This window comes from Dermochelys coriacea, chromosome 6 (assembly GCF_009764565.3).
Source record: "Dermochelys coriacea isolate rDerCor1 chromosome 6, rDerCor1.pri.v4, whole genome shotgun sequence".
Classification (NCBI taxonomy): Eukaryota; Metazoa; Chordata; order Testudines; family Dermochelyidae; genus Dermochelys; species Dermochelys coriacea.
In genome coordinates, this window is record NC_050073.1 from 2416634 (window position 1) to 2546846 (window position 130213).

Sequence of the window (130213 nt, forward strand, 5' to 3'; positions counted from 1 at the left end):
CAGGAAAACATCCAAGCTTGATTTTTAAAATTGCCAGTAATGGAGAATCCATCACGACCCTTGGGAAGTCATTCCAGTGGTTAATTCCTCTCAATGTTAAAAATTTGCCCCGGGTTTCCAGTCTGAATTTGTCTAGCTTCAACCACCAGCCATTGGACGGTGTTAGATTTGTCTGATAGCTTGAAAAGCCCGTGATCAAATATTTGTTCCCCTTGTAGGTACTTAATAGACTGGGATCAAGTCACCCCCCTTTACCCTTCTCTTTAAGCTAAATAGATGGAGCTCCTTGCGTCTGTCACTCATATTGGGTTCGGGAAATGGGCGGGGGAAGGTTGGATGTTTTGCTAGAAGCTCTGCTCTAGGAATTATTTTGGGGCAGTTCTCTGGCCTGTGTTATATGGGGGGAGAGGGGGTATCAGACGAGATGATCCCAAAGATCCTTTCTGGCCTTGGAATCCATGACGTGTGAAAAGCCCGAGGACACGGATACAGGGCGTTGCGGGAATGGCAGTGGAGTTCAACATGTGAGTGTGGATGATGATGGGGGACATGGGGAAAAAAAGGGTGGGATGACACACAGTGACCCTGCCGTGCAGCTCTGCTCTCGGCCTCTCTGTGGGAAGGAGCTCTTCTGGTTGCTTGAGGGTGTAGCGGAAAGGAAATGATCTGGTGAGAAATTTGCCCTTTTTCTGCCACCGGTGAAGGCAAGAAACTTCCTCTTTTAAACAAGAAACAAAAGTTGAGGTTCTCCTCTGTTCACATGACATCTTTTGGATCCGGGGCCTATTCTCTCCTGCTGGAATATCCAAAAGCCGGGGGGTGGGAGGGGGCTGTTCCTATTTCCCCCATCAGATATTCTATCAGGGGAGGGTCCTCCAGGAGTGTTTTTTTTCTGTCTCCCTCCCACTCTTCTTGTAGCAGCTGGAAGTATAATGTTTGTGTGTGTCCATCCGTCCCAGTTATGTGCTTATACCTCCATCCCCTTTCTACTCTCTCTGAGTTCACACTGTCATGGGTCACGTCTCCTGCCCCCACGCAGCTCTGGGTGTAATTTTGCAATTCCCCTTCTCTTATATCGATGATCTGTGACAACATCCCATCTATGCCAGCTGCTTATTACTGGGCAGAGCCACCTGGACCCTGCATCTCTTCCCTTTGGGAGTCTGTGACCAATGCCATCCAGGGATCAAACAGCCTTCTGGAAACAAATAGATTTATTAGCCCATGGAACAAAACAGTTGAAGAAAAAATGGTTTCAAAATAACCAACCAACAGGTGTGTCTGGCTTCATCCAATCTTATGATGAGACTTGGATGAATTTTTTTAATAATTTCAACAGATAATCCCGATGTTTATTTTTAAGCATTTTAAAATTTTTTTTATCAATTTAAATTTTCACAGTTGTGCAACATTGTGGAGAGTCAGACAATAATTTAATGACAGTAGAGGTTGCGATTCAAAAAGTTCAAGCTTTACAACCGTTCAAACACAAACTGGCAACATCCCGAGTCAAAGTACGTTAGCGAGACAAGGTGGATGAGGTAATATTTTTCATTGGACCAATTTCCGTTGGTGAGGTAGCCAAGCTCTCCGGCTACACGGAGCTCTTCTGCAGGTGTGGGAAAGGTACTCCGAGTCACTGCTAAATAGAAGATCAAACAGATAGTACAGTGTAAATAGTTAGCTCATACTCTTAGCCTCAGGGACCATTCAAGGTGGAACAGCCTGTTCACGCTCCTTTAGTCAATGGACAGAAAAACATGGTTAGCAGGTTACAGATTGTTGGAATAAGCCACAAATCCAGTGTCTCTGTTCAGTCCATGATTTTGTATCTAGCAAAGTTATGAATTTAGGCTCCCAGGCTCATCTTTTGAAAGTGTGGCTCAGGTTTCCTTTGAGGATGGGGACTGACAGGTCAGATAGAGAGTGATCGCTTTGTGAAATGTTTCAGAGTAGCAGCCGTGTTAGTCTGTATTCACAAAAAGAAAAGAAGTACTTGTGGCACCTTAGAGACTAACAAATTAGTCTCTAAGGTGCCACAAGTACTCCTTTCCTTGTTGTGAAATGTGTTCACCCACAGGTGACAGGTGTTTTTGTGTTTTACCATTTCCTCTTGTGAGTTCATCTGAGAGTATAGTGATTGTCTGGTTTCACCCAACTGTTGTTGTTGGAGCATTTAGTGCACTGGATGAGGTACACCACATGTTGTGATAGGCATGGGTAGGACCCATGGATCTTGAAAGGTGTTTTGTGGAGGGTGTTGATCATTGTAGCAGATGTCTGCAGGTTTTGCATCTCTTGTTCTGGCAGGGTCTGGTGCCACTTGAGTTGGTGTGTCCTCATCTGTGGGGAGCTTGCTTCTGATGATGAGCTTGGAGAGGTTGTTTGAGGGCCAGAAGAGGGGGTTCAGGAAAGATTTATTTCAGGATGGGGTCCCCATTGAGAATGAGTTGTAATTGTTTGATACCCTGTATGGATTCCAGTGTGGGTGGTCGGTGACAACTAGAAGCGTGTGGTCGGAGGGGGTTTTATTTCTGCATTGAAGCTGGTTCTCTCGGGGTATTTGGGTGGCCCGTTCCATGATGTGATCTACTTCTCTGGTGGAGCATCCTTGTCTGGTGAAGGCGGTTTTGAGTGTGTTAAGCTGTACATATCGGACTTTCTCCTCAGAGTATCTGAGTGCCTGGCTGTTGATAACAGATGTCTTGGTGCATTTGGGGTGGTTACTAGATGTATGAAGGCAGGTGTGGTGATCCGTGGGTTTCTTATATATGGCTGTCTGTCGTGTTCCATTGTTGAAGCTGATTGTGGCGTCCAGGAAGTTGATGCTAATGTGAGACTGTTCCAGAACGAGTTTAATGGACGGATGGTGGTTGTTGAAGTTGTGGTGGAAATCGATGAGGGAGTTGAAGTTGTCTGTTCAGAAGATGAAAATATCATCACTATATCTCAGGTGTATCATTGTGTATTAATGGGCTACTTCACCTTGAATGGTCCCTTAGAATATGTGCTAACTACTTATGCTAAATTATCTGTTCGATCTTGTATTTAGCTGTTACACTCGGAGTACCTTTCCCAGACCTGAAGAAGAGCTCTTTGTAGCTCAAAAGCTTCTCTCCCTCTCCCAACGGAAGTTGGTCCAATGAAAGATATTACTTCACTCACCTTGTCTCTCAAATATCCTGGGACCGATATGACTACACCAACACTGCATAAGTCAAAGTGTACACAGCTAAGAGCCTTAAATCAAACCTTCACACATTCTCAGGTAGCATTTTTCTTAGTTTGCTGTAAATTTTGATTATTACTGATGGAAATATTTTTGCATTGGTTCGTGTGTGTACGGTGAAACCAACGTTTATCAACATTTACCAATAAAAATCTACTCCTGGCAAACCACCTTAGCTTGTAGTGAAGCAGAAGTTAGGTAAGCTACACTTTTCAGTTACAGGAGCAGACCCATTTACATTGTTTTAGTAAGCCCAGAAGCCTGCTCCCAGTTAACTCCAGATAAGGAAAGCATTTCAGTGCTTGTCTATATGGGAACATTAACCTCAATAGCTATTCCTCAATCGCTCCCCATGTAGATTTACAGCTTGTCTACACATGGAGTTATTCCTGATTAACTGTTCCGGATTCGCTCCATGTGGGAGTACTCTTATTCTGGAACAAGGGTATCTTATTCCAGATTAAGTGTGTCCACACATGGAGTTAATAAGGAATAGCTATTCTGCTTTTAAATTTACACCTACCTTAATCTGAATTATTTTCCCCATGTCAACAAGTCCTTAGATAATGCACCTCTGATGGCTGTGCCATTGTTTCAGTTAGATCCGTTCAGCCTTGTTGGCTTTCCACCCCAGCTCTTCTGACAATGGAGAAATGCGATGAAATTGTCTTCTCCAACATACTGCCTTGGAAATCCCACATGGAGGGGGCCAAACACCAGGGAGGGAGAAGAGCTAATGAAGCTAAAGGACAATGTTGGCCCAAGAACAAATGGGGATAAACTGGCCAGGAATAAACTGAGGCAGGAGATCAGAAGAAGGTTTGTACCCATCAGAGGAGGGAGGTTACATAAGAAACATAAGAGCTGCCTTAGTGGGTCAGACCAAAGGTCCATCTAGCCCAGTATCTTGTCTCTGACAGTGGCCAGTAACAGAGCTTCATGGAGAGTACAGAACAAGGCAATTATGGAGTGATCCACCTCTGTCTTCCACTCCTGGCTTCTTGCAGTCACAGGTTTAGGGTGGTTCCAAGCATGGGGTTGTGTCCCTGACCATTTTGGCTAATAGCCATTGATGGACCTATCATCTATGAAGTTACCCAGTTGTTTTTTGAAATTGTTATACTTTTGGCCATCACAACATCCTGTGGCAATGAGTTCCACTGGTTAATTGTGTGTTGCATGGGAAAAGTACTGGCTCTTGTTTGTATTAAACCTGCTGCCTGTTAATTTCCTTGGGTGACCCCTGGTTCTTGTGTTGTGGGAAAGGGTAAATAACACTTCTCTGTTCCCTTTTCCCACTCTGTTCCTTATTTTATAGACCTCCATCATATCCCCCTTTAGTTGTCACTTCTTGCAAGCTGAACAGCTCTAATCTTTTTAGTCTCTCCTCGTATGGAAGCTGTTCCATACCCTTGATCATCTTGGTTGCTCTTTTCTGAACCCATGGATTTGTGTAGTGGCATGATGATATTTTTCTATCTCTTTCCTAATAATTCGTGACACATGGTTAACCTTTTTGACTGCCACTGTGCATTGAGCAGTTCTGGAGCTCGTCCTCGACCCCTCCATAGGAGCAGTGAGTGCAAATAATCAAACTGGTTTGAAGACGCAACCCCACCTCCAACAGAGTGTGTGCGAGGGGTGAGGTCAATAGGTCTGGAGTTATTCACTATATTTATTACAGGCTGAGAATAATGGGATGAAGAGGGAGATGGGGAAATTGGCCAGTGTCACCCAATTCTTTTGGGTGGGTCGGATGGTGAATGGCTTCAGATGGGGCTAATAAAATGGGTATTTGGGCCACATGACAGTTGGTGTCATCCAGTGAAGAATGTGCAAGGGGGCTGCATCTAGGGAGTGATGGTAAAATATAAAGAAGCAGCCAGAAGAAAAGAAGAATGAGGCCCTGGAGAGGAAAGATTCACCACCGTTGGACAAGCGAGGGAACCACCGCAGAATGCATCTGAGCTTCCCAGCTCTGCATGAGAAGGGACCTAGGCAGAGGGTGGATATGACAGCAGATATCACAGGGAGAGAAACAGCTATTAATTGGTAGGTCTTATGCCAGCTGGCAATTTAACCAAGATCTTGAAGTCAATCTGGGAACCAACTGGCAGCTATTATGGGTCGGAGAACACAGGTTTGGCTCGTGAAATGACATCCTGCTTAGCTGCAGAATTCTGTGCCATGTCCGACCGGATCTAATAGCGAGGTGACAAAGGCTTGGATGCCAGTTGCAAGAGCCACAGCTAGAGAAACGGTTGTGGCCTCCCACCTGTCCTGCCAGCGCCCTGAAATTCCTTACCATTCGCACTGGATGGGATTCGTGGTTCACATGGGTGCATTTGAATTCTCCCTCCCAGCAGGGAAATACCAGGAAATCTCGACCAGCCCATCTGCAGTTTCCCAAGGGACGTTCTCAGACACCATGTCCTGATGGATGACGAAATCGTGGTGCTGCTATGATCATGCACAGCGCTACAAAGTGATCCCCCTTCTAGTTAACAATGCAGTCCTGGCAACAGTGAGGGAATTGCTCTTCTCCATCGGTGGGCTCTTGGAGTGAATTAATGGTTTTAAGCAGAAACTCTAAGGGCAGCCCATGGCAGTCCAAAGTGGACTCTACGGATATAGAATGAATCACCTATGAGGACACATCTTTTGAGAGATTTTTTTTTTTTCCACCAGGGTCTAGGTCTCACTGAGTATCCGATTCCTGCTCTGAATTTGAACTTTCTGGCTCAGGGTCTGGTTCCGTCTCTAATTCTTGCTCTGGACTTGAACCATCTTCCTCCTCGGGCTCTTGATCTTGCTGAGTCTCTGATTTCTGCTCCAAATCTGAATCACCTATCTCCAGGTCTGGCTCAATGTCTGATTCCTTCTCTGGATTTGAACCGTCTTCCTCCTCCAGCTGTGGATCGGGCTCTAGATTTAAACCATCTTTCTTCTCTGGCTCAGGGTCTTGCTGAGTCTCTGGTTCCTGCTTTGGACTGAAATCATCTTCTTCCTCCAGCTCTGTATGGTGTTCTGGATTGAAAAAATCTCTCTCCCTTGGTTCTGGGTCTCGCACAGTGCGTGAATCTCGCTCCGGATTGAAAAAATCTACCAAGAAAAACAGAGGAGGAATAAATGAATGGTATTCAATTGCTAATTGTCTTTGTTTGCTTCATTTATCTCCATACACTCATATAACTTGCTTAATGAATGGTGCAGCACACAGCTCTAGGAAATTCCCAGACAAAAGTTACGTTAAGTTTGAGAGTACTTACATAGATGTGATTCTAAGAGCCCCATTCTGCCAACTGGCGAAGGGTGCATCCAACCCGATATTGTCAAAATATTTAGCCAACCAGTGTCTTGTAAAGTATCGTATAAAAAATGGTGAGACGCCAGTGAGAGTCAGGATGTACGGGTTGTATATAGAGATGTATGCATAATCTTAATATACGTTGTGAAGGCCAGAGACGGATTAAGGTTTCATAGGGCCCTGGGCCAGAGCAAGTGGGGGGGGCCTCTCCCCACCCTTTCTGCCTGTGGCCCCGCCCACAACCCTACCCCATTCTGCCCCTTTCCCCCATGACCACGCCCCTGTTCCACCCATAGTCTCACCCATTTCCACCCCACTCTGCAGCCTCGCAACCCATTTGCTCCTTTCTGCCCCCTGCAGACTGGAGAAGCTCTGTCCCCCCCGAGCCACGGCCCTGGGGCCGCAGCAGGGAGCGAGAACTCCTCAAGTCCCAGGGCCACAGCCGGGGTTCGGGTGCCTGGCGCTTCTGCACAGGAGTGGAGTTGGGGTGCGGGGGCTTCCCCCGCCCTGCCCTCCCGGCATTGTTACAGGCGTCTGGGCACTGGGGCTTCCCCCACCCCGCCCGCCAGTCCAGTGCTCCTGAAGCTCCAGGCTTCTGCCACTTGATGGCGGATTTTTTCTGGGGCCTCTGGGCACGAGCTCCATTGGCCCAGTGGCTAATCTGCCACTGGTGAAGGCATCTGAGAAATAAACCTGTCCTTGAGAAAGGAATGTGGATTAACTGATGTGGATCAAGAAAAATGGCATGGCTGGATTACAAGCACAGGGCAATAGAAGGACATTGGCATCTAAGATAAACCAAGTGATCAAGGCAATGGAGAAAGCCAGTGGACCTGATGCTGAAGAAGGGGAGTGGTGCCTGCACCTGGAAAAAGCAGCAGCAGCCGGGGAGAGGAACTTTATCTGGGTTTCCTTTTCACAGAATTCATCTCCAAGGCATTCTGGGCTGTGAAAGGGAAGAACGGCTCTCCATCGCTTGGGACAAAGGGATCAATGCCCGCTGATTCTGTGACCACCGGATCCTGAGGGGCTGGTGATGCTGGTAGCTCGAGGCAAGTGAGAAAGCTGCTTAAGCGGAGATTGGAACTTGCTAAACTTAAGTCTGAGTCACTAGAAAGCGTGTTACTTTTGTGTGTAACTTTTGCTCTTGTTTCGTATCTCTTCAATCTCTGCTTTTCATTAAGGACCTCCTGCTTAGTTTTACTATGAACCATCTCAGCGCTGGGTATGAAAGTAAACCGGGAGTCCTCTGCCAAACCGGTCCGTGTCCCGCTTTGTGGGCGTGCTCTCTCTCCCACCTTTGGAGACGGCAGACTTCATAATTTCTGGGAGTGTCCAGTGAGGGGGACCGGATGCCGCTGAGAGAAATCTCTCGGGCACTCGGGAATTGGGATTCATTGAATGTCACCTGCAAGGCAAGGTTAAGACTGGCTGAGTTTTGAGCAGTTTGCTGGTGGGGCAGATAGGCCGGTGCGGCAGGGAACTGGCACATATAGGCGCCGACTTCCCCTCTACCTGGTGGGTGCGCGACCCCCCCCTCGGCCCCGCCCCTGTCCTGCCTCTTCCCACCCCTGCACTGCCCTTGCTGTGCTCCCATTCCACCCCTCCCCCAAAGTCCCCACCCCCTTCCCATCCCCATTACACTCCCTTCCCCCAAGTCCCCACCCCTTCTCTGCCTCCTTCCTTAAGCGTGCCGCGTCCCCGCTCCTCCCCATCCCTCTGGGAAAGGCGTAAATGCCGCCAAACAGCTGTTAGGCGGCGGCCGGGAGGGAAGCGCCGGGAGGGAGGGGGAGGAGCGGGGACGTGGCGTGCTTGGGAGTGGGGGAGGAGGCAAGGCAGAGGCTGGGATGTGGGGAGCTTGGCTGCCAGTGGGAGCCGAGCACCTGCTAATTTTTCCCCGTGGGTGCTCCAGCCCTGGAGCACCCACGGAGCTGGCACCTGTGAGTTTAAGTGCCAGCGAAACTGAGGCAGAGAAGAGACACTGTGGCTTACGGTTCAGGGCACCTGAGGATGGCGTGACAAGGGACTGTGAACTCTGTGGGGCTGGCTTTTTGTGCGGTGTGTGTGCAGCACCTTCCCATTGCATCGGATGTCGTTTAGGGCCCTGGGGGGTGGGGGCAGAGTCCCCTCAAGTCCCCTGCGGACCCCGCTTCAGGTCCTGGTACTGTCTCTTTCTCCCCCACCCTGGCAGATGGCCAAGGGGTTCTGGGAGCAAACAAACAAAAAAGGAAAGTCGTCTCCCCTCTCTCTTCGCTCATGGGAGAGGGGAGTCTGTGGGGAATGGGAAAGAAGCCCGGGTGACCTGGAGCTCAGGCAGGCTGCTGGGGCCAGCCCTTTGGGTTTAGTCTACACCCTTGGGTTTAGTCTGCACCTTCAGCCCTTCCTTGGGGGGCATGCGGCTCCCAGGCTGGGGTGTGCTGCTGGCACAGTGAGGCCGGTTGCTGTCTCCCTCTCGGCTCTCTGAGGCAGGGCAGCCTTCTCCCAGTTCACCGCCCCTTCCTGCGGCAGGTTTTCCCCTTTGAAGCTCCCCCCACCCCTCCAGGTGGGCCTCGTTGGCATTGAACAGGTGTTTGTTAGTCCCCTCTCTGTCGCTGTGAGGGCTTCGCCACCCCAGTCTGGTCTGGGCCATTCCTGCATCCATGAGCGGCGGGTGAACCCCCTCTTCGGGGAGGCTAGCCTGCCCCCGCTTCTGCCCGAGGCCCTGTCCCCCCACCTGCTGGAGCCTCAAGTGGTCCCCCCGCACGGCCAAAGGAGCCACAGCCCGCCCACTGCAGCTGGCTCCCCCCATGAGTGCCAGGCTGGCCCCAGTGCTGGGCTGAGCTACCAGCCCCCCCTCAGGTCCGGGACGGCTCCAGGGCTGCCCCGAGCTTCTGGCCCTCTCCCTCCCCTCTGGCTGGCCCCAGCCCCACCCTGGGCCGCCCCAGGTTGCTGGCTTCCAGCTGGAGTGCCACTGGCTTCAGGTAGACAGGGAGGGAGGGAGGGGCCTTGGGGCGCAACATGGGCAGGGCTCCGGCCTGGGTCACGGGGGGTTTAGCCTGCCCTGGCCTAGGATATCTGCCACATGTGTCTGTCCTCTATGTTGTTAAGCCCCATATGGCTTAAGCCCCACTCCGAGCACCGTTTGGCGGAGGGATTCCTTTGATCATCCCCTTTGGCGCGTTCCTCCACCTGCCCAGTGGCGACGCTCTGGCTTCATTCACGGCACAGAAACGCAAGGTCGCCATTCCGGCAGATGACCACACTACAAATAATAAACAGTAAGAATGTACAGTGCCTGGCGCACTTGGATGCTGGCCCATGCTTGGAACACCTAGGCCCTCCAAAATTACAAATAAATACTAATAATGATTATATTAATACATATAAATAAATAATAATAAAATACATTACAAGGATGTAATTTATCCTCAAACCCACGTTATAAATCCAGGCTGCCCAGTGTTCAGGCTTCCCCTTGTGGCATGTCGTAGTTTAGATAGTTTAGTGTCCTTTTTCTTTTGTAGAGAAGCAAAGTGTGTGTTGTAAATGGCTTGTCTAGTTTTTGTAAAGTCCTGCCACGAGGAAGTTTGTGTGGAAGGCTGTTTTTTTATGAGAGTATCCAGTTTTGAGAGCTCATTCTTAATCTTTCCCTGTTTGCTGTAGAGGATGTTGATCAGGTGGTTCCGCAGTTTCTTTGAGAGTGTGTGGCACAAGCTGTCAGCATAGTCTGTGTGGTATGTAGATTGTAATGGATTTTTTACCTTCAGTCCTTTTGGTATGATGTCCATCTGTTTGCATTTGGAGAGGAAGATGATGTCTGTCTGTATCTGTACGAGTTTTTTCATGAAGTTGATAGATTTCCACTCCATATGGCTAAATTCAGTGCCTTGCATAATGACAGGTTTCAGAGTAGCAGCCGTGTTAGTCTGTATTTGCAAAAAGAAAAGGAGTACTTGTGGCACCTTAGAGACTAACAAATTTATTAGAGCATAAGCTTTCGTGAGCTACAGCTCACTTCATCGGATGCATTTGGTGGAAAATACAGAGGGGAGATTTATATACTCACACAGAGAACATGAAACAATGGGTGTTATCATACACACTGTAAGGAGAGTGATCACTTAAGACCAGCTATTACCAGCGGGGTGGGGGGGGGAGGAAGAAAACCTTTCGTAGTGATAATCAAGGTGGGCCATTTCCAGCAGTTGACAAGAATGTCTGAGGAACAGTGGGGGGTGGGGTAGGGGAGAGGAATAACATGGGGAAATAGTTTTACTTTGTGTAATGACCCATCCACTCCCAGTCTCTATTCAAACCTAAGTTAATTGAATCCAGTTTGCAAATTAATTCCAATTCAGCAGTCTCTCGTTGGAGTCTGTTTCTGAAGCTTTTTTTGTTGAAGGATAGCCACTCTTAGGTCTGTGATCGAGTGACCAGAGAGATTGAAGTGTTCTCCCACTGGTTTTTGAATGTTATAATTCTTGATGTCTGATTTGTGTCCATTTATTCTTTTTTGTAGAGACTGTCCAGTTTGACCCATGTACGATTCTGGGTGGACTCCTCCTGAAGGTCGAAACAACAGACTGGACTTCTTCGTAGAGTGCTTCCGCTGATGTGCACAGGCTGAAATTGTGGAAAAGCAGCATCACTTGCCCCACAACCTCAGCCGTGCAGAACACAATGCCATCCACAGCCTCAGAAACAACTCTGACATCATAATCAAAAAGGCTGACAAAGAAGGTGTTGTCGTCACCATGAATAGGTCGGAATATGAACAAGAGGCTACTAGGCAGCTCTCCAACACCACTTTCTACAAGCTATTACCCTCTGATCCCACTGAGGGTTACCAAAGGAAACTACAGCATTTGCTCAAGAAACTCCCTGAAAAAGCACAAGAACAAATCCGCACAGACACACCCCTAGAACCCCGACCTGGGGTATTCTATCTGCTGCCCAAGATCCATAAACCTGGAAATCCTGGATGCCCCATCATCTCAGGCATTGGTACTCTGACGGCAGGATTGTCTGGCTATGTAGACTCCCTCTTCAGACCCTATGCTACCAGCACTCCCAGCTATCTTCGAGACACCACTGACTTCCTGAGGAAACTACAATCCATCGGTGATCTTCCTGAAAACATCCTCCCGGCCACTATAGATATAGAAGCCCCCTACACCAGCGTTCCACACAAAGATGGACTACAAATAATCAGGAACAGTATCCCCGATAATGTCATGGCTAACCTGGTGGCTGAACTTTGTGACTTTGTCCTCACCCATAACTATTTCACATTTGGGGACAATGTATACCTTCAAATCAGCAGCACTGCGATGGGTACCCGCATGGCCCCACAGTATGCCAACATTTTCATGGCTGACTTAGAACAACGCTTCCTCAACTCTCGTCCCCTAATGCCCCTACTCTACTTATGGTACATTGATGACATCATCATCTGGACCCATGGAAAAGAAGCCCTTGAGGAATTCCACCAGGATTTCAACAATTTCCATCCCACCATCAACCTCAGCCTGGACCAGTCCACACAAGAGATCCACTTCCTGGACACTACAGTGCTAATAAGCGATGGTCACATAAACACCACCCTATACCGGAAACCTACTGACCACTATTCCTACCTACATGCCTCCAGCTTCCATCCAGATCACACCACACGATCCATTGTCTACAGCCAAGCTCTACTATATAACCACATTTGCTCCAACCCCTCAGACAGAGACAAACACCTACAAGATCTCTATCAAGCGTTCTTACAACTACAATACCCACCTGCTGAAGTGAAGAATCAGTTTGACAGAGCCAGAAGAGTATCCAGAAGTCACCTACTATAGGACAGGCCCAACAAAGAAAATAACAGAACGCCACTAGCCGTCACGTTCAACCCCCAACTAAAACCTCTCCAACGCATCATCAAGGATCTACAACCTATCCTGAAGGACAACCCATCACTCTCACAGATTTTGGGAGACAGGCCAGTCCTTGCTTACAGACAGCCCCCCAACCTGAAGCAAATACTCACCAGCAACCACACACCACACAACAGAACTACTAACCCAGGAACCTTCCTTGCAATAAAGCCCGTTGCCAACTCTGTCCACATATCTATTCAGGGGACACCATCATAGGGCCTAATCACATCAGCCACACTATCAGAGGCTCGTTCACCTGCGCATCTACCAATGCGATATATGCCATCATGTGCCAGCAATGCCCCCCTGCCATGTACATTGGTCAAACTGTACAGTCTCGACGTAAAAGAATAAATGAACACAAATCAGATGTCAAGAATTATAACATTCAAAAACCAGTCGGAGAACACTTCAGTCTCTCTGGTGACTCGATTACAGACCTGAGAGTGGCTATTCTTCAACAAAAAAACTTCAGAAACAGACTCCAACGAGAGACTGCTGAATTGGAATTAATTTGCAAACTGGATTCAATTAACTTAGGCTTGAATAGAGACTGGGAGTGGATGGGTCATTACACAAAGTAAAACTATTTCACCATGTTATTTCCTCCCCCTTCCTCCCCCTCACTTTTCCTCAGATGTTCTTGTCAACTGCTGGAAATGGCCTACCTTGATTATCACTACAAAAGGTTTTCTTCCTCCTCCCCCCCCCGCTGGTAATAGCGCGTCTTAAGTGATCACTCTCCTTACAGTGTGTATGGTAACACCCATTGTTTCATGTTCTCTGTGTATATAAATCATCTCCCCACTGTATTTTTCACTGAATGCATCCGATGAAGTGAGCTGTAGCTTACGAAAGCTTATGCTCAAATAAATGTTAGTCTCTAAGGTGCCACAAGTACTCCTTTTCTTTTTGTGAACACCCAAATGCGATTGTAATGAGATGTCTCTGGCTGGGTTGTTGGCAGCACGAGGGAAGTTGGGATTTATGCTGACTTGAGTTTAGGACAAGCTTCCTCCACTAGGGGATGTGTGCAACACACACTATAGGGTATGGCGCTTTGCCTCCCTCTGGTGACGTGGCCACACCTAGGTTGATGCATTTGTTAGAATTGGGTCTGTTGGCTCAGACAGTAGGTTCACACATGTGTGTGGTTTTCCAGGACCTCACAGGAAGAGAAGGATCTGTGGGATAGGTCAGAAAGTCTGGTCTGCTTGTTGCGGTGATGAATTTAGCAGGGCTGGTCAGAACTCAGGGTTTCCATACAGCGGGAAATGCCGCCTTTCAAAATATGTTTTGATTCTGAATCAGAATGAGATCCCGAAATTTCCAAATTTCTCATGAAACGAAATTTTTGAAAAAAAAAAATCAAGTCCAGTCAAAAAGCTGAGTTTTGATAATAGCAAAATATTTCATTCTGATGTTGACTATTAAAAAATTTATATGTTTTGACACAACGTTTCATTTCAAATAATATAAATATAATATAATATATAACAATGGTAGGACAAGAAGCAATGGGGTAATCTGCAGCCAGGGAGATTTTAGATAAATATTAGGAAAAATGATCGAATTATAAGGGTAGTTAAGCTCTGGAACAGCTTCTAAGCGAGGATGTGGAATCCCCATCACTGGAGATTTTTAAGAACAGGTGGGACAAACACCAGTCAGGGAGGTCTAGGTTTACTTAGTCCTGCCACAGCACAGGGGACTGGAATAGAGGACCTCTCAAGGTCCCTTCCTGCCCCACATTTCAATGATTCCATAATATAAAAAATGAAATGAAAATTCATTTCAAAATGAAAAATCAAAATGTTCCCTTCGGAGAAGGTAAAAACAGAACACACTTCCTTTCAAGTTTTTCTTTTTCAGAATAAAATGTTGTCAAAATTGACACATTCTTGCATAAAGTCTGATTTTGATGAAATGGCATTTTCTGCCAGAAAAATATTCCATTGGAAAATGTTTGGTCAGCTATAGAATAGAGGGAAGAAGATTCTGGAAAGTGACGGTTGCCGTGCATTGTCTGTGGCATTCGGTGTTTCCATTTTTCACTTCCTTGTGTCAGGGCTGTCGTGTGTAGATCAACATAACCGCAGCATTATGTTAGGTTGTAATGCATTAATAAAAACAAAGATTGCACAGAAGAGGGGAAAGATGGCCTTCAGCATGGTTTTTGTTTAGTAGGATTTTTTCCTGTCAGGGTGCCTATGTCAGGGTGGATAATATTTTTAATTAAAAATCAGATTATTTTAATTGAAATCTTTTTTTTTTTAAAGTCAATGTTTTTCTTAAAATAAATTTGTTTAAATCTAAATTTGAAGTTGACAATCTATGTTGCAACCTAAAATTAATATTTTCTGTTAAACTCATTTGATTTAGCATATCAGTTTTATTTATTTATGTCATCAGCCCCCGTCTCCTAAGGAGAAAAAACACAGCATCTTTAACTACTTTTTGAGGTCAGGTCAGGGACACCAGAACAGGGGAGACCAGGGAGCCATGTCCGCCCACACTGTTAAAAGGGGGAGGACTATGCCCTTCTACTTATTACCGGCTGGAAGGGCGAGCAATGGGAGGCAGGAGGTGGAGAGGAGCGAGCGGCGGGCAGGGTTTTTTGGGGGGAAGAGGTGGTGCGAGAAGGGATGGCACAAAGACGGAGGCTCATGGAGAAGGGGCGGTGTGAGGGCAGGGCCTCGCTGGGAATGGGTGGCGCCAGGGCGGGGGCTCAAGGAGAAGGGGCGGGGCTGGGGCTTTGGGTTACGCAGGAGGTCAGATTGGAGGTTCTAATCCTCCTGTCGGGCCTTACAGTCTATGAAAGTTTGCCAGGTGCCCAACTAGCAGGCGAGTTCTGCAGGGGTTGCTGTTGGTCCGTGTTGGGGTGCTACTCTCCTGTGGATGCCACAAAAACGTCTCGGGTGGCACAGGCCACAGTGTGGAGTGTGTTGGCAGACTGTGCTTTTGCAGTGCATTGGGGGAGAATGTCATAGATTCGTAGGCCAGAAGGGATCATCGTGATCACGTAGGCTGACCTCCTACACAACACGGGCCAGAGAACTGCCCCAAAATAATTCCTAGGCCAGCAAACTCCCTCCAGTATAATTCCTAGTGAGTGGAAATGGTATGAACCTGGCAAGTCGGTAATTTAAACGGGTTCTGCCATACTCCAGAATTCTGTCCCTCATTCCAACCCGGTGCAAGGCCTGTGTGGTGTCCAGTGATCACTTAGTGCTGAAGATGCTGGCAGATGATCCCAGAAGCTCAGCCCTTAAAGGCCCAGTTCCACAGCATGCCTGCATCTCGGAGCGAGGCCCTTCTGTACCAAATGTTGGCACCGATTCAGCTGTCAGAGTGGCAAGAAGAGGAAGAGACAGGGCATTTTAGCAGTGGCACAGCACCAGGGGAAAGCGGCGGGCGTGATTTCTTCAGGAGAGCGCTCAAGATGCATGCAGACGGCAAAGGCTGGGAGGCAGCAATGAAAACGACATCAGCTAGATGATTCCCACATGCTGACCCCTGTCCTGGACCAGGCTCACAAGCGCAGAGTGCTGGGACCCGGTCATCAGGCAGACCTGAGACAACCAGCAACGGGCCCAGAACTTCTGCAGGAGAGAGTCCACGTGACAGGGATGTACTTAGCTCTTCCAGAGTGGGAAGAGGCCCACGGAGCATAGCAGCAGCCAAGTAAAGGAAGCGGCACATGGCTGTTGTGTGTAGGGTCCCTGGCTTGGGACCCGGAGTAGCCTGCAGGCCCGGGTCCACCCACCCGCCAGTGCTGGAGTGGCCTAAGCCCCAGAAAGGGGGCACGGCTAGTTTAAAAGCCCAAGAAAAGGGGCTAGATTTAAAAGGGGACCAGAGACAGGGCTGAAGGTGGGGGGTAGACCGACTGGCCTGGTGGAGCTCTTTACTAAGCACCGAGAAGGGGGTAAGTTTCTGTTAGAAGCTCAGACAGGGGCCTGGATTTAAGGAAGTCCAAGAGGGGCTGAAGAGAGAAGGCCCCCTCAGCACAGTGGGGCTGAGTCCAGTCTGGGCCAGGGATTGGAAGACTTTGTTTGGTGTTTACTTTGGATTCGAATCCTCCGGAAGTGGTTCGTTCCTCCATTTTAGACTTGGCTGGGGGGCTGAGCCACGGATGACCCACCAAGTGAGGTCAACAACCTACAGGGGGGCGCAAAGAGTGGGGCAAAAGAGATTGCAGCATCACACCCATCTGACAGGAGGCACTCACAAGAGGAGTGTGTGTCCCCATCACAGACTGCCTTCCTGGAACTGTGTGAGAAATTCGCTCCGGCCCTTCTGTACCAGGACACGAGCCATAGCAGTGCACAAACAGGTTGCTATGGCCCACTGGAAGCTGGATAAACTGGAGTGTCACAGATCTGTGGCTAATCCGCTCGGTGTTTGCAAGTCAACGGTTGGATCTCTGATGGATGCTGGATATTAGGAAAAACTTTGAACTACACAGGGAGTTATGCTCTGGATTAGGGTTCTGAGGAAGGTTGTGGAATCCCCATCATTGGACAAACAACTGTTTACTTGTCCTGCCTCAGTGCAAGGAGTTGGACATGATGACCTCTTGAGGTCCCTTCCAGGCCTAACCCTTCATTTCTATGATTAAGAGTTAATCTGCCTCCACAAGGCATCACACAACATACAGTCAACCTGTGGAACTCCTTGCCAGAGGATGTTGTGAAGGCCAAGACTATAACAGGGTTCAACAAAGAACTAGATAAATTCATGGAGGATTAGCCAGGAAGGGCTGAGGTGTCCCTAGCCTCTGTTTTCCAGAAGCTGGTAATGGGAGCACATTGCCATTATGGGAGTTGTAGTTGGAGTCTCACCTGTGTATTAGGCTCCTTGTAGGACTACATCTCCCATAATGCAATGGGGCTATTTCCTCTGACAAAGATGCACAAGGGCACATGGCTGAGTGCATTATGAGAGATGTAGTACAGTGAGGAAGCCTAGTCCATAAGGAACCGTGCAGCTGCCAGGCTCCTGAATTACAGCTCCCACCAAGTAATGTGCCACTATGGGAAAACCAGTTAAATATTGAACTGACTCCAAACAAAGCATTTCAGTAAAACTGAAAAAAAAAATTTCCACAAAAGTCTCAATGTTTCATCCTAATTTGGGTTGCCAACAAATGTAGAAATATCAAAATTTCCTGCAGGATGGAAAATCTGAGTATCACTCTGCTTTCAATGAAATGGTAAAGATGTATCCGAAAGTTTCTCTACAGCAAAGAAGCCAGGTTATGAATCCCGTGGGAACTATAAGTCTGAATGTCCTTTGAAGCAAGGATTTTTTCATTGTGTTGACTTAATAGAGACTGTCTCATTAATTTTTTTTGCTTTCATTTTATCTCCTTCTTTATCTGCTCTGCTCCTTGCTCTCCCCACCTACTTCCCTGCAAATTCTTCTTTCCCCTTCTCCTCTTCTCCATGGCCTGACTGCCTTGTTCCCTGCTTCTAGGCATTTCTCTCCAGCTGGAGGCTGGCGGCTTCACTCCCATTGGTGACCCGAATCTCTGAGGCCAACCTCAACTGGTAGCAGCACCCCCAAGTAGATCCAGCAAGGCTGGGCCAACCCCTTTGTTTCCAGCTGCTTTGACAGACTTCCAAGCTCTCCTTTGCAAAGATGAGCCTAGACACCTGTAGGAAAGAAGGATGAACCAGTCACCTGCCTCTGGACAACCAGCCCATTCTGGGTGGCGCACATGTGTGGAACAGCTGCTTTAGTGCATTCCATCGCTCAGCCACAGAGTTGGCACTGATGTACCTATGGAATGCAACATGCCATACCAGCACTTGGTGTAATGGCTCTTCCGGTAGGAAACCAAATCAGAAAGAGATGCAACTCACCATATTCTGAAGGTTGCAAAAGCCGATTTGAGCCGGGGAATAAGATTTCTAAACACTCCAGAAAGTCTCGGCAGGTCGACTCCCCCCTCTTCTGTATGTAAATCAGCAATTTCCTTATTCTGGCCGCTTTGTCTTGTAGCTGGTTCAAGCTGTCGTACTCCTCCTCGGTGATGATGGACTGGGCTAGTAACTCATCCAAGACGCTCTCGGGGTCTCTCTGAATGATTCCTATCAGCTCTTTGCGTTTGGTGCGTATAGCTGTGTATTTGTCGCCAGTGGCCATTGCTACCGAATCACAGGATCTGGAATGATTTAATAAAAAAATGACATGAGATGCAAGAACTAGAGTTAGAGAAGGTGCTAGGGTTAGAATCACAGAAATGTCAGGCTGGAAGGGACTTTGAGAGGTCATCTAGTCCAGCCCCTTGTGCTGAGGCAGGACCAAGTAAACCTAGGACATAAGTGACAGGTTTTTGTCCAGCCTGTTCTTAGAAACCTCCAGCGATGGGAATTCTACAACCTCCCTTGGAAGCCTATTCCAGAGCTTCACTACTCTTACAGTTAGAAAGTGTTTCCTAATATTTAACCTAAATCTCCCTTGCTGCAGATTAAGCCCATTACTTTTTGTCCTATCGTCAGTGGACATGGAGAAAAACTGATCACTGTGCTCTTTGTAACAGCCTTGTAAATATTTGAAGACTGTTATCAGGTCCCTCCCTGGCTTTCTCTTCTCTAAACTAAACATGCCCAGGTCTTCCGACCTTTCCTCATAGGTTATGTTCTCTTATCATGTTTGTTGCTCTCCTTTGGACTCTCTCCAGTTTGGCCACATCTTTCTTAAAGTGCAGTGTCTAAAATTGGACCCAGTACTATAGATGAGGCGTCACCCATGTTAAACAATCTGTAAAATTAATCAGATTCCTCCATTTGTTCTTGTAAGCAGAATGGTTCTGCTATCAGAACTGGGCAAATAACAAATGTTTTGGTTCATTGGCAATGCAAAAAAAAGAAATTAAAAAATTGGATCAAATGAAATGTTTTGTTTGACCTGAAAAACAAGCACTGGTTCCATTTTCAGCATTTTTAAATGCTTTTGATGGTTATTTTTTAAAAAAACAAACACAAAATTAAAGGACTTTTTGAAAAAAAATCATTTCAAATTGATAAATTGAAATGTTTGGTATCAGAAATGTCAAAATTTAAATGTTTTTATTTTTATTTATTTTTGGAATTTGTTTTTAGACTTAATTTTTCCCAAACCAAAACAATTCAGTGAAATCAACATAAATTTATAAACTGTTTTGTTGTTGCTGAATTTGTGTTTTGTACCAGAATAAGTTTCAGATGACAAATTCTGCATAGTGCTGCCTGGAGTACCTACAGGAGGTATAAAGGTTCACAGTTTTGTCAGTTCACAGGTGTCTGGGCCAAGACTTCAGCTCTTAGTCAATCATTTTTTGTCATGGTCCAAATTTCTTGGTCAAGATATACTCAAGCTCTGGACTCCAGAGAAACATTTTTCACATTGCAAGTGCCCATGTTCAAGGAACATGTACAATGCTGTGAAATATACCCAGGGCCTATTGCTTATATTTTTAGTGCATTAAATGAAAAATAAAATCAAACCACTATATAACCTAAAAAAACCTCCAAGAAAGATGTAATAAATTGCATCTGAGACTTTGAGAAAGTACTTAGATAAAATGTCAAATAGATGCAAATATCAGAATTAAAACACTTTCAGTCAACGGTTTTAAGTTTTGAATGAGTATTGTCAAATACAGTTATTATGGGCATAGCTGTATATAGATAACATATTAAAAACTTTTTGGCCTTTTGTGGTTTCTTTAACCTAAGTATCCGAGTCTGAAAGAAAATAACACTTCGTACACATGAACTCTTCATCCTTTCACTACAGAGTCAGAAGCACCTGGAAACCTTCTCTTGCTTGGTGATTTCTCTGATCTGTGTTTGCAAACCCACACCCTCCTCGAGGCCACCCAACTTGCAGTGGATTCTCACCTAGACACTAACATGTCCACCCTGCAGTTCTATGCCCCACCCAGTGTTGGTGGGTGCTCCACCCACCCAGTGGCCTGGATGACCCTAAGGGGATGCTCCCCAGCACCTAATAGTCTTAGGGACCCATGGCTGCAGGTGCTTCCCCCTTAGATCCTCCCCAAGCAGTGGTGGCAGGTGCCCCTCCTGTCCAGTGGCCTCTGGTTCCACAAGAGAAGAATGCTTCTCCCCCTCTCATCTTTCCATCCTGCACTGGGAGGAATCTCACCTACCTGTTGGCTTCTGTGTCCTAGCTGTTGCTCTGCTTAATCCTTTGTAGCCTATGATCCAATGTCTTCATGGATGCTGGGTCATAGGCAGCCTTTGCTGACTGTGCTGGGGCTTTCTTGATCATGATGAGTGTACCTCAGTGGTTCAGGGGCTTCTCCCTGGTCAGAGTAATTTTCCATTCCTGTCAGTGCCAGCTATGGGCTATGTGCTGCCCCTGAAACTGCGACTGAGGGATGGGGAGAATAAGGAGGGAGGCAGCCAGCAATCTCATGTCTGTACGATTCTCTGGTGCAGAGTGAGCTCCTCTCAGTTCTCTGCAATCCCAAGTTCACACCGGGATCGGCAGTCCTGGCACACCCTGCGGTCTGCTGAAAAGTCTCTGGCGGTCCGGGTTTGGACCACAGGGGCTGCCTATGGATGACCCCATCTTAGCCCATACAAGGAAGGGGTCAGGGCTAGTTCAGATAATGCTGCCAAAATGTAACTGCAGCTCTGGGGCCTTTTATATTTCCAAGTTAGGTGCTGAGAAAATTGTCCCTCCCCCCGAAAACACCTTCAAAACTGCTCCTTTCTCTAGCCACCATCTCAGAGGAGAAAAGGAGAAGTTACTGCTTTTGCCAGATGGCTACCAGCTTGGCTAGCTAAGTCGGTCCTGGGTGCTTCTCTCCTATTTCTGACACTGGGGAGGTAAGATTTAGGGGCAAGAGCTGGAATAGCCATAGTCCTATTTCAGAGCAGAGTGAAATATCCTTGCGTGTTTCACCTTGGCATTTCCATGACAATCACTTGGCACAGCCTGCATTAAATTCCCTGGCCTGCTCTAGACAGGATGTCAGACTGGATGATCATAACGACCCCTTCTAACCTTAAACCAGAGGTGGGCAAACTGCGGCCCGCGGGCCAGATGCGGGACCGTCCTGCCCGGCTCTTGAGCTCCCCCCCGCTGTTCCTCCTTCCCTGCAGCCTTGGCTCACCGCGCTGCCAGTGCTCTGGGCAGCATGGCTGCCAGTCCGGGTAAGGGGGCGGGGAGTCCGAGGGGGGGGCGTTGGATAAGAGGCAGGAGGTCCCGGAGGCAGTCAGGAGACTGGGAACGGGGGGTGAGGTTGATAGGGGGTGGAATCTCGGGGGGAGGTTAGGGGCGAGGAGTCCCGGGGGGGGGTCAGGTGATGGGGAGCAGGGAGCAGTTGGATAGGTGTGGGAATCCCAGGGGGCCTGTCAGGGGGCAGGGGTGTGGATAGGGGTCGGGACAGTGAGCAGGGGGGTTGGATGGGGTGGGATCCTGGGGGGGCTGTTAGGGGCAGTGGGTCCTGGAAGGGGGCAGTCAGGGGACAAGGAGCGGGGGGGTTGGATGGGTCAGGGATTCTGAGGGGGGCAGTCAGGGGGCGGAAAGTGGGAGGGGGCAGATAGGGGGCAGGGGCCAGGCTGACTGGGAGGCCCAGCCTTCCCTACCCAGCCCTCCATACTGTTTTGGAACCCCGATGTGGCCCTCGGGCCAAAGAGTTTGCCCACCCCTGCCTTAAACTCTATGAATCTCCAAAAAAATAGATCATCATAGAAGCCGGTCTCCACATCCTGGCTCTGCTTCTGCTCGGCCAAACTCAGTCTGCAGAAGACGTGAGGACAAGCGCAGCGGGGTGCTCAGGATCTGGCTGAAGAAATGTTTACCCGGAAGGAGGCTCGAGCGTTTATTGAAAAGCAGTACCTACCTCCCAGGGTCTGCGAGAGTCGAGAGAGATCCCCCCTCCCAGCGGGCTGTCTGCTGTGCGTTATATGGCAGAAATGCAGAGTCACTCCAGGACAGAGATCCTGTCTTGCAGCGTGGTCTTGGCTCTGTTTCACACAGCAGAAAAGCAGAGTTGCTCTCTAGATCTTGTCTTCCAGGGAGGTATCTGCTCTGCTTTCTGTAGCAGAACAGCTGAGTCAAGCAGGTGTTGTGCGCAGGATATGGAGACAAGGGCATGACTGGCTTCTTTCTGGGCATCTGGGAAATCAGCACAAGAGAAGTCAAGCCAGAGACATTTTGCATCCTCCTCCTCTCACGTGATGCTTGGCACAGTCCCTGTTGCTATTTGTGTCTGGCCGGGGATGAGCCAAGATGAAATGGAGGTGGTGTGATCTCAGGTCATGGCATTCACTGCAGTGCCGGCTTTATCACACAGTGCCCTTTATCACACAGCATGGCTGGCAGGACAAGACCAGCTGCATGAAGTGGAGGGGAGAGGGCAGTTGGTTTCTGCTCCCTCCACCACACATGGGCTGTTTTAGATTGGCTCATTTGGGTGCTGCCACACTTAACTAGGGATCTGCATACCACACTGGCACTTCAACACCGTTCACTTTCAGGATCTTGCTCAAGGAGCCTATTGGCAACTTTAGGCACTTAAATATCTTTAGCATCTGGTCCTAAGTAACAAGTTCCCGGCAGACATATGGAGAAGTTAGATAAAAAACATCAAACACTCTTGGTGGATAGTTGCAACGTAACACAACTTTTATTCTCAGTGTAATGACCGAAGCCCCCAAATTATGAATGATCACTATTCTTAGTAAATAAACCAGAGTCCCGTCAACCTTTTTGTTTTTTGGAGGTGAACCAAAGTCCCAGCATGCCTTGCGTTTATAATTTGTTGTATTTCAGATGAGCCTAAGCTGAACTTTAGCTGACCTAGTCCAGATACCAAGAAAAGGGTCACTTGTAATTGGTATGCGGCAGGCGTTTCCTGTGGTTAATTAAAATAATCTATTGTAAGATGCATTTTGCTGATCAGGAATTGCCCTAACCAATGTTTCCTGTCTTAATGACTTGGTTACAGAGATCTTTTGCAGCTGATAAAATAACGGATGGTTGAACAGATGCCCTTAGCTTCTCAGTTGATAAGTTGGAGAGGGGTCAGAAAAGAGCCATGAGAATCATCAAAAGATTAGAAAACCTGCCTTACAGTGACCAACTCAAAGAGCTCAATTTATTTAGCTTAACAAAGAGAAGGTTAAGGGATGACTTGATCACAGTCTATACCTATCTACAGGGGGAAAAATACTTAATAATGGGCTCTTCATTCTAGCAGAGAAAGGTCTAACACAATCCAATGGCTGGAAGTTGAAGCTAGAAAAACTTGGACTGGAAATAAGGCGTAGATTTTTAACAGTGAGAGTAATTAACCATTGGAACAATTTCCCCAGGGTCGTGGTGGATTCTCCATCACTGATAATTTCTAAATCAAGACTGGATGTTTCTTCTAAAGATCTGCTCTAGGAATTATTTGGGGGCAATTCTCCAGCCTGTGTTACACAGGAAATCAGACGAGATGATCACAATGGTCCCTTTTGGCCTTGGAATGCATGAATCCATTATGTAAATCAGATACCATGAAAAGAGGTTCACAGTCCATAGGTCATTTCCTTTGTCTCTTTTCTGGAAAGCCGCATAGTCTATAAAGGGATGCCTGTTTCTATAGAAGTGCGTTGTAATAGACAAAATAGTGTAATTGATAAGGAATATACATAAATGTACTGTAATTGGTAAGATTAATAATGGACAAGGAACATCTGGTGTAGCAGATGTGTTCTGAAATCAATGTAACAGCTAACCAGTAATCTACTGATTAATGTCTAAGCCTTAAGAGCTAATTGTGATTGCAAATTTTCCCAGTGATAATTAAGTAATTACAGCTGTCATTGGCTTATTGATTCAAAATCAAATCAAATCATGAGAAAGGATTGTCTTTGTTCTACACCAGTATATAAGGGGACATAATTTTAGGAGCTAGCTGGAAGAATCCAATGCTGCTAAACTGTTGTCCAGACCAGTTTAGTATAGTTCTCTGAAAACATCTATTTAGAGTGCAGCGGCAGTCAAAAAAGCTAACAGAATGTTAGGAATCATTAGGGAAAGGATAGATAATAAAACTGAAAAGATCGTATTGCCTCTATATAAATCCATGGTACGCCCACACCTTGAATACTGCATGCAGTGCTAGTCGCCCCATCCCAAAACGTATATTAGAATGGGAAAAGGTCCAGAGAAGGAAAACAAGAATGATTATGGGTACGGAACAGCTTGCATTTGAGGAGAGATTAAAAAGATGGGGATCTTAGAAAAAAGAAGAGTAGGGGAATATGGTAGAGGTCTATAAAATCATGACTGGTGTGGAGAAAGTGAATAGCAAAGTGTTATTTATCCCTTCACGTAACACAAGTATTAGGGGTCACCCAATCAAATTAATAGGCACCAGGTTTAAAACAAACAAAAGGAAGTACTTCTTCACACAACACACAGTCAACCAGTGGAACTCCTTGCCAGAGGATGTTGTGAAGGCCAAAGTATAACTGGGCTAAAACAAATTAGATAAGTTCATGGAGGATAGGTCCATCAGTGGCTATTAGCCAAGATGATCAGGGATACAACCCCATGCTCTGGGTGTCCCTAAGCCTCCAACTGCCAGCAACTGGGACTGGACAACAGGGGATGAATTGCTTGAAATTGCCCTGTTCTGTTCGTTCCCTCTGAAGCATCTGGCACCGGCCAAGTCAGAAGACAGGATACTAGGCTAGCTGGATCATGGATCTGACCCAGTATGACCATTCTTATGTATACTTTTCCTTTCTGTATTCTGCTGTTTAATTTTTGACTAATAATCTCTGATTAAATAATCCCAATTGAGCCAATTATTTGACATCTTTTCTAGTTATTGTTATTTAAATTCAAACATGCAACACTGTTTGTTTAAGAATTCCTCAGCCATCAAGATCTTTTAGAAAAGGCAGGAAAGAGGCCTGAAAGAATTAAAAAAACCCCAAAAGTCTAATTGCGGGGTTTCTTAAGACTTTCTAAATAGCCCGAGGAAAGTCAGTATTTGCAGCCTTGCACCAGAATGTACCACTGGTGTAGATTGAAGAGACTTCCCTTTTTCCCTGTCTGTGAATGGGTGAATTGAAGTATAGATGTCAAATATTAAGATATTATACTATTTTCCCCGATACAGTAGAGGGAAAAATAGGGAACTCGATGGAATAAACTACTGTGATTAAATAAAGTTATATGGGGAAAAGGGAAGTCGACTGTAAGTAGGCTTGGCAGAATAGGAGTTTTTAAAAATAATTTTGAAGGATTTTTGGTGATTTTTATCAATTTGAGTTTTCACTATTGCGAGGGTTTTTTGGGGGAGGGTCAGACAACAGCGGGGGTCAGACAGTAATTATATAAAGACAGTAGATGCTAAGATGCAAAAAGTTAAAGCTTTTTAACTGTTAAAAGAGAAATGGTCAACATCATATGTCAAAATGTGCAAAGTCAATCGCCTTAAATCAGGTTTCAGAGTAGCAGCCGTGTTAGTCTGTATTCGCAAAAAGAAAAGGAGTACTTGTGGCACCTTAGAGACTAACAAATTTATTTGAGCATAAGCTTTCGTGAGCTACAGCTCACTTCATCGGATGCATTTGGTGGAAAATACAGAGGAGAGATTTATATACACACACACAGAGAACATGAAACAATGGGTTTATCATACACACTGTAAGGAGAGTGATCACTTAAGATAAGCCATCACCAGCAGCAGGGGGGGGGAAAGGAGGAAAACCTTTCATGGTGACAAGCAAGGTAGGCAATTTCCAGCAGTTAAAAAGAATATCTGAGGAACAGTGGGGGGTGGGGTGGAGGGGAGAAATACCATGGGGAAATAGTTTTACTTTGTGTAATGACTCATCCATTCCCAGTCTCTATTCAAGCCTAAATTAATTGTATCCAGTTTGCAAATTAATTCCAATTCAGCAGTCTCCCGTTGGAGTCTGTTTTTGAAGTTTTTTTGTTGAAGGATAGCCACTTTCAGGTCTGTAATCGTGTGACTGGAGAGATTGAAGTCTTCTCCGACTGGTTTTTGAATGTTATAATTCTTGACGTCTGATTTGTGTCCATTTATTCTTTTATGTCAAGACTGTCCAGTTTGACCAATGTACATGGCAGAGGGGCATTGCTGGCACATGATGGCATATATCACATTGGTAGATGCGCAGGTGAACGAGCCTCTGATAGTGTGGCTGATGTGATTAGGCCCTGTGATGGTGTCCCCTGAATAGATATGTGGACAGAGTTGGCAACGGGCTTTGTTGCAAGGATAGGTTCCTGGGTTAGTGGTTCTGTTGTGTGGTTGCTGGTGAGTATTTACTTCAGATTGGGGGGCTGTCTGTAAGCAAGGCCTGGCCTGTCTCCCAAGATCTGTGAGAGTGATGGGTCGTCCTTCAGGATAGGTTGTAGATCCTTGATGATGCGTTGGAGAGGTTTTAGTTGGGGGCTGAAGGTGATGGCTAGTGGCGTTCTGTTATTTTCTTTGTTGGGCCTGTCCTATAGTAGGTGACTTCTGGGTACTCTTCTGGCTCTGTCAATCTGTTTCTTCACTTCAGCAGGTGGGTATTGTAGTTGTAGGAATGCATGATAGAGATCTTGTAGGTGTTTGTCTCTGTCTGAGGGGTTGGAGCAAATGCGGTTATATCGTAGAGCTTGGCTGTAGACAATGGATCGTGTGGTGTGATCTGGATGAAAGCTGGAGGCATGTAGGTAGGAATAGCGGTCAGTAGGTTTCCGATATAGGGTGGTGTTTATGTGACCATCGCTTATTAGCACTGTAGTGTCCAGGAAGTAGATCTCTTGTGTGGACTGGTCCAGGCTGAGGTTGATGGTGGAATGGAAATTGTTGAAATCCTCGTGGAATTCCTCAAGGGCTCCTTTTCCATGGGTCCAGATGATGAAGATGTCATCAATGTAGTGCAAGTAGAGTAGGGGCATTAGGAGACGAGAGCTGAGGAAGCGTTGTTCTAAGTCAGCCATAAAAATGTTGGCATACTGTGGGGCCATGCGGGTACCCATCGCAGTGCCGCTGATTTGAAGGTATACATTGTCCCCAAATGTGAAATAGTTATGGGTGAGGACAAAGTCACAAAGTTCAGCCACCAGGTTAGCCGTGACATTATCGGGGATACTGTTCCTGACGGCTTGTAGTCCATCTTTGTGTGGAATGTTGGTGTAGAGGCTTCTACATCCATAGTGGCTAGGATGGTGTTTTTAGGAAGATCACCAATGGATTGTAGTTTCCTCAGGAAGTCAGTGGTGTCTCGAAGATAGCTGGGAGTGCTGGTAACGTAGGGCCTGAGGAGGGAGTCTACATAGCCAGACAATCCTGCTGTCAGGGTGCCAATGCCTGAGATGATGGGGCTTCCAGGATTTTCAGGTTTATGGATCTTAGGTAGCAGATAGAATACCCCAGGTCGGGGTTCTAGGGGTGTGTCTGTGCGGATTTGTTCTTGTGCTTTTTCAGGGAGTTTCTTGAGCAAATGCTGTAGTTTCTTTTGGTAACTCTCAGTGGAATCAGAGGGTAATGGCTTGTAGAAAGTGGTGTTGGAGAGCTGCCTAGTAGCCTCTTGTTCATATTCCGGCACTGCGATGGGTACCCACATGGTCCCACAGTATGCCAACATTTTTATGGCTGACTTAGAACAACGCTTCCTCAGCTCTCGTCTCCTAATGCCCCTACTCTACTTGCACTACATTGATGACATCTTCATCATCTGGACCCATGGAAAAGAAGCCCTTGAGGAATTCCACCAGGATTTCAACAATTTCCATCCCACCATCAACCTCAGCCTGGACCAGTCCACACAAGAGATCCACTTCCTGGAAACTACGGTGCTAATACGTGATGGTCACATAAACACCACCCTATATCGGAAACCTACTGACCACTATTCCTACCTACATGCCTTTAGCTTCCATCCAGACCACACCACACGATCCATTGTCTACAGCCAAGCTCTACGATATAACCGCATTTGCTCCAACCCCTCAGACAGAGACAAACACCTACAAGATCTCTATCAAGCATTCTTACAACTACAATACCCACCTGCTGAAGTGAAGAAACAGATTGACAGAGCCAGAAGAGTACCCAGAAGTCACCTACTACAGGACAGGCCCAACAAAGAAAATAACAGAATGTCACTCGCCATCACCTTCAGCCCACAACTAAAACCTCTCCAACGCATCATCAAGGATCTACAACCTATCCTGAAGGACGACCCATCACTCTCACAGATCTTGGGAGACAGGCCAGTCCTTGCTTACAGACAGCCCCCCAATCTGAAGTAAATACTCACCAGCAACCACACACCACACAACAGAACCACTAACCCAGGAACCTATCCTTGTAACAAAGCCCGTTGCCAACTCTGTCCACATATCTATTCAGGGGACACTATCATAGGGCCTAATCACATCAGCCACACTATCAGAGGCTCGTTCACCTGCGCATCAACCAATGTGATATATGCCATCATGTGCCAGCAATGCCCCTCTGCCATGTATATTAGTCAAACTGGACAGTCTCTACGTAAAAGAATAAATGGACACAAATCAGACGTCAAGAATTATAACATTCAAAAACCAGTTGGAGAACACTTCAATCTCTCTGGTCACTCGATTACAGACCTAAGAGTGGCTATCCTTCAACAAAAAAACTTCAAAAACAGACTCCAACGGGAGACTGCTGAATTGGAATTAATTTGCAAACTGGATACAATTAATTTAGGCTTGAATAGAGACTGGGAATGGATGAGTCATTACACAAAGTAAAACTATTTCCCCATGTTATTTCTCCCCCCCAGCCCACCCCTCACTGTTCCTCAGATATTCTTGTTAACTGCTGGAAATAGCCTACCTTGCTTGTCACCATGAAAGGTTTTCCTCCTTTCCCCCCCCTGCTGCTGGTGATGGCTTATCTTAAGTGATCACTCTCCTTACAGTGTGTATGATAAACCCATTGTTTCATGTTCTCTGTGTGTGTATATCAATCTCCCCTCTGTATTTTCTACCAAATGCATCCAATGAAGTGAGCTGTAGCTCACGAAATCTTATGCTCAAATAAATTTGTTAGTCTCTAAGGTGCCACAAGTACTCCTAGCCTTAAATCAAACTCTGATAAATTCTTGGGCAGGAATTTTCTTATTTTGCCTCTTTATAAATGTCGATGATTATGGATGGAAATACGTTTCCACCGGTTTGTGCGTGTAGGGTGAAATTGACGTTTACCCACATTTACTGATAATAATCTAGTACTTTCAAACCTATTTATATCCTGTCTCTGCTTTGGGTTGGGGAAGGGATGGCTGGATGGGGCAATGGCTCCCTCTTGTGTCTCGTAGATGGAGTCTCTCCTCAGTGCTCTAGCCAGGATTTTGGTTAGTTTGGCTTTCTGATATCGTCCTATCGTTCCGTTGAAACGGTTCCTTCTCCTGTGCAATCTCAGCCTTTCTGCACTGCATTTCATCTGCCGTCACGTTACCCACTTATCTGCATCTTTTAGCCTGGAGCCCTTCACAGTCCTCCCACACCAAAATAATTTGGTAGCGTCAGTAAATTTCCCCTCTCACGGTTCCCCCTGTAATCCTGGGCCATTAATAAAATATTGAACAGTCCTGATCCTATCTGTGATCACTGGGACCCCTGTTAGCCCCTTCCCAAACTCACCCCATGCTAACACACTTTGCTGAGACCACAAAACTGGTCAGCAGGGGAGAGTTTGTAGAGCTAAGGCCAGAAGGGACCATTAGATCTAGTCTAGATTAAACTGGAGAAATTCACCCAGTTCCCCCTGAACTGAGCCCAGTAACTTGTGGATGGCTAAAGCAACTTCCAGAAACCACTAAGCAGCTGCTTATTCTGGTGTTGGTCTCTGTCAGTCTTTCCTGTGGCAGCTGTTTCATAATTAAAAATTCATTGGGCCAGCTACAGAAAGAGCAATTGACTCCCTAGCTCAGTGGCCAGGGCACCTCCCAGGCTGGAGTCCCTGCTCTGTTGATTATTTCATTAGCCTGGTGATTAGGGGATGCAGGTGGGGTATCAGAGACCTGGGTTTAAGTCTCTGCTGTGACAAAGATTTGAAAACTGGTCTCCAGCCTCCTACATGCCCTAATTCCTTGGGTATGCAGAGATCACTCTTTCTAGCTGGTCTTCGGTGAGCAAGCGCTGACCTGGTTTGGGCACTTTAACTCCAGGAGAGGGATCAAAGCAGAGATAGAGCAACGGGAATTAGGTGCCTGAATAAAACCTTTGAGGTTTTGGCTCAGCCCTGCCCCTTTCCTCTGTATTTCACTCCTGGCTAGTTTAGGGGGCTCCCTGCCCAGCTTCCTGGTTTCTGTGCCCCTCCCTCTTTCACAGGTGCCCCGTTTTCCCCATGCATTGTAGGGGGAGCCTGGGGGCCGGACTCAGAGCTGAGGATTCCACTGGGCTGGTGTGTTAATGTGGACAGAAATTAACAGAAAGTCCAAGGTGTTAATGTGACCCTGTCACCATACAATACTAAACAGCTGACCTCGGTGATCTCATCCTGCTTCCACAACCACTATTAACAATCTTTATAACCTCTGATTAAGGATACAGAAAAAGTCTCCTAGTTAGGACGTGCACCTGGGTTGTGGCATACCAAGAGATGGCTCTGTATTACCATCTGTAATGCAGATGGTGCCTTTAAGGGCTGAGCTTCCCAGACAGAGTCCAGGACACAGAATAAAGCCAGGGCCAGGGCCAGGGCCAGGGCTAGGGCAAGGCAGGGCTACCCTAATACTGCTAATAGTGTGCAAGTAAAATGTGTTCCCCATCTGGGCTGGGCTACCATAATCCTACTAATAAAAGTGCATGTCCTAATAGAGCCCATTCTTGGGTGGGTCCCCTCCAGCTGCTTCCATAATACTGCAAATAATTTAATAACTCGCATGACATAATGGGTCCCCATCTCATTTGGCTACCATAATCCTACTAATAAATGTGCCTTTATCATGGGGGCCCAGTCTCAGTCAGGGTCCCCTCCTGCTGCTACCATAATACTGCTAATCATGTGCATGTCATAATGGGTCCCCTTCCTAATGGGGCTACCATAATCCTACTAATAGATGTGTACTTCATCATAGGGCCCAATCTCCTGCTGCTCCTATAATACTGCTAATAACATGCATACCATAATGAGGTCCCCATCTTGGGTAGGCTACCGTATTCCTAGTACTAAATGTGCACATCACCTTGGGGCCCAATTGCCAGCTGCTACCGTAGAACTGTTAATAATGTGTAACCCACGTGTTTTACACTACAACATTTGATGTTTAAGTCCAAAGAAAAGGGAGAGAAGTGAGATGGATTTTAGCTGGAATCCTCAGCAGACGTAGCTAGAAAGGCCCAGCAACATCCAGAACTAGGGTGTCGCTGCTTTTGGACATGCCCAGTCACTGGTTCTCAAGTTGGACAGGAAGTTTCCATTAAGGGCAAGCAGCCTTGCAGCCCTCTCCCTCTGAGAGCTGAGCCAATCAGAGTGCAGGGCCAGGGTGGGAGATTATAAACATAGCAGTTAAAGGCCACTCTGAAGAAGTGAAGAAACAGATTGACAGAGCCAGAAGAGTACCCAGAAGTCACCTACTATAGGACAGGCCCAACAAAGAAAATAACAGAACGCCACTAGCCATCATCTTCAGCCCCCAACTAAAACCTCTCCAACGCATCATCAAGGATCTACAACCTATCCTGAAGGACGACCCATCACTCTCACAGATCTTGGGAGACAGGCCAGTCCTTGCTTACAGACAGCCCCCCAATTTGAAGCAAATACTCACCAGCAACCACACACCACACAACAGAACCACTAACCCAGGAACCTATCCTTGCAACAAAGCCCGTTGCCAACTCTGTCCACATATCTATTCAGGGGACACCATCACAGGGCCTAATCACATCAGCCACACTATCAGAGGCTCGTTCACCTGCACATCTACCAATGTGATATATGCCATCATGTGCCAGCAATGCCCCTCTGCCATGTACATTGGCCAAACTGGACAGTCTCTACGTAAAAGAATGAATGGACACAAATCAGACGTCAAGAATTATAACATTCAAAAACCAGTTGGAGAACACTTCAATCTCTCTGGTCACTCGATTACAGACCTGAAAGTGGCTATCCTTCAACAAAAAAACTTCAAAAACAGACTCCAACGGGAGACTGCTGAATTGGAATTAATTTGCAAACTGGATACAATTAATTTAGGCTTGAATAGAGACTGGGAATGGATGAGTCATTACACAAAGTAAAACTATTTCCCCATGTTATTTCTCCCCCCCAGCCCACCCCTCACTGTTCCTCAGATATTCTTTTTAACTGCTGGAAATAGCCTACCTTGCTTGTCACCATGAAAGGTTTTCCTCCTTTCCCCCCCTGCTGCTGGTGATGGCTTATCTTAAGTGATCACTCTCCTTACAGTGTGTATGATAAACCCATTGTTTCATGTTCTCTGTGTGTGTATATCAATCTCCCCAGTGTATTTTCCACCAAATGCATCCGATGAAGTGAGCTGTAGCTCATGAAAGCTTATGCTCTAATAAATTTGTTAGTCTCTAAGGTGCCACAAGTACTCCTTTTCTTTTTGCGAATACAGACTAACACGGCTGCTACTCTGAAATCTGCAGATTCTGCAGCTGATTGATTCAAGAGCAATGGGGGTGTCTGCTGGGAGGACTGATCCCAGCACCTGGCCTGCTTTGGATCAAGGTAAATGCTATTCCAGCTTTACCTACTAGGGAATCCCTCCATTAAGATCATGTTTGATTCCCCATAGGGTGCTCTGTGGACACGGAGGGGGAGCTGGGAGGTGATGGATCTTGTGGAGTTTGCACTGAACTCTCAGCTCCCTGCTTCAAACTGGGATTCTGTCTCTGTTAGAGAGAGATCAGGGCAGAGCTGTGCGAGGGATTTGCAAATCCTCATTGGCCCCTGCTGGGAGTATGGGGGTGAAGACAGGGGCCTACAGAGCGACAGCTGTGTAGAAATGCAAGGAAGGGGCGTTTCCTATGCTGATTCCAGTGCCTGCACCACTCATGACCCATAAATTTCTTCTCTCCCCAGAAAGTCAGGTGCCCAATCAGTTGCCAACCCAGGGTCTGGAACCCAGCCCAGACTGACGTGGTTTGGAGCAGATCAGAGACGCTGTCAGTCTCCCCAAGCCTGGCAGAGCTGTGGGTGTGTGGGAGCCCTGGGCTGGGCTGGTAGGGGGCTGTGAGTTGGGAGTGAGGGGCACTGGCAGAGCTGGGGGCATGGGAGAGCCTAGGGGGCTATGAGTTGGGAGTGAGGGGCAGTGGCAGAGCGGCGGGGGGGGGGGGCTGGGATAGCAGGGGGATGAGTCAGGATTGTGTCCCATTCCTCTCCCCACTCCCAAAGTGAGACCCTCCACACACTTTCTCTTCCTCCCCAGGCAGACCTTCAGGGGCACCCGGGATTTCTGGTAAGTGGAGGGCAGGGCAGGGGAGCTCACCTATAGCTGTGACTTCACAGCAATTGTTCCCCCCCCCACCCCTCCCAAGCCTACAGCTGTGCCCCTGACAGCACCGAACTCCAGCGCTGACCTCCTGGGCAACCCTGCGCTCCCCACTGGCCATAGCTCCCCCTGCGTCAGTCAGCACTGCTGCAGCCTGCCTCCCTTGTGCAAGCCCCCCCTGCCATGCCGCCCCCTGCATGTCCGTGGTTCCTTGCCGCACAGCTCTCCATCGCCCCTGCCCCTCCCCCCATGCAGAGGGATCAGACCCCCCCCCCCACAGGGCTGCAACAGGCCCATGTTCAACCATCCAGTTTTCTAGGGGATCCTTTTAAAATTAACATCCCCTTCCCCCTGCTGGGGGGGGGGGGAACAACTAAATCCCTCTCCGTCCTGGGTGGTCTCAACCGTCAGAGCGCCCCGCAGACCACTCAGCTCTCCCAGGCCTGTGGCCCCAAACACCAGCTGCAGGATTTCAGCTCTACCCTTGCCCCCTGGAGGGGATCCAGCTGGAAACAGGCCCCCGGCTCAGACTCCAGCTCGCCAAAGACTTGCCCCTTCCCTCCTGCGGACAGACCGTTCCACTGAGGTTCGCGGCTGAGGGTTCGGCTGCCCTGAACCCCGCCCTCTGGGCGCCTTTGGGCCGGGCCTGTTGCTCTTCGGTCACACTGCGAGGGGGACCACGTTTCATCCCTCCCGACCGGCAAATGCGAAGTGAGTTTTAACCTGAACGTTTGCCCTGGTGCTGTGAGCGTCCCTCAGGAGGATGAGGGCAGCTGGTTCATTGAAGCGGGGCGGGTCGCAGCCAGTGTCTCCTGCTGTGACAGGTAATTTACTAGTCATAGAAGAAGTGACTTGACCTGGGGGCTCTGACACTGCAGGTCTGTGCTCTCACCAGTACGCTGCTGGCAACTCCGCATTGGCTCTGTCTCACTCCCTCCTGTTGGAGCTGTTCTGCTTTGTACAAATCATTAAATGTCCAAGGGACGGGGACCTGGTTCTGTCATATCCCAGGTGAATGTGCTACTCACAGGGCCATGGAGTCTTACTCCTTCTCCGCCCCAATGAATATTTCATAGCCTTATAGAATATCAGGGTTGGAAGAGATCTCAGAAGGTCATCTAGTCCCAGAGGTGAAAGTAAGCTGGTATGGCGTACGGGCAAGAGCCAGTGCACCATACCAGGGATGATCGGCTTCCCCAGGTGCAATTTAAAGGGTCTGCTGGAGCCGCCGGCCCTTTAAATTGCTGCCAGAGCCCTGCTGCCGGAGCTCTGGGGAAACGGCGGCAGGGCTCCGGGGATAATTTAAAGGGCCCAGGGCTCCAGCCGCCGCTACTGCCCAGGGCCCTTTAAACCGCTGCCAGAGCCCCCGGCTGCTGCTGTTACCCCGGGGAGGGGGAAGAAGGTCCCTTGCCGGAACAGGGTGACCCAGGCCTGGCTCTGACCTCCCCCAGCCCCACCCCTTCCGCCCGAGACCCTGCCCCTTCCAGAGGCCAGAGCCGGCCCCAGCCCAGCCCCGTATGGGTAAGTCCCTAGACTTACTTTCACCCCGGTCTAGTCCAATACCCTGCTCAAAGCAGGACCAACCCCAACTAAATCATCCCAGCCATTTACCTCATTATACAACATAGAACAGGTTCAACAGGGATGACCAAGACAACTCCAGCCCAGAAGAGCCATGGGGTTAGCCCAGTCACCTAGCATGTGGGAGCACCAGGTTCAATTCTCAGCTGTGCTTGATTTTCAGCAGGAATTCTAACCCTGATCTTCCGCACCTCAACTTGGAAGATCTGGATATATATATATATATATATATATTTTTTTTTTTAAAAAATAATTTTGACAATTAATATTGCTGTTTGTTTTTAAGCATTTTTTCCTATTTTTATCCAGTTAAATGTTCACATTTCTGGGGAATCATGGCGGGGTTGGACGGTAGGAGAGGGTCGAACAATAATTATTTAATGACAGTTGAGGTTAAGGTTCAAAGAGTTAAAACTTTATAACTCTTCAAACAAAATTATCAACATCCCATGTCAAAACGTACAAAGTAACCAGCCTTAAATCAAGCCCTAATAAGCTTTCATGCAACGTTTGTCTGTAAATTTTAATGAGCATCGATGGAAATATATTTTTGTCGGTTTGTGTGCGTATGGCGAAATCGCTATTTACTGACAGAAGTCTCATCCTTCCAAGCCTACTCATACCACAGGGGAGTGCCTTAACCCCTTGGACATTCGCACCATGTTCCAACCTGCTGTCCTTTCTCCTACGTGTGCGCAGGAAACTCCTGTGGGGCCACGCCGGTGAGGTAGGCAGGGGAATGCCTAGTTTGAGAATCCCCCTTCAGGGGCACAGGAGAGGGCTCCGAACTCTGGGTCAGCATCAGCAGCTGGGCGTTGATTTAGTTGGGGGTTGGTCCTGCTTTGAGCAGGGGGTTGGACTAGATGACCTCCTGAGGTCCCTTCCAACCTGCTCTTCTATGATTCTATGATCTTAGCCAAGGCATCAGCAAATCCAGCTCCTTTTCCTTAATTTTAGGGCCCCTGTCTAGGTTCTGTCCATGCACGGTGCCCCCTTTGCCATCCGAAGGGGCTGCATGTGTGTAGCTCAAGGGCGATGTACGGGCTTTAAGGAGGTACAGAGCAGAGGAAACACTGACCCGCACACACATGTATAATTAACCCTAAAACTATTCAGGCGGCTCGTCGGATCAGACAGGGAACTGTGACCCTGAGAGCTGCTTTTATGCCAACTGACTGAGGGTGCGCTCAACACCCTGCTGTCAGAATATTTACCCAAGCAGCGTCTTGCAAGGTGTCATATAAAAACTGACACACTGGGCACAAACATCCCTGTGTATGAAATATGTGTGCATTGGGTATAAAGAGTTTGGCATGTGTGCTGGAAAGCTGTTCTTAAAATACGTTGTGGAGGCAGGGGACAAACAATCTTGCCCTAGACAAAGGAATGTGGATTAAATGACATGGATCAAGAAAAATCAGCATGGCTGGATTTACAAGCACAGGACAATAGAAGGACATTGGCATCTAAGATAAACAAAGTGAGCAAGCCACTCGAGAAAGCCTATGGACCTGAGGCCGAAGAAGGGCCGTAGAGCCTGCACCCCGAAGAAGCAGCAGCCGGGGAGAGGAATTCCATCTTGGTTACTTTTCAGGGAATTCATGTCAAAGGCTTTCTGGAGTAGAGAAAGGGAAGAATGGGGGAATCCTCGGGTATCCATCACTTCAGGGACAAAAAAGGCCAGGGCTCTTGGAGTCTGAGGAAGGGGGATCCTGCAGCCAGGCGGGTTGGAGATGCTGCGAGCTGACTGCAGGTGAGAGATTGTCCGAGACCAGTATCCTAAGCTGGAAAGGTTTAGCTGTTAGAAAGCATGTTGTTTGTGTTTTATCTGTAACCATTTCTGTGACTATTGCTCCTACTTAGGCCAGGGCTACATCACAGACCTCTCTCAGTATAACTTTGTTGCTCAAGGGTGTGAAACCCCCCCAAGCAATGTAGTTACACAACCAATCCCCTGGGTAGACAACGTCATGTCTGTGGAAGAACTGTACCGATTGACATAGCTACCGTCTCTCAGGGATGTGGGCTAACTATGCCGATGGGAGAAGCGGTCATAGAATCATTGAATATCAGGGTTGGAAGGGACCTCAGGAGGTCATCTAGTCCAACCCCCTGCTCAAAGCAGGACCACTCTCCAATTTTTGCCCCAGATCCCTAAATGGCCCCCTCAAGGATTGAACTCACAACTCTGGGTTTAGTAGGCCAACGCTCAAACCACTGAGCTATCCCTCCCCCGGTGTAGTAGTGTTGTGCATGAAGACAAGCCCTTAGTATCACTTACATCTATGTTCTTGATTAAGAAAGTTATGCTTAGTTTTCCTCTTACTCATCTCAACGCTGAGCGGTAAAGTCAAGAGTGAGCCCTCAGCTGGGCTGGTGTGGGTGTACTGGCTCTTTGGGGAGAGCGGATTTAGTAATTGGTGTGTCCATGAGAGGGACTGACCGCTGCAGAGAAGCGTCTCTGGGGAACTGGATTCGCTGAATGGTGCCTGCCAGGTGAGGGTGAGACTTGCTGAGTTTGAAGAGGTTTGCTGGTGAGGCGGACGGACTGGTGCGGCTGGGAGCTGACACATGGTCTGAGCTCCAGGAAAGTTCTCTTTGGCTGAGGCAAAGGGTGTGACGCCTTTTCCAGGTGCCAGCTCATGCCAGCGCCCCAAGCCACTTCATTTGTGTGTTAGCCTAGATCAAAGTAATTGTTAAAGTATAAGTGTGTATTTGGTGTATAAACTTCATGAAAACCAGTGGGTTGTTACTTGCATTGTTCTCACTTATCTATATTCCGTTATAATGTAGTAGCAAACATTTACCTGGTGTATATCCCCGTAACTAAATAACCCATCAAGTGAGAAAGAAGCCTTGTGGAATGCAAAAGAACGTTAACAGAAAATTTCAAAGCAAGTGGTCTTTGTGTGTGGTGATCGGAGGTCAAAGACTCTACATGCATTTCTCATTCTCTGTCAGCAAAGGAAAAGCCCACATAGATAGTGACACTGTCAGCTTGTTTTCTGTTAGAAGAAGCTAGAAGTATGGATTCAAGGAAGAATCCTGGATCTCTGGACTGTTTGGACTCTTACAGGGAAGTGTACCCAATGCAAAGCTGAGATCCCCCGGGACAATCTAAGTACCCTGCAAAGACTTTTGGGGAAACTGGTGGTTTATTACATCATGGCCACCATTGGGAGTTACCCGCTTGAACCTCTCGGTAAGTCTCACTTTGTGCGGCTGGGAGCTGATACACAGTCTGAGCTCCAGCAAAGTTCTCTTGTGTGGAGGCAGAGGGTTGCGTCACGTCGGGGAAGTGCAGGCAAATCAACCTCAGGTGCCAAGTCAGTGCACAGAAAGCGCGTTAATCCCCCCGCCCTGCAAATGAAAAACCCACTTGACTGCTGAGTCAGAGCATGGGGGTGAGTGGGTGGGGGGGGAGGGGCAACACGCTTCTGTGAGTGTCCCTGTGTCAATGCCCTGTGAAGAGCGCGCCATGTGTGCATCTGGACATCAGGGCAGATTTCCAGGGCTCTGATGTATAGAGGGTGAGCGAGTGTCTCCCTTCGCTGCCTAGAGGTTTCCCCAGTGTCCAGGCTCAGCTTGTGCAAGTCCCAGCGAGGCGGCTGGGATTCGATCGCAGCAGGAGGGGATAGTGTGGGGACAGGGACAGGCAGGGGTGGACTGTTCTAAGTTTTCTAAGCTGGTGCGCCACTCCTATGACAATGGGTGTAGCTGCAGTGCCAGAGCTGAGGTTGCATTGCAGATTTCCTTTGGACAGGGGAGAGTGTGATGAATATCGTCCTTGAATGAACATAAAGAGAAACTAGACACTTACAAAGAAGGCCAGGTATGGAAGACAGCATGACCAGTGTTGTGAAAGTGGCAAGGAAATTGATTTCCCTGCTCTGTGTCAATGCTACCTCAGCCGTCACCAAACCAGGTGTTTGTGTCTAACTATATATCAGTGGAAGACTAGCATGATCAGCAAAGAGACCCCTTGTAGGAAATAATGGGCCAGCTGTCTGTTTAGCAGTCTGTTTGGCTTGTTGCATTGGGGAAGGTTGCATCATTTTCACTTGTGCAACTAGCTTGTTGGAGCTTAAATAAAACATGAGCAGTTAGGGTGACCAGATAGCAAGTGTAAAAAGATTGGGATGGGGGTGGAGGTAATAGGTGCCTATATAAGAAAAAAAACCCCAAATCGGTACTGTCCCTATAAAATTGGGACATCTGGTCACCCTATGAGCACTTGAAATAGTACCAAACATAGAATCATTGAAATGTAGGGCAGAAAGGGACCTTGAGAGGTCATCTAGTCCATCCCCCGTGCTCCGGCAGGGCCACATAAACCTGGACCAGCCCTGACAGCATGGGTGGCGGGTGAACTGCCGGCTGGGGGAGGCTAGCTCCTGGCCGTTCTCCCCGACCCCACCCCACGGCCCTGCCCCTCTTCCCCTGCCGGAGCCCAGAGCTCTCCCTGGGCAGCCAGGTGGCATGTGGCCCCCCTGACCCCAAGTGCAGGGCGGATGGGTGATGTGCTGTCCTCCTAGTGCCCCCCCTACCCCAGTGCCTCCAGCCTCCCCACCCCAAGTGCTGGGCGGCATGGCCCCAGCAGCCCCAGCCCCCCACAAGTCCCGGGGGGGGGGGAAGGGCAGGCAGGATGGGGCTTTGCGGAGGAGCATGGGTGGGGCCACGCGGGGCTGTTTGGGGAGGCACAGCCTTCCCCAGCCTATTGGACGTGCCACCCATGCCTGACAGGTGCTTGTCCAGCCTATTCTTAAAAACCTCCACTGACGGGGACTCTCTTGGAAACCTGGTCCAGAGCTTCACTCATAAGTTTTTCCTAATATCTAACCTACATTTTCTTGCAGCAGATTAAGCCAATTCCCTGCTGTCCTACTGTCCGTGGACATGCAGAACAACTAACTGATCACTGTCCTCTTGATAACCACCTATTTCATAGCTGCAGACAGTTATCCGGTCCCTCCGCAGCCTTCTCGTCTCTAGATTGAACATGCCCAGCTCTTTCAACCTTTCCTCATAGGTCCTGGTTTTCCAACCCTCGGATGGTGTTTGGGGCTCTCCTCTGCACTCTGACCAGTTTGTCCACATCTTTCCTAAAGCGTGGGGTCCAGGACTAGAACGAGCCCTCCAGCTGAACTCTCCCCAGAGCTGAACAGAGTGGGACAATTAGCTCTTGTGTCTTACATACACCATGCTGGGCAGTGGACTCCAGAATATTAGCCCTTTTCTGCAAATGCAGCATGTTGTTGGCTCAGATTCAATTTGTGATCTGCACCAACCCCAGGCTTTAGCATTCCCTTGGGAGGCGGGAATTGGCCTGCTAACCCCAGGGTTGTGAGTTCAATCCTTGAGGGGGCCATTTAGCAATCTGGGCAAAAATTGGGGATTGGCCCTGCTTTGAGCAGGGGGTTGGACCAGATGACCTCCCTGAGGTCCCTTCCAACCCTGAGATTCTATGATCCTTTTCTGTGATATTCAACATGTGTTTTTGCAACTGGTTTGACAGGATGTCCCTGGTATCTCTGACAGATCCGCAGCAGGAACTGAGTTCCTGAGTAGAAAACAATTAGTGGTGTGTGAAAAGGGGAAGGAGAGGGAGTTTCTGCTCTGTGGTTTGCCCCATAGATGAACCTTGTTCCTTAGAGGTCACTGAACTTTACTGTATCAGCTACCAAAAGGGAAGCTTTTTGCTCCTTCCTGACTGCGTTTGCAGCTGTTTTACAACTGCACTAGGAAATGCCCGTGTGCTGTCCCCAGCTGCTCTGGTCCCCAGCTGAACTGTCCTTTCAGAAGGGCTGTTTGTTTCCATGGCCAGAGTTGATTTCTTCTAAAATTACTTTTCCTGTTTGGTTGCAGCTATGAGTCACCCTGGCCAGGCGTCTTCAGCTGCGTGTCGAACTTCTTCCTGTCAGTGAGCGAAGAGGGGAATGGCAAAGTTAGAAATTCACTTTTCTTTGTTCTAAATCATGATCTATTCAAAAATGGAGCCTGCTACTCCTGATTTTAGCCCCTCTTATTGGCTGTGTAAAAGCGTCAGGGTACCCACAACGGTGACTGACGTCAGGCGATGGTACTGTACTTAGATGCTCCTCCCCTGCCTCCGTTGTTTATGTCCCAACACTCACCCTCCAACCAAAGTGAATTGGAATGTCTACTGAAGTCTCCTTCCATGTCTAATATATTTTGTCCTCTGCACCATCCAAACTCCTGGCCTTATGGGCAAATTCCTCCCTCCATTTCCCCATGCATATTTCTCTAGCATCTGGGCCAGCTAGCTGTCCTGTGTGCTGCAGACTGGATGTTCTCTGTCCTCTCTTCACTCCCTTCTCCCTTTCCTCTTCCCATTGACATCAGTGGGGTCACTCCAGATTTACACTGGAGTTACTGAGATCAGAATCTGGCCCTGCTCCATTGGCATCAGTGGAGTCACTCTGGATTTACATCTGGGGTCATGGAAAGGAGAACCTGGTTCCTCATCTCCTGTCTGAAGTTAACCTGGCCAGCCTTTTTCTGTATCCTCATATCTTAGCTGTCCTCCCTCACTTATTTCTCCTCTTCTGCTATAGATAGCCTTGCTCACCCTTTCTACCTTTCCTTTTAAGGGTTGCTCCTGGAACTGGATTTGGGAGAGAGCTTCTCTGCTGGTTTTATTTCCTATTTGAATCAGGGATCCTACCATGGAAACCCTTGTTTGGAGCTAAGGTCACTTAAGCGCAAAACCCGCCCATGCAATTCCAGGGATTAAAAAAGGAAATGTCTAGTTAAAGGATGCATTGTTAACTTAACTTACCATAACACCCATACGTCACGTTAAGCTATTGCCACCTGGGTGCACTGCCAGAACAAACTCCCATGAACGATCAACAGATGAAAAGAGACAATGCACACATCGCATTCTGCTAGCTCGCATTCCAATGCAAAACCTGAACTCTGTCTCCAGCAACGTTATGTCTCCAGCAATGTTAACACGCATTTATTTTTGACACCTCTGCCCTGGTTAGGTGTAGGATATGTTGTGAGAGTCTGGACTTGATGTTTGGAACTAGAAGCAAGTGGGGGTGCTAGGATTCCTCTGAGATCTTCTTCTACTCAGGTTATCTAGAACACCTCATCCAGTTCTGGGAGAATGCTCCGTCCAGTTCTCTGGGGTCCAAAAACTCAGTTCAACTCCAGCTTGTCACTGAGGCTACTTTATTAGGTGGCAGGGGTTAGGTACAGGGTGATAACATAGTTCCAAATCATGTCTCTCAATCCACAGTTTATTGACATTTTTGCTAGTTACTACTTCTTGAATCCAGTTGGTTTGGACATCATATTGCTCATGTAAGGACCAGTCACTCTGCAGATGGTGGAAGGACCAACTGCTTGTGTCCTCACCTTGTGACACCGAAGACAGAAAATATCATATTGCCTCCATATAAATCCATGGTACACCCACATCTTGAATATTACATGCAGATTTGGTTGCCGCATCTCAAAAAAATGTATTAGACTTGGAAAAGGTTCGGAAAAGGGCAACAAAAATTATTAGGGGTAAGGAACAGCTGCTGTCAAGGCTGATTCCCCACTCTAGCGCTCCGAGTGCAGAAGGTTGGGGGCTCGCAAGGATTCTAAAAATTAATACTGGCCACTCCAGGCTTGTATTAAACTCCCAAGGTTACAGTTTCTCTCTGACCTTGGATGGGTAGATGCTGCCACCACCCAAATGCAAAAACCCCCCTTGAAACCAGAAAGGCACACTTGGGAATTCCTTCCTGTGGGGTACCCTCAAGCCCTTTCACCCCTGCTCCGGGGAAGAGCTGAGAAAGAAAAACAAAGGAAATCAGCTGTTGCCACCAGCTAATGAAAAAACATATGCACAAACCTCTTCGGACATCAAAAATCCAATTCTGTTCTTAACAAAGATAAATTTTATTAAAAACAAAAAGAAAAAAAATACATCTGGAACTTAGGCTTTTTGCTAGATCTTAAAAAAAAACAGTTACAAAAATTAAGCATCAAGATCGCTCTCTTGAGGTTCAGCTTAAAGGTTACAAGCAAAACAAAAGCAGCTGGAGTTAATACAGAGAAGTTGCAATGAAAACTAAAAGAAATAACCCTATTTAGGGTCACATCTTCTTAGGCATTCCCTGATTTACTTACATTTCTGGGGTTCAGTTTAGGTAGGATCTGATGGTTTTTCGTACCTGGCTTAAAGCTTCTCACAACATAACTGCTCCCTGTTCCCCTCTTTCCTGGAGAATCACAACACACAGACAAAGGGAAGGTTTTTTCCCCCCATTTTAAAAAGTTCTAGCCCTCCTATTGGCTCTTTTGGTCAGGTGCCCACTATTTTGGTCAGGGCTTGTTAACCCTTTACAGGTAAAGCAAGTAGAGAATAGCTACTAAGAGGAATTTTATAGCTAACTGGCTGGCTGGATGTCCATAAAAGGGAGCTACCCCCTTTCCCTTTCATTTATCACTGCTGCCATATGAGGAGAGATTAATAAGAGTGCGACGTTTCAGCTTGGAAAAGAGACGACTAAGGGGGATATGATAGAAGTCTATAAAATCATGACAGGTGTGGAGAAAGTAAAGAAGGCAGTGTTATTTACTCCTTCACATAACACAAGAACTAGTGGCCACCAAATGAAATGAATAGGCAGCAGATTTAAAACAAACCAAAGGAAGTATTTCTTCACACAATGCACAGTCAACCTGTGGAACTCTTTGCCAGAGGATGTTGTGAAGGCCAAGACTATAACAGTGTTCAAAAGAGCTAGATACGCTCATGGAGGATAGGTCCATCAATGGCCTCTCTTTGCCAGGAATGGGCAACAGAGGATGGATCACTTGATGATTACCTGTTCTGTTCATTTCCTCTGTGGCACCTGGCACTGGCCACTGTTGGAAGAAAGGATATTGGCCTAGATGGATCATTGGTCTAACCCAGTATGGCTGTTCTTATGTATATTTTAGGCATATCTGTTCAGGCTGGTCCCAGTTATCGCAAGTAGCTGGAAAACACCGTCTCCAGCACACAGCCTCTCACACCCTTGTTTACAGTTTAACCTTGTGCTCAAATCAAGCTATCCTCAAGTTTACTCATGCCTACAATGGGATGTGTGGGGGCCATCTCGTATCTTTCCTCCACCCACCCACCCCTGTTCCCACTCATCCCAACTTTCTCACATAGTCCCCCAATTTGTACGTGCAATTGCTGATGGCTTCCTATTGCACTCTGCTTGCAGAAACCATGTCCAGCTCTCCATGCCAGGAACGTGTACCTCACTTAAAATCTCTCTGGCACTACACTAAGCATTCCTATTGCACTGTGGACAGGTCTACACTACCCGCCAGATCAGCGGGTAGTGATCGATCTATCGGGGATCGATTCATCACGTCTAGTCTAGACGGGATAAATCAATTCCCCGAGTGCTCTCCTGTCGACTCCAGTACTCCACCGCTGCGAGAGGTGCAAGCAGAGTTGACGGGGGAGCAGCGGCCGTCGACTCAGCGCTGCGAAGACGCTGAGGTAAGTCGACCTAAATACGATAATGTTCTGCCAATGTTCTTAATCCAGCCAGATAGTCATACGGTGTCTTGTTTTCTTTTGGATTCTGTTCTTAAAAGTGGAAATATTGTTCAGTTTCACTGGGCCCCTGCAGTCCCACTCCAGTCTGCCATATTCCTGGACAGGATCCCATCCTCACCTCCAAATTCCTGGCCTTTCGCTCTTTGCACAACAGAAGTCATATGAAGGAACCACAGAGACACAAGGTCTGTTTATCTATTTAAATTCCCATGCACTCCATATTATACCAGAAGATTTCAGATCCATCAGCTTGGAAATGACAACAGGGAGTCCATTGAGCATGTGATAGAAGCTCTACAAGTTTATTGAAAGGGAGGCTCCTATACAGTACACTTAGACAACGAACATTATGAGGGCCAGGGCACAAGGCTGGAACTCATGGAAGAGGGTGAATGGAAGTTCTGCTTTGTCTCTGAGGGACCAAGCATATGTGTCGTGGTTACACTCCAAGAGAAGAAGTGGAAGCTGACCAGACCCTTAGTGGAGAATCTTGCTTGAGCTGGACTTTTGTTTAGACTTTGGTTTACCTGGACTTTCATTATCAAGAAAAAAAAAAAGGAGGAATTGAGTGAAGTGACCTACATTTTCCAAGATTAAGGTAGGACCTTTTCACAGTGCGGACAAGACAGCATTCCGCACATTTTATTTACTATATTTTAATAAAACCTGTGTATTACAATTGCATTTAACTCCTGGCCAAAAGCACTGGACAATCATGTGAGCAGGCCTAGTTAGCTTTGACATCTGTACACTCGTGACTATAGAGAGACTGATATGCTTTCCCAGTGCCAGCTGATTAAAATGGGAGAGAAACCCAGAGTTTCAACCCTGCTGAGTAAAAGAGCTCTGTCAAACTCAGCTTCACAAACACTCTACGTCTGTGAAGTTTAGTTCTGTCCTGGACCAGAACTTCTATCCTTTTGGATTTCTTGAGCAGTTCAGCGCTGCAAATATTAAGTGCTCTGTACTATCAGAATTTATGTCAAAGTTTAGGAGATGCATCCAATTTGGATAAGCAAGAATGTGTTAGCTAAGACTCAGACAATTAAGATTACATCTAAAACAGGGAGCTTAAAGTTAGTTGATAAATGCATAGATCTGCTGTATAAATGGAGTGTAAAAGTGGCACTTTTTTACAGGACTGGCCTGTTCCTTTTGTGTATTGGAGGCTACGTCTGGATGCCAAGCTAGGAGGGTGATTCCCAACTCACAGACATATACTGGTGTCGGCTCGGCAAGGGTATAAATAATTGTGGAGCCGTGGTAGCATTTTTTTGCTGATGTAACTATGCTGGCAAAAACCCTTCTTTTAATAGGGGATCTGATACAAGCTACACCAGCAAGAGGACTTTTTTAGTGGTATAAACCGAGTACACTAGGAGGCTTTGCCAGTACAGCTATGCTGGTGCAGATGTCTCACAAACCTTTCAAATGTACACAAGGCCTACAACCCATTAGAGAATGAGTTGCAGTTGTAACTAAGGCTTTGGCTATGCTACAGAGCCAATGTGGGCACAGTGTAGATGCACCGTATGCTGATGTTTCCATTTTTCTGCTGGTGTAGGAATGCCACCTCCCTGGACAATGTTAGCCACAACCACAGATATGCTCTTCTGTTGGCATCGCTGCAACTACACTGGGTTTTTCCCCGGCATAGCTATGTCATATGCGGGTGTGTTTTCTTTTTAATACTCTTGACCAACACAGTTACGCCAGTATAAGTTTTAAGAGTATACCAGGCCTAACTTGTTCTGCAGAATCTTTCCCTGGTGATGAGATGTGAGAAGGGAACAACTCATAGAGTCCAGGCTGAGGTTTTTCAGGATTGTCAGTTAGAAAAAAAACAGCTTTTTATTGGCCACTGGAGCACGTTTGACGCAGACAGCGAGACGGTGCTTATCGGGAGACGGCGTACCTTGGGGATGCACAATGCTGTCACGCCACACCTTAAAAGATGATGTTGCACTCCTATTTTGATGTATCACATAGTTACGTGATGCAAAATAAAACCAGTTTTCTTGCTTTCAGTCTCCATTTGAAAGCTGCAAATTGTACCGGAGTTTTCCATATTTCCCACAGATTACAAACACACACACTTTTAAAGAATATTAAATAAGTAACAGAAGTTACCGGTTGTTGTTCTGCTGAATCAAATGCACTGCCATTTAAATGGATTTTCTCAGCGTGTTGGTTATTTCATTTTGAATGCTTCCTCCAGGCTCTCCAGAGCCTGCTCTTTGGTTATTTTTTCCCAGTCCCCTGGGAGATCAGCTGGTTCAGCATGATACCTTTCAGCAAATTCTTGATTAAACTCCTTAAAAACAAACTTCCAGTAATCAGAGGTGTTGATGCTGGGGTCTGGCTGGATGCACCAGCTGGGAAAAATAGCGCGATAATCTTTAAAAGGATGATCCTTCCATTGTGTCTCCGGGCATTGGAATATGTAATTGGAAATCACAGCAGAGGAGCATAATTCATAAGCTAGTATGTTTGTTTCAATGCACCGGTATGTCCCTAATCCTTGAGGCCGATGTACTGATGCAAAATGCTCCTTATGATCAGTACCTGCTGCCTCACACGGGACGTTACAGAACGGACACTGCTTCCCACAGCCAAACACTCGCTTGAAGATTTCATCCTGGGGCTTCACTGACAGAAGGGAAAGTTTAGACTCTGTTTCCAAATTTTTAAATTCAGCTAAGATTTGTTGCTCCAGGTGAGAAAGGGAAGTCTGAATAAAAGCAATGAATTTCCCAGTGTTAACTGTGTTTATAAACCGTATCCCCACTAAGCTGTCTTTGGAAATGACCAGATCTTTCTGCAGCACTTTGCAAAAGTTGTCTGTAAAGGCCAAGACTGTGTTAGACTTATCTTTGGAGTTTTCCAGAGTGCCCCTGACTCTGTCTATTACAGTGGATAGAATCTCTTTCTCCAAATCTTCCAGGCCTTCGTTCTCACTGTAGTGATCAACCAGGTGTCTCTGTATCCAGGTTTTCACAAAATCTTCATAGTTTTCAATATATCTCACATAGTTGTAAAAATCATTTTCCTCCAACAATTTTTTCTGTGTGGTAAATTGGAAAAAGCCCCGGCTGGAGTAATCAATGGACTGTCCACTTCTGAGAATGTCATCCGCTATTGCTATTCCTAGCCTCTTATTCATATAATCCACCAGGGCAGGTTTCAGACACTGGTCACAGAAATCCCTGGCTCTCTTGTGACTTACCTCTTTGTCTAGGTAAAGATCTTTCAGGATGGAGAAATACTGAAGTTTAAGTTTCTTCTGACTTTTCTGAGGGTCAGTTTCTTTCATAAAATTATCATGGATTTCTTGGAACACATGAGCAGCTTCTCCCAAAATGTGAAACTTCAGGTCAACTTCAAAGCAGCTACTAGTGTGAAGTTTTGAAACATCCTCCTGTTGGAGTCTCTCATTGATCATACACAGCAATTCTCTGCAATAGATTTCATCATAGTCTGCTTTGGAATTTGCTTTCTCATCAATGTAAGCAGAGCACTGGCGCATTAAGGATGTAGCAAGTTCCTCTGCTTTAAGCCAGTTTTCCTTTGTGAACAGTTCCTTCAAAGTTTCGGACCATGCTAAATCTAAGTGTTCTTTTTTCATTGTAAAAGAACTCATTGAATAATGTAGCAAGCTCCCAGCTTCTTGATGCATCAGTCTCCCTCGAATCTCCAGGTCCTCTTCCAGCAGGCTTTGCATTTCTTGAAAAATGGTTTGCTTCATTGAAGAAAATAACATTGACTCGGACAACACCCCTCTCCACATTGCCTGGAATTCCCGCTCCAGTTCCTCGTTGTTCAGTTTACGCTCCCGACTCCTGCAGTCTTCCAGAAGCTTGTCAACCTCTTGTTCAATTATTTTCCTGAACTCAGCCTCACTATTGTAATACCTACAATGGCGCTTTCTATTGTTCTTTGCTCTCTCCAGCTGTTGGTGTGAATAATGGTGAAACGTAGATGTCGTGCTTTTTGAGCTCCTGATGAAATCTTCTTTGATCTCTAACATATACGTGCCTGATGCTCCATCTTTTATATATTTTTCCAAACACTCAAAAATCTTGTCTTCTTCATGCTGCAGTTTCTGCTGGGTTTCCCGACTTAACTGAGTGAAGATCTCGGTTTCCAGTTCCTCTGGTGCCTGATTCTGGATGAAAGTTTCTTGTTCGGACAGCCAGAGATGCATCTTCTTTTGGAATTCCCATGCCAGTTCAGAAAACTTGGCAGACAGCTGGTTGTAGGCCTCCGTGGCAAGGGGGTTTCTGAAGCTGAAGCAGAAGTTCTCATGCTTCAGTGCGTTCCACAGGCTCTTCATCCATTCAGTAAACTGGGGAATGTTTTTGGGAGGAATCTCAACTGAATGGATTCTTATCAACTGAAACAGGTGTTTCTTCAGCTTCCCCACGCTCTCACTGTATTGCAAGTTCACTGGCGCCATGGGAGGGACTCCGTGCCACAGGCTGGGGAGGTACCAATCTTGTATTACTGGATCATAGTCCATAATATCTAAGAATGTCACTTCTTTGTGTAGTTTTTCCATCTTTGCTGCAGCTTTGGTCATTTCATCTAGCTGCTCCAGGAGGTGCTTCCTGTCCCTCATGTTTTGTCCATGCGCAGACATATCCCTGACGTTGTGATGCACAAATAAACACTGGGGGTTTTGCCTGATTTCCTTTATTCTGAGAAAGGCATGGACCATAATTTGCAGAACATTCTTCATTTCGGTGACGTTCTCCGTCATGGCCATGTCAACAATTGTTATGTCACTCAGTCCAATCACCAGTGTGGCCAGCTCATTGTCATGTTGATAACTATCCTCCAGCTTGGCTGGTTCAGGGGCTTTCAGGCCTTCTGTGTCTATCACCAGGATGAAATCACAGCCCAGGTCTTCCCGAAAGTTCTCTGCCACTTTAATGAGTGACATGAAGGCTCCATGTGTACTTTGGCCACTGCTCACTGCAAACTGCAGGCTGAACATGGTGTTGAGGAGGGTGGATTTCCCAGTGCTCTGCACTCCCAGAACCGTTAGAACCAGCATTCTGGACTTTTCCCCCAGCTTGACATGGAGCTGGGTCAGAACATCTGTCATCCACTGCAGTGGGATATTGGAGGCATCTCCATCGATCAGCTCCATGGGAAACCCTTCCAGCATCAGGTCAGCTGCTATGCCTGGGAGACGGGTGAATTGCTTTTCGATTTCTGCCATTTTACCTTCCTTCACCATTGCATGTTCAGCCTCATACAACTGCCCCAACTCACGCAGGAAATGCTCCACCCCTAAGGAACCGGCAGAGATGAATTCACCCAGTTCTTCTAGCTTTTGTGGGTCACCTGCCAAAGCATTATACTGAGCTTGTAGTCTGGCATGTTCATCCTTAGCAATGTGATCCAGCTTATATTTCAGCCATTTGAGGAAGTGATGTTTTTCCACTGCAGTAAGTTGTTCTAGTCCATTGATAAATTTAATCAGCCCATCGTTAAGCTCACAATTATTTTGCTGGGCATGAAGCTCTGACAGTTTTTCTTTCAGCTGCACTTTATAGTCTTCAGGAGGGACAGTCCCTTGTTCTTTCATTCTGCACAGCTCTTTTTCAACTTTAGTCAAAGTTTTCCACAGATCTCCTTGGAGTTTCAGCATTTCTGTCTTGCAGTTGGACACATCTCTCATGTTCATGGTAATTTCTCTAGCCCACTTGCTTCCACTCTGACATTCCTCACAGTCCTCATCTACCAGGACACCTAATTCACGTGCTGCCGTAGCCATGGCTTCTATATTTACTCTCTTGTTAGAGGAGTTCATTATGCTTCGTATCGTGTGCTGGAGATTTTCTACAAATTCTGTCTGATTTGTGGTGTTGCTTTTCTCCAGCACGTTTAATTTGTTCAGTTTCAGCACTGGGGCTAATTTACTAAGGAAACCCAGAGTCTGACTATATTTCTCAGCCTGGGCACCGAGGATGAAGTAGTATTCAGTGGCTGATCCCAGCAGAGATGATAACAGTGCATATTGTCTCTCACTGATGCTCTCAGTAACTATGAACACTGCTGAGGAGACCTCTGTTAAAAAGCTGAACCGCAGCCAGTGCGACTCAATGTCTCCGCGCAGATTTGTAACCGCGACGGGTTCTGGGAAAAGATCTGAGCTCTCATTCCCCCCAGGGAAATACCAGGAAATCTCCACCAGCCCATCTGCAACTTCCCGAGGGACATTCCCAGACTCCATGTCGCGATGGATGAAGAAATCGTGGTGCTGCTGGGAGGGGCTGAGAACCTCATTGAGGAGTTTGGACTTGGAGAAGCTGCAGCTCCCCATCCGCACAAAGGAAACGGTTGGCATTGACGTGAGCACCAGGCTCTCCTCTATGAACCTTCTGCTCTCTGCCAGGGAGTGCGGCCTCCACTTTCTCACAATGGCCCTCATGGCCCACAGCATTAGGGTGCACTTGGGGGTGTCGAGGGCAGGTAGCAGCAGAGGGAGGGCAAACTGGCACATGGACATTTTTAACAGGATCTCCTGCTGTAGGAAACTGTCTGAGCAAAGCAGAACGGCACAGAGAACATCGAGGGGGTTCAGAGAAGCTCTAACGTCCATGTTGCTATGATGAAGAACATTGCCACCATCGCCTTGTCCCCCGTTCTCCTCACCGCTGGCTTGGTCACCAGGTGCTCTCTGCCCAAGGCTCGTGTTTCTGGCTGTCCCATTCAAAGCCATGACCTTCCTCATAAAATGCCACGGTAAATCCTCTAATGCCCAAGGAATCCAGTTCTGTAGATTTTCTTGGTTTATTTCTTGGAGATCCTTCAACCCCAGTTTCATGCTTCTGTGCTGCTCCATCTTCAGCGTGACCAGGAGGTCCTGGAGTGCTCTCTTTCTCTCTGCAGAAAGAAGTGAAAGCATGAGCAGGTTTCAGAATTGATATTTAAAATATAGAATTTTTTTGGCAACTCTCTTTTGACACTGAACATTGATGCACACTAGGGGTGGTGAAAACTGTGGTCTTCACTTTCAAGCACGAGCAAAAGAGATGGAGAAACCACGTAAAAGATTTTGGAGCATGAATGGATGAAGAAATGATCAATGAAGCTAAACATTTCAGTTCTATTCCATTAGCTCTTCTATTCCTTGAAACCTGTTTTGTTCTCTTTGTGCAAATTTAAAGAAACCAACCTACCAACCAACCAACCCAACCCACCAAAGTAAACAACCCCAACCAACCAACCAACCAACCAAAATAAACTGTTTGCCCCAGAATCTTCAAAAATATTTAGGCCCCTAATTTCTATTGATTTTATGCTTCTCTCTCACTGAACATTTGCAATGAGAGTCATCCCTCATAAAAGGACCCTCACAGCAGCAAATCCTTTTAGACAGCTCTTTGCAACTTGAGCTGTGAATTTCAAAGCACACGAAACTTGTGCCTAATTTTGCATCATTTAATGCGGGTGTTTCTATTTGGATCCAATTGGTTCCAAGCTGGTGGAGAACCGAGGATGTACAAGCAAGGATTTTTGCTTGCTAAGGTAGTTTCTCCATGCTTAGCTCACTGATTGTTGTTAAACAAGGAAATAAATAAGTTGGCAATTGCTAAATGCATCATGTTGTGCTAACTTTAAAACTATTAAGATAATAACTACATCTTTTAACAGTTATAAGGATTTTCAAAGCCACCTAGGGGATCTAGGAGCACATGTTATCTGGTGCAACGATCTCACAGCTATGAGATATAATAACAGAAAAAACAATTTGGACCAAAACCTTCCCTGCAGCAAGTGAGGCTTGGAGCAGGGTAGGTTACTTATGGGCTGGGGAGGTAGGAATCCTTTCCCACTAGATGTGATGTTATCTAATTAGAATATGATCATGCAAACCATTGTTGCTACCACTGTTATATAATTGTAACAAATCTTTTATAAAAAGTGCAACACATGACCAGAAAGGGTTAAGCATCCTGCAGGTTAATTGACCCAGAGTCAGCCTGTAGAGACAGGTTAGAAATGGTAATTAAGGCCATTCCATGCTAGATAGGCTAGAACTTTGAAATGCAAACCTATATTGTTAGAAATTAGAGGTAATGCTAATTGTATGTGAGCCATGTAAACAGTGTGACAAAGCTCTGTCCTTGTCTCCGTGGGTCCCGCGTTTCCTGGTGGATTTCGCTAGTCTCAGAGGCTCACTGTGACCCTCCACGTAACCCTTCTCTCTCTAGAGACAAGGGTCACAGTCTCAGGGCCTCCTTTCTTGTGCCTGATATGGTGTGTACTACTCAGTCTCTCCAACAGCGCAACTTCCTCCCACAGCTGCTGACGTGCACACCCACCTGACTAATCGGGAGGCTTTTAACTAGTTTCAGCCAGCCCCTGGTGTCCCAATCAACCTAGAGTTCTCCCTGCCTTCTGGAAAGTTCTTAATTGGCCCCAAGTGTCTTAATTGACCTGGAGCAGCTGCCATTTCACTTATCCTGGTACCAGGGATTTGTTTAGCCTGGAGCTAATATATCTATTTCCCACTACTTTTCTATAGCCATCTGGCCCCGTCACAACAGACAATTCCTGCCACTATAGCTATTGATTCAGAGATCAAAAGGGAATATTAACATTTAGATGAATCTTGAGTGCAATAATGTTATTATCTAGATGCCTCTTTAAAGTTTGTGATAAGCTGCTTAATAGATAATTTATCTTATGTTGATCCATGTAGTTAATTACCGGTGAAGTTTTGGAAACAGAAGGTTACTTCAAAAGCCTATTGTTCACCCAGGACTGTGGTCAAGTGGCTGCTAGAACACTGTATAAAAGACCCTTGGATCCCGATCCTATCATCTCAGATCTGCTTAAGCTTCTTCAGGGGAAGTTTGAGTCACAAGATTGAGATCACAGTCCTAAGCTGGAACATCCTGAATATGATATTGGACATTGGAGTATAATCTATGAACTAAATTCTAAAAACTCTTTGCAACTACAAAGCTCACCATCTCTGCTATGAATCTGAATTTCAAGATTGCACTCATGTCTCTACATATATTGATCTTTTAACCTATACACTCTCTTTTCTTTTTAAATAAATTTTAGATTAGTTAATAAGAATTGGCTGTAAGCGTGTATTTGGGTAAGATCTGAAATATTCATTAACCTGGTGGGTAATGTGTATGATCCTCTGGGACTGGTAGAACTTTTTTTATATGATGAATAAGATTATCAGTAATCCTCCTCATATTTAACTTGGATGTCTGGGTGGAGGCCTGACGCTGGTTACTTTAAGGGGACTGTGTTGTTGGCCTCTGGGTAACCAGTGAGGTATTATAGAAGCTGTTTTATGCTGGCTTGGTGAATCTAAGCATTGGAATATCCACCAGCTTTGGCGATTGTCTGCCCCGTTCTTTGCAGCTCACTCTAATTGAATGACCTCATCTGGCTCCCCTGGGACTCTGGTCACACTGGGTCGAAGAGAAGAATCACTTCACAGCTGTTCTTGCAGCCCTGAGGTTGAAGTAGTATGGGCCCCTCCTGCATTTTCATTCTGCAGAAAGAGAGTCCAGTGCAAGGGGGGACTCTCAGGCTCTGCCTCTGCTCCCCACACAACCCTCCACCTCCTTTCGGTGTCCGGGTAGATTTTTCTAATGTCCAGGGTTTTTGCAGAGCAGATATTGCTGCTCTGAAAGATCCCCGATTGGTCTATTTCCCAACTGGTCCGTCCCTTCCTTGCATCCACTGTTGATTGGTCCATTCCCCTGCAAGCCACAGCTGCCAGATCCTGCCCACCCAGGCCCCGGTTCCCAGCCCTGGGGAGGGGGATCCTGCAGGGGGTGCTAACTGATGGCTGTCACTGCATCGTGGGCTTGCACCAGCTGCCCCGCTACTGTGACAGGGTGTGACACTGCCCCCCACATCCAGTGAGTACCCCCCACCACAGGTGCCCCCTCCAGCACCCCTAACTGTGCCCCCAGCTCTCTCCCTCCCCCCCAGTTTTCCCCTCCTCCCCCAGCTCTCCCCCTCCCCACTCTGGCAGTGTCCTCTTTTTGAGAACCTGGAACGTTCATAAAAGAAAAGACCTTTAAGAAGTTCTTCCCCCACCATCTCTGGGTCTTGGTGAGTCTCTGATTCCTGGTCTGGATTTGAACCACCTAGAAAGACATTGTGGGTACTTAAAGATCCTCTTGATTAATTTCTTAAATGCATCCTTGTTCCTAGCCACAAAAATAAGCCAACTCCAGGAGTGGGAGTCAGTCTCTAATTTCTGCAAAATAATCTCACAGGTGCAGTGAATTTCTCTTGAATTCTTGGTTCTTAAAGTACATCCCACATAGTGCAAATCTGGATGTTTTGCAGCAATGACAAAGGACATTCTACATTAATATGTGTGTATTTATGTGGGTGAGACGCCTCTGATTTTTCACTCTGCTTTCAAATCCTATTTTAGATCTTATTGTGACTGAGTAGGTAATATTAACCTGGTAATGTTGCATGGGAGTTTTACTAGTTTGTCTTCTGCTAACACGGGGCATGCCTCCATTTCCCTGGGGTACTGCACCAATACTAGATGGGGATGGGAAACAAGGGGGTGACTTCACTGAGGGATGATACTTGACAGCCAGCATGTAAAGGATGGTGGCTGCCCTTCGTAACCTGAGCCCAGGAGGGGTTGGGGCCAAGTGACACCTTCTGCCCAGGAAATTGGACAAAGGCTGGAGGAGGGGCCGGGGTGTGTGGCTGGGCAAGGCAGCAGGACTGGGTTTCAGTTTGGAGCTGGCTGGGGAGACGGGGGGAGGCCCAGAACCTGGGACCTGACTGAAGGGTCCTGTTTTCTGTACCTACAAGCTCTGTTTTGGACTGTATTCCTGTCATCTAATACAATACTTCTCAAGCTGTCTGATGTGGGAGACCGGCAATTTTATTTTCCAATGTGCGTGCAGACCGGCAGCCGATGGCTCGCGGACCGGGACCGGTCCGCAGACCACCACTTTGAGTAGCACTGCTCTAATAAACCTTCTGTTTTACCGGCTGGCTGAGAGTCCCGATGAATTGCAGGAAGTGGGGGGTGCAGGGCCCTGACTCCCCCCACGCTCTGAGACACTTTTTCATTCCATATTTTTGTAGTTTAGCCTGAGCAACGTAGTCTCACCTTTCTTTGTTTATGCAGACTCTCTGTTTCACTGGGTCAATATAGCCACATCAATATATTTTTTTGCTTTGTACCAAACGTGGCAAGAACAAAAGCTCACTAAGCAGAGGAGAGGTATCTCTTGATGTTAACAAACCAGGCGAAAATTCCAAATGTGTTTTTGCTTTTGGTGAAAACCAGGAGAAGGAAAAAAGTAAAACCTGTAGCTGAAGAGGGAGTAAAGATTACCCAAAAAGTATACAAATACACCTAAAATTGAAGTACTTTCTGGAACCTTCTTGCATGCCTAAAGTATATGAAGAATTAAGTCTATATTTTATCTAGGCTCATGCACAAACACACATGACAAAGCAAATGCTAATGCAGGGAAGTTGCAGAGGAATGACAGTCAGAGAAGGGGTTTTATCCCTCCAGGTTTTGTTTCTTACCAGATCCCGTTGTTTTTGTCAATCTCGCTGCCAGGTCTTCCTGGTTTATAGCCCTCAGCACCTTCCTAGTCACCTCCACACCATTCTCATCCTTGGACCAACTGAGCAGCTCCTCAGTTAGGGCTCTGGGGCCTGCCACCCGCAGTGTGCTCCAGGGGATGTTTCCAAAGCCTGCTTGCAACTGAATTTCACTCAGTTTGGATTTAAATGTCTCAAACTCTTCTCCCAGGTCTTCCAGGATTCCCAGCACACGATCTCTCACTGTCTCTTCCATGCTGCTTCCTCAGAAGATGGACCACAGCCTCAGGAAACTGCTTCTATGCATGCAAACAGGAAGCTCAACAATGATTTATTCTCAGAGACCAGCCAAAAACGAAACTAAAAACTCTCCAGTGCACAGTGCATGGAACAGCCCCCCTCTCCCCTCCTTCAGAGCTGCTCCACCCAATGTGCACTGGACCAGGACTGTGCATTTTGCTTTACACCCCAAATTCAGAGCCCCAAATGCTGAGCTGACACTTCTGATCGTAAGGAGCTACTTGTTGGTAGAGAAGTGATAGGTTATTAAGCCTCATTTCACCAAATTCATTCAGCGTCTGGGCTAGTCTCGTGCCCTCCAGATGGAGTCTTTCCGGTCGGCGACTTCAGAGAATGTCTCCTGTCTAAACGAATACCAGGAATAATGGAGCAGAAGTCAGATCTTGTGGCACTACAGACTGGTGGTTAGGCATAGGGTGACCAGACAGCAAGTGTGAAAAATCAGGACAGGGAGTGGGGGTTAATAGGCTTCTATATAAGAAAAAGCCTCAAAGATCGGGACTGTCCCTATAAAATCGGGACATCTGGTCACCCTACTTAGGCCCAGTCTACACTTAAAACATAGGTCAACTGCACCCTGTTGCTCAGAGGTGTGAAAAATCACCTCCCTCTGCCGCTATGCCGACCTAACAGCGAGAGGGGATGCATCTAGGTCAGCAGTGCTCAAACTGTGGGTCGGGACCTGAAAGTGGGTTGCGACCCTATTTTAATGGGGCCACTAGAGCTGACATTAGACTTCCCCACCACTTGGGGCCGAAGCCTGAGGGCTTCAGCCCTGGGTGGTGGGGCTCAGGTTACAGGACCCCGTCAGGGTCTGAAGCCCTTGGGCTTCATCTTTGCCCCATGCCCCACACAGGGTGGTGGGGGCTTGGGCAGGCTCAGGCTTCAGTCCTCCCTCCTGGGGTCATAGAGTAATATTTAGTGTCAGAAGGGGGTCACAGTGCAATGAAGTTGGAGAACCGCTGATCTCGGTGAATGGAAGAGTGCTTCTGTTGCCATAGCTACTGTTCAGGGAGGTGATGTTGCTATGCCAACAGGAACATCCCTTCCATCGCTGCAGGCTGCATCTACCCCGTGGGATTATGTTGGCATATCTACAGCGAAGTAGACATGCTGGAATAAACCACCATAGTGCAGACATACATTGAGACCTCGTCTATGCTTAAACGTTAGGTTGACAAAGCTATGGCGCTAATTCGTATCCCTGAGCACTGTAGCTATGCCAACCTGACTCCTGGTGTAATGGCAGCCAGATCGATGTAAGAACTCTTCTATTGACCTCACTGACGCCACTGGGGGGAGGTGGATTATCTACAGTGATGGAAAGGCCCCTTTCATTGCTGTAGGAAGTATCTACACTATGGCACTATAGCGGTGCTGCCATAGTACCTGTAGTGTGAACGTGGTCTTAGTCAACGTTACTACCCAGATCGTAGCTTCCATGCTCATTCTCTCTCTTTCTTGCTCATTCTCTAGAAACTAACAGTTTCTAGATTGCTTGGTAAACTGGGTGCGAGCAAACAATATACATTTTAATACAGCTAAATATAAATGTATACATCTAGGCACAAAGAACGCAGGCCATCATTACAGAACATGGGCCTCTATCCTGGGAAGCAGTGTCTCTAGGAAAGATATGGGGGGTCATGGTGGAGAACCAGTTGAACATGAGCTCCTGTGTGATGCTGTGGCTAAAAGAGCTCATGTGATCCAGGCGAATCCCAAATAGGAGTAGAGAGGTTATTTTACCTCTACATTTGGCAATAGTGTAACTGCTGCTGGAATTCAGTATCCAGTTTTGGTGCCCTCAATTCAAGAAGGATGCTGATTAACTGAAGAGGGGTCAGAGAAGAGCCAAGAGAATGATTAATGAATTGGACAATTTGCCTTAGAGTGATAGATTCCAGGAGCTCTATCTATTTAGTTTAACAAAGAGAAATTAAGGGATGACTTCATCCCAGTCTATAAGTACCTACATGGGAACAAATATTTAATAATGGGCTCTTCAATTTAGTAGAGAAAAGTCTAACATGATCCAATGGCTGGAAATTGAAGCTAGATTAATTCCGACTGGAAAGAAGGTGTATATTTTTAACAGTGAGAATAATTAACCACTGGAACAATTTACCAAGAATTGGGGTGAATTCTCCATCACTGATAATTTTTAATTCAAGTTAGGATGTTTGTTTTACAGATCTGCTCTGGAAATTATTTTGGGGCCGTTCTAGGACCTATGTTATCAAGGTCAGACTAGATAACCACAATGGTCCCTGCTGGTCTTGGAATCTATGAATCTAGATTAGATTTTGTTCTACTAACCTTTCAGAAGAAACCAAGGAAAGTAACAAGGAAGAGAAGAGAGCAGGAAATGTTTCCTGGGGAGTGGCAAAGGCACTATGTGCATACGTTAGATCCTCTGTGCCATTGTCACTCCTGTCAGTGAACTGTTTATATGGCTTGAACCTGCTTATCTCAAGGTGACTTGATAAGAAGGATGAGCTGAAACTGCTGTATTCATCTGAGCAAATTATAATCTCTGCATATTAAAAAGGTCTCTATTCTAGCACAGTGGCAGCTCTGTTATTCAGTTGTGAGTCCAGATCCACAAAATATTTATATCGTTGCAGGGTTTTAAAGATGACTGCTTTACGTGCTCTAAAATCCCCATGCTGACTCAGATTGTTTTGAAATTTGCTATATCTCTGGGGGGCTCAGAAATGTGCACAGAGAAAAACCGTAAGGGTGGAAAATTGGGCACATTTACAACTGGGGGGAAGCAATTGCAGCCATCTGTGCTCATCCGTCCCCCCCAAAAAACCACCTCTCACCCCCCCACGTTGCTCCACCAGGCCAAGGCAACAGGGCTGTGCTTCCATCCGCTGCTCCCCGCTCAGGGGAAGGAACCTAGAGCTCCTTGTATTCCCCCAGCTGCCCCCAGCCATGGGAAAGGGGATCCAGGCTCACCCTCTCCCCTGATACAGCTGCTTCTAGGTGGCAAGGAAAGATCACAGCTGGGCAGGGAGAGCAGGTGGGGTCAGCGCCGTGCAGTGGGGATTATCCATGTCCCACTTTCCTCTCCCCATTTCAGGAATGTCCCCGTTAACTGCACTGTGCCTGCATCCTTGCCCCAGCTCCTCACCCGGTGGGTCCTGTGTCAAAGTAACCCTCCCTGAGAAGGCAGCACCGGTCTGTGCTGGACAGACAGCGGTGGGAGCCGAGGTGATGTTGAAAGAATTAACGTGCGGCCAGTGGCTTATGGTCCAAACCTGAACCAAACCAGCTTCTTTGCTCACCCATTGTCCTAGGGCTTCATGGCCTCCCCTCCCAGGGGTCTCTGGTGAGCCTGCTTCCTCCAGCGTCCTGCTCCCAGCCAGCTCTGCTCCCTTTCTGGAATGCTGGCCCAAGGGTTACTTCCCTGGACACCTGGCCCTTTGCCCCAGGACCCACCAGAGGAGTTAACGACACTCTGTGGCTTTCTCGCCCCTGGCACAGGCTGCCCCAGCACTCCCCCAATTCCTGCCCTCTGACAGGTCTTTATGGGTAGGTCTGCGCTGCAAAGAAAAACCAGTGTCCGGGTCAACTGACTTGGGCTCTGGGGCTTGGGCTGCTGGGCTACAAACAGCCATGTAGACATTCCCGCTTGGGCTGGAGCCTGCGTTCTGAAACTTGGGGAGTGGTCTCAGAGCTGCCTGGGCTCCCACCTGAGCAGGAATGTCTACATGGCTATTTTTAGGGCAGAAGCCAGAGCCAGTTGACCTGGGTTGTGTGAGACCTGGGGCCTCAGGGTTTTCTTTGTAATGTAGACATGCCCTATAGCCCCAGATGTAGCCCTTTAATTAGCTCAGCTGGGCCCACCTGCTCTGACATGGGGGAGCTTGGCCTGCACGATTTGTTGAAACGTTTAGGTTGCTTTCAGGGTGCTTATGCAAAATGGGCCTGCCCTGGGAACAGACCTATAGTGTTCTTTAGGATCACTCAGCCGAAGATCAGACTTAGCCCATCCATGTGGTGTAAAATGATTGTGTTTGGTGCATGTTTCTAGATTTTACAGCAGTTCCAGTGTGGCTCAAATGATAACATAATATCTTGTAATAAAGAACTCTCTATAAAGTTGAAAGACTTATGCTAAGGAGAGTCATCAGCCTCAACACCATGGCGTGAGAGAAATGAGGGCTCAGGAACTCGGATGGATCAAGATATAAATACTATAGGCCCATTACTAGTGCCTCAGCTTCAGGAGTCATGTGATTACAGCAAAACCTCAGCTTTCATTTTAAGCAAAGGTTTTAGCGCTGAAGAAAAGTTGGTTGCTGTTGAGAACTGATCAAAAAAGCAAACCAAATACGAGCATTTATAAAAGATGTCGGGTTCTTTTAAAAGGATTTTTTAATGTAGTTGATGGGACATTTTAAAAATTAATCATATTTAAACACATGCAAGTTCCTCATCAAGCTTGCCAGTCATTGGTCATCCTCCTCCACATTCCTATCCAATAGGATCTAAAGTTTGCTTCCCCTTCTGCCCTTTTCAGCCGCATCCTTAAGGTAGCGAGGGAAAATGGTTTTATCGTTGTTTGAGAGTCATCATATACAAAGGTTAGGAAGAAAAAATTCAGAGGGAAAGAGAGCTAAGGTAAATTTGAAAACAAATGCTATAGAAATCGTATTGCAATTGGTCATTAAACATGACATGATTTTACTCAGCTTGAAAAAAAAATCTCCGTTTTAAACACGTTACCACCTTGGATCGCATATTGGCTGGGCAGCTGCCTCTAGATAAGAAGTGGCTAATTTGTGGCAATGGAGCAGGGACGGCGCGTGATGCCTGGTTTGGGGAGGCTGGGCGGCGTGAGCACCAGGAGCTCCCTAGAAGTCGGGGGGGGAGGGGGCACGAGCACCTGGACCATGGCCCCACCCCCTGCTCTGCCCTGAGGCCGACACCCACTCGGCCCTTCCCCGCCCACTGCTTGCGACTCTGCTCCCTGAGTAGTGGGCGAGGAGGGTCCTCGGGGGAAGGGGAAGAGGCGGAGCGGGGACAGGAAGAGGAGCAGTGTGAGTGGGGACACGGGGGAAAAGGACAGGCAGGACCATGGTAGGGCTACAGTGTCAGCGGTTCGAAGAGGGCGGGCTGGTTGTCCTCCAGAGGTTGGTGCGCCACATCCAGTTTTGGGGAGGCTTAGTGTCCTCTGGCCTCTTATACCCACAACCCATGCAATGTGGATAGTTTGATCTGGGACTTGAATAAAAACAATTGTCCAAATCTGGAAGGTCCCTACTTAAGTTTTTAACCATTCCTTTCTTACGCAAATTCCCCCTGCCTGAGTCAGGACAGAGGAAATACTGAGTAAGAACTTTTTTCAGAGTAGCAGCCGTGTTAGTCTGTATTCGCAAAAAGAAAAGGAGTACTTGTGGCACCTTAGAGACTAACAAATTTATTAGAGCATAAGCTTTCGTGAGCTACAGCTCACTTCATCGGATGCATTTGGTGGAAAAAACAGAGGAGAGATTTATATACACACACACAGAGAACATTAAACAATGGGTTTATCATACACACTGTAAGGAGAGTGATCACTTAAAATAAGCCATCACCAACAGCAGGGGGGGGAAGGAGGAAAACCTTTCATGGTGACAAGCAGGTAGGCTAATTCCAGCAGTTAACAAGAATATCAGAGGAACAGTGGGGGGTGGGGTGGGGGGGAGAAATACCATGGGGAAATAGTTTTACTTTGTGTAATGACTCATCCATTCCCAGTCTCTATTCAAGCCTAAGTTAATTGTATCCAGTTTGCAAATTAATTCCAATTCAGCAGTCTCTCGTTGGAGTCTGTTTTTGAAGCTTTTTTGTTGAAGGATAGCCACTCTTAGGTCTGTGATCGAGTGACCAGAGAGATTGAAGTGTTCTCCAACTGGTTTTTGAATGTTATAATTCTTGACGTCTGATTTGTGTCCATTCATTCTTTTACGTAGAGACTGTCCAGTTTGGCCAATGTACATGGCAGAGGGGCATTGCTGGCACATGATGGCATATATCACATTGGTAGATGCGCAGGTGAACGAGCCTCTGATAGTGTGGCTGATGTGATTAGGCCCTATGATGGTATCCCCTGAATAGATATGTGGACAGAGTTGGCAACGGGCTTTGTTGCAAGGATAGGTTCCTGGGTTAGTGGTTCTGTTGCTATCCTTGCAACAAAGCCCGTTGCCAACTCTGTCCACATATCTATTCAGGGGATACCATCATAGGGCCTAATCACATCAGCCACACTATCAGAGGCTCGTTCACCTGCGCATCTACCAATGTGATATATGCCATCATGTGCCAGCAATGCCCCTCTGCCATGTACATTGGCCAAACTGGACAGTCTCTACGTAAAAGAATGAATGGACACAAATCAGACGTCAAGAATTATAACATTCAAAAACCAGTTGGAGAACACTTCAATCTCTCTGGTCACTCGATCACAGACCTAAGAGTGGCTATACTTCAACAAAAAAAGCTTCAAAAACAGACTCCAACGAGAGACTGCTGAATTGGAATTAATTTGCAAACTGGATACAATTAACTTAGGCTTGAATAGAGACTGGGAATGGATGAGTCATTACACAAAGTAAAACTATTTTCCCATGGTATTTCTCCCCCCCACCCCACCCCCCACTGTTCCTCTGATATTCTTGTTAACTGCTGGAATTAGCCTACCTGCTTGTCACCATGGAAGGTTTTCCTCCTTTCCCCCCCCTGCTGTGGGTGATGGCTTATCTTAAGTGATCACTCTCCTTACAGTGTGTATGATAAACCCATTGTTTCATGTTCTCTGTGTGTGTGTATATAAATCTCTCCTCTGTTTTTTCCACCAAATGCATCCGATGAAGTGAGCTGTAGCTCACGAAAGCTTATGCTCTAATAAATTTGTTAGTCTCTAAGGTGCCACAAGTACTCCTTTTCTTTTTGAGTAAGAACTTGAGCATTAGTCCCAAATGCTCTAATAAATCATTTTTATTCTTTCAGATGTTCTCTTGTATTAATCAGATGATACTAGATCTACTATTGCCACAGCAAAATACAGCTGCGAGAACAGTTTTCTGGCCGTAGCCAAGGCTGAGTCATTGCCTGCATAACCCACTTGTATAGATGCAGCCTACACAGACAGAAAACGTTTTTCTATTGATGTAGAAATACCACCTCCCCAAATGACATTAGTTGCATCTACCCTGGAGTTTTGTTGGCATGATTATGTCACTAGGGGTTATGACCTGACCGGCGTAGCTATGCTGGCGTAAGTTTTAAGTGTAGACCAGGCCTAAGCAGATCAAAGGTGATGCTTAAAAATACTAATTCCAGAGCTGCATGTTTGCATATTCCTCATTTCAGTTCCATCGTAAATCACCATGATGCCTAATGTGCGTGTGTGTGTGTGCGTGTGTGTGTGTGTGTGGGGGGGGGGATCTTTCCCTGTTGACCTCCATTTAGAAGCTCTGAATTTTGTTACAGAATCTGCTGCCATATTTCGGGCCCTTCAGCGGCCTCTGTGATCACAACATCAAGCTTGCTACGAAGCTGTGGATCTACAGAACCGCACTTATGGCAATTCCGTTGTATGGTGGTGAAACATGGGCGCTGAGGGACACCGGACTGAAGTTTTCAGTTCTTATCCTCAGCTGCTCCGTATCCCGTGGCAGGACTTGATTGGCAATGAGGATATGTGGAGTTGAACCCAGCTGCCTGCATCAGCATGACTTAGGGGGGAAGGATAGCTCAGTGGTTTGAGCATTGGCCTGCTAACACCAGGGTTGTGAGTTCAATCCTTGAGGGGGCCATTTAGGGATCTGGGGCAAAAATTGGGGATTGGTCCTGCTTTGAGCAGGGGATTGGACTAGATGACCCCTGAGGTCCCTTCCAACCTGATATTCTATGAGGCTATGACTGCAGGTTCGGTGGTCTTGTTGGCATGGATGTAGTATTAGGAGGGAAGACCAACAAATTCCGAAAGTTATTTACCAGGGAATGTTGCTATAAAGCCGGTGATCTTGTGGGCACCACAACATCACCAGTGATGGACAGAAACTGAATAGCCAGCTGAACATCACCTGAAGGATGTAGCCAGAGATCAGTCCGGATGGTGCTCGGTCTGCAACTAGGCCACATCTCTTTAGGATTTCCCATAATCACGATTTTAATGAGCTAAAGAAATATGTGCATAAGAAGTGATATTTTTGCATGCAATTAACAAACAAACAAACTCTATTTTTTTGCATCTGTCCATCCCAGTTAAAAAGACTCTGAGCTGGTTTATTGTTTTACATTAAATGCTTCCTCTAGGCTTTGTAGTGCCTGCTCCTTGGTTATTTTTTTCCAAACCTGTGGCAGATTTGCTGGCTTAGCATTGTACTTCTTAGCAAACTTATAGTTGAACCTGTTAAAAATGAACTTCCAGTAGTCAGAAGTGTCGATGCTGGGATCGGGCTGGATGCGCCAGTCTGGGTAATATCGTCGATAATCTTTATAGGGATGAAATTTCTCTTCCGTTTCTGAATTTTTAAATAAAGCATTGGAAACCACATCGGAAGAACACAAAGAGTACTCAAGCATTCCTGTCCATTTGTTTTTGCACTGCCCTAATCCCTGAGGCCGATGGACTGTAGCAAAGTGTTCTGTATGATCCATGCCTCCTGCTTCACAGGGGACTTTACAGAATGGGCACTGCTGCCCGCAGCCAAACACGCAGTTGAAGATTTCATCCTGGGGCTTCACGGACAGTTTGGAGAGTTTGGATTCAAATTTCAACTCATCAAATTCAGCTAAGATTTCTTTTTCCAGCTGGGGAAGGATGGCCTGAACGTCAGCAGAAAACTGCGTAGCATTTGCCGTGTTTTTAAACCGCACCACTGCTAGACGGTCCTTGGAAATCACCAAGTCATTCTGTAATCCTCCACAAAATGTGTCTAAAAAGTCACTGACTGTGTTGGTGCTTTTGTCACTGGGAGACTCCAGAGCAGTCCTGACTTTCTTTATTATTGAGGACAGAATCTCTTTCTCCAGGCGTTGCAACTGTGCTGTCTGGCTGTAGAAATCTAGCAGGTGTCCCTCTACCCAGATTTTGACAAAACGTTCATAGTTATTAATGTATATGATATAGGTGTCAAAGTTTTCATATTTCAACAGCTTCTTCAGGACAGTGAACTGGAAAAGGCTTCGGTTTGTATATTCATCAAACTTTCCACTGCTGAGAATGTCATCGACTATTTCTAACCCAAGTCTGTTGTTCACATAGTCCACCAAGACAGGTTTAAGACACCAATAACACAAATCCCTGGCCCTTGTTTGGCAGGAATCCTTCCCCAAACAAAGATCTCTAAATGTGGAGAGATACTGAGGTTTTAGTTTCTCCAGATAAAGTTCAGGATCATTGTCTTTGATGAAGCTTACTTGCATCTTCTCTAATAAAGGAGCCACTTCTCCTAAAATGTGAAGCTTCAGGTCAACTTTAAAGCAAGCGCTCGTGTGAAGTTTCTGAACGTCTGCCTCTTGAAGCCTCTTATTGATCATCCTCAACAGATTTCTGCTGTAAATTTCATCATAGTCTGCTTTGGTATCTGCTACTTTTTTAATATAATCTTTGCACTGTTCCATTAATGATTTAACAAGTTCTTCTGTTTTATGCCAGCATTCCTGCGTGAACCATTCATTCAGGGTCTTAATCCATGGTAAATCTAAGTATTCCTTTTTCATAATGAAAGATTTTGTTCCATAATTCAATAAGTTGCTGTGTTCCTGTAGCTTTAGACTGGATGAATTCTCTTGCTTAGCCAGGTCCTCTCTCAGCAGCAGCTCAATGTCTTGATAAATTTGCTTTTCATCCAAACAGCCCAGCCGTATTTTTGACACTGTCTCACTCCACATTTCTTCAAACTCCATTTCCAGTTCCTTGTTGTCTGCTTTGTTCTCTCTCATTCTACAGTCTTCCAAAAGCAAGTCCATTTCACCTTCTATTGTTTTTATGCACGTACCCTGAATAGTGTTTTTCTTTTGCCATCCTTCGCTGGCAGTCACCAGATTGGAACAAATGACATGTGAATAACCTGAACTTTGAAGTGAATGCAGAGCTGAATTCCTAACAAAATATCCCATGTTCTTTACAGCGGAAACTGCCAGTTTTGCTGTTGCACTTTGAAACCACTCCAAAATCCTGTGTGATTCATGGCTCAGTTTCTGCTCAGTCTCACTTGTTAAGTTGGTCAGAACACAAGCATCTAATTTAGCTGGTGGTTGATTCTGGAAGAAAGTTTGTTTTTCAGTTACCCACAGATTCATCTCCTTGCGGAACGCCCATTCCCACCCTACAGACTTTGCAGATATCTTGGTGTAGGCTTCAGTTGTGAAGGGGTTTCTAAAGCTGAAGAGGAAGTCGTCATGTCTCAGAGCATTCCACAGACTCTTCACCCATTCGATAAATTGGGGAAGGTCTTTGGGAACGCTGTTAAGTGAATGTTGTCTTACAAATTCAAATAAACATTTCTTTAGCTCACACACACTGTCACTGTACCCAATGTTCACTGGTGCCATTGGAGGGTCCCCATGCCACAGGCTGGGGATGTACCAATTGTGTTTCTCTGGATCATAGTCCATAATGTCAGAAACCGTAATTTCTTTCTGTAGTTTTTCCATCTTTGCTGCAGCTATGGTCATTTCATTCAGCTGCTCCACAAGATATTTCCTGTCTCTCATGTTTTGTTCATAGGCAGCCACATCACTGATGTTCTGATGCACAAATTGGCAGGTGGGCATGTGCCCCATTTCCTCCATTCTGAGAAAGGCATGGACCACAATTTGCAGAACATCCTGCATTTCGGTGGCGTTCTCCATGGCCAGGTTAACGATGGTTATGTCACTCAGTCCAACCACTAGGGTGGCCAGCTCATTGTCATGTTGATAACTATCCTCCAGCTTGGCCAGTTCAGGGGCTTTCAGTCCTTCTGTGTCTATCACCAGGATGAAATCACAGCCCAGTTCCTCCTGAAAATTCTCTGCCACTTTAATGAGTGACATGAAGGCTCCTCGCGTACATCGGCCACTGCTCACTGCAAACTGCAGGCCGAACATGGTGTTGAGGAGGGTGGATTTCCCAGTGCTCTGCCCTCCCAGCACTGTTAGAACCAGCATTCTGGACTTTCCCCCCAGCTTGGCATGGAGCTCAGTCAGAACATCTGTCACCCACTGCAGTGGGATGTTGGAGGCATCTCCATCGATGAGCTCCATGGGAAATCCTTCCAGCATCAAGTCAGCAGCTAACCTCGGGAAATGAATAAATTTCCTTTGAATTTTTGCCATTTTGCCTATCTTCACCATTGAATGTTCAGCCTCATAGAACTGCCCCAACTCACGCAGGAAATGCTCTACTCCTAGAGAAGTGACAGAGATGGATTCATCCAGTTCTGGTAGCTTTTGTTGGTTAGATTGCAAGTTAGAATGGTTCCCCTTAGCAATGCCATCTAAATTAAATTTCATGCATTTCAGGAAGTAGCATATTTCCATTTGAGATAGTGTTCCTATTCCATTGATAAATTTAGTCAAACCGTCAGTAAGGTCACATTTATTCTGCTGTGTACGTAACTCCAACAATTTCTCTTTCAGCCTAGATTTATATTCTTCTGTGGGGACATCCCCTTGTCTTTTCAATCTGCACATTTCTCTTTCCACGTTGCTTAAGCTCTTCCACAGGTCCTCTTGCAGTTGCAGTATTTGCCTCTTGTAATTTCCAACATCTTTTATTTCTGCTGTGATTTCTTTAACGCGGTTCTTTGCTCTCTGACACTTCTCACAGTCCTCATCTAGCTGGATTCCCAGTTCACGTGCGGTCACAGCCATGCCTTCCATATTCATGTACTTGTGATGATTGTTCATTATACTTCCTATAGCAGAGTACAACTTTTCCATGAATTCCTCTTTCTTGGTCCCAATTTCTTTCTCTAGGACATGTTGTTTACTCAGTTTCAGCACTGGTGCTAATTTATTAAGGAATTCCTGAGTTTCACTCCGTTTGCCAGACTCGTAATTGAGGATGAAGTTGTATTTAGTGGCTGATCCCTGCAGAGATGATAACAGTGTGTATTGTCTCTCATTGATGCTTTCAGTAACTATGAACACTGCTGAGGAGATCTCTGTTAAAAAGCTAAACTGCAGCCAGTGGGACTCAATGTCTCCACGCAGATTTGTAACTGCGAGGGGCTCTGGGAAAAGATCTGAATCCTCATTTCCAGCAGGGAAATACCAGGAAATCTCAACCAGTCCATCTGCGATTTCCCGAGGGACATTCCCAGGCTCCATGTCTCGATGGATAAAGAAATTGTGGTGCTGCTGGGAGGGGCTGAGAATCTCATTGAGGAGTTTGGACTTGGAGAAGATGCAGCTCCCCATCCGCACAAAGGAAACGGTTGGCATTTTGGTGAGCACCAGGCTCTCCTCTCTGAACCCTCTGCTCTCTGCCAGGGAGTGCGGCCTCCACTTTCTCACAATGGCCCTCATGGCCCACAGCAGTAGGGTGCACTTGGGGGTGTTGAGGGCAGGTAACAGCAGAGGGAGGGCAAACTGGCACATGGACATTTTTAACAGGATCTCCTGTTGTAGGAAACTGTCTGAACAAAGCAGCACGGCACAGAGAACATCGAGGGGGTGCAGAGAAGCTCTAGCGTCTATGTTGCTATGATGGAGAACATTGCCACCATCGCCTTGTCCCCCGTTCTCCTCACCGCTGGCTTGGTCACCAGGTGCTCCCTGCCCGAGGCTCGTGTTTCTGGCTGTCCCATTCAAAGCTAAGACCTTCCTCATAAAATGCCATGGTAAATCCTCTAATGCCCGAGGAGTCCAGTTCTGTAGACTTTCTGGGCTGATTTCCTGGAGATCTCTCAACCCCAGCTTTGTGCTTCTATGCTGCTCCATTTTCAGCGTGGACAGGAGGTCCTGGAGTGCTCTCCTTCTCTCTGCAGAAAGAGGTTAAAGCATGAGCAAGTTTCAGAATCCATCTGGTATTAAATATACCTGTTTTGAATGTGTTTATTCAGACATGTATCAGTCAAGAGGTGGGAATTATCTGTTTGCAACCCCTGTTAATGCAGTCTGGCTCTTTTTCCTGCACTAGGACCTGGAATACATATGGAAGTTTGAGTCTGCTATAGTCTCCCGGCTGTGGAAACTGGGTTCTTTTGCATAGCCAATAGAGAGTCATACTTTTAAATCAAAGGTCCCAGCTTAAAGCTCTGCTAACAATGACCCAACCTTGGGTGGTGTTCTGAGTGCACTTTCTGTCTTTATTTTAAATCTCCCCTTTCTTTATTTTTCTTGGGAAGGGGGGCTCAGAGTAAAAAGATGCATTTTCTTGTCTGTGTTTCTTAGGCTATGTCTGCATTACCGGCTAAATTGATACAGCAGTGTTGATTTAGCGGGTCTAGTGAAGACACAGTAAGTCAATGGCAGAACTCTGTCCTGTCAACATCTGTACTCCAGCTCCCCGAAGGGCAGAAACTATGTCAACGAGACAGCATCTCCCGTCGACATAGTCTGGGATAGAAACCACTGTAAATCAACCTAAGTTACATCAACTTCAGTTACGTAACATACGTAATTGAAGTAGCGTAACTTAGATCAACTTTCAGCATTCATGTAGACCAGCCCTTAGCATGTGAACGTAAGTTCCCCCTTACATGAACACTCTAAGAAACTGGCAATTGACATACCAAAGCCTTCCTTTTCACAATTTCATTCTATTCAAATTATTGACAGAAATACTGTTTATCTAGTGCTTCAAAAGGCATTACACTGACTCTTACTGTTACACGTTTCCATTAAAATAAGAAACATTCAAATGTATTTGGTCTCCATGCTAGAAAATGGTTCCTCAACAATTAAACCACATTGCAGCAGCCGATATGCTCAAAACATAGTTTAAAAACCGAAAAAAACCTAATTTCTGCTTTCGCTACAGTTTACTTCCCAAAATGCGCTTACCACAGACAGCCACCACTGCTGCTATCCCAAAACAAAACACACTGAGTTCCCCTTCTAGGCCTAGACCTTTTCCATTCATGTGCACACAGAACTGGATGGAGAAAGGGAAGCCAGCTGCCTTAATCTGACATGCTCTATTTTACTTCACATTCATGACACCTTATGCAAAGCACTTGGATATGATCATACAGTAAAAGCGAATGTGATGAGGGTCACATCTTCAATTAAGGAGTGATGCGTATTCATACCTTGAATAAGGGTAGAGAAATTTGGGATGCTGTCTCTCAAACTACCCACATCTGGGGTCTCATGCCCCCTTTTTTGCTTCCTTTTTACCAGTAGAGAGTGCTCTTTGGGATGAACTGGGGGGAAATTTTTGTCATGAAAGCAAAACAAAAAAAAAAAGTCTGAATTCAAACCAGTTGGGTCTTGCCCTAACTTTTTCTGGCCCTGAGTTGCTTCCAATGAAACATGCAGATTTCACATGGGGGACTAAGTCACCTAGCTTTTACTTTAGGTTCCTACAACCAAACTTTTAGCACCACTGGCATTCACAGAACCTCTGCTCAGCTGCTGCCTTCTGCTGTAAGTGCCTAAAATCCCCAAGGTGCCCAAGTTTCCACCAGTAAAGTCCCTGAGGCAGCTAAGTTTCGGCAGCTGGGCCTGCGCGCAGACATCTACATCTTGACGCTGCCCGGCAGCTTTGTGCTTGACTCACAGACGCAGCATTCCCCTGCCTAGCTCGCCCAGTCTGGTCAATATGCTAAAGCATATCTACTGGATCAAACCTCTTGTTATATCTAATATCCTAGTGGTTAGCTCACCCTCTTAAGATATAAAATATCTGAGTTCAATCCCCGCTCTGCCACATGCCTTATTGGCTAAAATAGTTGGGAATCAACTAATACTGAAAGTCATTCCATAAATGTATTTAACTACAGAGGAATTACCTACCTTTAAGAAGAGTTTTCTCCTCCAACTCTGGACCTTGCTGAGTGTCTGATTCCTGCTTGGAATTTAAAGCATCTAGCAAAAAAAAAAAAAAATCAGAGAGACAAACACATATTAGTACTATGTTTATATAATTTCTGTGCATTTTCTCTACCGACCTATGTGTATCTGTGCATTTTCCCCCACCTTTGGTTTTATTAGGAAAAATCTGAGCATGATGAGGAACTGTTTTAAATTCCATGAAAATAATCTGACACAAACAGGTCACAATAGGGAGGTGGAAACTGCTGGTAGAAGACCACACCATTAACTTTTGGTAAGCCAAAGTTGGAAACAAGCCACACGATGACTCAATTGAAATGGAAACTATTTTTTTTAAAAAGCATTGATTAAAAGTGCAGTAAGTTTCAGATAATAGGCAAGAAAAGCAAAATGAAAATAAGAAAAATATGCATGTTACATTAGAAGGTCAGGAAAGTTGTTTCCATTTTACAGATGGGGAAACTGAGGCACAGAGCTGGGACGTGATGGCAGAGCTGGGAGTAGAACCCAGACAGTCGTGATCCCATGTCTAGGTCTCTTTCTGGTTCCTCCCACAATGAAAAAGTGCTCAAGTGCACAGAGAATCACCTGTGATTGATTAGTTTAAATGAACCCTTTTAGGCCCACCTCCTTGCCCTGTAAATTCAGCAGCACAAAATGATTCCATCTGAAGTTTCTCACACATGGACTTAATTCTGAGGAGATAAGTCTAGAGGAAACCAGAGAAAATGTTCATAAAATATTCCCTAGGAAAATTCTGCTGTTTTTTTCTTTTTGAAGTCATGAGCCAGATCCTCACAGCTGGCTGCTTGGCTGGACCTCTAGATATAAGAAGCCAAAGGTCATGTAATTTCACCTTTACCCTACCATATTCCAGTGGCCACTTCAGTCCCTGGTGTAAATTAGAGGAGCCTTTAGTCTGCTCTAACTTGTGCCAATTTATAGCTGTCCCTAAGGGTCCTTTATGGTGGGATTAGAATTCAGTAAAACGGATATGTCCCTGGCTTTACACCCTTTAGATGCTATTGCTTGTCTAATGTTTTCATCTGAGCTTAATTTCATTGTTTCTCTGATGTAAATAGAACTTTGGTTGTGTCTATAGAAGAAGCACCAATATATTTTGACAGATCTAGAGTAAGTGGGAGTCTGGATTTGCCACCTGGTTCACAAAAATCCAGTTTTGTGTTGGTGCCGCTCCAGAGATTTCAGTCGTGAATCAAACCCAAGGTCTCTACATTCCCTTCAGTGTCCAGAAGACTTAAGGAAACATCATCTAAAGCAGGGGTGGGCAAACTACAGCCCAGGGGCCGCATCCGGTCCTTCATACGTTTTAATCCGGACCTTGAGCTCCTGCCAGGGAGCAGGGTTGGGGGCTTGCCCAGCACGTGCCAGGGCTCTGTGTGGATCCCAGAAGCAGCAGCATGTCCCCCCTCTGGCTCCTTTGTTCAGGGGCAGCCAAGGGGCTCTGCACGCTGCCCCGCCCCAAGCGCCACCCCCACAGCTCCTATCGGCCACGAACCATGGCCAACAAGAGCTGCAGGGGCAGCACCTGTGGACGAGGCAGGGTGCAGAGTCACCTGGCCACGCCTCCATGTAGGAGCCGGAGAGGAGAAATGTCGCTGCTTCTGGGAACTCCTTGAGGTAAGCACCGCCCGGAGCCTGCACCCCTGCCACCCTTCTGTGCCCCAACCCCCTGCCCCAGCCTTGATCCCCCCCCCGCACTCCAACCCCCAATTTCATGAGCATTCATGGCCCGCCATACAATTTCCATACCCAGATGTGGCCCTCGGGCCAAAAGGTTTACCCGTCCCTAATCTAAAGTGCTGTTCTCTGCTTGAGAGATGAAAAAGAGAGAGAGAGAGAGGACCTGGGTGTGCTGAATGCATCAGGATTGCCTTGTTAATCAGAGAATATCAGGCCTCGGGAACCGTGGCTGCACTACAGTTCCCACTATAGCAAGCACTAGTTGGAAATTAAACTTCTGTTGGTTAGATAATCACCCAAGCACCCGGGGAAGTCTGGATGAGCTCCTGCACTGAGAACCAGTGAAAGGAAAGAGCTGCAGCCACGGGTCCTGACTCCATGGATGCGCCACGGCTCAAGCACCCATGGGGGGGGGAAATTGTGGGTGCTTAGTACCCATCAGCCACAGCTGTTCAGCCGCGCCACCGATCAGCTGTTTGATGGGGCTGCCGCTCAGCTGTTTGGTGGCTGGGGGAAACACTTGGGGGAGGGCAGAGAGCAGCAAGTGGCGGGCAGGTGGGGGCCTCATGGGAGGGGTTGGAGCGGGGCCAGGAGAAGGCAGAGTGAGGAAAGGGTCTCAGGGGAAGGGGTGGAGTGTAGTCAGAGCCTCGTGGTGGATCAGGGGTGCAGCACCCCCAGGGAAAACTAAAAGTCAGTGCCTTTGGCTGTAACAAAAATCAGGAGAGTGTTTGAGGCATAAAGAGGTCAGAGGGGATATTTCTCCCGCTTGAAGAGCTTTGCACAGACTTGTTGAGGGGAAACCATTAGAAAGAAAAGAAACTGCAGCTCAGATGTGGCCCGGCAAGAAGCTCTCCGTTCTGGAGCCAGTGGGGAGTAAGAAAGGAAAGTAAATCCAGAAGTGAAGAAATATTCAGGGATGGGGGCTGATTTTTCCTGGGGTTGCCACTTACCATTTCCTGTTGCCTTGGCGAGTTGCTCTGCTAAATCCCTCTCATTTATTGATTTCAGTGCCTCCACGGTCACCTCCACCGCGTAATCTCCTTCGTAGCAACTGATCAGCTTGTCAGCAAGGTCGATGACATCCACTTTCTTCAGTGTCCCACGGCCTATATGTTCATATCCCTCCTTCAGTGGCATTTCGTGCAGTTTGAACTTGAATTTCTTCAGTTCATCTTCCTCCAGTTCTTCCAGGGTCTTCAGCAAATGATCTCTCAGGGTCTTCGCCATGCTGCCTCCTCAGAGAAGAGCTGTGCACACTACCAGGCCGCGGCAGAGAGAGTCAGGAAACAGCTGCACAGCTGCAAAGGGCAAGTTTCTTCCTGAGGCTCCAAAGAGCTGAGAGTTTGTTTGTTTAGAGACAAAAAAAAAAAAAAGCTGAGTGCAAAATCGAAACTAGAGCTGTACGAAACTAGGCTCGCAGCAATCCCGCTCCTATCTCTCCTCCAGCTCCCCCCCCCCGACAACCAGCGCTGTGTGTTTGATTAATATCCCCTATGTGGATTCCAAAACATGCGCCTGATCCCTTGTCTCCAATTCTGCTGGCAACATCTTGCACCAGCATAATAACTGCTTTCCTATTATTACACACTCCCTGTTTCCTCTTGCTCTCTATTGTAGATAAAGACACTGATGATTCAAAACCAGCTTTGCCTCTGTCATATCCAAGTTTTTCACCATTGATTTTAGTGACATTATTCCTGATTGATGTCAGTGCGATGGAGAGGAGAATCAGGCTCAAGGAAAGTTTGGAAGCTGTTGAATTTTTTAGATCAATGCTCTGGACCAAAAATCTAACAGAAAGGAATGGAAATGTGAAACAAAGGAGAGGATTGAGTCTAAGTCCAGGTTTTGAAGCTTAGCCAAGATGTGAGGCTGTTCGTCTCAGTACAGTTTGATAAGAAGCAGGGTCTGTGACTGCTTCCTGTTCAGAACCTGCAGAAGGAAGATGTTGGGAAATCAACAGGGGATGGTCACCAGTCCAGGTGTGCAGGGCCGTTAAGTGGGTCCTACCGTCAAGGTGGGCAAGGTGCAGGAAAATAGGTAAAGTCAATGATCCGGGCTTCCCTCGCTATGCTGGGGTGATTAATGGGGTGCCTATCTCCCTTCTGTTCCCCCATAGACCCAGCCTTGTCTGTGAGTGCACACACCAAAAGAACTAGTTAGTGATTGTTATGCAGGCCTAAGTGGATCACTGTGGACAATTTACCGACGTGAACATTAGCTGGTCAGGAAAAATCCCATGATGCTCTGCTTTTTAGACACAGAGGACATTTTGACAGGGTGAAAGCCTCTCTGAATAATTCATAAATTCCAAGGCCAGAAAGGACCATTGTGATCATCTAGTCTGATCCCTTCTGTAACACAGGCCAGAGACCTGCCCTAAAATAATTCCTAGAGCAGATCTTCTAGAAAAACATCCAACCTTTAAAAATAGCCAGTGATGGAGAATCCACCATGACACTTGGATCAGTTGTTGATGATTAATTACTCTCACCTTTTATAAAATTTGTGCCTTATTTCCAGTCTGAATTTGTTTAGCTTCCAGCCATTGCATATATACTGCAAATATGTTCTTAAAGTCTGCACCTGTGTGTTGGTCTCCAGCAAAGGTGAAAACCAGAGTTTCTGTCACACAAGAGATATTTATCCATCTGTCTGCTGACATATTGTTACATTGCACTCCATATTCTTTATGGAAATATGCTTATGAATATGACATAACTGGAATACGCTTTATGCAAAATGAGTCATGTAAGATATCCTTGGAAAAGTTATCATCTACTGAATGTGTTCATCCTATTTGCATGCATATATCATTCTTATGTCTGAAGTTCGAAATATGAAGTGTAAATCATGTTACTAATGTAGTTATGCCAAGTGAGGGCCATTAATGATACTTCAGGAACCACTGATTTTAGTGACATTATTCCTGATTGATGTCAGTGCGATGGAGAGGAGAATCAGGCTCAAGGAAAGTTTGGAAGCTGTTGAATTTTTTAGATCAATGCTCTGGACCAAAAATCTAACAGAAAGGAATGGAAATGTGAAACAAAGGAGAGGATTGAGTCTAAGTCCAGGTTTTGAAGCTTAGCCAAGATGTGAGGCTGTTCGTCTCAGTACAGTTTGATAAGAAGCAGGGTCTGTGACTGCTTCCTGTTCAGAACCTGCAGAAGGAAGATGTTGGGAAATCAACAGGGGATGGTCCTACATGCCTCTAGCTTTCATCCAGATCATACCACTCGATCCATTGTGTACAGCCAAGCTTTACGATATAACCACATTTGCTCCAACCCCTCAGACAGAGACAAACACCTACAAGATCTCTATCATGCATTCCTACAACTACAATACCCACCTGCTGAAGTGAAGAAACAGATTGACAGAGCCAGAAGAGTACCCAGAAGTCACCTACTACAGGACAGGCCCAGCAAAGAAAATAACAGAACGCCACTAGCCATCACCTTCAGCCCCCAACTAAAACCTCTCCAACGCATCATCAAGGATCTATCCTAACAACCTATCCTGAAGGACGACCCATCACTCTCACAGATCTTGGGAGACAGGCCCGTCCTTGCTTACAGACAGCCCCCCAACCTGAAGCAAATACTCACCAGCAACCACACACCACACAACAGAACCACTAACCCAGGAACCTATCCTTGCAACAAAGCCCGTTGCCAACTCTGTCCACATATCTATTCAGGGGATACCATCATAGGCCCTAATCACGTCAGCCACACTATCAGAGGCTCGTTCACTTGCGCATCTACCAATGTGATATATGCCATCATGTGCCAGCAATGCCCCTCTGCCATGTACATTGGCCAAACTGGACAGTCTCTACGTAAAAGAATGAATGGACACAAATCAGATGTCAAGAATTTTAACATTCAAAAACCAGTTGGAGAACACTTCAATCTCTCTGGTCACTCGATCACAGACCTAAGAGTGGCTATCCTTCAACAAAAAAGCTTCAAAAACAGACTCCAACGAGAGACTGCTGAATTGGAATTAATTTGCAACCTGGATACAATTAACTTAGGCTTGAATAGAGACTGGGAATGGATGAGTCATTACACAAAGTAAAACTATTTCCCCATGGTATTTCTCCCCCACCATCCCACCCCCCACTGTTCCTCTGATATTCTTGTTAACTGCTGGAATTAGCCTACCTTGCTTGTCACCATGAAAGGTTTTCCTCCTTTCCCCCCCCTGCTGCTGGTGATGGCTTATCTTAAGTGATCACTCTCCTTACAGTGTGTATGATAAACCCATTGTTTCATGTTCTCTGTGTGTGTGTATATAAATCTCCCCTCTGTTTTTTCCACCAAATGCATCCGATGAAGTGAGCTGTAGCTCACGAAAGCTTATGCTCTAATAAATTTGTTAGTCTCTAAGGTGCCACAAGTACTCCTCTTCTTTTTTCAGGAACTTGATGACTCTTAAGCAAGAAACAATTGGCTGCGAATGGATTTGTTTCCCTGTAAGTCTGTGGGACGCCTGTGAGAAGGAGGGGGCAATGGAGGTCCCTGTGAAGATGTGTCTGTGTCACCTGATGCTGGAATCCATCTTGGATTTTATTTTTTTCCATGAGGCATGGAAAAATTTTGAACAAGAGAACAAAGGATTCCTGCCTTCTGCAAAAGCTATATAAGGGTGGGAAGCCTAACAGCAGAGGCCAGTCGTGAGGATACCCTCTGCTTACCACCCAAGATGTTTGCTGGAACTAACAGACTGAACAGGGGGAAGGATTGGGCCTGGACTAGAAATGAGTATAGTCTGTGAAAGAAGCTTATTGGAACATCTTTGAGGATGAGATGTTACATGTAATCAATTCCTTAATGTATTAAGCTAACTTTGCGTGTTTGTTTTATTTTGCTTAGAAACTTACTTTGTTCTGTTACCTCTTCTGATCACTTAAATCCTATCTTTTATACTTAATAAAATCACTTTTGTTTATTAATAAACCCAGTGTAAGTAATTGTTACCTGGGGGGGCAAAAAGTCTGTGTATATCTCTCTTTATTTCGAGAAAGAGGATGAATAACATAAACTTATACTGTATAAAACTTTATACAGTGTAAGCTGAATGTATCTGGGGTTCAGGCTCCCAGAAAGGCTCTGTACTGGAGTGCTGAGGGAAGTCCCATTAACTGAGTCTGCCCAGAGCTGATCTGATCTCAGTGTCTTTATTCTGCAGAGGGGTGTGGCCCCACCTCTGCATCTGTGCTGGAGGAGGCCTGGAGGGTCTAGCTCAGCAAGACAAAGTTAAGGGGTGCCCATTTTGGCAGAAGGGCTAGACTCAGTGATATTTCAGCCCATCAAGTGACAGTCCCAAGGGGGTTCTGATGAGAGAACCTGTCACACATGTAAATTGAATATTGTCTCATTCACAGCGGGTCCCTTATTACCAGTCTGAACTGAATGAAAATGAAGGATTGTGAGGAGATCAAAGATGAGAATTCTAACAGGAAAAGACAAGGAGCGGGGAAGGAAAAACCCTATCTGGAAAAATACTTCAAAGGTTTGTTCCACTATATCTGGGAGACAAAGACGACAAGCTGACACCCTTCATGGAGAGAGAAAATGGACAGTACTTTTGCTTGATTGAAAACACTGAGGAGATCTTTGGGTGAGAGAAACTTCTGTAGACAGGAGAGTAACTTACTAGTTAAGTTTAGTCTCTAGATAGTGTGTTGTGATTTTGTTGTATATGTACCATTTATTTCCAACATTCTTACTCACTATTACTTGAATTTCTCTATCTTTGATAACAGTCATTCCTGTTGTCACTATAAACAGATCTCAGTGCTGTGTTATTAAGCAAAGTGCTGGTCCTTCCCAGTTCTTGCTTCCACCTCCTTATGGAGTTGGCCACCAGCATTGGGTGTGCTTCCTAGATACACAAAGTCATTAATCATGCTGTATTCTTTACTGTCAATCACATGCATGCCATCATGGTTGACTCCTCTTTCGACTATCATGACTTTCATTTTCTTTTGGCTGGCTCTATGTTGGCATCCTCACATCTGACATTGACAAGCGCCTTTTTCATGGCATCTTCATCTGGGTTCCTCAGAGCAATGTCATCTGAGCGATACGCGTTTGGGCAGGCTGGGTTGAGGCTGCACGGGAAGGGGAAGAAGCTGAGGGTGAGCTTTCAGAATGAGAGAGGGGACCAGAGCTTGGGGCAGAGCTAGGCCTTCACTGGGGTTGGTGCTCACTTTTATTACAGGAACTTATCATGTCTGCACCAGAGTGAGCACAGTGGTCTGACTGAGACTCCAGCAGGGGAGGAGGTTGTGAAGTTGTGATGTGAAGCTTGTTTAGGTTGTGTGTGTTGGGGGGGAAGGGGACTGCATTCTGTACGTTTCTTACTGTTTGGTGAAAATTTTGCTGGTGAGATGGAGAAATCTGGGTAATGGCCCCCACACAGCAGGGGTTCTCTGCTCGGTTTGTTTCTCGGGTTGCCCAGTACAGATATAGGGATTGTTCTACTGTTAGCATAGTGTCTAGTCCAGCGGTTTGACTCTCCCTCTTAGGAGCGTGGGTGCATGCTGTTGTATTAATTTAGATGGAATATATGGGCTAAAGGTGTCAGCATAACCCTGCCAATTGTGCGACATTTTTCTTGCTTGTTTACCAGGGGCTCCACACTGTCAGGGACTCCATTCAGCACAAGAGACCTCTAGTAGCTGAATAATGTACTGCAAGTAAACATTTCTTTACAGATACTAAAGTGTAACCTGATTAACTGAGGGGAACAGGATTGTTATTCAGATTTTTTAAAACTTTGTTTTTTGTTAAAGCATTTCTAACTGAAATGCCTGCGCTAAGATTTGCAAGAGTGACTAGTGATTTGGGGGGCCCATTTTGAGGTTTATTAACGAGGTTTAAAATTGCTAAGCACCAACCCTTTGAAAAGCAGGCCTCCTGAAGGCATTTCATGTTGGGCACCTAAAAACTGGAGGCATCCAAAATCATTAATCATGTCTGAAAATCTTAGTTTGTGTGTCAGCTATTTCCTCCAAGCTAATGGACTTGGTCTTTTAGCCCAGACAGGTATTAACTAAAAGATGTAACCAATTGTTTGACTACACTTTTGGTTGGTTCTTAAAAAATATTCAAGGGACCAAATAACAAAATTTAGCCAAATTTATTGTCCAGAGACAAAGCGGTAGAATTCCCAAAAGAAGACATACATGCCCTCCTTCTAGGAAGCAATTCCTATCTCATAGCTGTTAAGGTTTCTTCCCCACTCTGAACTTTAGGGTACAGATGTGGGGACCTGCATGAAAGACCCCCTAAGCTTATTTTTACCAGCTTAGGTTAAAAACTTCCCCAAGGTACAAACTTTGCCTTGTTCTTGAACCGTAAGGCTGCATTCCTGATCTGTTCCCGGCAAAAGCATCAAACAGACAGACAAACCCTTTGTTCTCCCAGCCCCCCGCTCCAGATTTGAAAGTATTTTGTCCCCTCATTGGTCATTTTGGGTTAGGTGCCAGCGAGGTTACCTTAGCTTTTTAATCCTTTACAGGTAAAAGGGTTTTGCCTCTGGCCAGGAGGGATTTTATAGCATGGCATACAGAAAGGTGGTTACCCTTCTCTTTATATTTATAACAATAGCATGTGCACCTTACATAGAAGGTGTGCTTCAGAGACATGCAGTTCAGCTAGCAGTGTTTATAGTATGATTTTACAAGTTACACAACTCTTTACATGTCACTAAAATCCAAACCACCACTTCATTACAATTCCTTAACCCGTTGAGGTGTTCTTTACTTTTCTTAGCTTTGATTTAGGTACTACATTCCAAAGCAATTGGGCACGGAGGTACATCCCATCTTGTGCTGGGACACACCTTTCATATAGCTTGGCTTTGACAGGCTTCCTATTTTTTAATGTCAAAGCACAATCAGTGTGTTGGCTTTTTGGCAAGCCACACATATATATGTTTTGGGCAGGCCAGCACCCAGCCTCATTAAAATATGTTTGGGGGCTGGAATGAGGGGCAGGAAATAAGAATATCATCATGACAATAGTGTGTGAGGTGTAGCGAGCTGGTCAGGCCAGCTATGATTTATGGTTACATACCAGGAGCCCCTTGCCATCTGATATTAGTCTTTTTTTGCAACTGCATCATATTTGCTGACTCATATTCAATTTGTGATCCTCTCTAACCCCCAGATCCTTTTCTGCAGTACTGCTGCCTAGCCAGTTATTCCCCATTTTGTAGCGGTGCGTTTGATTTTTCTTTTCCAAGTGAAGTACTTTGCATGTGTCTTTATTGAATTTCTCCTTCTTGATTCCAGACCAATTCTCCAATTTGTCAAGGTTGTTTTGAATTCTAATCCTGTCCTCCAAAGTGCTTGCAACCCCTCCCAGGTTGGAGTCATCCACAAACTTTATAAGCATGATGCATGCATCGTCCAGCAACATTGAAAGGCACAGTGAAAAATTTGGGGGCAGGAGAAGGGAATTTTCCCCTTCATTGCTTGCACCTCATTAGCTGCATCTATGACAATACTAAGTTTCTGATCTGGGTTTACTTCACTCGAGCAGCTTGGACTAGGGTGGAAATATTTCTGCCATTCTTGCTGCTGAACACGCTTGCTTCTCACATGGTGGGACTGGCTGACAGCCTACCAATGCAGCTCCAGAGACAGGCAAATGGGATGTACCATATGAGTAGGTGGGGAAAAAGGGAGTCCTGACAGGAAAGGGGAGAAGGCAGGATCCTAGCATGGATGAATAGGGGCAAGAGAAACAGGAAACCCCACAGCGGGTGAAAAAAATGGACACAAAGCAGAAGTGGTGCAGGCCAAGCGGAAGAGCATGTGCTGTGACTGGTGGGAATGCATCACAGAGAGGGACTGGAAGGGAGGATGTTCAGCAAGGGGAGAGAGAGAAGGAGAATATGCTGTTTGCTCAACAAAAAGATAACAACAAGAAGGAGCAGGGATCCAGAGCATTTTCTGTGTGTGTGTGTGTGTGTAAGTGTAAGGCTAAAATGGTGGGAGCCGCCATATTAAAGAGAGTTGTTGACTAGGTACCAATAACACATTTTCTCTATTTCTCTTGCTAGATGTTTTAAATTTGGAGCTGGAATCAGCGAGTCCCCAAACTCCAGAGCCAAGGGAGACAGATGGGTCCAATCTGGAGCAAGAATCAAATATCCAGCAGATGCCAGCTGTTATCAAAATACTGTCTCTTATAAACCTTCCTTCTTACTTGCAATTGACGCAATGTAGTAATGACCATGTCACTGAGTTTGATCAGTTTGCATTACAGCCCAATGGGGACAATAAGCTGTCTCTTACCTGCTTGGAATATCCCTTCTCAAGCTTAGTGGTATGGACAGATCTGGGAGATATTAATCTTGTGCTGGAGACATCACCAGACAAAAACTTGTCTATGGGCTTGAAGGCAGCATTGCCTCAACCTGAACTGCAGGAGAATCTAGTCATTGGGCAAGGCTGGGTCTGCTAACTCCATAAAAAGAGAGAGACAGACCATCGAGCCATGAGAAAGAGAAGTTTGGGCCCAAATTGTCAAAGTGGCTAGCCTATTGATTTTTGGATGCCCAAACTGGATACCTGGAGATGGAGTTTCTGAAGGGCTGAGCACCTACAAAGCTGGAAATCAGTGGGAGCTGTGAGTGCTCGGAACATTGAAAATCAAGTCCCAAGTATCTGAGAGTGACAGCTAGACTTTGGTGTGTCAAGGAGAAAGACACCAAAAATTAGTGGCCGAGTTTGGAAATGTTGGTATTAGTCTCTAGAGATGAAAATGATGCTAAACTGACCTTTGCACTAGAGCTGAGACAATAACTGAGTGTTTTGGTCCAATCCTTAAATGAAAGCCCCCTAAATCATTTAATTTTGGGTTGAAAACACCTGAAAATGAAACATCATGAAAAACCAAAAGCTCTGCTCTGTACATCTGTTACATAAGCCAGTTCATAGCCAAGTCACAGAGGGAGCAAAGAGGAGTAAGAAAGCTAGAAAGAGTGAAAAGAATTAAACTTGCTGACACTGCGGGTCAGGTACTGACTGGGTCTGGGAAACTGAGGAATGGCAAAGACTGAAGGCAAAATGAGGGTTCTTTAAAAGACCAGGGAATGGAAATTTTCAGAGCTGCAAATGGGAGGTAGGTGTCCAGTTCCATTGACTATGAATGGGGATTAGGTGCCCAACTGCAATGTATGCATTTGCAATAATCTATGCTGAAAAGTGACTCTGCAAAAAATGGTGCCCTGTGGCTGCATGTTTAATGTGGGTGAGTTATTTTGAAAACATTTACAAGAAAAAGGATGATTTCTCTGACTTCTGTCCTTGTAGATGCATTTTGAACCTCTAGTCCAGCCTCTGACAGAACCCAGGCCAGAGAATTTGACCCAGTAATTCTTGCATCCAGCTTGTAGCTTATGGTTGAGCTAGAGCAGATCTGACCTGAGGGTGAAGCTGGGTTCTTGCTTTCTCCCATCACTACTTTTAAAGATTTTGCAGGCCAAATTCTGCCCTCAGTGTCCCTCTGGCTGACCCTGCCAACACCCATTCTTCCCTGGGTGACCCCCTCATTCTCTTCTCTGCCTTCCCACTCTGCCCTCTGCTATTGATTGGCACCTATAAGCCATATTAATGTTGCACAAGAGGGAATCTAACCCAGCTCCCCAGTTCATAGCTACGCTGGCTCTGCCAGGCCGGAAAGAAAGAATTTACTTTTGTTCCTAAAGTCAGAAGATCAGCTGAGTAAAAACAGGCTGTTTATACAAAGTCACCTTTCAGGGCTTGTCTATATTACCAGCCAGATCGACAGGCAGTGATCGATACAGTGGGGGTCAATTTATCATGTCTAGTATAGATGCGATAAATCGACCGCTGAGCACTATCCAGTCAACTCCGGTACTCCATCAGAACAGGAAGAGCAAGCGGAGTCGACGGGAGAGCATCAGCTGTTGATTTAGCACAGTGAAGACACCGCGGTAAGAAGATCCAAATACATCGACTTCAACAACGCTATTCACGTAGCTGAATTTACGTATCTTAGATCGATCCCCCGCGGTAGTGTAGACAAGCCCTCAGAGTGGAGCAGTGCTTTAAGCTGCATGGAGGTTGGGAAGGGTCACTTCCATATGTCCAGTTTCCAACCTGCAAAGTTAACTGCTGTTCATTTTGTTCCCATCGCTGCCCCAACCTCCAAAGGATCCATTCCATTTAAAAGCATTTCTTCACCACTGCAATATCGTCTTTGTCTTTCCACAGAGCAGAGAAGAACATTTCAGGGCATCCTGTTCAAGTTGAAACTGAAGAAGTACAGAAGCAGGAAGCTCACATTATGTGACCTCCAGGAAATCAGCACAGAAAGTCTAAAGGACTGGACTGCTCAGACATTAGGGGATTTACCCTGGCATTTCCTGAGGAAGGTCATGGCTCTGAATGGGACGGCCAGAAACACAAGCCTTGGGCATGGGGAGCTTGAAGATGAAGCAGTCAGTGAGGATGAGGAGGAACTGGATATTGAGGATGATTATTTTTCTCTTAATGACACTTGCACTAGTGATTCCATGCACCCTCTCGATGTTCTCTGTGCCATTCTGCTTTGCTCAGACAATTTCGTACAGCAGGAGATTCTGTCCAAAATGTGCATGTGTAGATTTGCCCTCCCTCTGCTGCTACCTGACCTTGACACCCCCAAGTGCACCCTAATGCTGTGGGCCATGAGGGACATTGTGAGGAAGTGGAGGCCGCACTCCCTGGCAGAGAGCAGAGGGTTCAGGGAGGAGAGTCTGGTGCTCACCAAAATGCCAACCATTTCCTTTGTGCGGATGGGGAGCTGCAGCTTCTCCAAGTCCAAACTCCTCAATGAGGTTCTAAGGCCCCTCCCAGCAGCACCAGGATTTCTTTGTCCATCGGAACATGGAGTCTGGGAATGTATCTCGGGAAATTGCAGATGGGCTGGTTGAGATATCCTGGTATTTTCCTAATGGGAGCAAGAATTCAGATATTTTCTCAGAACCCATTGCAGTTACAAACCTGCATGGAGACATTGAGTCGCACTGGCTGCAGTTCAACTTTTTAATGAAGGTATCAGCTCTTACGTTCATATTTGTTGAAAGACTCAGTGAAAGGGAATATGTTCTTTTATCATCTCTGAAGGAAGCAGGCACAAAACTGTATTTTATGCTCAGTTCTAAGGCTGAGAAATCCAAGGACATGTTGGGCTTCCTTAAAAAGCTAGTTCTGGAACTGAAATTGAGGAAGTCACACCTATTGTTCAAGCAGAGCACAACTAATCAAGCAGAGTTTGTAAAAAAGCTGAGAACCACCTTTGGAAGAATAACAAAGTTTCCTCATAGGCGCGTGACTATGGAAGACATGGCTGAGGCTGCCTGGGAACTAGGAATCCAGGTAGATGAGGACTGCAAAGAATGTCAGAGCTCCAGCAAGTGCGTTAAAGAAATCAGTGCAGAAATAAAAGACGTGGCAAAGTACAAGAGGGAAATGCAAGGGGATCTAGGGAATACTGTGGCTAAAGTGGAAAAAGAGTTGTGTTGAATGAGAAAACCAAGGACAACCCTCTTAGAGAAATATGAATCTGAGTTGAAAGAAAAATTGGTGGCATTACACAAAGAAAAGAATCAATGGGACCTTACTGATGGTTTGGTTCAATTTATCAATGGGATAGCGTGTCTGTCTCAAGTGGAAAGATGTTATTTCCTGAAATGGATGAAGCTTAGCCTGGATCACATTACAAGGGGGAATCTTGCTAGCTTACAAGCAGAGTATAAAGAGAAAGGTAAAACTTCAGGGAACGACCCACAAGAGCTAGCAGAACTCAGTAAACTAATTGCTGCCAGATCCTTAGGGTCTGAGCACTTCATGCGTGAGTTGGGGCAATTGTATGAGGCTGAACATTCAAGGGTGAAACAAAGCAAAATAACAGAAAACCAGAAACAATTCATCTGTCTCCCAGGCATAGCAGCTGACCTGATGCTGGAAGGGTTTCCCATCAATGGAGATGCCTCCAACATCTCACTGCAGTGGGAGACAGATGTTCTGACTGAGCTCCATGCCAAGTTGGGGGGAAGGTCCAGAATGCTGGTTCTAACAGTGCTGGGAGTGCAGAGCACTGGGAAATCCACCCTCCTCAACACCATGTTCGGCCTGCAGTTTGCAGTAAGCAGTGGCCAGTGTACGCGAGGAGCCTTCATGTCACTCATTCAAGTGGCAGAGAACTTTAGGCAGGACCTGGGCTGTGACTTCATCCTGGTGATAGACACAGAAGGCCTGAAAGCCCCAGAACTGGCCAGGCTGGAGGATAGTTATGAACACGACAATGAGCTGGCCACCCTGGTGGTTGGACTGAGTGACATAACCATCGTTAACATGGCCATGGAGAACGCCACCAAAATGAAGGATGTTCTGCAAATTGTGGTCCACGCATTTCTCAGAACGGAGGAAATCGGACACAAACCCAATTTCCAGTTTGTGAACTGCAGTGATGTGTCTGTGCATGAACAAAATGTGAGGGACAGGAAACACCTCCTGGAGCAGCTGAATGAAATGACCAAAGCTGCAGCAAAGATGGAGAAGCAAATCAAGACAATGGCAATTTCGGATATTATGGACTATGATCCAGAGAAACACAACTGGTACATCCCTGGTCTGTGGCCTGGAGTCCCTCCCATGGCTCCAGTGAACATAAGATACGGTGAGAGGGTGTGTGAGTTAAAGAATTACCTGTTTGAATTTACAAATTCTTGCTCTGCTAACAGATCCCTTAAGGACATTCCCCAGTTAATTGAAAGGCTGAGAAACCTGTGGAACACTATAAAACACGAACATTTCAGTTTTAACTTCAAAAGCAGCCTTGTAGATGAAGTCTATAACCAACTGTCTATGAATTATGCAGAGTGGGAATGGGGTTTCCGCAAGGAGATGCATCTGTGGGTATCTGAAAAAGAAACTTTCATCCTCAACCAGCCAGTAGCAGACCTAAATTTCTCTGTCTTTAAAAATATAGCACTGGAAAAACTGCAGTATGGTGAGCAAAAGATCATGGACTGCTTACAACAATATTTTGCAAGGAAGGCCTCAGACCTGCACCTAATGGAAAAGTACAAAGAAGATTTTATAAGGAGCACTAAAACACTCAAGAATGACCTTAAAACCCACATATTCAGCAAATGCAAAGAAGCCATTCTTACTCGAATAGGCAGGCTGAAGTCACACAACATCCAGATTAACTACATGAAAATAATTGAAGGGGAAATTGATCAGTTATTGGCAAACTGCAGGAGCACACAGGAACTAGATGACAAGAAACTGGAGTCTAAATTTGAAACATATGTCACGAAACATCACTCTGTCCTCTACAGAACTGCCAAGCTGATGGAGATATGGAGGCCAAGTTGAGAAATTACCTGATGAATCGAAGGAGTGCCATCACAGAGGTGCTACAAGGAGCAGGAAGCCTGAAGGATTACAGAATTAACTCTTTCAAGATGAAATCTAAGTATTTGGAAAAATGGCTGATACATAGAGCAGGGTTACACAAAGATAGTTACCTTCAAAAAGCAAAAGACATTGCTAAATCCTTGATGGATCAGTGCCAAGATTCCATTAAAGAAAAGGTCATTTCCAAAACAGACTACGACAAAGCCTACTGGAGGGAATTGCTGCGTATGATCAATGAGAGGCTTCAAGAGGCAGATGTTCAGAAATGTTATACTAATGCATTCTTTGAAGTTGACCTGAAGCTTCACATTCTGGGGGAAGCGGCTCATGAGTTTCAGAAGATGTACAAAGTATTTATCCAGGAAAACAATCCCCAAAAACATCTGGAAAAGTTTAAACCTCAGTACCTCTCCCGATTTAAAAATCTTTATTTAGGGAAGGATTCCTGCCAAAAGAGGACCAGGGATTTCTGTGAACATTGTCTCAAACCTGCCCTGGTGGACTACATTAAGAAAAGAATTGTAACAGAAATAGTGGATGACTTCCTCAGCAATGGACAGGCCATTAAATGTGGCTGCAAGATCTTTTTCCAGTTTACTGTGGAGAAGAAGCTCCTGGAAGATGGGAACTTCAACAACTATCTGAATTACGTTAACAGCTATGAAGAGTTTTTCCAAAGCTGGATCCACAGACACTTGTTAGATTACTATAACAAGACTGATGGCTTTGAAGTCCCGGAAAGAGAGATTCTATCCACAATAGTAAACAAAGTGAGAGGAGTTCGGGAAGATGCCAAGGACATAAAGCCTAACTTGGTCTCTGCTTTCTTAGATGACTTTTGCAAAGCACTGGAGCAGGATCTGGTCATTTCCAAGGACAGCTTAGTGGGGATACTATTCAAAAACACAGCAATGGCCCCGCAATTTTCTGCAGACATTCAAACCTTCCTGCCTGACCTGGAACAGCAAATCTTATCTGAATTTAAGGAGCTGGAGCTGGAGTCAAAACTCTCCAGCCTGCTATTGAAGCCTCAGGATGAGATGTTCAAGCAAGTTTCTGGATTTGCAGAAGCCTCTATTCCCTGAGGGTCCCAGAGAAGCAAGAGAGATATGATAAATTCCTTATAGTAGGACTTTGGTATAAATGGGAGGCCGAAATGGCAATATTGCCACAGGAAAGAAACTGGTCAGCAAAGAGCAGAAGCCACTATGACGATGATGCTATGGGTCAGTCTATACAACTGTCTTAAATGCTTAGATGATCTAGTGGTGGCTTGGCTAGGGTTAGACAGACTGAGCAGGATCTAAGGATGGAGATAGAGTGGCCTGCTTGACATTAACTCTGTTGATGCCAGCACAATCAAATAAACGGCTAAAAAGAATGTCGTACCTAGCCTATGTGTTCCCAAAATATCCTTTAAAATAGGATTGTTCACCTAAGATGGGGAATAGGACAGGAGGACGGATGCACTAATTCTCTCAGACCTGTCTCTCCCTACACCTTTCACATTGATACAGACATAGTTACTGGGTCAGACCAATGAGCCCATCTAGCTTGGTATCTGGTCTCCAACCGAGGAAAGTGCCAGTTGCTTCAGAGAAAGATGCAAATGAACCCGTTAGAGGCCAGTTATGGGATTACCTGCCCAGAAGAAGGTTTCCTCTTAACACCCATTATTTAGGCCTGGTCGAAAAAATGTTTTGCAATAATAGAAATATTCTGCTGAAATATATTTAAACAGGTACAAACCCTAGTGGGTTATACTGGGCATAGCTCATTCCCATAAACATACTGGAATAAGCTATATCCATAAAAACACCTTGATATTGGTATGACTGTGTCCACACTACGGGGTTCACCACTTTAACTTCAATGTTTGCTAAGCCAACTCCAGTTAAAAGGGTAGAAAAACTGCCCATAGACAAGCCCATAGAGGTTGGCTTGTGCCCTAATGCAAAACATATCCTGGGTAAAACAATTCTTTTATTTTGTCTATTCCAGCACTTGTCTCACCTCGACCCATTCTTAGGACTTGCACATCCCTTACAGAGTCATTAAGTTTAAGGCCAGACAGGACCACCGGATCATCTAGTCTGACTCCTGCGTATCACTGGCCACCAACACCACCAGCACCTGCACACTAAACCCAGCAATTGAAATGAGATTGAAGTATGAAAGCCCTCAGGAGACCAGACTGTTGTATGCCACAGACAGAGAATAGGAAGCTCTGAGGTGGATCTTTGTCTGAGGCCCCCCACAATGGTAGGAGATGATTAAGTGAAATATACCCAGAAGATCCCAACAAGTGATTTGGACTACATGCTGCAGAGGAAGGCAAGACCTCCTCCCTACCAAGGTCCCTGCCAATCTGACCTGGGGAAAAATTTCTTCCCCATCCCCCGTATGACGATAAATTAGACCCTGAGAATGTGAGCAAGATCCTGCCAGCTAAGCACCTAGCAGAGAGACTGCTTGGTGTCACTTCAGAGCCCTGGCCCACCCTGCCCAGTGTCCCATCTCCAGCCGTGGCCGTCTCTGATGCTTCAGAGGATGGAAACAAAACAAACCCAGAATACATTAGGGGGAAAATTCCCTTCCTGACCCTTGCAGGTCACTGACTGAAGCCCTGAAGCATGAGCGTAGAAACATAAAACATCAGCGGGATGGGAGCCCCAGGGCTACCGAGCCCTGGTGTAGCCTTGTTATGATGTCAGCAACAAAGCATGGGGTTAAGCTGATTGAATCCCCAGAATTTTTCCAGAGAGCTTTGAAAGCCACTAGCATTTCCAGAGGGGCCAGGGGATGAGCTCAGTGTTCAAGGGGAGTGGGGAGCTGAGTGGAGTTTACACTTTTGTGTAGGAGGTGTTGGTCCTACAAAATCAATGGAGTGATTACTAGGTTCCCTTATTTTTTTTTAGAGGGAACCTCCTGCAGCAAGAGTTTTAACTGCCAAATCGTTTTACGATATTTGACTTCCCTTTTGTAGGACTTTGAAATCATGGAATAGGTCTTCCCTTAATTGAAGAAATTGAACGAAAGTGACAGGTTGGCTCACAAATATGTGAGCCTGTTTACATGAGGCCTCCTAGTGCTCTCTTTTTGGCTAACAAATTAGCTTTCTTGGTTTGGATGTAAAAAGCGTCTATTTACAATGACCCTTTACCATTGAGCAAAGGGATTTGCTAAGGCATAAGGCGAAAACACTGATATAAATGGCAAAGAGTCATACTTGCAAGGTAAACCATTTGAACCGGTGAACCCTCAAAATAACGAAAATTTATGAGGGCATTGCATACCCAAACAAAATTTTAAAAGAAACCAATTAAAATATTAACTGAGGCTGCACTACAAAATGTCATTGTACAAACTTCTTTTGCCAGTTCAGTGTCTTGTGCAGAATGTGTTGTGCAAACGTGGAGTTTTTCAAAAGCTTTAATTACCATTAGCTGAATTAGAATCAACAAGCCAAGGTGCCTTAGCATATGAATCACAGGTTAACACAAGGTGAATTTCTCAAAGATTAGGTCCTGGATCCACAATTTAATAATTATCCCAATACCATGTTACTTAGCTGGGACCTGGCCTTTTGTTTTTAACAAACATTCAGATTTTAACCTGGGTTCTGCCAAACAGTTGGCCACGTTGTCTGACAAAACCCAAATCAAAATGAAGTATACTAGAACAAAAAGTTGATCAACAAATAAAAATCGTTTATAATTAAATTATTTATTAAGCCAAAATATACCAATATTTAATGGCTAACATTTGCAAAAGAATTGAACCCCCATGACAATAATTTAATAATGGTGGTGATAATTGCATTAGAATGTTGGAATAATGTGATTCCACAATTTTTTTTATTAATTAGGTGTCTGATATTTTTGTGCACAAAATGTTTTTGTTGCAACAAGATAAAAAAACAAAAAAACCCAAAATAGAATCAAACCAAAAATATTTACGTGACATGAAATATATAACTGACAAGACAAAACAGTTTCCACATTATGCTTAAACATGTAAAATAAAATACGGAAGCATAAGTTTATGCTTACTTATGCTTCACTTACCAACATAGTAGAACAACAAAGGGTTAAATACACAAACCAAACCACTAAACATTTAACTATACTCTAAACAACCAGTTGGACATTTCTGTTTAGGGCAGGTGTGGAAAACCTAATGATTAAATTTATTAATTGCCTAATACTTAATTAACACAAACCTTGACCAATAAGGTGGACGGCCTTTGGAAATATGCTGATTTTTAAACAGGATGATACCTAGAAAAACTGCTTGAGTTAACAACTGCTATTTAACTAAATTACACCTTAAAGTTGCCTGTTAAAATAAATTAACAGTTTAGTAGGAGCCAAAGGGGATTGCTTTGAATATTTACAGCCTATAAGAAAACAAATGGTTTAGAAAATAATATTAACACATGCTTTGTCTTGAGAGGAATGAAAAGAGGAATTATAAAAAAAGTTTTCAGAGTAGCAGCCATGTTAGTCTGTATTCGCAAAAAAGAAAAGGAGAACTTTTGGCACCTTAGAGACTAACAAATTTATTTGAGCATAAGCTTTCGTGAGCTACAGCTCACTTCATCGGATGCATCTCACGAAAGCTTATGCTCAAATAAATTTGTTAGTCTCTAAGGTGCCACAAGTACTCCTTTTCTTTTTTGAAAAAGAGTTTTGCAAGGGGTAAGTTTAGATTCTTTTACTGAGGCGATGAATTAATATAATCATATAATAATATATAATCATATAATAATAATCATTATTGTTAGCTATTTTGTGGGTGGCAGAGGCCACCGTGTTTGATGTCAGAGCATTTAAGTTTTCAACCATATGAGGTAGCTTTTATTAAAAAGACGGGATTTCATGAAAGGAACGCCCTGAGCTTCTTGGCTGTTGCTGTCCGCACCATGGGATATGCTGTCTCTGAGAGGTGGTGGTTGTCTGCACCTTTTCAGAGGGGATACACTATGCCTTCTCTCTTCCTGGGCCCATCCTGGGGGCCAAACTTCTGTGCCCTGTAGTAGGCCGCTCCCCCTGCTGCTGGTCTCTCTCGTCGGGCCCACTACTGTAGTCACTACTTCTGCTGCTATGACAATAGGAGGTTTCCACTTACCTCACTTCTGCTGGCTTAAATTGGCCCTTTTGGCACTAAGGTCCTGATAAGCCTTGGTCACTGACTCTCGTTGCTGGGTGATGAGGCCACTGACCCTCATCCTTGGGTGACACAGACTATAATATCGTGGTAGTGCCAGACATGGATACCAGCCACCTCTTACCCCTGACAAGCCTGTTAAAACTTTGTTACTGATAACAACAATAGTAGTAACAGGAGCTGTCCCCCCTTAACTTTGATACACACACACACAAATACAACTGAAATGACCAAGTGTCCCACAGCAGTTATCTTTGGTCTCAACTAAATGTCCTACAGCACAGTTATCCTTGGCGTCACTTCACTCGTGGGGCATTGGCTGGGAATTCCCAGCTGTCCTATTGCGCAGTTATCCCTCTGGGTCCTGGTGTCCTCTTGGACAGTTTTTCCTCCAGTATTTCCCCTTAGTGAGCCCCAAAATTGCTTCCTAATGGGGGATAACAACAGCCAGCTACGGCTGTCAATGTGCCTCTTCACCAAGAGCAAGTGCTACAGATTACCTGCCTCTTCACCAAGGGGAAGTGCTACAGATTGAAGTTAGCCAAAAGGGGAAGTAGCACATGCTCACCAGCATTACAAATCTTGCTCCTTACAAACTTGCCTTTAAGAACTATATGGTGAGAAAATGCAGAGTGCCTACAGCAAAAAGGAAGACAGTCCTGCCAACAAGTGAGATAAGACATAACTGCAGAAAAGGAGACTGCCTGTCAAAGGTAACCCTTTTCCCTGGACTGTGTAGCAAACATTGGCAGAAAAATGAATGTTAATGACTTTTGAAACTGCAGGGCCTCTGTTATGTGCTCTGCCCAATGCTGTTTGTGATGCCAGTTGTAGCCTGTACAATTATTACATGTATAAGATTATGTATTGGTGTGCAACATGTACTTGTCATACATAACAGTCTTTTCCTAGGCAGCTACTTCAAGTTAATTGAGAAGATGGAATTTATTGAAATATACAGAAACTTTATTTAATACAGACCACTATAATTGAAATCATAGGACAGGATCAATATACATAATGATTAGAGTAAGGCAGGTACAAAGAAGACATTTCCTGCATTGTTCATACTTACAGTCTTGCATTGTGCTTACTTACAAGTTAGGGAGACCACTGGAAACAGAGCTGGAAGGGAAAGTAAGTGGAGCCCATCAGAAGGGATGTCCAGATTCAGTTTATACTGCCGCAGGCACCCAACAAACCCAAAGAAATGGGAACCCTTCTTCATGGTAATAGTACAGCTATAGACCATATTTGATCTGGTACCCTGATTATAGTAAGGTTAATAGCTGCCCCTATCCATGTGTGGCCTTCGAGGTGTCCATAATTAAGTATCAATCATTAATATTCCAGACTTACATCACTTATTTCTTAATAGTTCATATATGTTAATGCAGACTAATTGCTTAGATACTGCATAGCAACCTAGTTTGCCAAAGCCCCATCAAAACTCCCTTCTTGTGGAATTCGGTGGTGTACTGGACCTGTTGGTGGGTGCTTGATTGTGTCTCAGGATGAGTGCGCAAAATCTATGGCCTGGGGTTATCTTCTTAGGGGGTCTCTCATTTCTGCTGCACTTCAGCCTTTAATGTAAGTACTCCCACCAAGACTTAACTTAATATAACGGGCCCTTAACTATAGCAAGCTTAATAACCCATTTACTTATGTTCACCTATTTGCTGCATGTTCCAAGCTAATAAGCAATATACTCCTGTCAGTCTAATTCCTCCTATGATGTCATTTTACCTCTTGTAAGCATAAAATCACCTATGAGACAAGGTCACAGGTGATAAGATCAGATCAGGGGTCAAGAGATACTAAAGGCTTTAAAAAACATTTTAAATAGATCTGTGTGGTTTATGGCTTGGCGCGTTAAGGTATCTCAGCGCAGCTACAGATCTAGGCCTTATTTCCATATATGAATAATGATCAGGCAGCTGGCCCAGATTGCCCTTTGTGGGAATAAAGAGGCAACTATCAGTGAGAGAATAAGGTTCATGGAGGAGGGGAGGTGTAAGGGAGCAATACTGGGATGATGGCTGTGCCGTGTATGTATTAAGATTCTGGGATAATACAGTGAATAGGGCGAAGAGGAAATTTGTTGCTGCCACTGATTTATTGTGGTTGAGGGGGTGTGTGTATCAGAGGGGTAGCCATGTTAGTCTGTATCCACTGACTGAATTGGACTTGTCAACACTGGTTCTCCACTTGTAAGGTAACCCCCTTCTCTTTATGGGCCAGTATATTTATGCCTGTATCTGTAAATTTCACTCCATGCATCTGAAGAAATGTTATTTTTACCCATGAAACTTATGCCCAAATAAATCTGTTAGTCTTTTTAAGGTGCTATCGGACTCCTCGTTGTTGGGGTGTGTGTGTGTGTGTGAGAGAGAGACAGAGAGAGAGAGAGACTCCAGAAGTGATTAATAACAGGGTCTTGAGGTTGGATCTGTCCACATAGCTATGATATCCATCTGAGTGATGCAATGTCTGTCCCAGTGATGCCATGTTGATCTAAGTGACAGCCCTGAAGGGCTCAGAGGAAGCAGATGAGTCAGGAATGACCTCAAAATCCTGAAGGGAGGAGCAATGGAAGCCTTTAAAGTCTCCACAGTCCCATCCAAGGGTGAAGGATAGTCTGGGAAAGACATGTATTTTCCACCAGGAAATAGAGGATGAGCTGTATATGGTAAATCCTACCCCGTGGCTTGGGCTGTGGATGTTCCACATCACTCTAGCCACTGATGCCGGCATGTCTCGTGCAAAGAAACCTCACTAGGTGCCAGGGACGTAGCCAAACTAAGGCCTTCAGGGAATTTTATAAGCTTTAGCATTTTAACAAAACTTGTCATGCTTCTTGACCAGTGCTTTGTGGTGTCCTTGGGTCTTTTGCAGCTGGGGTTCTGTGTTGTGCGTAGGGAGCAAGTGGCTGTAACATAGACTTGCCCATCCAGGAAACTAAGGGCAAGAATAAATGGTAATTCTTAGTTGAGAAGTTAAAGGGGATCCCAGAGATTATTGCTGGGATCAGGGCTATTCAGTGTAGTTAGTATGGTATAGGATAACTGAGTGAATAGTGAGATGGGGAACTTACTGATGTCCCCAAGTTATTGTGGTTGGGGAGGATTGCAAGGGATTCCAGGCTAGAAAACGTAGGTAACTGGGGAACATGATGACAGGTGAAATTCAATATAGAGGGCGTGAGACTGCACGTGGGAAGAAATGATTTTAACTGAGTGTAACCCCCTTGGGGTTTAGAGAGCACGGACCCAAAACCTTGTCCTGAGGTAGAGGAAATGGTGGTAGTTCCAGGGGAAAGGGAGAGGAGAGAGGGAGAGCACGGGCGTACATGGGTTGGTAGCTCCAGACGAGAGCCCACAGTGAGTAGGCCCTTGTGTAGCAAAGCAGCCGAGAATCACCCTGAAGCCTAGGAGGGACAGTGTAGCTAACCGGGATCATCCCAGGATGGGAGCCAGGAGGAGCACTGTGCCAGGGAGGAATCACCTGAGAAGGACAAACCAGAGCTGGATCCAGGATCACTGCTTCTCAAGCTGTATGGGGCCATGAGTACTGGTGTAAGGATAAGGCCTTTGTCTGCAGCCATACTGTAAGGCCTTATCTGTATAGTCTCTGTCTGGTTCTTTAATTGTTTCTGTCTGTTACATAATTCATTTTGCTAGGTGTAAATTAATTAAGGTGATGGGATATAATTGGTTAGAGAATTTTGTTACAATATGTTAGGATTAGTTAGATAGATTTCAGTAAAATGATTGGTTAAGGTATAGCTAAGCAGAACTCAAATTTCACTATATAAACTGGGGTTCAAAAGAAAGTTCTTTGGGAACCAACTCCAGGACACAGCCCAAAGATCAGAGCTTCCAGACCTCAACACTCTGCCAATGACACCATGCAGAAACTGGAGCCCCCCAGATGGACCTGATCCTGACTGGCCATCAAGAAAAGTTCATCTGTCTTATTGGGAGTGGTGAGCACTGTATGTGTAGTCTGTATGTCTGTAGTCTGTTTTGGGTGATCGTTAATAAATAGAGGTTATGTAGTATATTACTGGCTCTTTCACTGGTAAAAGGTCCTGCACACCTGCAGAAGTTAGTATACACCCGGAGCCCTACGTATTGTGACAGGGTGTGGGTACTTACATTGACCAGGTTAGTTACACCTTGGGCCCTATGGATTGGGAAAAGGTGGGGGTGCCTAAATTAACCATATTACGCCTGGAGCCATATGGACTGGGAAAAGGTGGGGTGCCTTAATGTGTGCAGGTAACACTGGGGTTTGCAACCTGCATTGGGAATAAGGTGGGAGGCTGTAGCTAGTTAAGTGAGGAGGTTGTTGCTCTGTGTGGATTTGCAGAGAGCAGCAGAAAAGGGCACAGGAGGGGTTTGTTTACTGGTGTTGAAGATGGCTAGCAGCACTCAAGATTTGCTGCCGGACTGGAACGCTGCCCAGAATTCCTGAACTCTGAGTGTAGACGCATTGCTTGGTGTCTATCCTGGTAATGTTTGGGGCCTGGGGGTCCTCGCGTGGGATGTGACCTGTTTTACTACTCCCCCATCTTTCCTCCTGATTTCTCCATTCATTTCTCTGTAAAAAAATATTTTCTTGTCCTATATTCATTGTACTATTCAGGTGTGTGCACATGTTTACTCCAAGGGGTTTGAAACAGGTGCCTTGTGGTAGAAGGGAGTTTCCTTGCTGCGTTCTGTACCTGCCATTTCTGGGCCAGAGCCATAGGTTGGATTCCATGTTGGCTATGAGTGCGCTACACGTACATGACTGACAGTAAATCATCAGAAAGCAAATCTGACCAATCTGGCAAGAGGAACATAGCATTAAAAGAGATTCGCCCCGTGGGACACAAGAGGGTGCCATTACTCCATCCAGCCACCCTCTCATGCATAACTGTGAGAGCTCAGAACTGCTGTAAAGTGAGTGCAACTCCTGAGATTTAACTAGACTTGCAGCCAGAGGTGGATAATACTTTTGTGGGGCCCTGGGCCAGAGCAAGGGGGAGGCCCTCAGCACCTCTTCCGCCTGCAGTCCCCCCTTAACCTCCCCTCCCGGTGTTCCTGCCAGGGAAATGGGGGTTGGGGCACAGGGGCTTGATCCGCCCCATCCTGATCGGCTGGGAGATGACCAAAGAAGAGGAGCTGGCCAGTCTACCCCACCCAGCACTCTGGTTGCGTAATGAGCTGGCCGAAAATCAAACTGCATGCACTGCTGGAGAGGGCACATGTGGCAGCTGCTGCTGCTGTAGGGACTCTCAACAGCATGTTGAGAGCCTGAGTGCTGGGTGTGGGGGGGCAGACCCAGTGAGCAGCCTGTCCCATGTGAGCCTGCACCGCATGCAATAATCAGCCAGAGCCCACAGGAAAGAAGGCCTCCAACCAGTGATTGAGGGACGGATGCAGATGCTGGAGGGGCACTGGGGTTATGGGTGGATGAAACTGATGGCGGTGTTGGAGTGTTTTCTGGATGAATTCCTGCCTGCCAAAGGCTGTAGGAGAGATCTCCACTCCACATCCAGGGATGGGAATTTGAAACAATCTACCAGAAAGGGGATCCCCCATCCCAAGTAACATCACAAACAGGGATCAAACACCCAGGAGAGTGTCTGAGGAGAATCCCCAACTGGCAGCCAGCCTCCCTTCATTGAATTTATCATACTATCGCAGTTCAGGGCAACCACACCTGTATTCCCCCTCTCCTCGGCATAGACCTTCATCTCTCTCCCTCCTGGGTTTTCCAGGGTGCACAGTTCCCTGCCTACACTGTGATATCCCCAGCAAGCCAGATGGCCTAAACAGACCAGTATCTGGGCTTTGCTTTCTCTCTAAATGCTGTGCCTAGTGTATTGCCAGCAGTTATAGGTTACCACCCCACTCTTTCTAAGCAAGCACATTTATTCTTAAGGTTAAAGCATTACACAGAAAACATTTAGAAATAAAAGAACCTACACGCATGCTAATCAGCTTATTGGAGATCACCCCACTCACTTCGGCTGATGAACAGTCCCTCAGATTCCAGTAAGAAATTGTTATGTGTTGACTAGTTTATAATATCTTCAGCTCAGAACCAGCTCCTGCACAAATTGGTCAGTCTTTCACTTATTTGGCTTTGATCTTCAGATTCCGGGAACAAGTGATCATCAGACAATGGTCCCCATCTCAAGGCATACGAGGCTGGATTTTTGTATAAGTGGAGGTGGGAATTTGCATTCACCTCCCCCTCGGTATTCCGCCTGACACTGTCTGTCCTAAAAGTCCATTCCTGTCTGGCACATTGATAATACACTCCTTTGAAGTTCATAACACTTCCTAGGGTCCAGATTCCACCTTCCCCTTAGAGAGATCAATGTAATCCTGGCCTACAATACTACATAATCTTTGCATTTAATACAATGGACTCTACAAATACTTAAACTTAAGTCAATAAGGACTTTCCCAAGTATACAGCAGGAAATTGCCATATCTGTCACACATATCAGATCACTTTCTCCAGGTACTGGCAGAAAACCGTGACACCTTTGGTCATTACATATCAGCCTCATTTACCAACAATTTTACATTTTTTTCCAGACCACTGATAAAAATATTAAATAGGATTGTGTGAATAACAGATTCCTGTGGGGTCCCAGTGGAAACACTTTAATTTGATGGTGATTCCTGACTTACAATTCCTTTTTGATCTCCATTAGTTAGCCATTTAAAAGTCTATTTATTATGTGCTGCGTTGACTTTGCATATGCTATTTTTGAAAATCAGAATATCCTGTGTGTGCGGGACTAAGTCAAGTATCTTACAGGTGTCTAAATATATTTTGTCAACCCAGTTACCTTTATCCACCAAACTTGTAATGTCACACAAAAATGAAATCAAATTTGTTTGACAAGACCTATTTTCCATAAGGCAATGTTGATTGGCACTAATTATGCACTATTATGCTGCCAGTTTTTAATTCTCTTGTGGTCACGTAACAGAGCTGCCTTTCTATGATTTGTCCAGGATTGAGAGGCACTCTGATACCATAATAAGTATGTAAGAATGGAAGTGATGGAATGAAATGATGTTTACTCTCTATGAAAGTGGTTCACAAATGTGACCTATGTGGGTTTGCATTTATTTTTTTTTAAAAAGGGAATTTCTTGCTCAGCCTCGTCCCTGGAGCAGGAGAGTGCTGAAAGGTAAAAAGGCAGGTCAATTCTGCTGTGACCCATGTAGCATTGGACAGCAGCGGAAGGACTATGTGGACTTGTTTAGTTAAAATGGAAGAGGGATGACCCCACGCTGTCATGAAACTGATTTGATTTCCACTGAAGAAGAGTTGCTTTGATTGCAAACCAGAGGAATCCTAGCAATTTAAAACCACAGATCATACTGGAACCCCTGATTGGACAAGAGTATCTCTTGGGGTGGAGGAGAGAAATTATGGATCCCTACAAAAGGTGCTAATCATACAGAAGAAGGTGTGTAGGGGAGCAAGTGGGTGGGAACTATCATGTACCAGCAAGATATCAGAAGTTGTATCCTACTCTATCCCCTGGATTGGCCACCCAGTACCCAGAGGAGAAGTAGTAAAAAACACAGACAGCAACTAAGTCAAGCCTGAGGTGCAACCAAGAAGAGAGTAAAGATCAAATCCCATTGCATGTGAAAGAGCTCAAGAGATGTCTTCACTATGCAGATAACGGTAATTGCCCTTTTAAGTCCAAGCTAGGACCAGTCACATGAGTTAGAGACTTTAAGAAGAAGACAGTGTGAAAATCTTTCTGTACAGCAATTTGAGGACACTCAGTTTCCTCCAGCACCCACTACTGTGTGCACAGATGTATGTGTGAATGTGCGCAAGCGGCTGTCTGTTACTAACTGTTCCCCACGTAGACACCAAACCACCAAGTCTGTCTTTGATACATGAAGGGACCCCAGGGTCAAACCAGTGTTTCCATTATAGCCTCTGTCCTTGGGGACCTGAGAAACTTATGGTTATGGGTCCCTTGTTCTGGAGGAGTACAAACCAATTTGTTGGTATGGTTCCACCTGAGCTGCCACATGCTCCTCCTATGTGTACTTCATAGAGGGGAAAGGGTGAATTAATTCAGGCCTAAATCCTCAAGGGTATTTATGCTCTTAACTTCCCTTGATTTCAGGGGAAGTTAGGAGACTAAATTTGTTTGAGGATTTGGGCCTCAGAAACCAAAAAACAGCATATTTGGACACTGCTGTTATAGTTCTTATAAGGGTAGATAGATAGATATAGCAACTACAGAGGATAAAAGTGTCTATATTTCCTCATTACCTAATTCTGTCCACACTACTTTTTCCCAGGGAGAAAAAAATGTATTAGTGAAACGAAACCTAGCCCCCAACCTGTTGTCTGCGCAATCAAATTCTCACCTCCAACAAACTCAGCTCTGAGCTGCTGCCATATTGTCACGACAAGGCTGCCGTTGTCTGCAGAAGTGGTTTAATAACTGCATTGCCGTTGGCTGGCCCATGCCAGGGACAGACCCTAAATAGCAACCAAACTCCAACAGAATTTGAAGATAGATATCACCATTACTAATCAGATCTGCTTGCAGTATGAAGGTCTTTTATCACAGGAAGTCAGAGTAGATAATCAAAGTGGTCTCTTCTGGCACTGAAATCTATGAATCGACCCAGGTATTAAAATAGCTCAGCAAGGATGGAAGCTTTCAGGGGGAGGGATCAGGGGAGGCCTGGTTCTTGTCTGCACCCAGTGGCACCTGCCATGGTGCTGCCCAATGACCCCATTTCTCTAGAATCCCCCACAGTCCTCCCCATACACAATCATTTGGTGGCACCAGCAGATTTGACCTGTCTTTTCATTTGTCCCATTATCCCATGTCATTATTTTTTATTTATTTCTACTCACTTATAAAAATATCCTGTGTTCTGGGCATCCAGCCCATAAATTAAACACTTGGTAGAATGGAAAGAACTGCCAATAAATATCCAGGCAACACAATGAGCAGACAATTGGCGCTTAGTGCCTCTTGAACACCCTGACTCCCCGGCAGTGACTGAGGCTGTCTGAGCCAATAGGGGGCTAGAGCAAGACTGTCCCCTACAGAATCACCCAGGGTATGTCTACACTGCACACTAAGCTTGGGTCTGTGAGACCTAGCCTTGTGGACTTGGTGTTTCCATGCTCATGCTTGGGCTTCCACACCGCATTGCTCCTTGGGTTTACAGGTGCTGGATCCAGGTCTCATTGCCATGCTAATGCGTCCATATTGTGCTTTGCAGACCTTCTGACTTGGGTCGGCAGATTGACCTGCGTCCACACTGTAAAATGACAGAACTTGAACCTGAGTCACAACCAGACTCGGGCTCTGACACCCCCCTTCTCCACAGCAAGGTCATAGGACTTGGGTCTGGAGTGCTTGCTGACCTGAGTCAGACTGATCTGTTTGTGCATGGAAAGGGGGCCTTGGGCTCAAAGCTCAGTCAGAGCCCAGGCTTAGTGTACCCCCACAGAGACAGGAGGTGTGGGGTATCTGTTCCATACCCCTCCACATACTTCCCTTTTCCCCCAGTATCTCCAGCTCTGGGGGTCTCCCCGGTTGGGAGTGCGTAGGGTTGCCAACATTGTATTTCAAAAATAAGGGACTGTTTTCTTAGCACTCCCGCCCAACACCGCCTCCTGATATTATTAATTACTATTATTATTTATTATTATGTTATTGTTTTTATTAAGCAATATTCACCGATATTTGTCAAGGATATCTCTTGCTACTTTTTGCAGCACTCAGCAACTCCTGATATCGTTGTGCGGAGATGAAGAACTAAGCGACTGTTGCCAGCCCTAGGGCAGCAGCGGCTGCCCGGGATGGGGGCCTGAGAAAGGCCTGAGCTGGGCCCTGCTGGAGCCCGGCTTGACCAGGGAAAGGCCCCCACCCCATCTTAGGGGAGAGGGGAAAATGTCTGTCTCCCCTGCATTGGGGGCCTGGAAAAGTCCCTGCTGGCAAATGTAGCCTGTTTGCATCCTATGCTGGGGAGGGGGAGCTTGAATTATCCCTAAACTCTTCCCCCCCACCCACCAACGCCAACCCCCTCACAAATTCTGAATCCTTCCCACCCACCTCCCCTTTGACTCATTCCCCTTCCCCCCAGCCCCTCCATTTCCCCTCCTCAGCCACCCCCCAGCTCTTCTAGAACGTTCCGTGAGGTGGCAGTTAAACCAGCAAACTCTGGGGTGGGGGGGGAGGATGTGGGGTGTTCATGGGGTGACAGTTAACCTGATATAACCAGGGGGGAGGAGACACGCCGAGGGGTGTGTGGGGTGTTCATGGGGTGACAGTTAACCTGATATAACCAGGGGGGAGGAGACACGCCGAGGGATGTGTGGGGTGTTCATGGGGTGACAGTTAACCTGATATAACCAGGGGGGAGGAGACACGCCGAGGGGTGTGTGGGGTGTTCATGGGGTGACAGTTAACCTGATATAACCAGGGGGAAGGAGATTTGCCAAGGGGTGTGTGGGAAGTTCATGGGGTGACAGTTAAACTGATATAACCAGGGGGGAGGAGACACCCTGAGGGGTGTGTGGGGTGTTCATGGGGTGACAGTTAAACTGATATAACCCGGGGGGAGGAGACACGCTGAGGGGTGTGTGGGGTGTTCATGGGGTGACAGTTAAACTGATATAACCGGGGGGGGGAGGAGATTTGCCAAGGGGTGTGTGGGGTGTTCATGGGGTGACAGTTAAACTGATATAACCCGGGGGGAGGAGACACCCTGAGGGGTGTGTGGGGTGTTCATGGGGTGACAGTTAAACTGATATAACCAGGGGGGAGGAGACACGCCGAGGGGTGTGTGGGGTGTTCATGGGGTGACAGTTAAACTGATATAACCAGGGGGGAGAAGACACGCCAAGGGGTGTGTGGGGTGTTCATGGGGTGACAGTTAAACCACCAGAATGGATGCCCAGGGCAGGCTGAGGGGAGAGTTTGGGAGTGTGTAAACGAGGGGAACAGATGGGGTATTCAGGGTGGGGGTGGATGAGGAAGGAGGATCAGTATGGGAGGAAGGCGAGTTCCCAGGGCCCGGGCCTTGCCAGTTACCGCTCCCCCCGGACCACATCCCCTCAGCCCAGCTGGGCTCCTTACCCCAAGCAGGGGCAGGAATCATAGAATCATAGAATCATAGAATCATAGAATATCAGGGTTGGAAGGGACCCCAGAAGGTCATCTAGTCCAACCCCCTGCTCAAAGCAGGACCAAGTCCCAGTTAAATCATCCCAGCCAGGGCTTTGTCAAGCCTGACCTTAAAAACCTCTAAGGAAGGAGATTCTACCACCTCCCTAGGTAACGCATTCCAGTGTTTCACCACCCTCTTAGTGAAAAAGTTTTTCCTAATATCCAATCTAAACCTCCCCCATTGCAACTTGAGACCATTACTCCTCGTTCTGTCATCTGCTACCATTGAGAACAGTCTAGAGCCATCCTCTTTGAAACCCCCTTTCAGGTAGTTGAAAGCAGCTATCAAATCCCCCCTCATTCTTCTCTTCCGCAGACTAAACAATCCCAGCTCCCTCAGCCTCTCCTCATAAGTCATGTGCTCTAGACCCCTAATCATTTTTGTTGTCCTTCGCTGTACTCTTTCCAATTTATCCACATCCTTCCTGTAGTGTGGGGCCCAAAACTGGACACAGTACTCCAGATGAGGCCTCACCAGTGTCGAATAGAGGGGAACGATCACGTCCCTCGATCTGCTCGCTATGCCCCTACTTATACATCCCAAAATGCCATTGGCCTTCTTGGCAACAAGGGCACACTGCTGACTCATATCCAGCTTCTCGTCCACTGTCACCCCTAGGTCCTTTTCCGCAGAACTGCTGCCGAGCCATTCGGTCCCTAGTCTGTAGCGGTGCATTGGATTCTTCCATCCTAAGTGCAGGACCCTGCATTTATCCTTATTGAACCTCATTAGATTTCTTTTGGCCCAATCCTCCAATTTGTCTAGGTCCTTCTGTATCCTATCCCTCCCCTCCAGCGTATCTACCACTCCTCCCAGTTTAGTATCATCCGCAAATTTGCTGAGAGTGCAATCCACACCATCCTCCAGATCATTTATGAAGATATTGAACAAAACGGGCCCCAGGACCGACCCCTGGGGCACTCCACTTGACACCGGCTGCCAACTAGACATGGAGCCATTGATCACTACCCGTTGAGCCCGACAATCTAGCCAGCTTTCTACCCACCTTATAGTGCATTCATCCAGCCCATACTTCCTTAACTTGCTGACAAGAATGCTGTGGGAGACCGTGTCAAAAGCTTTGCTAAAGTCAAGGAACAATACATCCACTGCTTTCCCTTCATCCACAGAACCAGTAATCTCATCATAAAAGGCGATTAGATTAGTCAGACATGACCTTCCCTTGGTGAATCCATGCTGACTGTTCCTGATCACTTTCCTCTCCTCTAAGTGCTTCAGGATTGAACTGGACTCTCAGGACAGGGCTGTTTGCTCTGCAGCTTCAGCCCCTGCTGAGTCCCTGCCCCTGTGGGGGGAGCTGCTGCCCTGTCCCCCTCCGGCTGAACTGTGGGGAGGGAGCCCTGAGGGAGGGAGGCCGGGGAGTCCCACCCCCCGGCCCCTCAGCAGCAGCAGGGGAGAGAGCCCAGCACTGAGGCCATACATGGGAGCCGGGAGCAATGGAGAGGGAAGGGTGTTTGGACACTTGGCGTCACCGGCAGTGTAGCAAACGTGTCCAGACGGCACAAAGTGAAGGTGCAAAAGGTGCATGGTGACAGCACCCCTGTGAATCACCGTCTTTTAGAGTCTAGCAGAGGGACTTGACGGGGAAGAGCCCTGCAGGCCTGGGCTGAGGATAGTTTCTTAGTGGGGGAGGGCTGGGAAGAGCTGGCTGTTTCCTTGGAGGGACTGGACAAGACCAAGGTGGATTTTGTAAAGCCCGCCTGTCTTTGAAGCTGGGTGCTTTGGGGGCTTTTGGTCCTTCCAGGCACCTTTGCCAGCGTGTCACACGCAGACGGGCACTAGCACAGGGGGTGGCAGGCGTGCTTGTATTGAGGCCCTTAGATGTATTTTCTAGCCTTGATCATTTAATTTAAATAGACCTGTGCGGTTTATTGCCCATGCGGTGTCCCTCTGCACAGGGCTAGGAACTACTATCCTGTGTGTTTTTTCCACCAAATGCATCCGATGAAGTGAGCTGTAGCTCATGAAAGCTTATGCTCTAATAAATTTGTTAGTCTCTAAGGTGCCACAAGTCCTCCTTTTCTTTTTGCGAATACAGACTAACACGGCTGCTACGCTGAAACCTATCCTGTGTGAGGGGCAATTGGGCATCTGGCACACAACTGCCCCAACAGGAAGAATTGTGCAGGAATAAATGGCCGGTTCTCTATGTGAGAATAAGGTCAGTAGTGGGGTTCCTAGGGAGAAATGCGACAGCTGGGGTTCTGTGTTGTATTTATTAACAATCTGCAATAAAGGAGTGAAGAGTGAGATGGGAAAATTTGCAGATGCCAGTGAATTATTTTGCTTGGAGGGGATTGTGAGGGACTCTAGAAAGGGTTACATACGTAGGTAACTGGTAGCATAATAAGAGGCGACATTCAGTGTAGGAAGTGCCAGGTGCTGCATGTGGGAAGGAACAATGGAAAGTGGGTGACATGGGGTAATCCACTAAGCAGTTTGATTGTCAGCTCGTTGGGGCAGGGACTGTGCTTGTACAGTGTTTTGTGTTCTGTGTTTGTACAGAACCTAGCACCGCAGGGGTCGTGGTCTGTTCCTGGGGCTTGTAGGTGCTACCACAGTTACAGATAACAACAGCGATAATAATTGACAGGGTCCAGCACTTGAGAAGAATGTAGTAAAGATTCCCCCTTTTGGACACTAGAGGGAGCCTTCGTCCCATCCAGCTGCACTCTGTACCCTACAGGGAGAAGAGATTGGGGGCAGGGAGCGGATCAGCTGTTTGAGCTGTGAATGTCATTATTGGTGAGTTCTGACTAGGGTGACCAGACAGCAAGTGTGAAAAATCGGGGAGGGGGGGGGGAATAGGAGCCTATATAAGAAAAAGACCCCAAAATTAGGACTGTCCCTATAAAATCGGGACATCTGGTCACCCTATTTCTAACCCTGCACAGTTGGATCAATGTTTGTATTTTTCTTTTTTTTTAAAATACAATCTAGTTGCCGTTGTAAGTGAGGAAAATCCCTTCCCTGGGGTTGGGGTCTAGCGGCTTCACGGTGCGGCTTACCCTGTGTATCCCACCCAATCAGTTACTGACTTGTAATGCATTGTGTCTGGGCCCAGGCATTGCAGGGACAATCCATATAGCTGTTGCCCAATCTTTAGATTATATATTAATTACATTGTTAACTGGGGATTCTTAAGTTATCGCTTTGAGGGTTGACAGGTTCTTGCCATAAGATCAGGCCCAGTATCATTCAAATTATTATATAGTTGGGAACCCTGATGTACACAGTTGCAGCACTCACACCATAGGAACTTTTTTATGTTTATTAATACATGTAGCACAGTCACAAAACTCCCCAACTCAGTAAGGTAGGTAGAGATACTACAGAATGTACATCTGCACACCCATATACTCACACCACCCCTTGCAGAACAACCTGAAGTGTTAACCATCGTCTTCCTCATCACCATCACTTTCCCCATCATCACCAGTGGACCTCATTCTGGCACCTCCCAAGGACTACATCTCCTTCTCCTACCACCCCTAGGCTGGGATGCCACTTTTATAATATGTTAGGCTAATGCCATTATGTTCGATGCATATTCAGTAGGGGATTTTTCCTCTTTTCCTTATTTGTATTTCCTCACCTTACTAATGTTGCAGTGTTTTTTTTTCCTATAGATTAATATATAAATGATCCAAACTCATTATCATATCTGTCAATTCGTTACCATGGCCCTTTTGCGGTTAGGTATCACATTGTTATTGCTGTCCTAACTGGTTATTTTGGTTCTTTTCCAAGTTCCTGTTAAGTTTAAAAGGGTATGAACTTAGGAAAGCCCCTATGCCAACCTACGTCAACACATCCTCTGTGTTAAAGTTGCAGCCATATATGGACCATACGCTTTAGTTCATCACCATCTATCTAGGTGAAAGGTCCCAAACATATGTATGCTAACTTTGTCTTAGCTTAACATATAGGATGTGACCTGCAGATCCCTTGTGTTATGGTCCAAATATACTCTAATATAAACCTATTATAATAAAACAAATAATCAAACCCAAAAGAAACTTATAAGAAAAGATATATAGGCAAGCAAGTTAGTCTTAAATTTATCTCATATACCTGTTATGTTCATCAGTTCGTTGCCAGGGCTCTTCTGTGGTTGACTGATGTATCTGTGGTCAGAACTTCCCCTTACACTCTATTTTCAGCTCCCCAAATACTTGGCATTTTCTATTGGGCTGTTTTTCTGAGCAAAGTTTATGTGTTCAAAGTTCATAGGCCTCAAGCCTTATGCTAACTTGCTGAAGCTAATGTCTTACAGGACACAGGCCTGTCGGTTTCTTGCATTATGGCTGAATATAATGCAAAGCTGTGACTATAATAAAGGCAAGCTAGCCCACTGGGCTACACAGCTCAGGGCTCCTCAGAACCTTTTCACTGCTCTAGTGCCCCCTTGCTGTGACACTGGCCAAGACTGGCTGCCCCTCTGTTCCTTGCAGCTGTGGGAAGGGCAGGAACTTCTCTTTGGGAGAGGCTCGTCCCCAAGTGCTGACCTTTCTGCTTTACTAACTGGCTGCTCTGTTAAACTGTTACTGAGAGGACAGCACTGTGCATCTGGGGATAAGAGCAGATTTGCTGGGCTAGGATCTATGGAGGGTGTATGTGTGAGAGTGTCCCATCACTTCACAGAGGTTCCCCAGGAATCTAAGATCAGCATGTATAAATCACAGCCAGGGGATGGAATTTGATTGCAGCCTGAGGGGATCATGATGTTACACTGTGTTTTCCATAGGAGATTTGGAAACTGAGGCAGAGCAGCTGGTAGCCCCTTTTTCCCCCCAACAAAATTCCCATGTAACTTACTAGCCTGGCCAGAGTGGTGCTGAGGTGAAGCTGCTTGTTTGAGGTGGGGGAAAAGGTGCACAGCTGAAGTAGCCAGAATGGCTTCACTTGCAGTCAGCAGGGATAGGCTATCAGTCAGTAATAATGGGGGATGGGGGGGTCACATGTGTAGATGGGGTTTAATAAAGGAAAGACTGGGATAGGCAGGACTCATTCCCCCTACTAGCTTTTGGTATGCTGGGGAAGTTGGTGCACCCTTCTTTTAAATATTGTAGCAGGGGAAGGAGCAAGGATGATTGACAAAGGATTGCCCTCATAGCAAGTGATTGGGGAAAGAGGAAATCTTTAAATGCAAGCCTTTGGAGAAGTAGGGAAGGAAGGTACCAGTGCTGGTAGGTGAAAACAGCTCCAACCTGGCCAGCAAGCCGGTTGGCATTTTCAGTGCCTGTTATGAATATAGGGGGAAGGGTAGCAACCTTTTTGTATGCCAGCCCATTCAGTAGCATTAAGTCCCTTTTTGGCAGCGGTACTGGGTTGCCTTACCTGTAAGGAGTTAAGCAGTTCAAATAACCTAGCTGGCACCTGATCAGAAGGACCAATGAGGAAAGAAGATACTTTCAAATCGGGAAGGACGATTTGTTTTGTTGTTCTGTGGTTGTTCCCTCTCCAGATGGAGGGAGAAGCCAGCAGGTACAATATCTCCTAAAAATATACCTGGAATAATCCATCTAAAACCACAGAAACTGTGAATAGGGCAAGGAAATGCGTTAGGTTATCTCTTGTTTTGGCTTGTGAGTTTCCCTATGCTAAAGTGGTAGTTTAATTCCTGCTTTTGTAACTGTGAAGCTGAGCCCAGAGGGGAATTCTCTGTTTAAAATCCTTTTATTACTCTGTAAAAGTTACCTTCCATCCTGATTTTGCAGGTGTGGTGTTTTTACTTTTTTCTATATAATAAAAGTTCTTCTTTTAAGAACCTGATTGATTTCAGTGTCCTGAAGACAAAGAGTCTGGTCTGTGCTCACATTGCTAAGGCAAATGGTTGGTATTTTATTTTCAAGCCTCCCCAGAAAAGCAGGTGAAGGGCTTGCGGGGGGGGGGGGGCTATTTTGGTGGGATAGGGATTCCAAGTGACCCTTCCCTGAATATTTTGTGTAAATCACTTGGTGGTGGCAGCAATACCAGTTTAAGGAATTAGTGCCCTGGAGAAGTTTTATATATAATCGTAGGGGGTCTTTCATGCAGGTCTCCACATCTGTACCCCAGAGCTCAGAGTGGGGGGATAGACCCTGACAGTGCCTTATACTAATTCAGCTTGAGTTGTTAAGGAGTTGATTTAAGTTAAACCAATTTAAGGCACCCTTAAAGGCATAGTTGCATGGATTTAACTAAATCAATTTCCAATTGGTTTAGTTAAATTGGTATAATTTTCTCATGTAGGTCCTTTGTGTCACTTTCAGTTGTTCAGTTAGTAATTAAATAAATCACTGGGACATGAATTGGCATCAAACATATGTCCCCACAACTGATTTACACAGGATGCTCAAATTAGTCGCAGAGCAGAAAACAATTAAAGTGACTTGTGAAATGGGATGTAGAAAAAATTGTTACTTTGTGATTTTGCCTCAGACATTAGCATCAATCATGAGACGTCAGATTGCACTCCATTTTCTTGAAGGAAAGCACTGAATGTTGCCATAACTGTTTCTGAAAGGAAAATCGGCATCAAAACACCAGTTCCTTCTTAACTGCAAAAGAACAAACAAGTAGGGTGAACTATGTGATGGCAGCAAATGTCATAGATTCACAGATTACAATCTAAACAGACCAGAGAGACATAGGTGGGAAAAGGAATTTCATACATAAGCAGAGGGAACAATACGGTGGCAGCAAATGTCATGCTTCTGGAATACTGAGTCCCATTCTGGCATCCACAATTCAAGAAGGTTGTTGGTAAATTGGAAAGAATCATAGAAATGTAGGACTGGAACAGACCTCAAGAGATCATCTAGTCCAGTCTCCAGCACTCAAGGCAGGACTACGTTCAGAGAACAGTCATGAGAATGATTAAAGGGTTAGAAAACATTTCTTATAGTGATAAACCCAAGGAGCTCAGTCTATTTAGTGTAACAAAGAGAAGGTTAAGAGGTGACTTAATTACAACCTAAAAGTGCCTACATGGGGAACAAATATTTAATAATGGGCTTTTCAGTCTAACAGAGAAACATATAATATGATCCAATGACTGGAAGTTGAAACTAGACAAATTCAAGCTGGAAGTAAGGCATACATTTTTATTAAGCTAGAGTAATTAACTGTTGGAACAACTTACTAAGGGTCATGGGGGATTCCCCATCACTAGCCATTTTAAATCAAGATTTTTTCCCCCAGGAGATCTGCTCTAGGAACTATTTTGGGGCAGGTCTCTGGCCCATGTTATCCGGGAGGTCAGACTAGATGATCACAATGGTCCCTTCCTCCCTTGGAATCAATGAATCTATGTTAGTTTGATTATTGTTTTTGGAGGGCGGAGTGGGTTTAGTTAGGAGGGGATGAGGTAAATGGAAGGAGAGGGGACACTGAAGTGAAGGCAAGGGGGACAGGGCTGGGGAGAAGAGGGTGTGAAGGTCAGCTGTGGAGCGAAGCTGAGGTGAGCTTAGTGAAGCTTTAGGTGCTACTGCAACATGAATGTTGTTAATAAAAATAATAATCCACAAAACAGAGTCTGTTGTTCCAGATTTTTGTCTCTTATCAGCTGTATAAGAGCATCGAGGCTCCTCAAAAGGCAGTGAATCCAATGTCAGAGGCTCTGCATAACTTGAGGAACTCTAGTTTCCAGCTTAGAAGCACTTGCTGTCCCTCAGTCTTTCATGTCTTCTTCCCTTCTTTCCTCCCAGGGTGAAATAATATGTTTACTGAAGTGTCCTTCCAATTCTAATATACTTTGTCTCTATGGTTAGCAGCAAAATCTCCTCCCTATGGCAGACTCACCTTTAAAGGGTGGGGCAGTATTTGGGGGGTCAGCAAAGGGTCATGCGCCCACTGTGCAGAAATTTATAGAGAATCCTTTCATATTAGTGTGAAGGGAAGGGGCTATCTGGATCAAAGTGTCTCCCTCCCTGCTGGGAGTGGGTATTGAGGTCACCATAAGGGTTACTGCACTCACTGCCTCCGATCAGCTGCACCATGGCCTCCCTCCCTTTCCCCTCTCACATCTCTCCAGAGGCTTGCCTGGATACTCAGGCTGGGCCCCAGAGTCTGGAGTCACTCCTTAGCCAGTTGCGCCTCACTGCCTTCTCATTGCCCCTGTTTCCACCTCCTGCAGCCTCCAGCCTTCTCAGTCTCTATCCCATCTCTTGGAATCTCCCCTTATTCCTAGCCTCCTCCATCAATACCCCTGGTGGCCATTCTGAACTGCTGACCTTATTTCTAGACCTTATTTCAATTTTTCTTAGACCAGATTCTGTTTTCAGTTACAGAGGTGTAGATCTGGAGTAACTCCTATTTTCAGTAGAGGGGTTTACACTGGTGTAACAGATTATATAATACAGCCTTATCTCCAGTGAAGTCATGGGAGTCACTCTGGATTTACACCAGGGTCACTGACATTAGAATCTGGCCCTTAGTCCCCTCATACTTTAAACTTCTCAGCTACTTCTCTTTGTTTTTTCACACCTTTTCTGGTTCCTCAAGTCTCAGCCTCTATAGCTTCACCCCATTCTGACGTCTGCCACTTATATATCCTCTTCTACTGTACTGCAGACCCCTCTACTCACATCCCTATGCTTTTCTTTTTAAGGCTGTTCCTTTAACTGGCCTTGGTGTGAGAATTTCCTTGTTGATTTTACTTCCATGTTGTGCCATGGATATAAACGATTTTTATACCCCATTTGTAGCCCAAACAGAGAGGAAGCATCTACCCCCATCTTTACCCCACCCCAAAAACACACAAGAAGTTACCCTCACAGAGGGTAGCACAGGGGCCTGATGTGTTAAACTTTCTTAAGAATCTTTCTTTATTCAGCATGCAGTGTAATAACCAGAAAAGACCATGAGAAGAGAGGAGGGGCAAATGGAAAGAAGGAAAAATAATGCTTAAATCAGTCTCCATAGGAGTTGTAGATCCCCTATCTCAATTAAAAATCATTCTTTCCTCTACCCTAAATGTCTTCCTATCAGTGTTGTTACCAAAAATGGCAAGAGAACATTTCAAAAATAAAGCCAACCCTAAGGAAGACGGTTTAGACTTTTATTTTGTTTTTTATTGATTCCTATGTACATGTCACAAAAGGCATACAAATCACTGAACACACAATACAGAGAGTAAATGACAGACATGGTTTAAATGCTATAATTTAATAGCATCACTTCTTGATATTAAGTAGTTGATATTAAGACCTCAATCCGAGTAAACTGAATAAATGCAATAGACAGGGTTTAGAATAGGAAGTGACACAGACAAAAAGTACATGGTTCAATTAACTGGCTTAACTACTTATATATTATTATTGTTTCTATTATCAATAATGCCTAAAAGCCCCCACCCCACCCCCCGTCATGGCTCAGATCCCCTTTGCGCTAAGTGCTGTGTAGTCACAGAACAAAAAGATGGCCTATTCCCCAAGGAGCTGGCAATCTAAACATAAAACAAGATGCAGACAAACAGGTGAGCACAAGGAGATGTTTGTGGTACAATGTAACTTGTTGTAATGTTTATGTTAAAATGTTTCTAATTAATATTAAGTTGTTAAAGATAAGGGTGCAGTAAAACCCATCTTAGATTTCAGGGTTGAGCCTCTAGATCAGTCACAAAAAATGTATTTAGTATAGGACCACTAAGCAACACTTGGAATGATCAAGTTTAGTTGCATTAAAAGGAAAAATGATTAGTTAAGCAAATAGGCATTCAATTACCACTTACACAAATGCTATTGTTTTATTTACACTCAAAGATGAAATAGTGTGTCAGTGGGTGATTAATCCACTTACAACAAAGTACAGCTTTATAATCCTGGTACCTAATGTTAATGTTAATTGGAGATATCCCACAATTTAGCAAAAGTACTCCTTTTATACTGCACTGTAATACTAAGAAACATTAAGCTGTCCTTTACCACAGTTATATTTTCACCACCTTTTTATTTTGTCTTTACATTGCACATTATTTAAATTGATATCTGCATCAATGTCCTTCCCATACTATCAAAGAGTTAGCATTTTAATAGAGCATTCACAGTTCTCAAAAAAACTCATTAAAAACCTTGGTTAAACCACTTATAACCAAAACCTAATGGTAACATAATCCCAGGCCATGTCCTTGTTAACTCTTACTTTCCCATTACTCTCTGGCTCCAATTTATCTCTAACTTTTTCACTCTAGCAACTTTAATTTCCCATACTCCTCTACACTTAGGATTTGGGCCTGTGTTATCCTAACTTCTACTTATTTCTTAACCCAAACCATTTATCAGGCTACAGAAGGAACATCCCACAATTCACTCAACCAGCTGCCCAGAGAATAGTGGAGTTTCAAAAGCACATTTTATTGCTTTTTGGTATTGTTGTCCTCTCATCTTATATGTGCATATTGGAATATTTCTGCTTTGCTTGAGAGATGTCTCAAGTTAAGCATCTTCATTGCTGCCAAACAGCTTGAAAATTCCTAGTACAGCAGCCAGGCAGAATAAAGATAATTTGCATAATCATTCAAAAAATAACCATACAGTGATTATGCAAATCCCTTCATATTGTTTGGCTAGGGCTCATTCTTAGCTAGAGCACAGGGATTTACATGCTGCATGGTTACCAAAAAATATTATTCAGTGATTATTCAGATATCTCTGAACCAATCAAAATTCAAGGAACTGCCTAAATTAGAAACCATCTAGTTACGTTAGGAAGAAATTTCCCCTTTAAACAAGTTTTTACGTAATTTCCATTAGACGGTTTCTTCCACTGTCACTGAGGCATCTTGTAATGGCCATTGTCATAGACAGAATGGATCACTGTACTGATCCAGTGCTCCAGGGAGGTGGGTTTCTTCGTTGCTTCTTGTCTTATCATTAGAGGTTAAGGAGAACAATTTTTCTCCCTCCTCCTTGTAATAACCTTTTATGTACTTGAAAACTGTTATCATGTCCCCTCTCGGTCTTCTCTTTTCCAGCCTAAACAAAACCAATTCTTTCAATCTTCCCTCATAGGTCATGTTTTGTAGACCTTTGATCATTTCAGTTGCTCTCCTCTGGACTTTTTCTAATTTGTCCCCATCTTCCCTGTAATGTGGCGTCCACAACTGGACACAATACTCCAGTTGAAGCCATATCAGCATGGAGTACAGTTGAAGAATTATTTCTTGTGTCTATTTACAACACCCCTGCTAATACATCCCAAAATGATGATTTCTTTTTTTGCAACAGTGTTAGACTGTTGACTCATATTTAGCTTGTGATCCACTATGACCCCCAGATCACTTTCCATAGTACTCTTTTCTAGGCAGTCATGTCTCATTTTGTATGTGTGCCACTGACTGTTCCTTCCTAAGTGGAGTACTTTGCATTTGTCCTTATTGAATTTCATCCTCTTTACTTTACACCATCTCTCCAGTTTGCCCAGATCATTTTGAATTTTACTCCTATCCTCCAAAGCACTTGCAACTCCTCCCAGCTTGGTATCATCTGCAAGCTTTATATGTGTAACTCTCTATGCCATTATCTAAATCATTGATAAAAATACTGAACAGAACCAGACCCAGGACTGATTCCTGCAGGCCCTCACTCAATGTGGCCTTCCAGCTTGACTGTGAACCATTGATAACTACTCTCTGGGAATGGTTTTATAACCAATTATGAACCCACCTTATAGTAACTCCATCTAGGTTGAATTTCCCTAGATTGTTTATGAGAAATTCATGTGAGACAGTATCAAATGCCTTACTAAAGTCAAGATATACCACATCTACTGCTTCCCCCAATCCACAATGCTTGTTACCTTGTCAGAGAAAGCTATTAGGTAGATTTGACATGAATTGTTCTAGAGAAATCTATGCTGACTGCTACCTGTCACCTTATTATCTTCTAGGTGTTTGCAAATTGATTGGTTATCAAATGGATTCCTTAATTATTTTTGCCAGTATCTTTCCAGGTTCTGAAGTTAACCTGACTGATCGGTAATTCTTGGATTGTCCTTATTCCCTTCTTTATAGATTGGAACTATATTTGTCCTCTGGAATCTCTCCTGTCTTCCATGACTAATGGCTTAGCTCCTCAGTCAGCTCCTTGAGTATTCTAGAAGTATGGGCTGGATGAATGGACTATAAGGTGGATAGAAAGCTGGCTAGATTGTCGGGCTCAACGGGTAGTGATCAATGGCTCCATGTCTAGTTGACAGCCGGTATCAAGTGGAGTGCCCCAAGAGTCGGTCCTCGGGCCAGTTTTGTTCAATACCTTCATTAACGATCTGGATGATGGTGTGGATTGCACCCTCAGCAAGTTTGCAGATGACACTAAACTGGGAGGAGAGGTAGATACGCTGGAGGGTAGGGATAGGATCCAGAGGGACCTAGACAAATTAGAGGATTGGGCCAAAAGAAATCTGATGAGGTTCAACAAGGACAAGTGCAGAGTCCTGCACTTAGGATGGAAGAATCCCATGCACCGCTACAGACTAGGGACCGAGTGGCTAGGTAGCAGTTTTGCAGAAAAGGACCTAGGGGTTACAGTGGACAAGAAGCTGGATATGAGTCAACACTGTGCCCTTGTTGCCAAGAAGGCCAATGGCATTTTGGGCTGTATAAGTAGGGGCATTGCCAGCAGATCGAGGGATGTGATCATTTCCCTCTATTCGACATTGGTGAGGCCTCATCTGGAGTACTGTGTCCAGTTTTGGGCCCCACACTACAAGAAGCATGTGGAAAAATTGGAAAACATCCAGCAGAGGGCAGCAAAAATGATTAGGGGACTGGAACACATGACTTATGAGGAGAGGCTGAGGGAACAGGGATTGTTTAGTCTGCGGAAGAGAAGAGTGAGGGGGGATATGATAGCAGCCTTCAACTACCTGAAAGGGGGTTCCAAAGAGGATGGATCTAGACTGTTCTCAGTGGTAGCAGATGACAGAAATACGAGGAGTAATGGTCTCAAGTTGCAGTGGGGGAGGTTTAGGTTGGATATTAGGAAAAACTTTTTCACTAGGATGGTGGTGAAGCACTGGAATGTGTTACCTAGGGAGGTTGTGGAATCTCCTTCCTTAGAGGTTTTTAAGGTCAGGCTTGACAAAGCCTTGGGTGGGATGATTTAGTTGGGGATTGGCCCTGCTTTGAGCAGGGGGTTGGACTAGATGACCTCCTGAGGTCCCTTCCAACCCTGATATTCTACGATTCTATGATTCTAGAATGTATTTCATCAGGCTCTGGCGACTTGAAGGCATCTAACCTGTCCAAGTAATTTTTAACTTGTTCTTTCCCTATTTTAGCCTCAGATCCTATGTTAGATGTCCAATTGCTGCTAAATGTTTTGGTGAAAACTGAAACAAAAAAGTCTTTTAGCACATCCGATGAAGTGAGCTGTAGCTCACGAAAGCTTATGCTCAAATAAATTTGTTAGTCTCTAAGGTGCCAAAAGTTCTCCTTTTCTTTTTACATATTTTCTGTTATTGCTCCCTGTCATAAATATAAAGGGAACGGTAAACACCTTTAAAATCCCTCCTGGCCAGAGGAAAAACCCTTTCACCTGTAACGGGTTAAGAAGCTAGGATAACCTCGCTGGCACCTGACCAAAATGACCAATGAGGAGACAAGATACTTTCAAAGCTGGAAGGGGGGAGAAACAAAGTTTCTCCCTGTCTGTGTGATGCTTTTACCAGGAACAGAAAAGGAATGGAGTCTTAGAACTTAGTAAGTAATCTAGCTAGATATGCATTAGATTCTGTTTTGTTTAATGACAGGTTTCAGAGTAGCAGCCGTGTTAGTCTGTATTCACAAAAATAAAAGGAGTACTTGTGGCACCTTAGAGACTAACAAATTTATTTGAGCATAAGCTTTCGTAATCTACAGCTCACTTCATCGGATGCATTTGGTGGAAAATACAGAGGGGAGATTGATATACACACACAGAGAACATGAAACAATGGGTTTATCATACGCACTGTAAGGAGAGTGATCACTTAAGATAAGCCATCACCAGCAGCAGGGGGGGGAAAGGAGGAAAACCTTTCATGGTGACAAGCAAGGTAGGCTATTTCCAGCATTGGCACCCCGACAGCAGGATTGTCTGGCTATGTAGACTCCCTCCTCAGGCCCTACGTTACCAGCACTCCCAGATATCTTCGGACACCACTGACTTCCTGAGGAAACTATAATCCATTGGTGATCTTCCTAAAAACACCATCCTAGCCACTATGGATGTAGAAGCCACTACACCAACATTCCACACAAAGATGGGCTACAAGCCGTCAGGAACAGTATCCCCGATACTGTCACGGCTAACCTGGTGGCTGAACTTTGTGACTTTGTCCTAACCCATAACTATTTCACATTTGGGGACAATGTAAACCTTCAAATCAGCGGCACTGCAATGGGTACCCACATGGCCCCACAGTATGCCAACATTTTTATGGCTGACTTAGAACAACGCTTCCTCAGCTCTCGTCCCCTAATGCCCCTACTCTACTTGCGCTACATTGATGACATCTTCATCATCTGGACCCATGGAAAAGGAGCCCTTGAGGAATTCCACCATGATTTCAACAATTTCCGTCCCACCATCAACCTCAGCCTGGACCAGTCCACACAAGAGATCTACTTCCTGGACACTATGGTGCTAATAAGCGATGGTCACATAAACACCACCCTATATCAGAAACCTACTGACCGCTATTCCTACCTACATGCCTCTAGCTTCCATCCAGACCACACCACATGATCCATTGTCTATAGCCAAGCTCTACGATATAACCGCATTTGCTCCAACCCCTCAGACAGAGACAAACACCTACAAGATCTCTATCATGCATTCCTACAACTACAATACCCACCTGCTGAAGTGAAGAAACAGATTGACAGAGCCAGAAGAGTACCCAGAAGTCACCTACTACAGAACAGGCCCAACAAAGAAAATAACAGAACGCCACTAGTCATCACCTTCAGCCCCCAACTAAAACCTCTCCAACGCATCATCAAGGATCTACAACCTCTCCTGAAGGACGACCCATCACTCTCACAGATCTTGGGAGACAGGCCAGTCCTTGCTTACAGACAGCCCCCCAATCTGAAGCAAATACTCACCAGCAACCACACACCACACAACAGAACCACTAACCCAGGAACCTATCCTTGCAACAAAGCCCGTGCCAACTCTGTCCACATATCTATTCAGGGGATACCATCACAGAGCCTAATCACATCAGCCACGCTATCAGAGGCTCATTCACCTGCGCATCTACCAATGTGATATATGCCATCATGTGCCAGCAATGCCCCCCTGCCATGAACATTGGTCAAACTGGACAGTCTCTACGTAAAAGAATGAATGGACACAAATCAGACGTCAAGAATTATAACATTCAAAAACCAGTCGGAGAACACTTCAATCTCTCCGATCACTCGATTACAGACCTAAGAGTGGCTATCCTTCAACAAAAAAGCTTCAAAACCAGACTCCAACGAGAGACTGCTGAATTGGAATTAATTTGCAAACTGGATACAGTTAACTTAGGCTTGAATAGAGACTGGGAATGGATAAGTCATTACACAAAGTAAAACTATTTCCCCATGTTATTTCCCCCCCCCCATCCCACCCCCACTGTTCCTCAGATATTCTTGTTAACTGTTGGAATTAGCCTACCTTGCTTGTCACCATGAAAGGTTTTCCTCCTTTCCCCCCCCCTGCTGCTGGTGATGGCTTATCTTAAGTGATCACTCTCCTTACAGTGTGTATGATAAAACCCATTGTTTCATGTTCTCTGTGTGTGTATATCAATCTCCCCTCTGTATTTTCCATCGAATACATCCGATGAAGTGAGCTGTAGCTCACGAAAGCTTATGCTCAAATAAATTTGTTAGTCTCTAAGGTGCCACAAGTACTCCTTTTATTTTGTTTAAATGGCTGAGAAAATAAGCTGTGCTGAATGGAATGGAGATTTCTGTTTTTATGTCTTTTTGTAACTTAAGGTTTTGCCTAGAGGGATTCTCTATGTTCTGAATCTTATTACCCTGTAAGGTATTTACCATCCTGATTTTACAGAGGTGATTATTTTACTTTTTCTTCAATTAAAATTCTTCTTTTAAGAACCTGATTGCTTTTTTATTGTTCTTAAGATCCAAGGGTTTGGGTCTGTGTTCACCTATGCAAATTGGTGAGGATTTTTATCAAGTCTTCCCCAGGAAAGGGGGTGTAGGGTTTGGGAGGATTTTGGGGGGAAAGACGTTTCCAAGCAGGCTCTTTCCCTGTTATATATTTGTTAGACACTTGGTGGTGGCAGCAAAAAAGTCCAAGGGCAAAAGGTAAAATAGTTTGTACCTTGGGGAAATTTTAACCTAAGCTGGTAAAAATAAGCATAGGGGATTTTTCATGCAGGTTCGCACATCTGTACCCTAGAATTCAGAGTGGGAAAGGAACCTTGACACCTCCCCTCCCCTATTGTGTAACAGGCATACCCTATTTTTGGTCTTCCTCTTGCTTCTAATGTATTTGTAGAATGTTTTCTTCTTTCCTTCTATATCTCTTTTGTTCCTTGGTCTTTCTAATATTATCACCACCTGCGTGTGTTGTTTGTTTCTATTCATCCTGTAGAAATTTCTACTTTTTTTAGGCATCTTTTTTGAGTTTCAGACCATTGAAGATCTTCTGGTTAAGCCAAGGTGGTCTCTTGCCACACTTCCTATCTTTGCTACAGCTGATCATTGAACTCCTTGAAGACAAATTTCCAGTAATCAGCAGCATCGGTGCTGGGATAGGGCAGAATGCACCTGTCTGCGTCGTAATGGTGGTAATCTTTGAATGGATGAAATTTCCCTGCCATGTCTACAGTTTGGAAACTATGATTGGAAACCACATCAGAGGAGCATATGGAATGCTCAGTTTTTTGTGAATCATCATCTCTGAAGTTCCCTAAGTCTTTTGGTGACTTTGGTCAGTGCATGGGCACTGCTTACCACAACTAAACACTCGCTTGAAGATTTCACTCTGGGGCTTCACTGACAGATTAAAGAGTTTGGTTTCAATTTCCACTCTGGCAAATCAGGATAAGTTTTGTTGTTCCAGCTCTAGAAGGAAGATTTGAATGTTAGCAGAAAGCTTCTCAATTTTTGCTGCGCTTATAAACTGAACTCCAACTAAGTTAACACTGGAAATGACCAGGCCCTGTTGCTACTCTTTGCAGAAGTTTCTCCAAAAAGGCAAACAGCATTTTGTTTTCATTTATAGTTGGTGCCTATGCCTGGAGTAGTGGGTGGGCCTGGGTCCCCTCCCAAAGGCCACTGGGGAAGTGGCCTACAACTGGACAGTGATAAACCCCCAGAAGGTGATCTGAACTGTTAAGAAGCCCAGCTGGAGATCTGGGGCCACAACAGACCAGAATAGGTGAAGAGTCTCCAGGGAGCAAGCTCTGGGGGCATGGTCCCCTACCAGTGCCAGAAGCTCATAAAGACTTTGTTGGACTAATACCCCTGAAGATGTCTGAGTTGTGTTCCATGCAGACTGTGCCTTGGCCAGAGGGATGAGTCACTAGAAACTGCCAGAGAGGGTCACCATAAACTGAGAGAAGTGCAGACACACCAGACCAGAAAGGGGTGCTCATGAGAGGTGGATTCCATGCTGTTACAGTGAAAGAGACAAGATTTTGAGCCACACAGAGCTCTTCTTCAGGCTCAAAAGTTTGTCTATCAACAGAAGTTGGTTCAATGAAAGATATCACCTCACCCACCTTGTCTCTCTAGTATCCTGGGACTTACATGGCTACACTGCATGCACCACTGATTCTCTGACAGTTTTCCCAATAGCATGAAAGAATATACGGTTGGTTGTTTTTAGGTCCTTGACTACTTTCTTTTTTAATTCCTTCTTAGCCCTGCTGATGTCCATCTTACACTTTGCGTGCTGTTTTGAATGTGCGGTTGGCTTCTTGGGGAGTAAAATTCCATTTGCTGAAGGATACCTGTTTGGCCCAGTTAATTTCCTTGAGTTTTGCCATTTGGCCACACTCACGTGGGTGGTTTCTTTTTTTTTCTTCTTTCCCACTTCTTGTTTTGTAGTTTGGGGGACAAGTACCATCTAGGAATCTATGATGGCTGCTTGAGTCGTTGCCATGGGTTGTATTTCCTCACTTTTGTCATTAGGTTGTTTTTGACTAGTTGCTTCCTTGTTAAAATAAACCTCCATAGAGTTGCTCTCACAGTGGTAGGATGCTGATCTTAATTTTATTGAAGTTACTGTTCTTTGTCATTTGCAAACTATCAGTGATGTTTTTATGATTTCTTCCACATCATTGCCAGGTGGGTGGCAAGAGGCCTAGCTGGAGGGACACTGGCAGGAACAAGGGTGAGGGGCCCAGCTAAAGGGGTGCAGGCTGGATGGGGAAGGGGAGAAGAAGCTTCAGCAGCCTGATTCAACAACCTAGTGTGGAGGGCTTTAAACTAGGTTGAAGGGGGCAGGAGACTAAAGCGCACAGGTAAGTCAAACACATGGAGACCTGGGAGAAGGGTCAGAAATTGGGGGGAGCATGGGCTGTAATAGCAAGGATCAACAAGAGACAAGACAGAACTGGGTGGGAGGAATCAAATCAGTATCTTAAATGTCTTTATACTAAAGCAAGAAGTATGGGGAATAAGCAGGAAGAACTCATAATGCTGGTCAATGAACACAACGATGACACAGTTGGCATCACAGAGACCTGGTGGGACATTACACACAATTGGAATATTGGTATAGAAGGGTACAGCTTGCTGAGGAAGGATAGGCGGGAAAAAAGGGAGGAGGTGTTGCCTTATATACTAAGAATGTGAACATTTGGTCTGAGGTTGAGATGGAATAGGAGACAGACTTGTTGAAAGTCTCTGGGTAAGGATAAAAGGGGTACAAAATAAAGGTGATGTCATAGTAGGGGTTTACTACAGACCACCTAACCATGAAGAAGAGGCAGATGAGGAGTTTTTCAAACAACTAACAAAAACATCCAAAGCCCAGGACTTGGTGGTAATGGGGGATTTCAACTACCCAGACATCTGTTGGGAAAATAACACTGCACAGCACAGATTATCCAACAAGTTCTTGGACTGAATTGGAGACAAATTTTTGTTCCAGAAGGTGGAGAAAGCTACTAGGGGAGAGGCTGTTCTAGACTTGATTTTGACAAACAAGGAGGAACTGGTTGAGAATTTGAAAGTGGAAGGCAGCTTGGGGGAAACTGATCATGAAGTGGAAGTGGAAGTCAGCTTGGGAGGAGGGATAGCTCAGTGGTTTGAGCATTTGACTGCTAAACCCAGGATTGTGAGTTCAATCCTTGACGGGGCCATTTAGGGATCTGGGGCAAAAATTGGGGTTTGGTCCTGCTTTGAGCAGGGGGGGGTTGGACTAGATGACCTCCTGTGGTCTCTTCCAACCCTGATATTCGATGATTCTATGAAATGATAGAGTTCATGATTCTAAGGAATCGTAGGAGGGAAAACAGCAAAATAAAGACAATGGATTTCAAGAAGGCAGACTTTAGCAAACTCAGAGAGTTGGTAGGTAAGATCTCATGGGAAGCAAGTCTAAGGGAAAAAACAATAGAAGACAGTTGACAGTTTTTCAGAGAGACATTATTAAGGGCACAAGAACAAACTATCCACTGCATAGGAAAGACAGGAAATATGGCAAGAAACCACCCTGGCTTAACCAGGAGATCTCGAATGATCTAAAAATCAAAAAAGAGTCCTACAAAAAAGTAGAAACAAGGTCAAATTACAAAGGATGAATATAAACAAATAAAACATGTATGTAGGGGCAAAATTAGAAAGGCCAAGGCTCAACATGAGATCAAATGAGCTAGAGACATAAAGGGTAACAAGAAAACATTCTACAAATATATTAGAAGCAAGAGGAAGACCAAGGACAGGGTAGATCCATTACTAAATGAAGAGGGGAAAACAATAACAGAAAATGTGGAAATGGCAGAGGTGCTAAATGACTTCTTTGTTTCAATTTTCACCAAGAAGGTTGCCACAGAGAATGCCAGTGAAAATGGGATAGATTCAGATGCTAAAATAGGGAAAGAACAAGTTAAAAGTTACTTGGACAAGTTAGATGTCTTCAAATCACCAGGGCCTTATGAAATGCATCCTAGAATACTCAAGGAACTGGCTGAGGAGATATCTGAGCCTTTAGCTATTATCTTTGAAAAGTCATGGAAGACAGGGGAGATTCCAGGAGACTGGAAAAGAGCACATATAATGCCTATCTATAAAAAGGGAAATAAAGGCAACCCAGGCAATTAAAGACCAGACAGCTTAACTTCAGTACCAGGTAAGATAATGGAGCAAATAATTAAGGAATCAATTTGCAAACATCTAGAAGATAATAAGGTGATAGGTGATAGTCAGCATGGATTTGTCAAGAAGAAATCATGTCAAACCAACCTGATAGCTTTCTTTGACAGGGTAATAAGCCTTGTGGATACGGGGAATGAGGTATATGTGGTATATCTAGACTTTAGTAAGGCTTTTGATACAATCTCACATGACCTTCTCATCAAGAAACTAGGGAAATACAACCTAGATGGAGCTACTATAAAGTGGGTGCATAACTGGTTGGGAAACAGCTCCCAGAGAGTACTTATCAATGGTTCACAGTCATGCTGGAAGGGCATAACAAGTGAAGTTCCACAGGGATCAGTTCTGGGACCGGTTCTTTTGAATGTCTTCATCAATGATTTAGCTCATGGCATAGAGAGTATCCTAACTAAGTTTGTGGATGATACCAAACTGGGAGGGTCTGCAACTGCTTTGGAGGATAGGATTATAATTCAAAATGATCTGGACAAACTGGAGAAATGGTCTGAAGTAAATAGGATGAAATTCAATAAGGACAAATGCAAAGTACTCCACTTATGAGGGAACAATCAGATGCACACATACAGAATGGGAAATGACTGCCTAGGAAGGGATCTAAGGGTCATAGTGGACCACAAGCTAAATATGAGTCAACAGTGTAACGCTGTTGCAAAAAAGCAAACATCATTCTGGGATGCATTAGTAGGAGTGTTGTAAGCAAGACACAAGAAATAATTCTTCCACTCTACTCCTTGCTGATTAGGTCTGAACTGGAGTATTGTGTCCAGTTCTGTGTGCCACATTTCAGGAAAGATGTGGACAAATTGGAGAGAGTCCAGAGAAGAGCAACAAGGATGATTAGGGGGTCTGGAAAACATGACCTATGAGGGAAGATTAAAAGAACTGGGTTTGTCTAGTCTGGAAAAGAGAAGACAGAGAGGAGACATGATAACCATTTTGAAGTACCTAAAAGGTTATTACAAGAAGGAGAGAGAAAAATTGTTCTCCTTTACCTCTGATGATAGGACAAGAAGCAATGGGCTTAAAGTGCAGCAAGGGAGGTTTAGGTTGGACATTAGGAAAAACTTCCCAACTGTCAGGGTGGTTAAACACTGGAATAAATTGCCTAGGGAGGTTGTGGAATCTCCATCACTGGAGATTTTTAAGATTAGGTTAGACAAACACCTGTCAGGGATGTTCTAGATGGTTCTGGTCCTGTCATGAGTGCAGGAGACTGGACTTGATGACTTCTTGAGGTCCTTTCCAGTTCTATGATTCTATGAAAATGTTGACTATTATATTATCATAATCTGACATGAGCTGTCCCATTATGACATACCTTGTCAATTATGCACCACTACGATGAAAATAATAAAAGTATCATAAAAATGAAAATAAAGTAGAAAACATTTCAAAACAAAAAGTTGTCATTTTTTCCTGAATTTAAATTTTCTGATGTCTTTTCATGGGAATTTTCACTGAAATAGATATTATTTCATGAAAAAAAATCATTTAAATTGATATGACATTGTCGGACAGGAAACTTTTAACAACAATTTTCCGACCAGCCCCACTGTCAACCTTTTGGATGAACATGAGCATATTATATACTCTGTGGCCTTGCTAAAATATACCAAAACTAGACAGAGCACTTATGGAACAATGGGCCAAATGCTTGATTCCTAGTCAAGTGCAGCTATGTTCCAGAATTGTCAGAACAAATCATTGCAAAAGATGGAATCTCCATCTTTTATTTTTACAATCCAGCAGAGCTTCAAAATCCTGGAGGTTGCAGGTTCCTTTAAGAATTTCCATTGATTGTTGGTAACTTAGTAACTTTTGAAGTAGGACTCGGGTCTGATGATAACTTTTTTTTTTTTATAATCTTGTTCTTATCCCAGATAAACACCAACACAGGGATGCCATGGTAACATTCAGAGATACTTAGCGTAGGTCCAGTGGGCATAATTAAAACTTCTTTGGAAAAAAAAAGTTCTGTAATGACGCAAGTTTAAAACTAAATTTTACTGTTACACACACTTAATTACTTAGCTACTTAATTACTTAGCTAATTACTAGTGACAATATGCCATGCACAATAACAATTAGGGGAATCTCCAGACGCTGAAATAAACTTGGAACAAAAGAATTACAGACACTGGTTTGCTTCACTCACGTTAGCCCAGCTCCCATGCCTGATCTAATAGTTAAAACAAAGCAAAACAAAACATTTATTGATGAATATATCTACAACCAAAACAAGAACTTTGGGTCACTCTGATCTATTGAGCTCTGTTGTTTGTTTTGTGTGGTTTCAACACTGGTGTGTTCATGAAAGTGTTTGCAAACCCCAAACTTTTCACAGATATTATTGCAAATTCTTCTGAAAATTGGTCCCAGAAAGAGTACTTTTCCACCTTTCATTATTCTCCAGATGAAAAATTTCATCCCTTCAAGTGGGGAGTAGGAAGTATATTATATGGCTTGGGTGTCTTGTCTCACAAAAGAACAAATAGCAAAGACTAAATAGTCAAGATGAGCAGTTTGTGAACAAACCATAAATTAACATCATTTGGCCCAACTACTGTCCAAATACTTATAAATACCAAATTCATTCAAAGGAAATGAGGTTCATTTGACAAATGATTTGTTAAGCAGAAACTGAGTCTAATTCCCAGTGAATACTGTTTTAAAGGAATAGTTTGGCTTTGCCATGTGCCTGCTCTGAGAGAGATGTCAGAGTCTTGGTTTTGTGTCATTACAGCTAGGCTAACATCAAAGATCTCTCATTATGGATCAATGCAGAACTGGTTCCATCAGTCGGTAAGTGACGGTGTGGGTGTTTATCCCCACTCCCAATACATATCTTGCACAGGTGAACAAAGGGCAGCCACTTCCGAAATCTGTGTGGCCTTTGATCCAGGTCCCAGTGAAATCAGTGGGAACCTTTCACTGGCTTTCACCCTAGGAACACAGCACCACTGGTAGTGCTAGACTTCCCACAGATGCTGGGTCATCCCTTCACTCCAGCTGTAGGCCCAGAGCAGTCATGCAGTGGCATGTAACCAGCATCTTGTGACAAAATGTAGTAGGACCCATTTGGCCATGCAGTTCCCCAGAGCCCTCACTGGTTGATTTTGCTATAATGTCTCTGCTGTAAAGCTCACTAAATCATTCCTTCCATGGGCCCTTGCACTGTTATGATTGAGGCCTGTAACTTTACTACATGAGCATGTAGAACAGAAATTGGAATATTGTTAAATCTCTTATTTAACTGATTGTTTAGGACTAGAACAAGGTGACATTTTTCAACTGAAACTTTTTTCCCAGCAAAAAATGCAGTTTCAGGTAAACTGATATACTTAGTGTTGATTTCACTGAATTGTTTTGGTAAGGGGGGAGGTGACCTTTTAAAAATTTCAGAAAAAAAATTTGTTTTGATTTTCCTTTAATTTTATTAAAAAAACATTAAAAATTGCTCAAAACTAAATCAACATGTTTCTTTATTGGTCAAACAAAATGTTTTATTTGACCCAAAATGAAACTTTTTTTTAAACTTTTCAATTTACCAAAATTTTGGTTTTAGTTCAACCCCAAACAGTTCCTCTCCCCCACAATTTATCTTTGGAATTTCCAGTGAACTGAAAAATCTATTTACACAGCTCTCGTTAGGAGTGATAGCTGTTCACACCCACCATTTCCTAGAGGGCTAACTCTTCATTGCTACACTTCTCAAGATCCCCCTTCCTGAGCATTGGGAGACAACTGAAGATTTGGACACAGGAGTTCCTGCATTGTCTTGTTATGTAGGAAGGTGTCAATAGAATGTACCAGATATGAACCCCATATGACATAGAAAGGCCTCAAACCTACAGCACAATCTGTTGGTAAACCATCTAATTGTAAATGTGAAGCATAGCCACACCATCACTGGCTCATTCACCTGCATGTCCACCAATGTAATATACGCCATCATATGCCAACAATGCCTCTCTGCTATGTACATCGGCCAAACTGGACAGTCACTACGTAAAAGGATAGATGGACACAAATCAGATATTATGGCAATATACAAAAACCTGTAGGAGAACACTTCAACCTCACTGGACACACAATGGCAGATTTAAAGGTAGCCATCCTGCAGCAAAAAAAGTTCAGGACCCGACTTCAATGAGAAACTGCTGAGCTTCAGTTCATTTGCAAATTTGACCCCATCAGCTCAGGATTAAACAAGGATTGTGACTGGCTAGCCAATGACAAAAGCAGTTTTTCCTTCCTTGGTGTTCACGCCTCAACTGCTAGAAGAGGGCCTCATACTCCCTGATTGAACTAACCTCATTATTCTTGCTTGCATATTTATACCTGCCTCTTGGAATGTCCACTACATGCATCCGACGAAGTCAGTATTCACCCATGAAAGCTTATTCTCCAATATGTCCGTTAGTCTATAAGGTGCCACAGGACTCTTTGCTGCTTTTACAGAACACTTAAAGAGACTAAAGACCAGATTTTTAAAGACATTTAGGTGTTGCTCCATTCTGTATTACAAGGCCTGAGTGACTTAGGCTTCTAAGTGTCTAAATCACTTTTGAAAATGAAATTTAGCAATCTAAGTTTCCGTGTGACTCAGGCAGCTTAGTTCCTGTCAATTTTGAAAAGTCAGTGTAGCTAAGTCCCTTAGCCCTTGTAACACCAAGCAGAGATATGTCTAAAAATCTGGGCTTAACTGTCAAAACGCACCAAAAGTTTGCCTGAAAGATGTGTCCAAAGCAATATGGCTTAGCTGCCTCTTCACTGATTGCTTCCAATGGAGACACCCTGAAATACCTCTGGAAACTCATTATCCCAGGCAATGACATGCTACCACTACATGAAGAAAACGAATACTTGTGGCACCTTACAGACTAACAAATTTATTAGAGCATAAGCTTTTGTGAGCTACAGCTCACTTCATCAGATGCGGAATATTTCTGCTGTAATTTTACAGCTTATTGGCTTTTAGCTCATGCTAAGTTGGCAGAAATAAGGGTTTGGGTGGGTTATTTGCTTCGGGGTGCCACAAAGGGACACTCTGGGCCTTGTGTCTATTCAGCGGGAGGGGCAGCAGATTCCTTCACCCTCTCCACCGTCTTGGACATATGGATTCTGTGCTCGTCTCTTCCATTTCGTGTGGCCACTGTCTGGTTGCACAGTGCTAGCACACACAGACCCCCACCAAGGCATGGGTCATCGGGCCTAAGAGCAGTATGGGGTATAGTACCTCAGGTCCCTTCACCAGCCTCATCCCTGACTGTACTGGGCAAATCCTGTGGGGATATAGTATAGGAGTTAATGCA

General features: G+C 45.4%; 3 protein-coding genes, 1 long non-coding RNA gene and 1 pseudogene across 9 annotated transcripts; 1 reads left to right on the forward strand and 4 right to left on the reverse strand.

The window, feature by feature from the left end:
* Positions 1–2339: 2339 nt before the first annotated feature.
* Positions 2340–22562, reverse strand: NOL3 (nucleolar protein 3). Of its 3 annotated transcripts, XM_038405231.2 has the most exons (4): positions 22302–22415; positions 20598–20753; positions 18307–18608; positions 2340–6331 (listed from the first exon to the last, which is right to left on the reverse strand). In XM_038405231.2, the coding sequence occupies exons 3-4, from the start codon at positions 18587–18589 to the stop codon at positions 5928–5930; spliced, it is 687 nt and encodes a 228-aa protein (XP_038261159.1). In that variant the 5' UTR covers positions 18590–18608; positions 20598–20753; positions 22302–22415; the 3' UTR covers positions 2340–5927. The 3 variants fall into 3 exon arrangements, with proteins under 3 accessions (XP_038261159.1, XP_038261158.1, XP_043373116.1); XM_038405230.2 differs by lacking the exon at positions 20598–20753 and having other exon boundaries at positions 22302–22562; XM_043517181.1 differs by lacking the exon at positions 22302–22415 and having other exon boundaries at positions 20598–20765.
* A 13345-nt stretch (positions 22563–35907) lies between these two features.
* On the reverse strand, positions 35908–43237 carry LOC122460764. The gene is made up of 2 exons (XR_006282256.1): positions 40968–43237; positions 35908–36402 (listed from the first exon to the last, which is right to left on the reverse strand). It is a non-coding gene; the product is annotated as an uncharacterized LOC122460764 (long non-coding RNA).
* A 2143-nt stretch (positions 43238–45380) lies between these two features.
* Positions 45381–57400, reverse strand: LOC119857005 (up-regulator of cell proliferation-like). Of its 4 annotated transcripts, none has more exons than XM_043517166.1 (4): positions 56663–56785; positions 56235–56440; positions 55165–55236; positions 45381–51991 (listed from the first exon to the last, which is right to left on the reverse strand). In XM_043517166.1, exons 3-4 carry the CDS (start codon positions 55187–55189, stop codon positions 47289–47291), a joined length of 4728 nt encoding a protein of 1575 aa, XP_043373101.1. In that variant the 5' UTR covers positions 55190–55236; positions 56235–56440; positions 56663–56785; the 3' UTR covers positions 45381–47288. The 4 variants fall into 4 exon arrangements, with proteins under 4 accessions (XP_043373101.1, XP_043373102.1, XP_043373100.1 ...); XM_043517167.1 differs by lacking the exon at positions 56663–56785 and adding an exon at positions 54466–54632 and having other exon boundaries at positions 56235–56652; XM_043517165.1 differs by lacking the exon at positions 56235–56440 and having other exon boundaries at positions 56663–57400.
* Positions 57401–65124: 7724 nt separating this feature from the next.
* Positions 65125–74905, reverse strand: LOC119857004 (up-regulator of cell proliferation-like). Its single transcript, XM_038405223.2, has 3 exons — positions 74629–74905; positions 71936–72007; positions 65125–69957 (listed from the first exon to the last, which is right to left on the reverse strand). The coding sequence occupies exons 1-3, from the start codon at positions 74903–74905 to the stop codon at positions 65270–65272; spliced, it is 5037 nt and encodes a 1678-aa protein (XP_038261151.1). The 3' UTR covers positions 65125–65269.
* A 7075-nt stretch (positions 74906–81980) lies between these two features.
* LOC119856840 lies at positions 81981–89514 on the forward strand (annotated as a pseudogene).
* Positions 89515–130213: the final 40699 nt, after the last annotated feature.

Excerpts from the sequence above, each read along its gene's own strand:
- NOL3 (XM_038405230.2), bottom strand. The coding sequence starts at position 22,555 with ATGCCCTTGTCTCCATATCCTGCGCACAACACCTGCTTGACTCAGCTG. Across the intron at positions 18,609-22,301 it reads ACTCTCGCAGACCCTGGGAG|ATCCTGTGATTCGGTAGCAA; the intron begins GTAGGTACTGCT and ends AAATCATTCCAG. Across the intron at positions 6,332-18,306 it reads TTTGCAACCTTCAGAATATG|ATTTTTTCAATCCGGAGCGA; the intron begins GTGAGTTGCATC and ends TTTTCTTGGTAG.
- LOC119857005 (XM_043517165.1), bottom strand. The coding sequence starts at position 56,936 with ATGGAAGAGACAGTGAGAGATCGTGTGCTGGGAATCCTGGAAGACCTG. Across the intron at positions 55,237-56,662 it reads GACAAAAACAACGGGATCTG|GTGGTTCAAATCCAGACCAG; the intron begins GTAAGAAACAAA and ends ATGTCTTTCTAG. Across the intron at positions 51,992-55,164 it reads GGGGGAAGAACTTCTTAAAG|AGAGAAAGAGAGCACTCCAG; the intron begins GTCTTTTCTTTT and ends TTCTTTCTGCAG.
- LOC119857004 (XM_038405223.2), bottom strand. The coding sequence starts at position 74,905 with ATGGCGAAGACCCTGAGAGATCATTTGCTGAAGACCCTGGAAGAACTG. Across the intron at positions 72,008-74,628 it reads CGCCAAGGCAACAGGAAATG|ATGCTTTAAATTCCAAGCAG; the intron begins GTAAGTGGCAAC and ends TTTTTTTGCTAG. Across the intron at positions 69,958-71,935 it reads GGAGAAAACTCTTCTTAAAG|AGAGAAGGAGAGCACTCCAG; the intron begins GTAGGTAATTCC and ends CTCTTTCTGCAG.